General features: G+C 39.1%; 9 protein-coding genes across 14 annotated transcripts; 6 read left to right on the plus strand and 3 right to left on the minus strand.

The window, feature by feature from the left end:
• Positions 1-14,035: 14,035 nt before the first annotated feature.
• Positions 14,036-14,363, minus strand: RB195_000074 (uncharacterized protein; the record flags this gene model as incomplete). Its single annotated transcript, XM_064196211.1, has 2 exons — positions 14,036-14,257; positions 14,337-14,363. The coding sequence occupies 2 exons, from the start codon at positions 14,361-14,363 to the stop codon at positions 14,036-14,038; spliced, it is 249 nt and encodes an 82-aa protein (XP_064052092.1).
• Positions 14,364-16,790: 2,427 nt separating this feature from the next.
• On the minus strand, positions 16,791-28,261 carry RB195_000075 (uncharacterized protein; the record flags this gene model as incomplete). The annotated part of the gene is made up of 9 exons (XM_064196212.1): positions 16,791-16,894; positions 18,444-18,543; positions 19,647-19,719; positions 22,438-22,526; positions 23,536-23,628; positions 24,627-24,688; positions 24,751-24,844; positions 28,063-28,115; positions 28,180-28,261. 9 exons carry the CDS (start codon positions 28,259-28,261, stop codon positions 16,791-16,793), a joined length of 750 nt encoding a protein of 249 aa, XP_064052093.1.
• Positions 28,262-46,624: 18,363 nt separating this feature from the next.
• On the plus strand, positions 46,625-53,307 carry RB195_000076 (uncharacterized protein; the record flags this gene model as incomplete). Its single annotated transcript, XM_064196213.1, has 14 exons — positions 46,625-46,818; positions 47,388-47,547; positions 48,093-48,253; positions 48,309-48,402; positions 49,119-49,267; positions 49,470-49,625; positions 50,958-51,102; positions 51,195-51,254; positions 51,555-51,677; positions 51,748-51,818; positions 52,626-52,737; positions 52,830-52,919; positions 52,991-53,158; positions 53,227-53,307. 14 exons carry the CDS (start codon positions 46,625-46,627, stop codon positions 53,305-53,307), a joined length of 1,764 nt encoding a protein of 587 aa, XP_064052094.1.
• Positions 53,308-54,028: 721 nt separating this feature from the next.
• Positions 54,029-65,285, minus strand: RB195_000077 (uncharacterized protein; the record flags this gene model as incomplete). Its single annotated transcript, XM_064196214.1, has 5 exons — positions 54,029-54,191; positions 60,395-60,567; positions 61,774-61,942; positions 61,999-62,076; positions 65,173-65,285. The coding sequence occupies 5 exons, from the start codon at positions 65,283-65,285 to the stop codon at positions 54,029-54,031; spliced, it is 696 nt and encodes a 231-aa protein (XP_064052095.1).
• Positions 65,286-65,545: 260 nt separating this feature from the next.
• On the plus strand, positions 65,546-82,710 carry RB195_000078 (uncharacterized protein; the record flags this gene model as incomplete). Of its 3 annotated transcripts, XM_064196216.1 has the most annotated exons (41): positions 65,546-65,600; positions 68,280-68,464; positions 68,533-68,642; positions 68,703-68,897; positions 69,161-69,292; positions 69,357-69,560; positions 69,618-69,747; positions 69,805-69,909; positions 69,988-70,114; positions 70,399-70,549; positions 70,886-71,127; positions 71,391-71,398; positions 71,499-71,642; positions 71,711-71,905; positions 71,968-72,117; positions 72,207-72,320; positions 72,490-72,630; positions 72,688-72,842; positions 72,901-73,017; positions 73,094-73,188; positions 73,248-73,306; positions 73,376-73,514; positions 73,580-73,686; positions 74,156-74,290; positions 74,348-74,457; positions 75,613-75,624; positions 76,860-77,023; positions 78,170-78,316; positions 78,491-78,559; positions 78,880-78,941; positions 79,197-79,251; positions 79,751-79,815; positions 80,033-80,128; positions 80,232-80,297; positions 80,360-80,467; positions 80,525-80,578; positions 80,657-80,770; positions 81,509-81,631; positions 81,701-81,844; positions 82,381-82,512; positions 82,681-82,710. In XM_064196216.1, the coding sequence occupies 41 exons, from the start codon at positions 65,546-65,548 to the stop codon at positions 82,708-82,710; spliced, it is 4,746 nt and encodes a 1,581-aa protein (XP_064052096.1). The 3 variants fall into 3 exon arrangements, with proteins under 3 accessions (XP_064052096.1, XP_013299195.2, XP_064052097.1); XM_013443741.2 differs by lacking the exons at positions 71,391-71,398; positions 75,613-75,624; positions 76,860-77,023; ... (12 more) ...; positions 82,381-82,512; positions 82,681-82,710 and having other exon boundaries at positions 70,886-71,150; positions 74,348-74,461; XM_064196215.1 differs by lacking the exons at positions 65,546-65,600; positions 68,280-68,464; positions 68,533-68,642; ... (21 more) ...; positions 74,348-74,457; positions 75,613-75,624 and having other exon boundaries at positions 76,870-77,023.
• Positions 82,711-83,174: 464 nt separating this feature from the next.
• On the plus strand, positions 83,175-86,452 carry RB195_000079 (uncharacterized protein; the record flags this gene model as incomplete). 2 transcript variants are annotated; one of them, XM_064196218.1, is made up of 10 exons in its annotated part: positions 83,175-83,232; positions 83,385-83,426; positions 83,527-83,550; positions 84,001-84,089; positions 84,144-84,264; positions 84,389-84,465; positions 84,548-84,664; positions 85,532-85,682; positions 85,735-85,847; positions 86,345-86,452. In XM_064196218.1, the coding sequence occupies 10 exons, from the start codon at positions 83,175-83,177 to the stop codon at positions 86,450-86,452; spliced, it is 900 nt and encodes a 299-aa protein (XP_064052098.1). The 2 variants fall into 2 exon arrangements, with proteins under 2 accessions (XP_064052098.1, XP_064052099.1); XM_064196217.1 differs by lacking the exons at positions 83,175-83,232; positions 83,385-83,426; positions 83,527-83,550 and having other exon boundaries at positions 84,033-84,089.
• Positions 86,453-88,452: 2,000 nt separating this feature from the next.
• RB195_000080 (uncharacterized protein) lies at positions 88,453-90,407 on the plus strand (the record flags this gene model as incomplete). Its single annotated transcript, XM_064196219.1, has 2 exons — positions 88,453-88,507; positions 89,920-90,407. 2 exons carry the CDS (start codon positions 88,453-88,455, stop codon positions 90,405-90,407), a joined length of 543 nt encoding a protein of 180 aa, XP_064052100.1.
• RB195_000081 (uncharacterized protein) lies at positions 89,922-90,407 on the plus strand (the record flags this gene model as incomplete). Its single annotated transcript, XM_013443744.2, has 1 exon — positions 89,922-90,407. One exon carries the CDS (start codon positions 89,922-89,924, stop codon positions 90,405-90,407), a length of 486 nt encoding a protein of 161 aa, XP_013299198.1.
• A 487-nt stretch (positions 90,408-90,894) lies between these two features.
• On the plus strand, positions 90,895-103,219 carry RB195_000082 (uncharacterized protein; the record flags this gene model as incomplete). 3 transcript variants are annotated; one of them, XM_064196222.1, is made up of 16 exons in its annotated part: positions 90,895-91,029; positions 91,534-91,601; positions 92,261-92,346; positions 92,444-92,538; positions 92,651-92,742; positions 92,824-92,922; positions 93,006-93,167; positions 93,481-93,588; positions 93,654-93,737; positions 93,841-93,967; positions 94,863-94,957; positions 99,281-99,375; positions 99,534-99,659; positions 100,484-100,590; positions 101,081-101,158; positions 103,091-103,219. In XM_064196222.1, 16 exons carry the CDS (start codon positions 90,895-90,897, stop codon positions 103,217-103,219), a joined length of 1,686 nt encoding a protein of 561 aa, XP_064052101.1. The 3 variants fall into 3 exon arrangements, with proteins under 3 accessions (XP_064052101.1, XP_064052102.1, XP_064052103.1); XM_064196220.1 differs by lacking the exons at positions 99,281-99,375; positions 99,534-99,659; positions 100,484-100,590; positions 101,081-101,158; positions 103,091-103,219 and having other exon boundaries at positions 94,863-94,961; XM_064196221.1 differs by lacking the exons at positions 90,895-91,029; positions 91,534-91,601; positions 92,261-92,346; ... (6 more) ...; positions 93,841-93,967; positions 94,863-94,957 and having other exon boundaries at positions 99,288-99,375.
• Between the last annotated feature and the right edge of the window lie 217 nt (positions 103,220-103,436).

The following is a 103,436-nucleotide window of genomic DNA, read 5'->3' on the forward strand; positions in this document are numbered from 1 at the left end:
TGTCTGAAATCTATGGATCAGTGACTTGCCGATATGACCCAAAATACGAAGACTCCAAGCGGTTTAACGACAATGCCGAAAACGTTCGGAGGCCGAGGTGGTGCCGATCGCCACTGCGACCGCGATTCCTTTTGGGTCAGCGAGAGAAAAAGAGGGCTGGCTGAGTTGTGTTCAGGGATTTTTGCGGGTTTCCGCCATACTGTCCGCCACACTAGCTAGTCAAATCGGGAACCAAAGTAAAGTGATGTTGAGAAATGTCCTTGAGAGCAGGTAAATAATGCAGACATTGCCGGAAAGTGCAAAGAGAACTTTCAATTCGTGTCATAATTACAAGGATGATTGCTTCACATTTGATAAAGAATGAAAAGGAGAAAGTATAAGAAATAAAAGAGTTTCGCTTCTCAAAAAAAAAAAACGCGAAGAATGCTGTTCAATGTGGGGATCGTATCCATTGCGTTGAGACCAATCGATAGCGGAGTAAATGAGGTGTTTATGCCGGAGGGGGAAAGGCGGACCCTACTGGGAGCACCAGAGGAGACGCGAGGTCGAGATATTCCATAAACGTTTGGCGTACATGAGATGCTCATGAGAATGGCGGTAGGATTAGATTCTTGAAAATGTTTGCTTTGTTCCAGAAAAAAAAAAAGTGGAAAGAGCAGAACTAGACCACAGGGTGAAAGGTGAAAGAATTTCAAAAGTTCCTGACGCTCGTAAACTATCCACTTCATGAAGAATGAAGTTACCGAGAACTCGTTTCTGTTTCGAATTTAGCTAACTTCGAGTGGAGAGACATCAATAGAACCCTAAATGGGCGTATGCCACTAGCAACCTCTGAGTGGAGATTTTCAAGGATCCGATCAGCTCAGAGAAGCAGTACCCACGTGAAAATCAGGAATAAGATCAGTTTTTTTCTGCAGAAAGAAGTGGGTATTCGAAGTAGAACATTTAAAACAGCACACATACTAATCCTATACAGATAAAACAAATTGTAGTGACTTTGTTTCAGGATAGGAACATTTTCTGGACGAAATTGCTAATTCATGCCTAATTATTTGAATGCTACTTGTTTAACCACTTACACTATTTCATTGCTTGCAAATTCTTGTTGGTTTTATTGAGCAGAAAAAAAAGAAGAGAAAAAAGAGAGAGAAAGAGCGTAAAGCGAGAAGTGCTACTCAAATAGAACCTGTCATAGTTTTCGTTTTTCCTCCTAAAAAGAAGCTATGCACTTAGAGAAATGGAAGACACAAGAGGATAATGTGTTGTTGACTGAAATACACGAAGAACCAAAAAAAAACATGAAAAAAGTAATTAAGATACGAAAGAAGTATTGATGAGAAGATCCATCTAAACTAGATATATCCAGACATCTAGATAAGATTTCTGCGGAGGAAAGGAGAGCTGCCAAGGAGGAGGTAATCATTCGACTTCTCTAGGATTCTTTTACCAAAGTGCAGTTAAAAATTTACTTTACTTCAGAAAATCCAGAAAAGTTAAGCTCAATGTATCGCAGTACATACATGTCGGAGTAGGCATGAAACAGTGCGTGTGAATCATTGCAGCACGTGTTTGATAGCAGTATTGAAAGTTTCTTATCTATTTCTTATTTATTTATCTGAAGGAGCAATTTTACAGAAATTTATTTTAAAAAACCGAGTATAAAACAGAAACAATGGAGAATTTTAAAGGAATATAAGAAGCGGGAGTGTGAATAGGCTAAGAGATTGTCAGGAATTTATTCCATACTTACATACAAAATTGTTGGATAAAAATAACGTATAACCAAAAACCATGATCCATTTCACTGCACACAACAAATTTTCTCTTTTGTAGTAAGGAAATTAATTAATGGTGCTATCCGAAAAAAAACTTTAATATATTTCTTTTCCTCTTCCCTTTTTCTCTCTCTAATATATCTATTATAATTTTTATAGGTATACAACTTTGAATGAGCCTGATCTCCTCGGAAAATAATAGCCTTACAATTCGATTGTAGCATAGATATGTGATGTAATATTTCTATGCCATCACATTAATTATCCAAGATTAAATTCTACCTGGAAATAAATTCTAACCGTTTTTCGAAGATTTTCTGAAGTTTAAGGTGTAAAACAACATGTATCGAGTAGTTTAAGTGAACATTTCTAGTCATTTACACAGAGATTTGTAGCCGGAATCTTCTGGACACTCATACACTTCTAAACACATCCTGAGGCAATTAAAGTTAGGTGAATCTAGTTATGTGAATATTTGACGTGGTATGAAATTCGAAAACTCGACAATGTTTATTTTTCGTTGGTAATTCGTATGAGCAGCACCCGTTGGGACCACTCCGATGGGTCGCATATCATTCATTCGCCTCGGAAGGGAACGCTTCTCATCCACACTGGTCAACGATCGCACGTCTCACAGCTGAACTCTTGGCAGGCACAAATATCGAGCAAGAATTCGGAAGCTAGCGCTAATTATCCATCCGGGATCCTGATGCAGTGCCCGATTCAACACTTTGCTCAACAATTAAAATCTCATCCACGCTTTCAGAAAGATGCTATTAGATAACGAATTAAGTCTAAAGTTTTTTAGTGCACCTTTCTTCTGACTAGAATGATTTCTAAAATAAGTGAAGTGCAAAAAAGTGCAAGGAAACTTCTTTAACTTCTGACAGTTCACAGTTGACATCCGATTTAAAAGGTGTATACATCTAGTTTCCTTAGTTTTTTTGTTTATGGAATAGTTTAGACTAAATTAAAAATTTCGTTGTCTTCCACAGGATTGTATTCCGTAGTGTTAACGCTCCCTTCTAATGGAACCCACCACATAGCATAGAAGAAGATTAATTACGAAAGGAGTGTAGCTGATTTTCATGCAAATCTGCGACTTCATCAGATAATACATCGGAAGAGATTTGACAGCAAATCCTACTTTTGTTATCATTATCTCCTTATCCTTTAACCCTCGGCAAATCCACTCTTCATTTTTTTCCTCACTCCATTTAATGCAAAAAGAAAAAAAAAATGTCGCTATGCCAAGATTAAAACAAAAGTCCAGCTACCGCACTATACTCTTTTCAAGTAGTACAGTGAAACTTGTTTTTGAAAAAATTGAAATCTTAATTTTACAAAAAAAAAACAGTTTAATAAAACATTTTTGCTATGGAGTTACCCGGAAACACAAAGTTAGAAACTTACATGCTGCAGGAATTTTTTTTTTAACAAAATAAATTGTTCTCCGCTAAGGCACAAAGCTATAAATTTCCTATTCAAGCACTTTTTCCAGCAAATATTTCCACTCGTTCTTTCCAAATGCCCAGTAATGTGGCACCGCCTAATAATGTTGGCACTGAGCTCAGAATGTGTGGATTCGGAACGCAAAAGCTGCTTGGAAGCATGAAAACTAAAGCAAAGAAGGGGACAAAACTGCATTTGTGCACAGTCCCATGTTTTTTTTGAGATTTTATAAGCGTTAACCGGTGACTGATCTGGAAGAGAAAAACCAACAAGTGCGAAATGATCAGGATAGCAAGTTATGAAAGCGCACACTCAGCTCTAGATGAAAGGAAGAACTCAATCCAGGGACAAAGTTAATTCAAAACAAATAAACTTTGGGAGCTTCATATCTCGTAAATATTGTATCTTTTTACTGGACAAGTGTATGAGAAAAAATAGAAAAAAGTCGAAAAAGTGAAAACATGTACGCGAAGAGATTTCATTCGGATTTCATGTTGATTTTCATTGATTCCATGTTTGATAAGAAGGAATTGATCCGAGAAATCCAAGAAATGATTTCAAAAAAACATGGAAAGAAAGTGAACAGCGACACAATGGGACTTCCTCGTCAGGGCACCGAAAGGGCTGTTGTCCAAGAAGAAGTGAGAAGAGGCAAAAAAAAAACTGATGACCGACATAAAGTCGAAAATGACTTCTGTTTATCCGGGGAAGATCCAGAGAACGCGCATCGATACCGCAACGTAAACTCTTTCTCTACTTGATGCACACTTCTCTTTCCTCAATCCTACCACAGTTGTGTCCAGTCTATTGGACGTAACCTGCAGCGAATTATCCGGAAACTAGGCAGGTTATCCGGAAGAATTACTAAGCTTTCCAAAAAGGGTCGAGGATGGGCAAGGAGATTGAAATTCCCCAGAGCATCTGACGATTTCATGCAGACAGTGAAGGTACAGAAGATTTATGAGCAATAGGAATTCAGAGAATCGATAAAAATTGATAGAAAATCAGCTATGGAAAGGTAAGGATACAAAAAACTCAACATCCGGTAATAAACGAACTCCAGAACTCCAGAAACTCAGGTAAAGACGAAACGTTTGCAGTGAACAGATGTTCTTATATATAATCAATCAACACGTCAGCTTCTGGAAACCTCAGTGTTTTTTTTTTGTTCGAGGATGAACACATGCCGATGACTAAGGTGCAGAGCCGGTTCCATACACTACAACCAAGAGTTATTAGTGGTTTTATGATGATAAACTAGTTTAATACCTATTTCGTAAATAGGTACAGTGGGTAAAATGTTAGTTTACTCCATCAGAAAATTCTCCGATGCAGTACTCTATTAACAGTTCCCTTAAGAAAGATAGATTTTCTTTCTCTCATCGTGATACTAATAGTAAAGAATTTTTTTCCAATTTTTTATTGATTCTTGAATCTAATTAGGGAAATTCTAGCACTTGCACTTTTGAAACTTTACCTTCCTCAGGAAAGTAGGAAATAAAAAAGGCTATAAAGGTCATAAATGCAATCACATAGTTGGAATCAATTCACATATAAACTGATCGTTTGCAATATCTGTGCCCAACCAGTCTGTTTATATAAGGTTTATGGAGCACATGTCATACGTATGTATTTACTCTTTTCGCATAGGAGAAATTGCAAACCTTTCAAATTACCTACGTTAATTTTTTTTTAGGAGTAAGGGAAACTCATTTCCGAAATCCTCACTTAAGATTATATTTTATATTTCAAATTCATTCCACAGAAATTGTCCACGCACATGTTAGCGCACTCAACAAATTTCGATCTAAACAAAAGGGTTGACTCATAATTTCACTCGCTTAAGGCACATCCATAATGCTCCCAAAGAAATTTAAAATAATACAGTCAGCAAGTGAAATCCAAAACAGTCAGGACCGTCAAGTCCTCGACCGCTCCTCGCTTTCTCTTCATCTTCGTCGACCGAGAGTAAATGTCTGATTTCAAGCAAACAAATCCATACCACTAAAGTTAACTCAACTAAACACTGGGTCTTCTCGGATAAGAGCACAAACTAACATCCAGAATTGATGCAAGTTGACGGCACCTTTCCTTTATTGCCCTTCCGCTTTTAATGAGGGAGGAGGAGGTTGCTGGAGGGAGAAGATACAGTAATATTTTCAGAGGAGTCATGACGACCTGACTCTTGGTGCAGTTGCGGAGGCAATAGTGCACGATTTGTCGTGGTGGGACCCTCGGGCACCTCTGCAGTTGAAATGAAACTCACCGCGATTGACTTCAGTTCACTGATTGTGTCGCTGCAGCGAGTGTCGATCTCGCAAAGGTGTAAAGAACGGAGCACATTTGTGGACTGTTCAAATTGAACACAAATTAAACGAAAAGAAGAGAACAGTGGGCGCATCCGAGGCAATCAATACCCCATTATGTTTGTGCATCCGGCTGTCTAACCAACATAGAGTAGAACTTGGAAAACCACATCGGAATAAAATCGACTATAACCGCTTTCGGGCTCCTCAGGGAAGTCATTGAGGTGGCAGTCTAAAGCTATCTCTGCAATTTGATCCTTATTGCCCACTAGAGACGGGGTCCGTGGCCATCGTGAACATATTATATACGTTCAAATCCAGAGGGGAGCCCTCTTTCAAACATAAACCTTTTTTTGCAGTAACGATGTGGGCCATACTTGTTTTCTCTTCGTCAGAAAAAAAAAAACATCTTCGAACAAAAACATCAATCAATCTCAATCAAGTATTTTAATGTATTCGAAGTTCGTGCTGCCTCGAATGACTCGGATTTGCAGACCAAAATTTCTTCAAAATCATAGCTTACGGAAGCTAATATCTTCTTCGATGATGGTTTGATAATAATGGAAGAAAATGAAACACCTTCATGATCCTAGAATGAGCTGTATAAACGTCGAAATATGCAAGTGAAGCTTAAGGTGCTCGGAGTTGATCATCTTCTTCAGGATACACCAGCGTGGGTAGCCGATGTATCTTTTCCCTGTTTTTACATCCAGCAAACACATCTGACACTAATTTGTTGACCTAAGAAAATGAAACACCTTCATGATCCTAGAATGTGTTGTTGACCCCGGAATGATAGAACTTATAGGGTGTCTTCGGTTCGTACCGAACCATCGATCGGGCAACAAAGTGGTGACTTCCTGACGCTGCATCAGAGCCACCCTTAAAGTACGCAAATATCTGATTAATTCCGATAAGTAAATTTGATTGCATTGGGATGTGAAGATGATTGTTCTCCTTTAATGCGACCATTTGCAAAAGTAGGAACGTTGAAAGATTTATTGAAGATTAAGTAATATCCCGACTAAAAAAAAAGAAATTGTCACGTTTTTCTCTCAACCTTACTAGTATGGACCTAGTAAAAAGTTGGAGAACTAAAACGATCCCTTATCAACAGCTGTGCTTGGAAATGTATTCATATAGATTCCGTTCACATTTCCACATAATTAGAGAAGTGAAGGCGTTCGGTATAGATCATTATTTATCATCTTCTTACAATAAGAAACACAACGACGAAGTTCGATCGAAAAAGTGCAGCAACCTTGACTCGCGAATGTTCCTGGTGAGAGAAAGAGGACAGGACATGTCTATGACTTCTCAATATAACGTGGTTCGGATACGACAAAAAAAAATAACCGAGCAGGAAATGAAGTAGGACTCGCGCTCGTGAAACAGTGTTAATACCAGATTGTGGATGTTACTTACGTTACCATGGTTTCCAAAATTGTTTATCACGCAACGAAACTGAAACAACCTTTTGCCGCCTAATCATGGTAGAAAGAGAGATCCTTCCAGAGCATCACAAGCACAACGTTTCCCACATAGAGTTAGTACTTAGTAAAACAGATTAAATTAAAAATAACTGAGGGATGTGCTACAAATTACACGAGAACGACAACACAGTGGAGTCAGCTGTGCTGTTCGCACGCAGCTGGCCGCGGTGGCCAGGTGGATACACCTGCGCAAAGTTCAATAATAACAAAAACATCAGTCGACAGAACATTCAATTGTAATGGAGACAGGCTGAGCGTCGACTAAAAACATCGCATCCCTCTGAAAATACATGTAACCAGGGCGAAAATTCTACACAATCAGCGGTATGTTGCGGACTTTTTCGATCCGATAAAGGGTAGATTGGAAGCAGAAACATTCATTCCTCTGGGGGGTTTCTTGCATTTCACGGGTCAGCACCGATAATTCAATGTCAGTGCATGCAAGCGCACAGAGGCCAGGAAATCCCTCTAAAATATGTTTCTGAAGCAAGGAGAAAGTGGAAAGCAGTGAGCGAAAAGTAAAACGAACGACGCGTGAAGTTCCTCTGAGTTATTACAGCAATCACATGAGCGCGTGAAAACCGGACAATGGTGCCCTTTTTTTTCAAATGAAATGCTCCCTCTTGATTTATTCCGCGCAATAAACGACTTCCATACGCTATTCAACTATTTAATCAAACTTAAGCGGTCCTTAAAGCTCTCGTGCATTTCAACTCTTTCTTGAAGTGTTAAAGCGCGATCTCGGGATGAGCATAGCGGAGAAAAATCCGAAAAGAAATCTCTCGCAGTGGTCTTTAATGCGGTTTTTTTTCTGGAATATTTCCTCTAGATCATGAGGAATTAGTTCTTCAAAGAATTATTGACTGCTTTGACATTTACTGATTCCCTAAGTGAAGTTAGGACCTGAAGATATGGGAAATTATTCCGAAAGACGATAAGCATCGCAGCCCCTCATCACTTCAGCACAAAAAAAAAATCAGCACACATTCTCAAGCAGTGCTCACATATGTTTCATAGCATAATAAAATCCAGAAAATTCTCAGCCCAACACAGGAACGAGGATAGAGAACTTGCTGTACACCGACTACGAACTCCTATCAAAATAGCATCTGGTTATTTATGTTTTTATTTATGTTTTATCTTCTGTAATAGATAGAGCAGGGCAGCTTTCATAGCTTGAATCAAAATACAAGTAAATAAATAGAAATAAATAAAATACATAAATAAGTAAAAATAAATAAATAAAAATAAATAAATAAAAATAAATAAAATACAACGGTTACAAAAACATATCAATATATCAATGGACATAAAAAGAACTTTTTTTCTTATCAAAAATGTCAATAAACTCATATAAGGAGTCCGATTTAGAGAAAGACAAGAAGGAATTTCTCAAAATTTTAATATCTTATTTCTATATAAGCAAAAGATTATTTCCAGGCGCTGTAAATTCTTTTTTTTAGTCTTACGGTGTGGTCGTTCTGACTAATCCTGAAAAGAACTACGGAACGAATAAAACCGTCCACGTCCTTCTGTATAGATGATTACTGATGTGGTGAATTATCGGTCTTCAACAAGTTTTTGTCCGCCTTCAAAAGGCGTACATTTGGGTTGATCTTTATTTAACTTTTTTTTTAGGAATCTTAAAAAATTAAAGAATATATCCAAAGCAACGTCGAAATCCCCGAAATTTAGTGCGACGTAGCGCTTTCTATCGATAGCTGAGTAGCACATGAGGTCGCTAGTGGATTTTATTGGTCAACATCCGGAAAAAACACCCTCTTGAGACATTGGAATTTGTGATAATAGCACGTGTATACAGCTATGAATCACTATTGTTGTCAATTCAATGACAGTGCCTCGACCGGAACGATTTGCTCATTTTCAACGAATATACAAAATTTCTACATTTTGCCTGTTGGAGAATGGTAAACGACCTAACAAAATGTTTCAGAAAAAAAAATCGGTTTTTTTTTTCATTCGAGCATTAATTCATCCCAGTAATTTATAGTCAGTTTCATTTTTGGTCCTAGAATACGCCTATACAAAGCTTTTCCGTTGGTGTTCCATATTTCTGAGCTCGGTAGAGTCGTTGAATCTTTTTGTCTGTCAAAATTTTTTTTCCATGATTTTTTTCCTTCATTTAATGACCAATGAAATAACTAAGAAATAGATGAAACACTAAAAATAACAGTTTAAGAATATCGCTCATATCTTGGAAAAATAGGAAGAACCAGTAAAAAAAACTCGTATAATTAATTGAAAAGAAGCTGCTTATACTCTCAATTTCGCAAACATTGCGCTCGTAAACGTTGGCAGACGTTGTAGACGTACTGGAAGCTGATAGAACGGAGGTATCGTTCCTCGATTCCTTATTGCAAGTAGCGATGTTCCCCTCAGTGGCGCTCCTGCTCCTTTTTTGTGCGAGGGATTTGCAAGACGGATCCCGAAATTAGGTTCTTCGAAACAATCCTAGTGGTTTGCTTCGCCTCGCCATGTGTTGTAGGATATTGGAGTCGCTAGCGGATTTCCCCAGCGGGAAACGATGCGAATGTTTGCACGTTTCCTGCAGTTCGAATATGCACGGCAGCGAAACGATAGCCGCTATTTTTTTCCTGCCTGCCAACATTTTAAGCCGTTTTCATATAATTTCGAAGCATAGAGAGTTGTTCTGTCCGCGTTGCTCCCTCCTTCACCTGCGTCAGGTGACGCGGCGCGGCAAAAACCACAAAACCGCTTCGCTTCAAGTTGATTCGTACCACGTTTTGGAGAAAAATCGCTAAAAAAATTGTTAAAACGATCAAAGAGCGAATTAACATCCTGAACGTCAAAAATCACTAAGATATGCATCGCTCATATCTCGGAAGAATTCTCCAGAAAATTTTTATGTGAGAAGCACTCTCGCAGAATGTTCCAGTACTGTTCTTTGCCATGGGGAAAAATCTAATCAAACAAGACCTAAAAGATTTTGTGTAGATAAATAGCACATCATTTTTTAGTATTATTTAAATTGCAGCGCTCACAGGACAGTATTGTATATTGCCCTATCAGAGTAGAAATCGTTAAAAACTTGCAATCATCATGTTGTTCCCACTTCCACATACAACAAGGATCCAAAATTGTGTCCAACAATCCGGTTTTGATGGAATAATACTTTAGAATAGTTAGGGATGGGCAAAATAAATTTTGGAGACACCAATTAGAATTATATATAGCGTTAATTTGAAATTTTCGTCCAGAAGTTGGTTTTGTCGAGTGTTTGGAATGATATTCTGCCATTGGGATATCTCGAAGATAGGTGTACGTGGAACGAAGATGCGTTCATAGGATTCGCGTCGATTTCCCTAAATTGGACAAAATGCTTAACATATTCACAAATGTTGTAGGAAATTAAAATCTGGGTCCTGACTCTAATTGAAATAATCAGGAAGTCTTCTGGATATTTTGCTATCTCACATTTTCGACTGACTTCGAAAATTGGAAAAAAGCACCTCAATGACAGTCAGTAAAAAGGTACATTAAAAAAGATAAAAATAAAAAGGAAACATCCTCAGATGCAGAAAACAAACTCAAAAAATATTTGTTTTTGACAGCAATACAAATTCTAAGTTTATGTTTTTAAAAATGCTTGATTTTCTTTAATAGAAAGATTAGAACTTTGCCCTGTCTCGTTAGTCATCTAATCTTTAAACAGCTATCAACAGCTAACACATCAATGTATGTATCCGATGAATCTATCTATTATGACATGCTAAATGCCGTTCATACTGCATCATATACTAGGAATTTTACGAGGTTAAAAATTAAAAACAAAATAAAATATTCAGTGATGGGTTATATATTCGTCGGGTCTCTGAAACTCAGGCTAGTCATAAACTTCGCGGGTTCGAATGTCAATGACATAACTCTTTTTACAAGAGTCAAAAATCCAGGCAACGCTAGTTACAGTAATGAATTTAGAAGTCACCATGAAACACTTGTCACGAGAAATTCTCGAGCAAATATGTAGCTTTGACCCAACGAGTCGCAGACAACTATGAACTGATTCCCGAATTTTTCCAGAAAAAGAGTGAGGGGCCGCAGAATTCAAATGAAGAAAAGCAGCGTTGTCCGTAACTGTCGAGGTCGGAAAATCCTTTTCTTAGTTAAAAGAGGAAGACTACCGTGCCTTGGAACCTAAATGCAACAATTATTGTGGAGCTGAGTGTAGAGAAGGTCAGCCCAAAGTTTCTAGTTTAGTCTCTCCAAGCACTTCCTCTTGCCTCCTCATCATTTATGGGAAACTGGACATGCCGTTCCAGTACTCCCTTCTTCCGAGGTTCAACATATCATTGTATCAGTGGGAAATTCCTCAAAAGGGGCAGATTCCGACATCTGAAGAACCTTTTCCTGGCCCTTATCATCATCTTGGAAGGATTCTTTACACTCTAGCTACTTTTACTACTTATTACTTTCTAAAAAAAATTAGAAATTGAGATTCCTAGCTACTGGATGTTCAACAAAGCCATTTCTGAGAGAACCCACACTTTTGACAGCAATCATCCCCTATCATGCCTTCTGCTTGTCATGCACAAGCTATTAACAAGAATAATCCTAAGCAGAATCGGATGAATGCTAGATAAGAGAGAAAGCACACGGAATTTTAAAAGAAACTAAGCACCATTGACATCGTTTCTCGAAATTTCCGGAAAAATACATGCCATAGACACTTTCATTGACTTGAAGAAAGTTTTAGATTCAAAGTTATGAGAGAGGAACTATAGAGGTTTAGATAATTAATTAATTAATTAATTAATTAATTAATTAATTAATTAATTAATTAATTAATTAATTAATGTTCTGTATACATTTATAGCCACTTAAAAACCAAAATTCTCCAAAATTTCGCTTGGGATAACATCGTTATCGACGTGAATAGAGACGTTGACAGGGTATTATTCGCCAGCACTATCGAGCTATCCAGTAAAACATAATGAAGTGACTATCCAGTAAAATATAATGAAATGCGAGTGGAAGTGGACAATGGAGATGAATTTAGGATTTGATGACATAAAAGCGTAAGTTAACAGCCGGAAGTTATGCTGTTTTTCTAACAAATTTGTCCGTTTAACTCCAAAATGAATACTGCTGTAAAATTTCGCCGAAAAAACATTGAAGGATCAATCCAAAGATGAAAGGACGATTAAAAAAAACCAGTACAGTTCCTGGTGCATTATTTACATTCAGTGGAAGAAATACACAGACCCGAGTGCTCTAGCATTGTTGAGTATTTATCGAGCGAAGTCGTTGTGACCAACGATCTGATTCCAGATCTGAGTAGGAGAATGGAGCTGCTTTGGGAGGGTGCAGTAAAGAAAGTCAGCACCCACTTCTTCACCTAACATATGCATTAGAAATTCGGGTTTTCAAAGTGCAGAAGAAGCATGAGATTACCGTCAACGAACGCTTCATCGAAAGGATTACGTTAAGGGTAACGCATTGCAAGTAAATGAATGAAAGGATTCATATTTCTATCCTAATGATTGCAGAAAAGACTTCCTATCCAAAAAAACGTATAACAACCTGGGATGGAATGAGTGTTGTGCTCAAATGACTCAAATGATTCAGTCAATGCGAGTAACACTACAGCCGGTCTGGTCAGCCGTCTCTTCACGAACTCCTTCAAAGAAACTGCTCTACCTGTTCTAAACAACAAAAAAAAACAAGCAAAAGCCAGCGCTCATTTTTCACAGGCGAGAAAAATGAATAGGAACGTTAGTGGCTACAGTCTGAACAAATTGGAGATCAAATTAAGGACGGATGACGCAGATGAAACGACACAGCACGTCTGTTGCTAAATATTTACTTCGCCATGTTCCTCATGGATGGTATAACCCTTTTAAAACATTGTAACTACTCAAAAGAGCCAATGGGAGTAGAAATTTGTCCAACTATTTGTCTTTGTATTTGTTTTTGATCTCCTGAGACACTTCGATTAGTAGAATTTGCCCTTCTCTTGCCCATTTAAAATTAGTGGCAGTTCCATTTTATCCACAGGTAGATAAATAACTTCGAGCGGATGCCCGATGAACCCCATACCGTCGTTGTTCGAACACTCGAAAAATTCGAAAATCTGATGAAATCTGATCTTTACAAATGTGCTGATTCATGAGGAATAGAAGTGCGGTTACTCGTTTGTGTTTTTGCGATAGTATCACATGCATAAGTACGTATCGCAAACAAAACAACTATTTTCAGACAAACTTGGTCCATCAGATAGAGAAGAGCGAAGAACGAAACTGTGATGTGAGCGAAAAACAAGGCTGTGATGGTTGTGCAGCTCATCCGAACCTGGATTACAAAATCTATTTGGGATGCTGGATGCGTGGTTGAATATGCAATTAATTAATTACGTCGATATGCTTATTCTTTTGCAATCGGTGCGACGAATTTCCCAGGGGAAAGTTTTCAAAAACGGCAAAGTTTTGACATTTGGACCTGTTTCCAGTTAGCAGGCACAACAAGGTTGTAAGGCAATTTCACTCAGATACAATGGTTTTACAACACTTTTATGTTAAACGATAAATTGGGATGCATTTGCGTTACGTTACATATGCGCATGCATACATACAAAGAGGATTCAGTTGTACTGAACTCACTATATCTGAAAAAATTGTTTTATTGATCGATGTAACAGAAAATTTAAGTGGATATGTAATGAGAGGTGAGCTTCTTAGCAAATGCTCATTAGAAATACTTCCAATGCTATTTCTTTTGAGGTCTTCACATGCAACTCCTTTCCCTTAATCGGCGAGTGGAATATTCATTAGCATTAGAAGAAACAAAGGATAGGATTCTTGCTCGCTGTAGGAGTTGTAGCAAAAAGAAATGTCGAGAGAATAGAGAATATAGAACTGCAAATGCTCTTGGCTTGAACAGAGCATGATGAATGGAGTTGAACGTAACAATGGACCGCATGACGGATTGCCTATTTCGAATTCAAAGCGACATCAGTGTATACCCTCAAAATTCAGGGGAACTGGGGATCAATGAGAATGTGGTCAACAACGAAATGCTGAGCGGTTAAGCTGGGCCGGAAAAAAAAACGGAATGCAAGCAAAGAGGAGGGTGTAGTGCGCAGCAGCAGCGGCCGATGCGGTGTGCAGTGGTCAATACCTCCTCCACCAACAACACGACTCAGCCGCCCACTTTTCGAGGAGTTCATCCGATGTGTGCGAACACAGTGCGAGCACTTAACAATGTGATATTTTAGTCATAATTCTGTCGTAATCATGTAGTAATTTCGAGAAAAACCATAAGTACAAACAAACCACCATGTAGTCGCCCTCCTCGCACATCTACTTCTTAGTTCCTCCAGTGAAAAGTGGTCAACTAGACCGTTTTAGTGATTATTTGCGAAGATCCTGTTATTTTCGCAGACTAGAAGTACCGAATGAGTATATACAATGCTTTAACCCTTCTCCTTTTTGTTCAAAAATCACAGTCTTAACCTAGTAAATAGCAATATGCGATTGGAAATACAAAAAATGACTATAGTCAGGTCAAAACGACATCAACACAGTGCAGTTGCGTAACGGGCTGCGCACGAAGCGACGCGATGGAAAGGTTTGGAATCGAGGTGAGACCATCGCGAACTGCAGCAATGAACGGTGGTAGCAAGGGTCCTCACTCGATCGTAACCGCTACGCTGCACCGCACCGCTTCAAGCGCAAGAGCGCGCTTACGCAGCTGTACTGTGCTTTATTATTTGCGAAGAGCCTGTTATTTTTGTAGACTAGAAGTACAGAATGAGCAAATACAGTGCTTTAACCTTTTCTCCTTCTTCTACTATATTTATGTTGTTTTGATTGTGATTAATTTGTATTTTATAGAGATGTTTGCAGCACTTAATTGAAATTACATGGCAGCATTCTTCGATGTTCACATTTTATTATCTCGCTCTATTTCGTTTTATTTTATTATCTCCTGCACTGCTCTATGGTCCACATGGCGGTTGTTATTGTTAGGGTTTCATGCCGCCCAACTGTGAACAGTATGACGAATATTGGCACTGCAACCAAAAGAAAAAAAAAGAAATCCAGTTCCATTATATCCTCACCAAGAATGTTCAAGCGGACTAGAACAATCTCTTAACTGAAAAATTTCCTCCTTTACGCCTATCACATCCGTAATTGGAGTATGCGAAAGCGACTGGAAGTAGCGTTTCGTTTACCCCTGGGAAAGTTGGACGAAAGTCAATAAATCTGTGGAAATAATAGCCTCCTGACAAAAAATTCGCCTTTATAATTGCCGTGTGCTAGAACTTATGCTAGCACTCACACTCATTGCGCTCAAAGTAGAGAAGATTTAAATTTTTCTTTCTTCAAAATCGGTCCTTATTAAAGGATAAAGGACAAAGTGTCTGGTCTCAATCCGCTTGGGATGCGCCACCACGTTCACTCCAGTTCAGAATCGTTCGAGGTTTACGAACGTGTAACCGGCCTATACAATGACCTGCCGGGCTATGGCCGATGTGTCAAATCAGTGTTTTAATCCTCCCAGACAAGTTTGGTACCAATTTATCGACCCCAAAGGAATGAAAGGCTTGGTGAGCACTAGGGGGGATTCGAACCTCCGATCGATCATGCAGGCACCGAACCTCTAACCGACTACGCTATACCCGCACCTTTATCCTTTTCATCCTTGATATAGCATTTTATAGAAACATCACTCGAATATTAATAGATGGCCAAACAAAAGTAGCACCCTTTTCTTATTTAGCATAGCATGCAGTTTTGAACAATCGACTGACATGAATAACTCAAATATGAATAAGGAAATCTCTTGTTCTTCGAGTAGCTGAGGATGTATAGCTCGATTTTTGATGCATCTGTATCATCCTTATTGCTTAAGAAGGCTACTGAGGGAAGATAATTGATTTTCGTCCGCTCGCTCGCAGCAGCGGCGCGCGTACACGAACGATGATTTATAACGCGACTAGTAGGAAAATTGAACACGCAGATCGCTTCCAACGCCGTTTTTAAGGGTGATTAATTAGATTTGGCGTGAGCAAGCTCATGCTGGTGATCCACACCACTAATCCAATCTCTTCGTGGAATGAACCCAACATCGCTAGCTTCCTAATATGCTGCCTTTGAGCAGCTGTGTGCACGAGTTTGCGGCTCATTCAATAGGGAACGTTCTGGAAATAGGGATGGGAAAAGTAGGGGAGTGGGGATGTCGAGGGTGCAGCATTGCACATGGTACTACAGCAACGTTTTTGTCCAATTGTTTCGGTTCTATTGTGTGGTATCTCTGTACAACTAATTAAACAGTTTCCGTTTTCCCGGCGCATTATTTTTGAATCTTGTGTGTCCTCCGCAGCTCTCATTTCACCTCCCTGTTGTGTCAACTCACCAGAGCACACCAATCTGACCATCCCAGCCTTTAAGGAAGAATTTCAATGATTTTCGACATACATGCACACGGGCACACAGACGCACACTCACACAAGCAGACATAACATAATGTCGTATTGGTGTGGCGGAAATATATGACATGCTTGAAAATCTAGATGGAAGATATCTTCTGCCGATTTCTGCGATGCATTCTGCAATTAGAACTGGATATACCCCAGTAAAAATGCATACACATACAATTAAAATCTGATGAGCAAAATTACTGTACGTTCCCACTCAAGTACTTAAATTACATTTTACTGTTAATAAGGACTCAACGACAAGACTTGGAATAAGATTATAGTAATGTTAATAAGTTGCGATTTCTCAATTTTTCTTCTCATTTAAGTGATTTTTTGATCTTCTTTTTTTAGGAGCAATCAATGTCTCGTATGATCCATATTCATCAATGCTTGTGATCGGTGGAATTGCTGAAAAACTCGTTGAAAGAATGACACTGCGTTGCAGAAAAATAGTACAGCGGACCACACGTAATTTTTCTCATTTCATCCTACTATCACTACTTGTTGTAGATGTTTTTCCATTTCCTCATAGTATGTTTCTATCTGCGGCTGCGTAAACAAGTCTGATTGTTACCTGCTCGTGGTGGCCCCGTTTTTACCAGATGCAATCAGGCATCTCAGTATACGCCTTGGGGCGTACGAGCTGAATAACTTGCACTATTATATGGCACAAGTTTCCAAACGTTGCAAAAAGGTACCGTCGTCCAGCAGACTGCCAGAACCCACACTCTCATAGGTCAAATGGGTAGAGAAAACATAGAATCTTCGGCTACAAGCATCCGTTTTGTAACACTGAACTGCCGATCGCTGTCCAGTGAACTCCAACAAGCCGCTATGTCCAAACTGCTGCGATATTTGCATGCACCATTTGCTGCATTACAGAAAACACGCAACAAAAATTTCCCTGTCATCGGTATCGACAATTACACCATTTGTAGGACTGCGGGATCGTAGAGGACGCAAACTCTGGATCATATGTGTTCACGTCTCTACGGAGACCACTGAAGACAATCACAATGGCTCTTTTTATTACGAACTCAACACCTTGATGTTCAAGATACCCAGCCAGCAGGCTGTTATTGTCGAAATTGATGCGAACGCAAAGATAGGTCTCGAACAACAGTTGAATGTGCTTGAAAAATGGTATTATCCCGCTAGGCAGTCGTCGGACTACGGTAGTCCCCTTGATTACGTTCTAACAAAGAACATCTTATTGCCGGATATCCGAAAATCTGGATCTTTGTGGGACGTCGCATTCAATTCCGACCTATTCCACTTTTTCTCAGTTTGAAGTTAGGGCTCCAAAAAAGAAGCCGAGATTTTCAAGCTCAACCGAAGATCGACATGACAGGTCTAAAGGAAGATGAATGTAGAAAGAAATTCCACTTAGGAGCGTCGATAAATATTGAAGTACAAACCATGAAGAAGCTTTAGGCCGCTAACTCTCTCACAGGTTTAATTCAGGATAGTGCAAAGAAGACGCTCAATCAATCGTGCTTAATCCTCTTTGGAAACCTTTTTGCTCGTACGATTCTCCTTCATCTAATGTCCTCTCAATTCTGTTAAATACTGCCTTATTTGAGAGTTTCTAGATAAAAGAAAATGAAAAATGAGGTGGTAATTGCCGATGTATGACACTCTCTTATAGAACAGACGTGAGACCTTCCACTAGTCTTGTGTCCCTCCTTAATGAAGGTGGTACACCATGTGAGCTGCTAAATTTACATGAAAAGAGTGGTCAGAACTCGTACTTCCGGAAGAAAAGTCTAGAGTGGCAGTTCAAACTTTCGAGAAGAACCTCCCCGTAACGTAACCATTTCCATCTAACGACGAGGTGATTTGACAGTCTCAAAAAAAGGTGCAGCCTATAAGCAGACTAAAAAAGTGTACACGTACCAAATACTTCTTTAGTTAGTATATGAACAAGTTTATGAAAGTAACGTCAAAATGAACTTACGAGGAGGCGGAGGTGGATTAGAGCCGGGAGCAATGTTATAAAACTTCTGTTGCACGCGAACACCAGTTTGGTTTAAGGGAGTGCAACCTGTCCCACCAATCTGGAGATATTTATTACAGCATTAGTAGCCAGCGAAAGTAGATTCCTTTTCTTCCCAGTCAAAGTATTGTATAAGATAATTATTATCCACAAAATACTTTCTCATCAGTGTTATCAACACGCTAAAACATCTCTACATAACTTGGCACTGGGACAAGAGCAATTCACGAACTAATGATAAAAATTGACATTTTAGTCGAAAAGCACATGTAATTGGCACTTGCGAGAACCTCTATGGGCAACCTCCTACTCGGACTCGAAGTGCAGAAAAATAAGAAGGAAAAAATGCACAAAAACTGGTCAACAAGTGTCTTGCAAATGCAAAGTGGTTATTGTCTTTGTAGTCTCTGTGTACAGAAATCCCGGAAGATAAAATTCTGCTTCGTTAGAGAGAGAAATGGGTTAACACCCATTGAGCAATCGTGTGATTAGAAGACGACTGGACCTTTACACGCGAGCAGTGACCTTTTTTTCTTTTTGCGATGTAATTTTAGCCTGGCGAGTGTGGCGCAGTCGGTTAGTCCGTCGATCCGCTATGCGGCTATGTGGTCGATCGTTCGGAATCGCCCTAGCGCCAACCAAGCCTTTCACCCCTTCGGCGTCGATGAATTGGTGCCAGGCTTGTCTGGGAGGTTAAAACACTAATTTGACACATCGGATAGCCCCTGCGAGTCACTGTAAAGCTTCAATAGTGTTCATAAACCTCAAACTGTTCTGAGTTAAAATCGAAAGCGTAGGCGCACCCCATCATCCCCATAGGGATTGATCAACGCAATTTACGCTTTATGCCTTATGTAGCCCATATAATGAATTCCGAAAATCAGCCGTTAATTAGGCCGATGTTTAACCCTCCCAGACTAATCCGGCACTAATTATCAACATCGGGAAGATGGTAAGGCATCGTCTGCGTGAGGGGGTTTCGAACAATCGGACGTTTGACCGCTGGGGAATCTCTCGCCGTTTAGCTACACTTGCCCTTACGACACTCTTTAAATAAAAGCTCCTACGACACTCTTAAAGAAAATGTCTGCATATATACGTACGAAAGTGCCGACTTTCAGTCTCGCAACCTTTCGCCAATTTCATTATTACTGCTGGTCTTACCTCGTGCAGCTTCCTTAAGGCACCATAGCGCCTCCATGGATCTGCTTTTGAACGATTACAACGCTTGAATGATCTGTAAAATTTAGATTGACTTATATTTAGAGAAGAGAATATTCTCTTAATAAACGTAAGGTCATTGAAGAAGTGAACAAAGCGTGGCAGAGCGATACGAAAAAAGATTTGGTAGGAGAACTTGAAGCGAAGAAATGAAAGGATAAAATATAAATTATTAATTATGAAAGATAAAACTTATACGCTTAATATGTATAGTCGCATAACAAAGCAACCAGCAATCATTCCAGTAAACCTCATCTTAAGATGGATAAAACTTCATAGAAAACTGTATAAACCTTGGAATAATTGGAGTGTTATATCCTATATCGTAATAGCTCATACTATTAAACAAACAATCTTCTGACAGTGCCAAACTCTCTATAACGGGTTCAAGAATAAGACGAATAAGCATTTTTTTCCGAACTCAAAAATGCACATGGAAATATCAAGAGAAAAGCAAAAAAAAAAAGAATTGGCAAAGTGCAACAAATCATTCAACGGAAATATTCCCATTCTACACGATACATTCAATCTAATTTTCTAATCTCATTAATTCTTCTATTCTCAAACCACAACTTCAAACACTTTTGGATCAAACTGGAATGGAAATAATCAAATAAACAAAAAGAAATTTCCGATATCATTCGTTTCTCGCACTTAATCCATCCAGACAATGAAAAGCTGAAGCTGAAGTTTGGATTGGTGCTGTGTATGAAGAAGAAGCAGTCCCTGTAGGTACCAAACAACGTTGGCCTTCGCGTTCCAAGAAAGGGGACCTTGACCTCGAAGAAGTGTTACTCATGAGACGAGCAGTTGTCGTTGGAGTTTTTTTTTTCCAATTTTTCAAAACAAAATGTCCACCCTCATCAATAATGTACTGTCCATTGTTGTTCCTCCCATCTTTCAACGAATTTTTCGATCTCTCTCTCTCTGTTTTTTCTCAGCTTTTCCTGTTTGTTTTTTGCTTCAAAAGTTTTTGTACCATATTTGGGACCCACGCCGCACACAGCACAAATCTCAGAAGCAGTTTTAGCGGCCTTATTGAATCGAATAAGCGCAAAGAAGAGATGGTGTCGAAAATGCTTTCTTTCGTCCACCTGACAGTCCATTTCAAACATCCAGAAAAACAGGAATCATGTGCATTAAGGGAATGAAACATTAATGCCTTCTAGAGAAAGAAATTCCAGGGAGATTCATCAAATTCATTTCTCGAATTAACTGCTGGCATCTTGCCAGCACCTTCTGTTTTTATGTGCATTTTTGTGTCTGAAAAAACTCAAAACTCACTCCTTAACCCAGTACTTTATAATACCAAATGGTTCACAATGGCTTGAAGGAAGTGGAGAAGGAAAGAGGGCATGCCAAAACTGTGACACCAAACGATATGTCATTGTTTCACTTCGCTGACAATCCACGATCTTCCCAGTTTCGTCGTTAACTAATTTGTAAAGAGGGCGAGAAGAGTTTCTGTTACTGTTAAGTTACTGAGGTACTCAACCATACGGTCAGCAATTACTCTTCAGCATCGATGCACCGCAGGATGCAAATTTTTTCAAACTGAAAATTTTCTTCAATTTTCAATTTTCTTCAAGAAAATTTTGCTGCCGAACTCTAACAACGTTACGACGTGAGACATGTGAGACATTTAGCAGTTCTGGTTCCGAAGAAGTGTCCAGAAATAAACGTGAGGTTTCCATTTTGTATGTTTACAGGAGTAAGAGGGGGAAGGGATTGTTTTCGGGAGGGTCGGGCACCAACTACAAACTAATAACTTGACCTTGCTTATTACTGTGTATAGGGTTTAATTAGAAAAGAATAATTGGAATTAATTAGAACTTGGACAAGTTGTTAGCCTTTAATCCCATGAGGTTTGTATAACCCTATACAGTTTCCTCCTGGAGTGGACGGACGGAGCTTATGTATTTGAGGTGACTCCAAACTGCCTCCGCCGCACCTTCCAGTCACATCAGTCGCTCAATTGAGGGTTTTTGATCAGGCCGACGGGTAGGGTAAAGGGAAATAATGAGCCACTACTGACAGAGCAGAGAGAGGGAGTCGTCTCCGAATTCACCTACATCTTAGAGCAGGCTGAAAGTCGCTTTTGGTCGGGCGGCTGTGATCTTTCCTGAACAGTTTTTTTTGAGATGTTCGTTATAACTGGTCATAACTGAGTCAGGTGGCATTTTTTTTCAAGCTTGCAACAGTTTTTCGAGATTGCTACATAACATTCTATGCTGTTTTTAACCCTTGACGACAATGTTTGACGATGCCGTCGGGCACTTTTTTGCCGTGTGGGACAATGTCCGACGATGTTGAGGGACAGCATCAAAAAAAAAAACTTTTATGAGGAGTTATTAGATGGTATTATTGGTATTTGTTATTTGTTTTTGGGACATTGTCCAGCAATGCGGTCGGACATTCGGAGCAAAGAAAAAATACGCGAAGGAATATGCGCGAGATACGAAAAAAAAACCGCTCAGTTGTCGATTTGTTAAGAGTCACTGGACTTGTGAATTGAAAAAAAATTAAAATGGCAAGTTCAAATAAGTTAAAATAATAAATAATAAATAAGTTCGTTCAAATAAGAAAGGACAGTAGGATTAATGGTGTGCTTCATCCGAAACAGTCGTAAAGAAAAAAATCTGTCTTTGTCTACAATTACATAGATTTGTTGCGAGAAAATCAGATAAACTACGTCAAAAAAAAACAGAAAATAAACTAGAACAGAAAACCGTGCCTTTGACTGAGAGCGCCTTTTCCAATGTCATATGTTGTCTGCATCGGATCCCAACTTAGAGGAGCATTCGGTATATTTTGTACGTCTGCCTAAAAGAGACAACTTCAATCAAGTCTGGATGCTTGACTGAGGAGAAAATCCCGAGTTTATTGAGGTGTTCTCTTTAGTTACTCCTATAGAAATGTAAAATTTATGGCAGAAAAGCAAGGAATTCCTGCAATTTTTTTTTCTGGGAAAAGGATTAATGGTCACTATTAAGAAAGTTTAACACTTTTTTTTCTAAAAAAAAACTCAGAAATCTTCAACTGAAATGTGTTATTACTATTTTAAAATGGATTTATGACTGTTCAATTACTTCCTTTAGAAAAAAGACGTGAAAGTATTATGTTTTTGGCAAAGACGTGGACAAAACCATTATCTTTTTCCTCTGATCCACGCTTACTTTAAAATAAATCATCACCACAATAACAAACATATCAGAGCATCTGATCGTAAAATTCCAAGCTGTTTTAAACAAAAAAAAAGAAGGAATGGTGTGGTCAACGGGAGAAGTTTAGTACATCGTTGGCGCTGTAAAGTTTGTCATATGGAATCAATAACTTTTTTGTCTTTCCAAACAAAAGACATAAGAAAAAAAAACGAAGGTATGTGCAGCTTCCATGAAACTCGATAGCTTAAAAATGCACATGTAGATCCTAAAAACCCTAATAACTAAGAGATCCTAAAAACATCACCTGACGAATCTGAGTGGTGGGGGTTTCAGACGGGTTATGCCTACACGGGTTCTTAAATTATGGGGAGGAGGGTGATTCCCTCCATTTCTTCCTAATTGTCGTAAAAAACGACTCGGAAGATGCGGTTTCGAGCCTTACGGAGCGCTATTTTCTACAACGAGTTCGATTGGAGCACGCGCCGCATCTTCTGGGCCGTTTTTTGCGGCAATCAGGAAGAAATGGATGGAATCACCCTCCTCCTCGTAATCTACGACGCTGTATAGGAATAACTCACCTAAAACCCGCCATCACTTCAGATTCGTGGGGTGATGCCATTAAAACTGAATAACTGAAGGTGAAGCGTAAAGTAATAGCTGAACTCAACCTTTTCTAATTGAATTCTTTCCGGGGTTAATCGCAGAATATGTGACTCGTGAGGGTTTTTGAATAAACGCCGTATTTCCTCTTCATATTTGATCTGAAATCTAACACATTAGCTGTGGAAAAGATTTTAAAGAAAAAGTTTCTGCACTTCAGTTTTTTCAGCGATAGCAAAACGACTAAATGACAATGCAAATTGGTTGAAGCACTGCAAGGCTGCGTGGAAGACGACACGTATGAGAATGAAAGAATGATGCTATCCTTCTGAAGAGTATAGTAGAAAACTTTAAATGTGTGGATATGTTATTTTTTGCCTCCATTCTGAATCAACCTACAACCACAATAGTCTAGTTGCTTGTGGAAAAATCCAAAAATTATTCTCAAAGAATGGAATTTGGGAATTTCATCACACGACGTAAAGACCTGCAGCCAACCACAGACCTGACGCTTATCAAGGAAAAGTGGAAAAAAATCGCATTTGCTTCTCAATTTTCTGATACATTTGCAACTAAGATGTGAATTAATCAACGAATTAGTGCTTCGACTTCGTCCTCTTCGGATTCCGCTGCTGATGGTTTTGAATTAGTGAGGTAGAAAAACGTTCGTTCTCTCACTATAATCAAATAGCAACCTCTGAGGTAGATTATATACAAACTAGCAAACGAGAGGAGGTAGAGGGTACAAACTACGAAAAACACACAAACGTCAACGAAAACCCTGCTACAGACCTGCTGACGGCATGTGAACGTTTCATGTCAGCTATCATCTACTTTATGAGAAGGTAAATAAAATAAGCTTAATAACTTCAATATGGAGCTGTTTAAAGACAACAAATATTTGTAGAACTCTTTCGAAATTCCCGAGAGGAAAAAAAAAAACAAAAAAAGAGAATGAAAGAAAAAGGAAATCCAAATAAATTCTCGTCAAGTGCTTCAAAATGTTACAAGTTTATGAAAATTTGGTTACAGTCAATGTGTCTGAAAGAGCGCGCTCGGCGCAGTCCAGGATTTGGTGACAGTTTTCCTTTGGTTTTTCCTAGTTTTTTTTATTATACCGAAGTCTTCGATGTTTTTAATTTCTTTGTAACTTCAATACCTTGCGTTCATTTGGTGGCAAGTGCTTGACTTTCTCTCGGAACGGGTACAGCATCGTTTCAACTGTAATTACTAGATTATTAATTCAAGTTGGATAAGTTCTCAGTTGTTGCGAACTTGTGAACCTGCTGATAAAGTTGTCGTAGTTGTAGTTGTCGTTTCAGGTGTGGTTGTACTTGAAGCAGATGTGGAAGGAATTTCAGATATTTTAGAGTTACACTGAAAAACGCTATCCTCTAGAATGCTTACAAACTCGAAAGAAACAAGATTCGCTATGTTTTTTCACCAAAACTTTCAGCACCTGTCTTTCATCCCCTGAAATGAAAGAAGGCCTTCTTAAAGGTTGAAAGCCATTTCAATCAGATTTGTATTTGAGGTTGGTGGAAATTATGCTCTGTTACTTCGTGGATGGCACGTTCACTGCCATAATTGTTTTTTTTTTATGGTTCGCTATTTCTCCACTACGTAATCCATCCGCATTTTGCAATCTGCTACCGAATGGACGAATTTATAGTTCAGCTCCGCTGATATGACATGCAAGGTCACCAGCATAGACATTTAAGTGACGTTTCCATATGTCACCTCAACTGATGAGGTAGGAAGGTCAACCGAAAGTCAGACCATCCACTTTCTCCTCCACTGCCAAGAATATCAGGTCAACCGATTGTTTTTAAATTGGATGGTAGATTAAAAACAGCTGACCGGTCACTACTGTTCTATGGTGAAAGTAATTACTGTGCACCACTTCGGAATGAAGCCTCCTAATCCTTCGTTCTCACGGCAAGTAAAAAAAGGGAATTATAGCACATGTGCGAGTGTGGCGTAGTCGGTTAGAGGTCCGTGATCGATGGTTCGAAACCGCCCTAATTCAAATGAAGCCATTCATCCCTTTGGGGTCGATAAATTGGTACCAGAGTTGTCTGAGATTATAAAAACACTGAATTAATTATTGGCTGGGCCTCGCAAGTCATGGTATAGGCCAACACGCCTTCCCAAACCTCACCGATTACGAATTCCAGTAAAACGCGTTGGCGCATCCCAAGTGGGCTGATACGGCAGTGACTTTATCCTTTTTAATAGCACATGGTGACTGCTTCCACTACAGTATTCATGGGATGCTGAACACAGGAGAATTATATAACGTGAGTATACTTCTCCTTTTCTCTAGCAGTAAAATAAACTGACAACCCAACACAGGAGAAGAAATTTGTAAAAACAACAATAGGAGAGAAAATCAGGAAAAGAGCCTGTTATACAGGATTGGAAAAGAACAGATAAAAAATCTGATTCCTTTTCTTGTTAAAGAAAACTGTGATGATGTACAGATGTTAAGTATTTTCTTTGAAGTAACACCAGGACTAACTTCAGCTACTATTCCTTCTTTCTTCCATCATTTTTTTTCTGTGCATGTCACTATGCCACCGACCTTATTTCTTTGACAGTACTTCCTTTCACTAACGATAACTACTATGTTGAAATGAATTTTCAAATTTTCATAGTGACGAATGATGTTCACCAAACTAGTTTCGCTCCAAAGCGAATTAGACGAGATTGATTTTAAAATTTACTGTAAGGGTGCATACGATTTATTCACATCACATCTATTCCCATAATGTTCTCAAAATTGCGTTTCAAATTTGACTAATTCACCACAGTAGGGTCATTTTGTTGAAACCAATTTATGATTGCACGTCAATAATTACGAAGTGCCGTGGATTATGGACAAATGTGAGGCTGGTTTTTTTTGGATCAGCCTTGAACAGTGAAACCACACATCCATTCACCACGTGTTGAATGTTGATCGGCAGAACTAGTCTCCATTTTATCCATAATCCAGTGCACTGAGTTGTCATTCTCACCGAATCGTAGATTGGTTCCGAAACATTTCTCTTCATGAGTTGGACTGGAGACGAACTTGTTATAGGCTTCTATTCTCGTCTGACATTTTGGTAAAAGAAATTTCTCCTCTCAAATGCATTATCTGGCAAATGAAGAGAATCCTGGGCCTACTTTTGGTCCCCATTGCCTCCACTGGAAGAATGGGTCGTACCTTAGGATAGGAGAACATCCAAACTAAATCCAGTCCTGCTAATCGTGATGAAGTGAGCGCTCTATCGAACAACGGGCTTGAATAAGTGGCGAGTTCCCGCGTAATGGGTAGGCATTCTCATTATGGTTCAACGTAGGGCTCTTCTTATAATTCTAAATCGGTTCCAGAAGTTTCTGCTTCGCTAGGTTCACGCGAAAAAAATCAGTATCATGATTGTAACAAAAAAAAGCCGCCTTAGTCTCCTTAATCATCTCAGCTCTCCCGCCGCACCCTATGACAACCTAAATCCGTGGACTCACCTGATTTCCTTTTCCCATCCAGGTGTTCTTTCACGTAGCGTCTTTCACGTAATACATAGCGGTGTTGTTTTTTTCCATTATGTATTCGTCAGAGGATTCGTTATAGAAAATCAAATTAATAATACATAGACTCATACAACACAATAACCTTCTTTGTTTTTCGGACATACTTTGCATGGACTTCGATGATTAGTGCAAATACGGTCATATAGGTGACTGTTTATAAGCCTTTACCTATAGCAGAGTCAAAACGACATGAGTGACGGTGCAGTTGCGTGAGCAGTTGCGCTCGATGCTTCGCGGTGGAGATAGCGGTTGGAATCGAGGTGGGACTGCATCGAGAACCGCGGTAAGGAACGGTAGTAGCAGGAGCCCTGTGTCGATCCTGATCGCTGCGCTTCACCGCAACGCTTCGAGCACCGCAACCGCTTACGCAACTGCACCGTCACTCATGCCATTTTGACTGTAGTATACTTTGCATGTAGTGGAACTTCGATATAGTGGAAATACGGTCATATAGGTGACTGTTTATAAGCCTTTAGCGAAATCGTATCACATTCGTTCTGGAGCGAAACCACTTTGATGAACATCATCAGGATTTGTCAATTCAATACTACATAACATTCAACTTTAATAATGGAATCCCATCACGTGCACGGTAGCATAGTAACGTTGTACGGAACATCAATGACACATTATACATTTCTTTAAACGCACTAACATAAGCGGCATGCATTGAATGAACAATGAAAATGCTGGCTGCTTCATTTCAAGCATTCGTGCAGCTTCGCATAGTTTTTCCTTTCGTCCATTTGAAAGAGCTCCAAAAAAAAACTCTACCCTCTTGCTATTATCGAGAGGTTAATGAAGAAAATTTGTGCCCGTTTTCTGGGATTAGATATTTGGCAGTACTTATTGTATGTATATCACTTCATTCGTTTTGATCCTATAGAGAAGGATGGTGCCATTCATTTTTTAGGAATATCTTTCTGTACTGGGTATTTTCCAACATTCTGCCTCATTTCCACCATGGAAAAGAGACTCCAGAGATTTCTCAACCTAAAAAAAAGAACACTGTGGACACATACCTCTAATTCTCTAGCAGTTGTAACTGTCGAACTGGAAGCTGATGCATTGAGATCTAAACATAGACGGCCACTAATGTTTTTTTCAAGATCCGCTTTGCAATCTAAGTAGAAACATACTTGAAACTAGCAGGGTTTCATCTGTCGGCTTTATTTCTTCACGTGACTTGTGCAATTTCTCGAGCGATTGCTCCGCTCCCATAGATCCTCACCGATCTGGTTTGTGTAGAAGAAGAATTGAGACACCACCTCCATAAACACAATGAACACTGATTACGTATACGTTTGGCGCTCAATCATACATATTGACAGGAACTTCTTCACTAGAAATTCGGATGTGAAGGTTTAGCGGTCGTCATGTGTTGCACTTAGTCAGTTCGAGGGTTTCGTGTTCCATAATTAGAAAGCAAGCGAGTGCAGGACAGTAAGGGGTAAGGGGTCCACTGTGGCCGCACCGTCGATGGTTTGAAGCTAGAGGCGGGTGTAGTGTAGCGATAAGAGGTTCCGCTTCCTGCACGATCGATCGGAGGCTCGAATCCGACATGATACCACCCTCCGGCGTCGATAAATTGGTTTCATCCCTCCGACGTTTCAAATGGTTGGTAAAAAATTAATTAAATAATAAAATAAATAATAAATTGGTTTCATTCATCCGACGTCGATGAATTGGTAGCAGACTTGTCTGGGAGGATAGAAACACTGACATGATCATCGACGGGCCCCGCAAGCAATTCTAGAGGCCAACACGAATAAGATGCATATGTGATACCCTTTACCACCTTCTTCTTGTTCACTAACTTTAGGTTGACCAGAAAATGACGTGGTCACTACTCCCTAAAAAATCGATTCTGCATTTCGAACAATTGTTAGTGTATGTAGTTAACGTATACGTTTGGCGGAATATTTTTTTTTCAAATTTTCTTCACGCACTTCCATTCTATTCCAAAAATCACTTACTGTTATGTGGTGGTGCTGTAAAATAGTGAGTTACAACTACTCGTTCACTGCAATCCGTTTTCTCAGCAGAAGCACAGAGAGAATTGGGAAAATATCGAAGCCGGACACTTGGGAGGTCAATGCTCCACTGGAACATGATTGTACTTCCAGGTGGTTAGCTACAGCTACTTATTTCAGAACTCTGAAAATTCTTAGAAAAGTAACGTATGGGCTACCTCGGGTCTCATTTGATAAAATAATATCATTAGCTCTAATAGCGATTTTGCAAGTTGCATTAACGTGACTCAAAATCCTGGACAAATCCCAGTGTCCAAATTAGAAAAAGCAAAGACTTGCAAACGCAGTCGAAATGGGCCCTACTATCTTTTGTGGTAAAAAATAGATATTTCTATTTGTGTGCTTTAAGTGGCAGTTAATTGAAATTTCAAAGAAAATTTTTCTAGGAAAATTCGAAACTGGACACTGAACCTAAGGTGCTGCTCTACTGGAAATAATCTTAACCTTTAATTTCAGTAAAAATTGCCCAAAACGAGGTCGGCAGATTTCTAGAACAAATATCTATCTTTTTTTTTAATAAGATTTAATTGTGCTCACGAAGTTGTGACGCCTGGGAATCGTTTCATTCAGTGCAGACAATCCCTAACCAGTACCTAATAAAAAAAAAAAACGACATCTGGCAGTGTAACTTTCTGGTAGTGATTAGTCTATTCTAGCCGAGGAGATTCTCCCCCAAATTCGTATATCTCTTTTTTTTCCTCTATTTTCTAAAGTTCGGATGTACTGGCAGGAGACGTGACATTCGACATTGTTGTTGTTGTTGTGTTTCTGTTTTGTTGTTTGGTCACACCGTTCTTACGCATTGTGCTTTGTCACCGTGTTATTGCGGTAAACAGCAACAACTTTGACCATCCTGCCCACTATAAATGTCTCCTCATCATCAGGCGAACAATCGTTCAACGAACTTTCCATTCAGCACTCACAATTCACTAATAGAACCTTACTTTTCCTGTTTTCCTCTACCTTACTTTTCCTGTTTTCCTTTACCTCACTTTTCCTGTTTTCTTTTAATTTTTCGATAACATTGTCCCCGTTTTCGCTGTAACTTTAGCTCTTTGAAATTTGAATTTCGCCTGATTCTGGAAATAGTTCCTGCGTGTTTGATGTCATTCATATATTTTTAATCTACTCTTTTTGAAGATTACCCTTACTATTTTGAACATAGGCATATTTGGTATTGGTATCACGCCCATAATGATCAGTTGACTGGGCGGATTATTTCCTGCTACGTTTTTGTTCCACGCATTTATTACATCCATAAGATTTCCGTTGACGATTTCTACCCAAAATCCAGCAAATTATGCAAGGAAATGCCAATTTCTTTAATATTTCGTCAAGTTAGTGCGTAATTTTTCTGGAAAACTCTGCAACAGTCGGATACAATAGAGATAAGTGCAGTAGAGGCATCCTTTCGTAAAAACCATAATTTCGGATTTTGAGAAAAAAACGGATGTGCGTGGTAATTGATTATCGTCAAGTTTCGCCACTTTTACAAACCTCTCGGAAAAAATGTCCTAGCTTTTCAAAAAAAAAAAAAAAAACTTAATTTCCCGGATCAAGCCGGGGTCAGTGGTGATTTCCAGCAATTTCTTTAATATTGGGTACCCCTCTCAAAGTAAGTAGTCCTCTACCAGACTTCATCTTCTGGGAAAAAAAAATTTCGCTGAAACTATATTAAAGTCTGATGCTCATAATTTTTCTAGTAATAGCAACTAAAAAATTGGAAAATGTGTGCCCACAAATTGACTTTTGAAAACTTTATGTTTTTTTTACTTTTGTAAAAGTAATGGAGGAGCCCGTACAATGTGCTGGAAACTTTTTTTGCAAAAAAAAAACTGCTGAGATTGTTAGGATAAGAATGCCATTTTACAGCAATATGATGTCTAGAGACAATGCAATCGGCTGCGGTTTAAATTGACATAATCGAATCAGTTTATATATTACAACCAGTGGCATCTCCACTCTCCAGTTGAAATAATCGCATTTTACCGTGATATTGAGGGTCATAAGTTAAACTCTCGAACCTTTTCTGCATCTCAAATCCAATGTCACGTACCTCTATGTACGCTAGGGTTATCTTACGTTCCCTTACGCATGATATGCTCAAAAGTAAATGAAGTGAAGGGAGTAAATTTGCTGAAGTTACAAGGATGTACAGTTATACGATCAGTAGTATTGCCAAGTGGTCGGCTTCGACCGACGTGTTTAGACTTCAAACGCCGACAATTTGTATAAATTTAAATTCAGTTGCTGAGCAAACACATATTCCAGGCCTCTTGGGAAGTTTTGAGATCTTTTTCCAATCTGGTATCTTCGCGTACTGCGGTTGTAGTAGTGAGTTTATAAAGTAGGACATATACCTGTTCCCAATCGCATTCAACCGTGGCGACGCGACGAGTCCACTTCGAAACCGTGCATTGATGTCCTGATGAGTTCTCAAGTTCTATTATTTGTATTGAATAGTATTTTCAATTCGCACCATCGACAAGGATCTCACTAGCTGCTTAAGGATTTCCTAGAGGTTGACTACTTGCTGTAAAGCCGATATAGGACCTTAAAGAAAGTGGAACTTTATGAATTTCAAAAAGAAACGATAAAAAGTAAAATTTTCTAAACATTATTACGATGATTGTGATGACATAAGTGATCTACAGGTTAGCTTTCCCGATTTCTGATCACTTTTTTCTGAGTTAACAAAAAACTTATCTTGGTAACTTTATGGCTAGCTAAAAAGATGAGGAAATTGGGCCTTCGAAGACTCGATTCATCCGTTTCCTCCTGCCCCTCAACCTCCCTATCCTCCAAATTGGTGATTTGTGGCTATTGTTGCTGCTGTTCCATTCGTCAGCAGGTGGTTTCCTGCGCTGTTGTTGTCCTGCTAACTGTTTGAAGCACATTCTTGTTTTACTGTTCCACGTCCTTGCCGTTCTTCCACACCTGCACATATTTGTACATTAAGCAGCGATAATTTTAGAGAAGAGAGCCTTGTTACGTTTGCAATCGACTTTTTTTTTTTTGCTTCTACACGGCATTGAGGAAAAAGTATAAGAAATCTTACTTTTCCTTTCCATCGACAGTGCTTTTGCACATTTCCATCTTTGAGTACGTGTGGCTTCTAACACTAATTTTTTTCGTATTGTTCTCTTAGAAAAACCGCTCGAGAAAAGAACTTAAAATACCCGTAGGCTCCCTGAGAAATGTTAATCTTTCTACGCAAAAGAACTTTATATCCTAGAAAGCAACATGCTCACATTTAGGCAATGTGCGAAGTTGAAAAGGTATTTGTTTTGGGATAATATTTCGGCGATATCGGATATATGTAGCACATGAAACCAGACTCCATTTCTCCTTTCCGGTTTTTGAGTTTTCTATTTCTGAGCACGGACGAAAAAAAAAGCTCAACAAAATTTCCAGTCATTCCAACAAAGCCGGAAATTGTCTCAAAATTGTTGGAGGATTTTTCCTGAGAAAAACATTTAATCGCTTGCGTTCTAGAGACAACCCTCAACATTTTACTACATATTATCTTTCTGAAGCTCTTTAGATTATTTCTGAAATGTTATATACATATAAATTTGCTTTAATGTGCAATAATTTTCCTATTTGGAATTTGTCATGTGATCAATTCAGTGTTTCCTTTTCCTTTTTAATCCTCTCTCTCTTTCACCTTTCCCTCCCTTTCCCTTTCCTCTTAGAAATCAGCAATCAATCTTTGTCTGCACAAACTATTACATCTCGCAGTTAACAGAAACATCAATTCCGATTTTAAAAAGGGTCACGCGAAAGGCTCAAGGTCAAAATTACCGTAGAATCAAGCGAATTAGTGAGAACGAGTCCAAAGACCATTCAATCTCACGCGACACGATGGAACGCACACCATGAACACATTACCATTTTGTCAAAGTCGACTACGCCTTTTTACGACCCTAGGCCCAAGGATCTCACGTCCCTAGTTCCTAGAAGTTAGAACGTTGAGTTTCCTTCAATTCCAATGTACGTTCCGCAAGTGAATCCTAAAAACCACTACAGAGTAAATACTTTATGTTTTCATGGACTATAGAATGGACTTTGTCGTCTCCACGTGAACCATCTCAAGTAGCTTGTTTGTTCGTTCACTCATGGGACCTTTTCTCAAGGAGAATAGGAACGTTTCAAGGAATTCTGTGTAAACTGTTCTTATTCATGTTGATTTTGTGAAGTGTTGTTCGTACTATCACTAAACTACGGAATTTAGAGCTCGACAAGTATTCCTGACTGTTGACATACAACAGCAGAATGATTCCTTCAAGTGCATTGTTCAGGAAAGTGGCGAATGCACATATCACTCACTACATGATGGTGTTTATGAATGTAGAGGTTATTCCTAAGTGCTAGTACTTTGCGAGGAATTGTGGGAAAGAAATTTTGTGGTTAATTCATTCCGGAAGTGAAGTCAAGGAAAAATGTTCTGCGATTCTACGAGCTCAGCGATACAGACTTGAAAGCTTGAGAGTTATATCTATAAGGAAGGGCTATAAGGAAAGGCTGAGCACCAAATTTTCTTGAAAGACAGAGTTCACTCTCTGAGTTACCCCTAAACGCTGAATGAGTCCTGACTAGTCGATCGGGTTCCTCAGGATGTTTACCACGCTTCCAATAACCAAGAAGAACTGACTGCCTCGTGCACGTGAATGTGCTTGGCTGGCAATTGAAAATTCAAATTGACATATTACCAATTCTCAGCAGCAGCTTCTGTTTTTTTTTTATTTTTTCCGAGATAGTGGAGTGATAGCGATCTTCTGGTCTAAGAAAGAAATTCTGAAACATTTGCTCGAATGCTTCGCCTTGTGTATCCTGAACAGTCCCACTCCAATTTCAGCCCATTCTCTTTCCGAGAAATGGTGGAAAACCTATTTCATCTGGGACCTGAAGAATCCGGACATTAAAATATACAGGCTTAGATGCAGTCGGCACTGAACGCATTCATCCAGATGAACTCGTTGCACTTTCAGTGGGCCATCCAGAAGAAGAACGTATGTTGCAGCGTAGTGATCGCCCGAATGAGCGCATTCGACGCCGACTATATCTCGATAAATAAATAGACTTACAGAAGTAGTACTGTATCTGTGTAGAATGTAGAAAGGGAGATTAAATCCTTGCTCAACTCCTCAGTCCACGATTCCTAGTTATGTCATTTTGACTTCACCGCAACTCGACGTTTCTTCTTCTAAGAATCCTTCAATCTGCTGTCGCTACTCGTCCATGCATCTACTCCGTTGAATCTATTAAAAACCATTGTAGATTTATTTCGAACTTTACTTTATCCAATTTTAGTATTTTTATTCCTGGAAACCTGGAATTGTTAACGCACAGGCGCAGCTGTTTGGGCTTATCTAAACAGTTTGAAACAGAGTTCATAACTCACAAAATTGGACATCCTTTGCAGAGTATCCGGAACAGTTTTTCTCAGTGTTGTTCCAAATATCAGTGCGGCATTGTTTCAAAGCAAAAAAATCTGACTACCATGTTTTCACCGCAAAAATCATAGAAGAACCACATTTATATCTCTGGAAAAGATCTGAGAATTGAAAAATTCTTCCGTAATAATGGGTTACTACCTGAAAGACAATAGATAGAATTGTCCTTGATGCAATTCCAAAGAATTTGGCCATTATTCGAAAGTTTGTGGCTACTTTCAGGACTCGCATTGAATTCTTCACGGTAACTATTGTAGAAATACAGGTTCCTGTCGTTTCGCATCACTGTCCACAGACCGTGCGGCACGATACGGACACGTGTTGTGCTATTTCGCAGGATTCGCAACTAGACGACATGTACTTTTCGTATTAGTATTTATGTACAACTTTTTGAGTTGTACACGATTCCATTCGAGCTGCTAATAGTAGCAGTAAAAGCTAAGCTCCTGCGCTAGTTAGCAAGTAGTTGCGTGAGACTAAAATCCTGAGACTAAAACTTTTTCAGTTGTTCCATTACTTTATTTCGTTTTTATCTTACTTTCGTAAAAACCAGAGTTGGTTAAACTGTATTATTCCCCGTAGTAGAGCAGAACGACGAGGGTAGGACCGTGTTAATGGCATCATCCCACGAATCCGAGGTGGTAAGGATTTCAGGTGGAGTACTCGTATACGGGATAGTAGATTATGGAAAGGAGGGCGATTCCGTCCATTTCTTTCTAATTCCCGTGGAAAACGGCCCGGAAGATACGGCTTCGGGCGTTCCGGCGCGCTATTTTCTACAAGGAGTTCGATTGGAGCGCGCCAGCCTCCTGCACGCGCCGCATCTTCCGGGCAGTTTTTTTACGGCAATTAGGAAGAAATGGACGCAACCACCCTCTTCTCCATAATCTACTATCCCTTATAAGAATACTCCACCTGAAATCTGCGCCTCCTCAGAGGAGGATGGGGGGGGGGGGGGGGGTTGATGTCTTTAAGCCTTAAATTATTCTGTAGTAAAGTCGAATGAACGAATCATCGTTGAGGGTTCTCTTAGCTCCAAAATCTTATTCCATTTTATGTTATTTTGTTTATTTCATTATTTTTTTTACTAGGAACAAATAAGAGATATCCGAGAAGACACGAAGCGGGAAAAAATATATACTAAAGTTTACGCCAAATTTTGCTCTCAACGCAACAAATACTAAAAAAAGAGCAGAGAGATAATTTCTCAAAATAATAACATAAATATTCTTTTTTTTTTGCGGTCACAGAAACAAATACAGTCATCTATAGGCTTTTTTTAACCGTTTGAGTCATCATCAATTTCTGATGTGAGAGTCAACCTAATAATTATTTTCCCCCTCTTGCTGAAAAACATAATTGCGCTGCTCTCTTATGTCGAATAAATCGACACCACTATTACAGCTTTTACCATTCCATGAAAATGATCTCTGCGGACAATAACCAGTAAACAGTGGATATTCATGCACTGCCAAACGAGATCGAATCCAAGGTCTAAGCAAATTGGGAGTGCCTGTCCAGAATACCAGTTCTCGACAGTCCCCCCGTTTCCCCGACATCTCATCGACAAGAATCTCAAGCAGTTTGACGAGCTGTATCTGTATTGTCCGCATCGCTCTGCTTCAATACACACTGTTTATCGCAATTAAATTATTCCATAAAAACATTTCTACATGAAACAAAAAAAAATTCCCTCAATAATTCCTGCATTCGCTTATCTAAATTAGTGTTTTCGTAGTTTTCAGAAGCAGATGAGTTTCGACAGTTTTTTTTCGGGTTTTAACTGCTACAACTGTGGAACTGATAAGTGCTTGGTTCTCGTGATTTTCCCACCGATAACTCCGATAACTCTATGTGCCCTGTGACGTTTTGCCTCTACCCTGCGCTAACCTTCCACCACATTTATTTTACTACAAAATATTTGATTTTAGTTATATTATTACTTCTGTCACATCGTAATCAAAACATTCTTTGCTAAATTCCTTTTGACGTTTCTTTCTAAACCTTTGTTTGGAAACCTGGCATTGAATGACGTGCTAAAATAACCTTCACATGGAGATGGATGCCAAAGTTTGGACATTTTAGGTTAAAGGATAAGGACCTGAGTGTACTAGAAATAGGATGATTTTTAGTCGTTCATCACTATTTAATTTGGAAAGTTCCAGCAAAACTCGGAAACTGAAGGCAATTTGATTTGAATTTTAATCGTTATAATTACTAATCAACAACAAAATAACAATGTATGTATGACCCAAGGAAACTTTCCACAGATCTCATTACTTCTAATTCGTTAAAATTATTCATTTCCAAATATAAGAAATGGGTTGAATTTTTCTCACAAATTTCTAATTTCTTCCTCACTTTTTTCCTACAGATAATGAGTAAAACGGCAAGAAAATTTTGCATGTATTAATGGCCGTCGAAATCTATTAATTGACATTAATTGATTAATTGCAATTAGTAATTAGTTAAAATAGACTCAGTTAATTTGCGGATTCTCGTTTAATCAATTCAAATTGATTCAGTTCAAATTCAGCAAACTCCTCCTTAAGATCTAATACAAAAAGTGTCTAAAAATACATGCAGTATTTATTGATTATTCCTCTCTCTTCTACGAACTACTTATCCTTTAACATATTAGAACTCCACCTAACTTGATTCATTAATTTAGAGAAAAATTCGTGAAATGTTTCAAATCACTTGCTATGTGGTGCTCCTCGTAAGATAAACAATTCTTTATTCTTGGATCTACCTCGAATAATTTTGTTGTCTTCCAAGAGTCAAATCGTCACTTACATAGTTTGCTTCGTCAGATCAACTTGACTGACTCCAACACATCCACTGATTTCTCCTCGATCCGTGAGATATCCCAGTATCACATGTGCAACAGCTGTGACGTCACCTACGCATTTTTCCATCTGTTTTGAATGTCGCCCCGAGAAAAAGCTCAAATCGCGCCTGTCATGACGTATGACGCACCTTTATTGTTTTGTAAGAACGGCCTAGTCATGGATTCTCACGCAATTAGTTCCGGTATTTCTTCGCCATTCTTTCCACCAAGTTTGCACTACCTAAACCAGATTCACATTCCGCTGCTGGATTTGGAAAGAGGAGATTTTGATAAAACGATCTCTGGATTCTTTATTTTTCAAATAGGAACATTTTTCAGTAGTTCCTAGAAGTTTTCCTTGAAAGTTACCAAATCATTCTCATCTACTTCGTTAGTAGGACACTTTCATAATTAGCCACCTTTTTAAATTTAATTTTTTCGGGGGCTTGGACATGTGGTGCAGTTTCTTTGTTCTTTGAACTCTTTGAATGAATCAATTATCTTTGAAATAATTTTGTACACTTATAACTCCGTATTTCTTTACGTTTCAAACAAAAATTCTGGTATCGAGAGGGAATGTAGCTTTCCTTTGGCTTCCTGAATGAACCTACTATTCTTATTTTTGAGCTATTGATTTTAGACCTTATTATTATTGAATTGGTTTTTTTAAAATCTAATTTTATTTCCCCGATTAACTATTTATCTCATAAATCAATTCAACATTCCCTTCTGCCCACGGAACTAGTCTCAGCCATGTTGCCAAGCTCAGTCGCATATTTTGCCGATTGTACTGAGCATGTTTATGAAAAACAAAAGCGGGTCAAATATTTGTCGCGACAGGTTCCTCTGTAACAGTGTACAGCGCTGATAACGAAGAAAATCGTCGATCAGCGAGCGAGTAAAGCATCATCGTTTCCCAGCGAAGAATCTGGGTGGATAAATGGAAATGTTAATGAATTCCATTGCAATGTTCCCTATAATCGATATAGCTGTTATAACTCCCTCAGTTTACCATTAAAAGTCCAACATCTGTCAAAAAAAAACTATCCTGGTATTCTAGGAACCCCTTGTATTAATCTCAAAGGCAGGACATTGCAGAGAAAGTTTTATAATGAGATGATTTTTTTGAGATTCCCTTGCATTAATAACATTTCTAACGTGAACACAGAGGACCTCACATATAGATTGCTTTTTATTTCCCACAAATCTTTTTTTATTTTTTACGCATTTTTACGCATTCCAATGCCTCATCTACGTAGAATTTTGCTTTAAAATTATTTTCAGTTGACATTAATACTTCTATTGTTGCTCATTGAAAGCGATTAGTGATCTCCGCTCAACTCCTCCCAAACGGGTATGGTTGAGAGTAAAGATAAGAAGAAAAGATTTTAAGTGGTTTTTTAACCAGTTTTACCGTAAGCTGATCACAGCTTGGAATTACTGGACATCAGGAAAACTTTAATTTCTGCTGAAATTCTTGTCTAAACCACTTCCGGAGTTCTACGTTAGCTGCCTAATCCATGCGAGCCTTTGCTTCCTTGTAGGAGTTATGAAGGCAGCTGGTAGAAAATTCGGTTTAAAGGAATTATTCTTTTTTTGACTTCCAGCATATAATAGAATAATAGGACACTTACGGTCACTTTATATGTAACAAGTCTCTTAATCGCAATGAATAAAGTTGTAAAATGAAATGGTGACCGAAATGACTAAATTATTTGTTTTGCTGAGACAAGTGAGCTAAAATCACTTGATAAATAAATAAGTGAATTAAATAATAAATAGTAAATAAGTAAACTGTAAAATGTCTACAAATTGTATGGACACTTACGGAAGATCTAGTGCGAATTGCATTAAATCTTAAAATTAATTGAAATTAAGTTAATTAAATCTAAAATTGAATTTGTTAATTGAATTTAATTCGTTAGAAAATCCTAAACTCAACTAATTTCTTCAGTAACACTTCACCAATTTATTTACTAACACGATGTACATATTATGTTATATGAAAGTTTATATACTAGTGAAATATATAAATAAATAATAATAAATAAATAAATATTTTTAGCCCACAATCTCAGTCACTTTTCTCTAAAAATAAAGACCAAATAAAACCTTATTATCCATATAGGAGCAAAATATTTGCTGATCCACATGGAAAATTACTACATTAAAGCAATAATTCCAACTATTATGGATAAAAATTCCAAAAAATAAGTGTCGTCATAAAGAGCTATCTCAGTAATTATCTGGGATCAAAGGTGAGTGGAGGCAAAGATTCGATTACTCGAATATTTTTATTCACTCAGCCGGAACTAAGCTCATATTATCCATATGCATCCCAGATGCGAACGGAACGGAACTTCTGTGACACCTTTATGCGTACGTTGTTGTATGGGTGTGCATAAGAACTCTTTCCACACAGATTTTCCAGGGATTTACAGGAAAATATTGGAGTTCTCCGACGTTCATACATTCAGCTTATCCCTACGGACATTGTGGGAAAGATAATCCCTTCGATTACTCGCCCCTTCTCATGATGAACCATGGGGAAATGCATACATAGTCGTGCACTTCTCATGCCAATATTTTTTTCGTGAAGGCTGAAGAAAAAATTTCCCCCAGTTTTTTTTTTTTTTTTTGTAACTACTCACTGTGTTTGGCGAAACAGGAAAGAAGTGGAAGTTTCTTTAATGGCTACACATTTTTCACTACACATAAACATTCAATCAGTCTCATCATTTTGTAACTAGTAATACGAGTTCCTAGAAATTCGAATGTTTTAGTGGTATATTTCATTTCGGTGGTAAACATAATCATTAACTTAAACGCACGTGTACAACCTGTTCTGTAGATGAAGTAGGAGTAACAATGAATGTCACTTCCTGAAAAATTTCTCTCATCTCCTTCGTTGTCCATCTAAATTTGGCGAAAAAAATAAGAAAGTTACCGTCTTGCACTTTTACAAAAAAAAACCTGTCATTAAATACTGAAGGATTTTCTTGGCAAGCTTTTTCATTCAGAATCACTCTATCTCAGCATCATTCCTAAAATTCTTGAGATTTAATCTTGCTTGGATAAATTGGGCGTAGGCCTGTACTGCAGAGACCATAAAAACATCGAAGCCATTATGATTAATATCTGATTTATGCTTCTTTAGAAATTGTCAGATTTTGATTTTTTATTGATTTTTCTGATAGAGGATCATATGACTGAAGGATTTGAATTAGTATTTGCTTTATGCACATGATTTTGTAATGAATGAAATAATAGTAATAGACGTGCAATAAACAGGGAAGAGAAGATTTGGGAAAAGATAGAAAGAAAAGAAAAGAAAAGAGAAAGAAAAACTTTCCTTTAACTCCTTAACAATGTACTTTTTTTCGGATATTTTTCTGCTTTTAAAAACGCACTCTGAATTGTACGATCTTTGCATGAACTTTTCAACAATCAAGCTACGTGCGACCTCAATCAAGAAAAAGTATCGCTTTAACATTGCGCGACTCATGACTCACTGTAGTTTGTTTCTCTCAATTCGACAGGAAAAAAAGCCTACTGTGACGATGTTTTTTGTCGACAAATTCCCGTCTTAAATGCGAGGGCGAGCAAAATGGTTTTTCCTCACATACAACTCCGAATGATTCATTCAAACTATTCTTCCACTTCCATGACAGGTAATGGGTTTTACCTTGTGCTGAAGTGAGCTTGACGTTCTTTTGTTTGTTTTTATGTACATCACATCATTTCTGAAAAGTGTTTGACATCATCTTCTATTGTCAGTGACTCGTTCGCTTGATTCTCTTAACCACGCATCAACTATCAGTTCAAAATCCCCCTCAACTTATAAGCAATGAGCAAACCAGTTTTTTGCCAGGAACGTCAGTTTTCACGTGACCTTTGAATGTAAACAAACAAGCAATCACTACACGTCCATACGGTGCATACGGTTGCTCTTAACTTGGCTAGTTTCCTCCCTTACCGAATGCAGTGACAGGAAAACAACAAGAAGGGGGCTTTAGCGGTTGGAGTCAGTGAGATCATTCTCTGCGTGTGTACTTGTTCTGTTACGGATAGGGGCTGATGGTGGTGGGCGTCTTGCGTGGAAGACCGGTTCGGTACATGTCAAGAGCCACGACAGTAAAGTTTGCAATTGCTCCGGAGTAAACATAGACATTTGAAGGAGAGGGAAACGAAGAAGAACAACGAAAGAAGCCACAAACATAATAGACCTCTGCTGTCTGTTCTATAGCTAGAGAATCGCCGAATTCAACCACTTGAATGTGTCGAAATTGAATTAAAACGAGCCTCATGCGCCTTACTTAAGGGGAACTTCGAGTACGACGCACATGCGTTTCTCGGTGAGGTCTTCTCCGACATGCTTATCTGTGTACTTGCGCTTGATTTCCAGACGGATTTTTCTCGCTACTTCTCTATAGGTAAGAGCTTCGAACCCTCTCTCCTCCACCCTCCTTCAAATCGCAAATTTACACAGGGAGAGATGCACGCCAATATCACGTAACTTGAAGCGTTTTGTACGTCGACGATCGACCTCAAACCGGATTCAGGCGGCTTTATACGAACATTTTACAGTACGGACACTTTCTTTGTCAATTTCTCATTGAGTTATTTTCTAGAGAGCGTGAAGAAAAACGCCGTGCGTGATTTGTGCTAGGAATACAGCTTAGTTCGCAGTTATATAAAAGTGAACAGTTTGTTCCAGAAACTTTTTCTGAACTTTACTTCATTCTCCTGAATGGGACTAAATACTACGCAATATTTGGTGTCATGGTTGTCTTTCTCATTTTTTTTCTGCAAACATTTGCTTGGTCTGATTCATGATTCACACGATATTATCATTCAAGGAATTCAAAGAACTTCAAAATTGGTAATATTTCGTCAGGGATTCCAGGAAATTCACTTCGACGAAATCAAATACTTTCATTCATGTACACATTTCTGTAAAGTCCCACTAGTTCTAGAACACAGTAATGTGCAAGATGCAGGATGTACATTACAATTTACTTTCAATAAAATTTATTACGAATTTGCTGCGTAGATTTGCCCTCGGTACTATTCTTCACAAAAAAAAACTAAACATCATTATTAAACCAGTAGAATTCGTATTTGCCTTCACTTTCCCGACTCGTACGATTTTTTCCACAACTCTACCAAAATTTCTGTCAAATACCAACTCAATTTAGTACTACTACCACTACTTTCTGGTTAAAACTGTTATTATTTTGTTTCTTATTCCATTACCGTGCTTACCCCATTGAAAACATTGACATTTTTTAAATCTTAAAAAGTAGAAATCCCAAGAAGTTTAGGTCCTCGTCCAACGGCGACATCTGCTACTTTTAAATATTTATCAAGGAAAATACTTAGCATTCTGGGTGTTCTAAAGAGATTTCGGAAATAAAAATCATTCTCTCGCCCTGGAATGTTGGAAAGGGGATAATTCTCCTAAAAATAATCATTATGACTTTAGAAGATGATAGTAATTTGCTAAGAAAAAGCTTCAACTCCAACTAAATCCGAACATGGGCCCAGATTATCCCGATGGGTAACGATCGATAGCCAAGCGATCCGAACACGCTCAAAAAACTGCAATATTCTCGTGCTCCGACGTAGTTCTTCGGTATGTGTCAAATGGGCGGAGCAGCGCATCCCGTCGACTTGCTTCCGTAGCCACGCCCTCTTCTAGGTCAGTATCTCGGCTGCTGCGGTGCGTCAAACACCAATGGGACCCCAATAATTCTAGCATAGTTTCAAATAGTTTTAATTTTTGGCTACTAGTATCTCCGGATTATTCTCTTTTATCAGTCTTTCATCTCGCGAACCTACCACGAACAAATAGTAAATTTACAACTGCTTATACAGAAATAAAGAAAAATAAAATTCCCAAAATTTTAGAGGCAAACATTATTCAGATGGTTTGGTTGCGGTGGAGCTGACAAAGTTCCAGACAAATTTTGTCATTTGCATTTCAAAAAACTCTGAAATCTCCATTTCATTACTATTATTATATTCTTTTAGGAGCATACTCTCCCTCTCGAACATTAGGCTCGTTGATTCGCTTAATCACTAGTTTAAATTCGTTGATTTTTTCCTCTCTCTGTCCCTACTCTCATAAAACGCCTCTCTACACATTTCTAAGAGGATTGTTCTTTTTTTTTCTCCCGTCCGTCGGATTGTAGCCCTTTGATTATTCTTTAGCGTTTAATCAATTGTACACGAGACACAGTGGGAATTTCATTTCCCACTGTTTTGTTATTTTGAAGAAAATACTTTAGTTTTAATTGGAAACGGAGACATATGGCGGACAGTCTCATTAGAAATTCCACCAATGTAAACTGAATTGTCGTCTCCGACAACACATTTAGCCTGAGAAAATGTGACATAAATTCACGCTATTATTTTCGCTATTCGAAGCTTCAGCGTTCCCGTAGAATCTTCTCGTTGAATGTGAAATAAATAGTGGGAAATGGTGGAATATTACGATATTATAAACAGTACAACCTTACAGTATTTTAATTTCTATAGCATTTATATGAATATTGAGATCGTTTCACTCATAAGCACTCTTTTTCTGAGATTTTCGGATTAACAAAATTTCTCTCATAATCTCTTTACATTCCGCTGGAAAATTTGGTCCCAGTATAACTTTATTTCGGTTATTAGAGGACTGGAAAAAAACGAAGAGAAACATTTCACGTCTAATCTCTTGTTTAATCTTTTTTTTCCTACTTTTAAAAATATAATAGAAGTAGACGTGCACCACCGTCTGAAAATATTGTTGATTTTGTATGGCGTCATTTGAAGGAACTGGTTCGTTTATTGATAACATTCTAGATATTTTCGAAGAAAAATACAGCGAAAATTCTTTAAAATAGGAAATAAGAGAACAATTCACAATAGTTCCATTATCTTTTGGAAATTTATAATTTTTTTCATTTTCTCTTGTCATATTCCTCATCTCATTATCCATATATTTCTCTATATACCTTTACCACTGTCATTTATAGGAAATTTTTTGTTGTGTCAAACCTTTAATCTGAGGTTGTGTGTACAGTTTCCTTCCAATAGTTTACTACTATAACTAATATAGTTTTTTACTAGTATTAATACATTAAAACAAAGCATCTTCAACGTGTTCGAAGCGATTTTCTCGGAACGATGTCACCTCATTATTAGTGTGATTGCACGTTATTGTTCGACTACCCACCCATTCACCCACCGCTCGCATAAAGATCGAGTTTTCACGAACTTTTGAGCAGTTCGTGTTGCGCACGTACAAAACATGTCGCGTTCTTTGTTCGCCCGTCGTCGTCGCCGGTCGAGAATGCATGTATTTTGATGTAATGAGGAGCAGTGCAAGCGAGAAACTGCCGGCGCTCACCTACCACACCTAATAAAACTGTGTTAGATCATCATTTGCTTGTTTTTCTCTCTCATTCTTTTCAACGATTATAATCTATGGTCTCTTGTTTAATATGGTGTCGTTGGAACTCGTTTTTTCCATTTAAACTTTTAGAGGGAATGAAAAGACGACGCTAAGCAACATTTTGATCATGTTAGGTCCTTGTTTAGTATCTACAGCAAGCACAGAGGTATAAAATGTGATTCTTCATCACCATAGCTAGCTAACATTCCCCTTGGGCCTTCATTCAGTTTGTTTTCTCCACTTGTGGAGTGCTGGAGAACGAAGAGGATTTCTGCAAAAAAGTCGTTTTTGAAAAGCGGAAAATGTTTGTTAGAAAAAAAAGAATTGCTTGAACAAGTAGGTGAAAATCTGAACACTACACTGGGATTTTTGCGAATAACTTCGAGAAATATCTTTACTTATTTTAAAGCGTTCCGAAGAGATATATTGAAGCTATTGAAGAGACCGGGAACCAAACTAAAACGATTTTTTGTATATCTCCAAAAATCCTGAAAATTTGTAACAACTATCTATTAATTTGTCATCTTATGGCGAGACAAAATCTCATAAACTTTCGTAATGAGATTTTCCTTGTTTTTGTCCACACTCTCAATGAAATTCACTAAATTCACATCAGTTAGAGCCAGTAGAATATCGTGTTCGACCTTTCTCAATGGCAGATATTTGAACAATTCTAAAAATTCAATAGCCATTGGAATCCATGTGAAGTCGCATTTGTCGCGTACATCAATTCGGTCGCATTAGCATCCTCTCGACGAAAACGGCGGAATGATGAGAACGCATCATTTTTCCTCCATGCTACCGTCTCGTCTGTATGATTTCTTTCGAATACGCGTTCAATCCTTCACGTTCAAGGGCACCAATGTAGTGAACTAAAAAACTGAGGATAAGATAAACTGAGAGGTCTCAGAAATATGCAGATGGCATGGCCCTTATCAGAGGTAGCTCACCGCAGCGAACTCCAAAAAACTCGTGCAACACTTTAGTGTCCGGAAATTCCACAACACAACGCTTTTGACATTGATCTAGCGGTGGCTGTCTGTGTTCGATCAGGCTGTGAATTCTGTGAAGTTTTCCCCTAAACGCGCCCATAAAGCCTTCATTTTTCGTGCTTATCGTGACCTCTTGGTAGAATATCCTTAGTTTCCATTTTTGTTATCGTTCGTACATAGCTTCTCTTACTTTCTGCGAAATATACAGAATGTATTTGATTGTTGCTTCCAAAGAACTCAATGGAAATAAAAATGTCTGTAAAAAAAATGAGACCTATAAAGATAACAAAATCAAAACAACAAAAAACAATAAGGAAATTTTTTGAAAATACAATAAAGTTTTTTTTTTTCAATGTACTTTACATTCGTACGTTTTTTATCAATGCTTCTTATCATCAACTTCAATCCTATTTGCTGCAATACTGTATTTGTTTTTTATTGCTGTTCAATAATGTTTCTAAGTTTCAATCCTGCAAAATTCTTGAGATAGTCTTATTTCCTGTTAGCCAAGGTAAGGACTCTACAGTTCCCAATGCTGCGGAGCATTTATCGGATAACGTTTCTGGTGTTGTGTATCTAACACGTGAGCTTTTCTCGAATTTTTAATAACTTTTTATTTGCACTAGTTTTGTCTCTAATTCTAATCAAATCGACGGTTCTTTCCAATTATTCGCCATACTACACATTGTTTTATATTTGAACCTTCTTTATCCTGGTAATCGTCCATGGTTTTTCACCTCCACTGCAATAGAACGCTCATTTTTTTCCATGTTCGCAGAATAACTACCGTTTCCATGTACATTGTCATTCTATAGCCTATCTTTTTTCAGATATGCTACTGGCGCTTTTTGCGCTTGTACATACAGCGTCTGCTGCGGTGTCTTCATTCAATTATGTCCCTTTGGGAAGTAATCCAACACTGTACACACCCGGGTTCGAACCGATTATGCACCTCGACCAACACACCTTTTCCGACACTGTGTACGGACAAGATCGTGCTTTTCTCGTCGAATTTTATGCAGATTGGTGAGTGGTCCTTTTTTCTGCACTCCAGCAAAAATTATTTGACAGTATTCTTGTAAAAGGGGTTATATGAAAACTTATGCATGAGAAGTGGGAGCGTTAATTAGGATAATCTGATAAATCTCCTTCTATTCATCTCCTTAAGAAATATTTTGGACACCACGCAATCGTTCGTGGATTCGTCGGATCGAACACTCGCTGTTATCGATTTCTACCGAAGTTTTCACAGCTTTTTTTGGAGTGGATATTTCTTTACATTTGTGAAAAGTGCTAAGGTGGATATTAACAAACTTTCATAGGTTCCTAAGTAATCAATACGTACCCAAAGCTTGCCCAAACCTTGCACGAGCGATAATTTCGGCTACATTCCAGAACCGGAGCATTTATAAGTACAACTCTAAGTTGATAAGTTATTCAGAATGGGAATTAATTGAGATGATTGGGACCCCATACCGTTAGTGACTAAGTTAAATAAAATAATTTCGCTTGCTTCTAGCTGCGTGTTTTAAGTCAGGAATTCGTGTAAGAGCAATCATCATTACAATTTTATTTTTTATTTGTTTATTTTTTAGGTGCGGTCATTGTCGTGCATTTGCTCCACACTTCCGGCAGTTCGCAAATCTTGTTAAAGAATGGAATCCGATAGTAACGGTGGCGGTGATCAACTGCGCAGATGCTTTTAATGCTCAGACGTGTCGTGACAATGGCATTGCCTTCTATCCCATGCTTAAGGTGAGTATCATAGCGAACTCTGCGGTAACCTACTCCTTAGACAGAAAATTTAAAAAAAAGCAAAAAAAAAATAGTTCATAACCTTAGCGGTAATATCCTAATCAAAAGTAGTTGGATGTAACCCACGATTTCTCCACGATTGATAGCAGTCAGAGATCAAGCTGTTATTTACAGATTGATCTGAAAACTTAATATCTCAGTCTGATTGGCCTTTCTATTCTAATTTTCAAGAAAGAACTACACTGGTAGACTCGTTGTAATCTATTTAATGTGCGAACGTAGAGCAAAGAGACGAGATAGCCGAGAGAATTCCCGGATTTAGTCGCTTCGCGGCTTGACAGATGGGAAAATCTTGCAATGTTTGCATACGGACGGCAAACCGAGCAGTAACTCGCCGGTCAACCGCAACCGATACCACTTACCCATGCGAAGAAGCCGAAAGAACACGACGAAGACAAATAGAGACGATCAAAGTGCAAATAGAGATATAAATAACTCTGTCCCGCACCTGGTTATTCACATAATGAACATGGATTTCTTTCCAGTATTTCCCTCGTACTGCTCGAGCACCAAATCAAGCTCGTAACATGGACACACCGCATTCGGCTGAGGCGATGAGAGAGGCATTGATGAGGATGGTTGCCAATGAGTATTCGGTGGCCAGATATCCGGATTGGCCAAATTTTGCACATATATATGTCGATGGGTTAGTGTTGAATTCCAATTAATGGTACCTTTAAATACGGGAGAATATTTTATAGCCGTACCACTTATGGACAACTATGGGACGGAGTACCTGAATCGGCAGATTATTTGGCCATCATCTTTGAGGAATATGACGGTGTGGGAGTTCAGGTGTGTTAATCAAAGAATTTCCTCATGAGAATCTTCTAGAAAAAAAAATAACATCACTGCCCCGCGATGCCCCGGTCGCTGATATCTCAAGCATTTTTAGAACAAGCAAAAAGTCGCAAAACGAACAAACGTGCCTAACAATCCCAAGTTTTACTTCTCTTTTTTTACCTGACTGACCACTTTCTGATAGTTCTTTTAGGATCCGACACCTTTCTCGAACACTTCTTTCCTAGTAGTTAGTAGGCATTGGTACTATAGTTCTTGTTTTTTTTTTAATTTGAAGTTTTTCGCTCATTCTACCTCTCTGTACAAAAGTCTTAAGATGTAGTAACTACCCATCCGAGGATTTTAACGACACTACAACCAGTTCTGTACAGTAGTGCAAAGAACTTAGCGTCTTGATGGGGCATTGCTTTTGACCGTCGATATAATCTCATCCGCGTCGCGATCCAGTCCGATTTCTTCACCCGGTCGCGAAGTCTGCAAGAGTCCAAGCACACAAAAAGCTTTGCCGAGCGAAAATTGTAGCATGAACGATCGACGCATCGCCAACGTTTTTCACGAGATAAACCCGTCGCATCAAAGGGTAATCGCTGCGAAATTATGTTTCGGATGTGAATGCGCGCAATGGTGAAATGGTCGCACAAAATTGGTCAAACGAACAAACGTAGTTAATATAATAAGTCATAGCAACTACAAAATTTGTATATTTTTAGTTTATTCTGGATTTATCTTCTCGAAGACGGATGGTGGGAGCGAGGCGGGCGTTGTCAAATTCACCGTTGGTGCAAATGTTGAGAATCGTCGAGTTTCCCACAGTAGCCTTGTTTAGAAGAGATCATCAACAGGCCCTTTACATGCAAAGGTTCGTGCGTTACCCAGTGATTTGGGGATTTGCTTCAATCCTAATGCAGTTGCCTTGTAATTAGCAGTTCATCCTTCCAATATCCCCCAAAACTTTCGTATTTTTTTTTCGAATTTTTAGAAGATACGTGATCTAAAGATCTATCAGCCTAAGCAACGTTACGAGAAATTCCTGAAGTACTCGCATGGGATTCTTTTTTCAGATTCTCAAATCTCACATACACTGATATTGACAACGTTGTTCTTAATGATGCCCGGAACTCCCACGCCTTCACTTTGCCACCTATTGCCCTCACCACCACCTTACGCCCGACCACCACCCAAATTCCACTTGTGGACTGCAGCAGATTCCCGGACAGGTATTTTACTGACATTTCAAATTATCTACGTAGTTCTATCCGACCATCGGAACACGAAATGTTAAGGAAATTTCACCTTAGGAAAACCTTTCATGATTTGCTGAGTGACATTTGTTTGGAACATTTCTTCTCTGACAAATTCAACTTGTCTGGAATACTTATGCATTTTTTATACTTGTGTGCAACTTCTCGTCACAAACAGGCGTATTTTGTGTAAATAGCGGCATACACAACATACCTCATTGCAAAAAGAAAATTTATGATTTGAAAGAAACAAAAAAAACTTATTCCGCAGCCAGAGGCAATGCACAGTCGAGTCAAAACCAATTGAAGATTGGTGCGGTTGCGTAAACGGTTGCGCTTGAAGCGGCGTGGTGAAGAAATGCGTCTGATTGAGGTGGGACCCTGGCTAGCTTCACTTGGTCTCCAGCGATGAGTGGTCTTTCCTCGTTCTGAACCGTAAGAGCTCCACAGCTCGCCGATTTAAGTCCAGCCGCTTCCGCAACTGCACCGAATTTCACATCGTCTTCACCACACAGTAAAAATTGTGACAATGGAAGGGGTTCCTAATTGCCGGGAAAAAGTGCAGTGACCGAACCTCAAATTCAATTATGTCAGAACGTTTCCCGCTTCCGGAACCTTCCCGCTCGGTTCAGAGCTGGACAAAAGATGAATTCTCTCCGCAAAAAAAAACCCTAAAATCTCAGCTACGAGAATTTTCACCTCTGTTGCTCTCAGCGAAGAGAATGTTCCGGAAATGGTTCCTGAAATAGAAATTGAATCCGTGATATTCGTCGTCTCTGAAGTGTTGGTTTCTATCTGTACCGGATCAGCTTAAAGGATGGAATTGTGTTGCCACAACAATTTGAATCACACTACACATTTCACTTTGTTGTGCTTTCTCAAAACACCCTGAATAAAGGAGGTTCGTGGAGTTTCAATGTTCAGCGATTCCACATCGTCTTCGGAGATTCCGGATGAATGTTTGAAGCTCAAAAAGAAGTTGTCCGTGGAGCTCTGAGCAATTGTTATGTTTATTCAATAAATAAACATTGAATTTCACTCTGTTCCCCACTTACCAGTATGCAACGCTATAAATTTGCAAAAATTCATCCCAACCATTATACACAGATGCCTTGACTTTTTCGAACCTGACGCTCTGATTTTAAAACTAGAAATACTTTAGTTTTTTGAGTCATCGGCTAAAATTCTTTCAAAACGACCTTTGAATAAAGCGTTGAAAAATATGAGAACATGAGCTACTATATAAAAATAACAATAAAAAATAAATTCACTTCATATTTTCACCCATTTATTTCTCCTGTACTACAGATGCCGTGAAATGTACTACGTATCCGAGACGGACATGCTGAAAGCGATGCGTATGGCGTTATACGACGAGGTGGTTCGAACTCCAGGATACATCCAAGGAGACAATTTCACAGGCCTTACCGACTTCGTCACGCTTCTATCCAATGTTTGTGGCACTTTTTCTCGTGGAACTTTCTTTTAGGGATTTCATATAGCGGAACTTTCTCTTGAAAACTTTCTAATTATTTTACACTTTAGCATTTCCCTGTGCTTTCTTTCACGAACGACATTCGCCGGTCGAAACGAACGACGTCCACGGTGAGAGTTTTTCACTCATTCATAAATCTTTTTTTCTAGAACATGTAGAGGTTTGCATTCATTCAGTTTATAAATATTTCAATGGTAAACATACCGACAAAAAAAGAACATTAACATAAAAATACATACACGAAGAAAAACAACAAAACAACTAAAGAACAATACAGATACAATATAAATCAATATATGTCAAAATGTCAAAATGGTTACTGTCAAAATGAACGAAACTGAACGTTTTACTAATGCAGAACATCTCCATTCATTGAAAAATTCAACCTACGTTTATTGATTTTCGTTTAGATTCTCAAAAACAGCGAGCGTGCCCGACTTGTCTTCATACACATGAGGGAATATCTCGAGTCGCGCCGCAATCGCAGGATGGTATCTGTGGACGACTATAAACGGCAGTTTGAGAATGTAGAGGTAGCTCTGCGACTTTCAGCTAACATCACATCAGAACACCCCGTTCTCGTTGAATTCTTATTTTTTTCAGCGAGTTTATGCAAGTCCATTCCCGGTGAACTCTACATGGCAACACTGTAAAGGAACGACGCCTATGTTCAGGTTAGTGAGAGAACTTCAGGAATTTCTAAACTGTCACTTTAACACAGCTGAATTCCTCTTTGCCTATTTTTATTGTCGTTTGTCATCCTCCGTTTCATTATCGCTAGAAAAAATTCCTGTACTTTCCCAATAGTTCGTTAGATCTAGCACAATAAGGAAGCAGAAGCAAACGTTACAACAAAGTACACCAATGATGGAAAGAAATCGATTCAATAATTGGATGTTTTCCATCTTTTTTACTGTCTACTGCCACAATGATCATTCAAAGACAAACAAGATGGGACCAAAATGGGACCTCGATCAAACTACAGTCCCATTCAACCGTTAATTAATCATTACTACACATGTGCAGTCGGGTCATTGATCTGACACCTAGTTTAATTGTGTGCGCAGTTGCAAAGCAGTGAGTTAGAAGCTCACTTAGTTCTGTAGTCTGATTGGGGTTTCCTAACACGAATGCGGCAGCTTACGAAATGGCCAGAACGAGAAGTTTGAAGTCGCCAGAATCAGAAGTCGGGCTGTTTTGCCGCAATTACAGAAAAAGAAATGAAATCCCACTGAACTTGTTCTGAAAAATTAGCGCTCTAAGAACGTAATGCATTTGAACCCAAATGAATGTGGTCTCTTTTTTCAGATTGTTTGAAATTCTAGTATTATTTACTACTTTTTATTTAAATTGTTGCTCAAGGCACTTTTTTGTCTGACCCATAAAAAGTAATGCTATCAAAATGCTTACACAGACATGAGAATCCAAGAAATTTCAAGTCAAGATGTGTATATTTTTTTAGTTTTTCTTCTTGTTTTCAGAGGCTACACTTGTGGATTATGGACTACCTTCCATGCGCTTACAGTACACACATACATTGATACGATTAAAGACTCTAATGTGAACGCTTTGAAGCCATTAAAAAGTATCCAGGTTGGTAACTGAATGGATATGATATTTTTTCCTGTTCATTTCAGTTGCATCATTCTTTATTGTTCCACATTCAAGAAATTCTAAACTTTAAGGGATGGGTGAAAGGATTCTTCGGATGCCAACACTGCAAAAAACATTTCATGAATATGACTACAAACATATTTCCGATGACTGAACGAAGGGTAAGTTTTCATGGAAGATGTAAAATTTATGCTAGATTTCCTACAAACTCTGAACTTGAACTCTACGGCAGATAAGACATCCTCACGATATGATGACGTATCTGTGGAGAGCGCACAACATCGTAAACAATCGCCTTCACGGTGATCCTACCGAGGATCCACAATTCACAAAAATGCAGTTCCCACCACCATTCCTCTGCCCTACTTGTCATTCAGGAGGACAGTTCAGTAGACGACAGGTATCTAGAGTCATAATGAGTTATTTCATCGAAAAAAGCAGGATATATATGTATGTATGTTCTTACAGGTGCGCAACTTCCTACTGCGGTACTACGGCAGCATCAAACCTCATAATCGACTAGCCGATCGCCGTCTCGCTTTCTTTTAAGCGAAACTAATACTGAAGCAATCATTCGCAGCCCGGAAACTAATCGTCCACGAATTATGTGTTACTAGTCCCGATACTTAATGTATCCTCCTACTATAATGTACATAGACCGCGCTTACTCATTTGAAGTTAGCCTGTAGAATACTGGTACTTCCAAATCATTGCGTTATGTGTCACTGCTCCATGTTGCTTATTTCATTTTTTCCTTTCCTTCGTTCAGCGGAACGTGCTAAATCACCGAAGATGATATAAGCAATCCGAAATCGCTATTTCTCAGGTGCTCTGTAGGAGCTTTAGAAGTATAATTTTATTAAGAGTAGAGCCAACTCCTATGAATCTGGCACGTGCCTCGTAGCGCTTTTCGTCGAGTGTTTTGAGGTATCTTTTTTTTTGACGGGTTTCTTGCTGTACATTTCTACAAGATCACTTCTTCCGATATATATTTGTGTGGTGTGTATACTGCTGTTTTTGTGAAGCAATTCTACTACTTTACCTGGGTATTTTGCATAGTTGTTCTTTTTTTTTTGCAATGTTACAAACGGCGACTTTGATTGAAAGAAATGTTTATTTGTTCATTTTCAAAATAATAAAAAAAATTATAAAGTTTTCACATTCAGAAACCGCACTGAACAACATCATCGAATGACTTATACTATTGAAGAAACAACTCGTACTATTGAAGAAACTACTCATACTATTGAAAAAAAAACTATGTGTGGGTCTAAATCTTTGCAACAAGGCCACAGTCCGGTGCAGGCTCAAGGATTAATTTCTGCACTTCCTTAAATTTAGGATGAGAAGCATCTTGAAGAAGTCCTAACAACACACATTCTGATGTTGTCAGCACGGCACCGGCTCGATCCATTTGTTTAAACGCGTACTTTCTGAAATAATTAAATTAGAAACGGATTCCAAATGCTTTTTGCAAGAAGAAACAAAAAGAAACAAGAAGAAACATACAACTTAGATGTCAAATTAAGATGTATGCCATTTTGAACTAAGTGTGCGCTAATTTAAATCCGAAATAATTCTATTGGAACCAAGCTGATTAATGAAACACCTGGTGATCCAATACAGCTGAAAACACTGCAAACAAAACTCACAACTTTCTTCAAAAAAGGATTGCCATGAGAAATCCGAAACCGTTGAAAAAAAACGCCATTAGAGGAAATTAGAGTTCTACTCATCATTGCAAACTTGTTCGCCATGTGTTTGCTTTACTCTGCATCCAACGCGAACAATTTGTAAAGTTTGCTTTGCGGCTCCACAACATCATATGTCACACGATGATTTTCAGTTCCTCAGTTATAAGGGTGAATTAGAAATTTAAGGGACCATAGTCATCTAATTTCAGATCATCTGCTACTTTAGCTTGTTTGTACCTACAGTGATAACATTATTAGCCCTTGCAAGAGCACTTTCGTCCGCGGTCTAAGGAGTTATTCTCAGCTAGCACATCTGCTACGTCAGACTAAATCTTCCCTTCAAGTTCAGAAAATAGTCGGTACAAAAAAAACGCCTTAAAATAAACCGCTGTTACGGACACTAGCCTTCACAAAACTAAACAGGAGTTTTCTCGGTATCCTTTGGGTATGAAAACGACTAAGGATGGAAGCTTGACAAATTCAACTTGGAACTGAAAGTCTTCCCAAAACCAGAGAGATGTTTATAAGAAACGCTTTCATTGGTCATTTCATATTATAGAAATTAACTGGCAAAAGCCAACTGAAAAAAATCTCCAACAGTGGACATTAAAAGTACATTGACCATATCTGCATGAATAAATAGGGGTCACGAAGTACTTCATGAGTATGAGCATGATCACGTTCAATTTCACCTAATAATCCAGAAAAAAGGGGTGGAACTGTTTCGTGTGATCCCGTCGCCCGAGCGATGTAACCTACTACGCGATAAAATGCGATCAACTTCGTCCTCGTCCGACGTCCGCAATCCAACTAGAAGAAACCAAATGAGCAGCTGAAACGCAAAATCGTAGACGCGCTGCGAATTGTGGACGACCTTGCCTCCATCTCCTCGTGGTAAGATCCCACCATTGCCAAATTATTACGTTACGTTGTATTTAAAGGTACAGTTCTAACCTGGACGATTCTTCGCAACAATGCAACATAATGAGGACTACAAGTTTTACGTTACTTCATTTTCTAAGCAAGTGAAATCAAGTTATGAAACGCAGAGCAATCCTTTCATCTTTGATGTCCTCTCCGAATACGCGGGAAGCTATGAGAAAATTGATGCGACAATTTCTCGAGCAAACCACCAGTTTTATCTCTCCACTCAACTCTGCTAGCAAATAAATGACGAGTGGTGCCGAAAGATCATCAAGTTGTCTACCAGGCGGAGATCGGTGTTCAGCTGAGAGCAATATCGAGAGCAAAACGTCGCAAACATTAGCTATGCCGATTGACAAACATTGAAGAAGACATTAACTTCCTCAAGATCTATTGTTCTGTTGCTTCTAACGATTCTAATCAACTCCATTACAAAACTTCCCCAAGATGTATTTTTGCATAGGCGTAAGACAATAAATATTGCATAGGAGACGCCAAGAACTTGACAGCATTGGTGTATAAAGCCTCGAACGGGTAAAAGAGACCAATCTACATGGTCTAGAACAGAATACGGATATCACCTACTTTTTTGTTCTTTAAGCTAATGCTAAAAAAACTTTTTCTAAAGAAATGTTACGCAAATGTAAACATTTGAATCCACCTTTAAAAATGAGGTGGAGGTTAATGCAGACGCAAAATTATGTGTAATTTTGACACAAAAAAGAAGCTATTACTGTGAAGTCGCTATAAAAATCTCCCAACACATCAGCTATCAATTTGGGATCCTCTCTGACATTGTGTAAGTGACAGTGAACGATTTGAAAATAACAATTTCAATTCCAAACAAGTTTTCGAATACCTTTTCGTGATACCCACATTGAAACAAACAAAAAATGTTCTAGTTACACTATTACAAATGAAGGAACGCTAACTGGATATCTTTTTCCAATCATAAAAATTTCCAGACGTAGCGTGACTTGTAGCGTACTGTCTTTTCACTCTACTTACAAATGTCTATGAAACCAGAACTTAGGCTGCATTCAAAATAGTTGACCTTGGGAGTGCAAATAAAATAGAAATGGCCCCTTCTTATATTCGATTCTTTTTCCGACCGTGTTCCCCAATATTGTTTATTGATTTCTTGGAACGAACTCAGTGCAATAACATTCCGCTGTTAGAAAGCCGTTCAACAGATAAACAGACTTAAGGGTTCATATTCGTATCAAAAGAGGAAAATGCGCTATTTGGATTTATACGAAACATTTTAGTATTATTGAATCTATGAGAACTCTGAGAGATACAGGTTAACGGAGAAAGAGAGGCGGTTGAAGGCGCCCGGCCTTAGTTGGTAGCATCCACTGATACTTTTTGAACGTCAGTAAAAAAAAAAGTGCAGATCTCGATTCAGGAGTCCTATGAAAAGACTGATCGCTCAAGTTAAACTCGAGCTATAGCAGTGAAGGGCTAGACCATAGATTTCATTTCTAGTATTGACTATTCAAGGATGTTATTGCGGAATTCCAAAAAGTATGTAGTACAGAAAAACCACACTCTATACAACGAAAACATTTCAGCGTGAACAGATCTAGAGCAAAAACACTCTCATATAACACCTTTAGAACCTTTTTTATATCTTAACTTATGAAAAAAAAATTTCTTAATATCCTTATGACCAAATTCTTTTTTTTTCCTATTTAACCCATGAGGTCTGTTACCTGCTCGCTCAGTGAGAGCTATTAAACCGCAACAACTATGCTTGGTTACTCCTGCAAAACGTTATGTCCAAAAAAAGGCTTTACAAACACTGCCTCCTAGATGTTTCTTGTTACTCAAGTGCGTCTGATGTCACTCACATACGCAAACATCACAGAGCGCGCACCGAAGGTAAACAGCTAATTAACACTCGACGCTAAGTATTCGTCAAAACTTTGGCTAAGTAACATCGCCGTGAGCTGGCGCCCCTCTGGCGCCATTTAGACGGCCATGTGTGCAAACAGAGACGCTCGCAAGGCTCCACGTAAAAGCAAGAAAAGAGGATGAAATCGAGAAAAAGCAGTTGAAAGTAACAAAAACAAAGCGGGAAGTCAGATTCTCCAATAAAAGGGAGATAAAAGTTTCGTTTCACGATTTATATCTAAACTAGTCAGTTACCCACTCGACATATTTGGGTCTTCTTTGCCAAAAAAAAATCTCTAACACATAAACAAATAAATAAACAACAACTATATGAAAAATGTGTATCGTGTCAATCTTCCCTTTAGATTGTCTATTCAGGCTTTTCACAAGCACTGTCACTTGTAAAACTGCGTACATATCATAAATAAACAGGAAAGAGTGTGGTTGTGTGATTTTAGCGATCAACACTGACCGTGATTAGGAATGGCTGCTGGACCGATCGGATTTTGTTAGGTTGAAACAAACACTTTATACATTAGTGCCAAGAAAAAAACTAAGAAAGACAAGCAAAAGCGCTTTTATAATTTCTCAGAGACACCTCAAGTTTTTTTTTTTTTTTTGAAAGTTAGTTGAGAAGCCAAGTATTTAAGGAAACCCCTTACCCCTGATTTTTGGGACAGCGAAGAATAACTTGAAAAAAAGTAAAACAGTTCTAATAGAAAAATCATCGTCTAGAACCGCCTTCAAGTAGCTTCACTTCCCTTCTCGACAACGAGTAAAAAATCGACTATCTACGTACTTATTCGATGACTCAACGGGATGGTTTTGCCATGTTGAAAAGCATGAAGCTCCTAGAAACCTCATGTTCAAATCAGAAATGCACGCACACGATTATCGTTGATGATGATTGATTACCGCCACATTTATTATAAGGAAACCCAGTCGCGTGTTATACGGTGAATTTTTACCATCCTAACATCGCTGCACAAGCCATCTCACATTTTCCCAGTGTGTTTGAAATTCGCAAAACATCCTCCGGTTGAAGAGATAGATGTAGAATTTCCCAAGCCCAAAAACTAAACTGAAGAGTACGGTTAGAAGTTCGCCTTAACAATAAGATAAAGCTCCTTATACTCGGGTCGTGCTTGGGACACCAAAAAGCTGAAGGATGAACTGAGAACCTTGAGACAATTCGACGAAAGGTTCGTACATATGTACACCTAAGCTCAAATGCTTTACCTTGGGTGATAAGCTCTTCCAATTGTTTGTGAAAATCCTGAACTCTGCATATGGGTCTTACCAGAGAAATTGTTGATTGACGGCATCGCAGATAACTCATTTTCAATTACTAGAATTTGTTTGATTTTATTCTTTTGTTTAATCTTTTGTTATGTGAAACAGAACTTGTAGAATGCAAATTGATGATACACTATCTCTGAGAGCTCTAGGAACGCAAACCTTTATGAGGACAAAATCAATCGATTTGAATAATTTCGACAGGATCGGAGTCGCAATTTGGAGATCCCCAATATAAAATGTGACGGGAAATTTGAGAAACAAGGTGAATAGATTTTACTCTCTCTCATGTTAAAGGTGTTTTCTGCCAGATTCCAACTAGGTAATCAGTAAAAAAAAAATAATTCAGAGTTGCACCAAATGCTTCGCACTTACTTCACGCCACACTAATGCAATAAAGCTTCGGTCGAGTCACCAAGAGACAAATACTGCTTTCACAAAACCACAACTAATTTGGACTTAATCTAAACGCATCGTATTAATGTTACAATCGAACCGCTAAGGGACTAATACTATCCTCTGAGAACAAATGCTTAAACACTTTGTGCGGAGTCCCTCACTTGTTGGCTTTATTATATATTTTTTATTTTTTTATTATACATTATTTTCTTTGTTTCATTTAATCTGTATAACAACGAGTGTTAAAACAAGGTGTCACCCTATTCGAATATTTGCTTTCTTGGTGACGTTCAAAAGATGCATGGGTTTTTTAAATAGCAAATGGCAGTACTTTTCTAACGAAAAAGTGATCCTAAACCTCCTAAAATTCTCGATGATAGACCAAATCTTCGATGAGTACCATGCAACATACACTGAGTTCGGGCTAGTTGCTGGCGTTTTGCTCGGCCATTTCTCTGATTTTTGTAGCAGAAAAATAACTTATAACTGCTAGTTAATAAAGCTCCAAAACTCGGAGACGAGGATTTCTATGGCAGCCTGCGTAGGACGTGCCATGTATTACAGAGGTAGACTAGCTCTTTAAAGGCGGTATGCTACGAATAAGACGTGGTGCTGGAATCGGAAAAAGGTAGAGGTGGGTTTGTAGATTGCAGGATCCAGGGTGGTTCCGCTCGTCTCTCTCCTATCGTCGTTTAGAAAAAAAAAACAGTGTAGAAGATGCTGTTTTTTACGACGATTTCAGTTGCAACGCATGCCACCATTGCGCATGCCTCCATCGAGGGAGCGGTCGAATATTAATGAGGTCTCCTCAGCAGCCTATTCAAGTAAAACCAATGAATAGGCTGCTGAGAGGACCGGAACGCGCACATAAAGGAGCGCTCTAAAGTATCTCATGAGAAGAATTAGGGAGAGGTAAGTAGGACCACCTAGGACCACCTAGGATCTCGCTAACTACAGCTCCATCTCTACCTTTTCCGCAGATTTCCTAATCACGTCAGATTCGAGGTATGCTGTCTTTAAATCGGAATGTAAATTACAAAACAGTACGCTCTACTACCTCAAACTACTCTATGATTAAAGTCATAGGGTTAGTATTTGCAGAGCGTATACGAAGGAGAGGTTCCGTCAAAGAAAGGACTTCATTGCATTGAAGCGGAATTCCCGTCTGCCAAGCTAATTTTGGAGGGAAACCCTTCGTAATAACAGGTCTAATGTTTTCAACGTGTCCTATAGAATAAGGTTCTAAACGAAGTAGTGTTCAAAATCGATGGAGGGATTAGTCTCAGCAATGTTTCTCAAAAACCGTCAACAACCAGAATTTAAAAGGAGTCACTCACAATAGCAAATAGGAAAATTTTGGATTTGGTGCAGCTTTGAATTCTCACCTGTTAAGTATAAGAAGGTAATTGTTGAAAAAATGAACTAACCTATCGGGAAGAGATCGAGAACTAACGGCATCAACAACAACATGGACATTTTTGCCTTTCTCTAAGAGATCCAATGTGGTTTGCAGGACACAGGCATGAGCTTCAATCCCCACTAGTATGATGTTCTTTGAATCCCCCAATGCTGGTAAAAGGTCGGGAACGCACATCGAGAACTGAAATACAAGTAAATTATAGGGATTTATGAGGAGAACATCTTTTTTTGTAGTGGAAGCATGTAGGTCGGCTAGCTACTTTCTTGCTTATGAGATGCACCACCTATTCGCTTCATGAACTGTTTCATATAAATAGACCAGATACCATAACGATCAGCGAATTCGTGTGCGCGACTTACAACGACAGCGGTAGAATTCAAAAGTGAATGCTGTTACGCTATCACACGATAAACGATCAAGATGAGGCTTTATTGAAACATTCTCTGTTCTTCGTTTGTCAAGTCTAAGCATCTCCACTGGTAAGCAATCAATAAGAATTCCTCCTCGCGAAGGAATCGTTATTGATTGAGGAATAACGACTCGCGATCAAAACGATAAAAAATCATAAGGATAAAAACCTAGGACAGCTTCAGGGCATTATCACTTATCGTCTAACGTTCTTCGGTCTTCACCTTTTCTGTATAATTGTACTGATGTACTTGATGACCAATGAACAAGTCAGATGGAAATGATTACGCACAATTCTTTCCGTTCTAATTTATAAGGGAAAAAGTGTGAATAAACAGAAGAAGGAGTTCATAAAGAACGCCTACTGCGTGGAAGAATGAATGCAACTCGAAGAATCTCAGATAGAGGAGACTTTCTCAAACGATCATGTCGACCATATGATAATCCGCAATTTCCACCTAAGAACAAAGTTCAGTCTTCGCGATACACTTATATAAATACATATTTGTATCAGGAACCAAGCAGAGATGCGCTTGTCGCGAAGAACTTATAATAGATGGACTAGGGCAGCGTATCACAAAATTGACGATGTTGGGATATGTCCACGAATAAATTGGGAAGAAGTGTACTTCATGAGTCTCAGCATAATGGATTCCCCCGGTAACGCAGCGAAATGCTAGTGAAACAGCCTCGGTTGCACACATGTCCCCAATGCTGCAGCCTATTTTTACTGGGTAGTAGAGCGCTGGAAAAGTACTTACGAGTATTGTGAGTAGGACAGTTTCCACTACTTATCTGAGTTACAATAGCTTTAAGGTGGACGCTGGACGAGAAAAGGCTGACGTATTCGCTCGCGGTGGTCCTGCTTATGCAATCAGGCATTTGAATATACGCTCTGGGCACGTACGAGGTACATACATATGTGCACAGTCATATGACGGAGGTTACCCAGGTATTGAATGTCGGATTAAAACTCACCCGCGTCTTCTCGTACTTCTTAATGTCGCTTAGGCCAAGGTCAGAGACAGTATGCCCCAGTCCCTTTGGATACTGTTCAGTAACAAATATAGGCATCTCAAGAATCTTGGCGGCATCTACCATACGTTTTGATGTCTTGACGATCTCAGGGAAATACTGAATAGTTTTGCTGAAAACTCGAATTAAATCAACGGGCAAGATATGGAAACTCCAAGAGAAAAGCACCTGAATCTCTCTTGTAAATCGCAGACGAATAGAACCGTATTTTTCGGGCTTAGTCGACTAATTGCTCGTGACGCCATGCTTAATAGAGACACCTTCGGCCGTCACGAAAACGCATCACGTTCACAACAATTAATTACACTCCTCAACGAATATATACGAAACACAAATTAAAAAAAACTGCGCGGCAACAGGCACATCTAGAGCAAAGATGAAACAACAAAGGCTGCTTCCACAGCTCTTTTCAATCGTGACGGATCTCACGTACAATCTTCCTCTGTCGCGCTAACTAGTGGTGCACAGCAATTGCTGCTGCAAGGTCGTGAATTGACGCATGGAGCTCGCGCGCGGCAAAAAAAAAGTGTGGTGTCCAGGCTCCTTCGGCTCCTTCCACGAGAGGCTTCTCTATTCCTTAATATACGGTAGTCATGGCAGACTATTGAATGGGCTTTATTTTATATATGCGTCTAACATTTTCATACAACTGGTGACAGTCGTAATCGACCCCTTCACAATCTTGCTCTATAACCGATGTTCGTAAAGGATCGTGATTTTACAGAAGTCGACCTTGCGGTTCCTCATTGTCTTATGCTCATGTCGTCTTGTTAGTGCTGCACGCCCGTACAGATTTACAGTATTAATAAATAATCCACTGAACAAACCGGATCGATCAGTTCAAAAAGAGTGCAAGAACACTTAGTCTGTGTACAGATATGTGTGAGGACTCTACACGCTGTACATTCAGATGTAACCATACTTCCGGACGTTAATTTTTGTATGACTATCGTAAGTATCACTTTTTAGGTTTCTTCCATATTTAACTGCCCTTGTAACATGCCGCGTATGATTTGTGAAGCAATTGATAAGGAAAGCACAGGTGGTCACACATAATCTAATTATCACTTGCGCTGTTCACGACTTACCAAACTGGTAAAAATAAAATGTGTCACATCAAAGGAGAGAGCAACTTGGATCCTCATACAACTCCCAAAGTCCCAATATGTCAGGCGAACCGTGAAAACGTTAAAAAAAAAGTAAGCACTGATTACTGCTGACGTCAACAATTAAAGTCGAAATCAGCACAACTACTGTTGCAAAGAAATGAGCATCGTGGGAGTAAACACTTCGGAACTTCGTGGACACCTATTACGTCGCTACCGTGCTTCGCCAGTCGTCGTATTGGTGCGGTGGGACCTCGCTCCGCTCTTCAGCTCGATTGGAACTAGCAAAGGTTCCACCGCGAGCACGTGAATGCACTACAAGCCAGATTGTTTTGATGCGCCCGTCTGCGGGAAGAGACGTTCATTTGAGTCGGGCACCTTGTTTCAGTACAAACACACCTGCAAATGGCGTATACAGTCTGCCTTTTTGTTAATGTTTGCCGATTTCTTGCTTCAATGGATTGAAAAAGAACGATTTCCCCGCAGGAATATTGGAAATGAGGGCCGCTTTGCTATAGCGCGCGATGTTTCATCTGGCTTTCCTGGTGTAAAACTTACACATTGATTGAATCTATGTTTATATGGCTAGAATTGCATTTTCACAGTTTATATGTTCTGTAAAATTATGGCTGTAGCAATCTCTTTTAGGCTTCATTCCTCCTGATTAAACATTCTGTCAACGAAGGTATGCACTTATGTTTGCTAATTATAGTGAGGTATATCATTCTAGCTAGATAAATCTAGCACTCCATTCTTTTTATTGAATACCGGCATATCTGACCCGTCAACGTAAAGGTCATCATGATGTGTGTCCTGTCGGTGTAATCACCTCCTCCCTTCCCCTCTAAAAACAGTAAGCTATTCCACCTCCATCAAGCGCATTGGGCCCGACACTTATCTCTACGTGCGCTACGGGATACGCGTTGTTGTCACCCCGGCAACGATAAACGCCTGTGACTTTATGGTGAGACCTGGAGCCATAGTGTGTCGTCCGGAAAACCGACTGGAAAATCTATTCTCTTGTAATCAAATCCTACAGCACATCCACCCAACGTTACGCCACATTTTGGATAAATCCTAGTTTCGATTGTTAGTACACGTGAGAAGAGCTTTTCAAGCAAGCTGTGAGGTCTAAGACAATCCATTACTATTATTTCTGTTCTGCAGCAGTGTTGTGCGGTGGTGGGTGAGAGTTGCTACACAATGCATTTTTATTTGTGGTTGTTTTCTCCTATAAAAGTAAACAGATACACCTCAGAAAAGCGACGTACGAACTTTTCGAACCTCCGAAGCGGCGGACATTATGGCACTTTGGGCCTCCGCAATACGAGATTCTAAACAACGGCTCAAATCGAAAATTTTCGAGGGATTATTTGGCGCGCATACTAATCATACTGTAAACACAACTGGAAGTTTATATTGATCGCAACGCAACACTTAATAGTTCTCACAAAATTGTTGGGCAACGCGATAACCTCCCTTGGGAGAATGTTCACTGTTGAGTTACAACGTGATCGTAACGTTTCCTAGAGGTGTAATGGGCGTTTTTATATTATATTGGTAATGTGACCAATTCAGACAAAAGTCCCATTATGTTTGGAAATATTTCAGTTCTAACGTTGTTGTTCTGCTGAATGCATCCACGACCTCTGTGTATAGGGCCCTCAGCAATAAGCTATAAAAAACGCGGAATTAACACCGCTCATCCTTGCTCGCGAACCATTCATGAAAGACTCAAGGAGAGCTCATCCTGAAGATATCGAAATCGATGTCCGGCTAGCTCGACCCATCACATTTTCTTCAATGCGAAATCACTGAAACTTTGATTGGTCCTTGAAATTACGCATCCGTATGGTCACAGCATGGGGCAATGGTCCAACTGAGACCATTCATGGTCCTTTTTGAAAAGTCGATGCCGACTTCAACGGTCCTGTATGATGAACAGATGCAGCTGATCAGATTAGGGTTATGAATGTTGATGTCCTCCTCTAATGATGGGTAGGCTAAACTAGGACTCCAAGACGCGCCAATCCGACTCCCTAAGAATCGCTAACAGGAGCATCAGAGTCGTGGGAAAATGAACGGAAACAGAAGACTCCACATCCATATCTTCTTACAGTAAGAAAAAGTCCTCGTAAATAAGTCAAGTTCTCCCACAGAAACGTCACCCGCGACCATCCCCTGATATCAAATGACACTTGAAAAGGAGCACTCAACGATAAAGATGTCTCCTTACCGAATACTATGTACACGCGACCACATCACGCAGAAATGCCACCGAGCGGCCGGAGCAGCGGACCCGACTTCCTTAGGGCGCGTGCGTGTCGCGTCCGCAGTACCCTTCGCCATTATCGACCCGTTGGCTAGCACTGACGCTCACTATTGCCTTTTAGTTGTGTTGGTGGTTGTTTGTTTGCGGTGTTTTCTCTGCTCTCGTCTATATCTTTTATTTGATTGGACGTTCCTAGCACGGTCTCAATGTTTCTCATGATTTCCTCTCGTGGGAACTGTGTGTTGAGGCTTTGGAGTTCGCAATACAGTGCTTTAATGCTTCCTTGCTTGCTTTGCCACTGACTTTATGTTTGTTTCAGTTCAAAAGCTCGAACACAATGTCTCAATTCGGCGCAGGGAAACCAGGAGGTTGGACTCGTCCGGGTACCGGAGGTAAGACTTTGTTGTTTTATAATAGCGATAAGAGAAGAAGCTTCTTCATTCTTAGAGGTCATTCTTAAGTGTTACCACTTCTTCCAAGGCTGTTTTTAGTATTAATGTACATAACGGAAGAAATCACTTATACGACTTTTGGACCAAATGTTTGGGTGACATTTTCGCAGAAAGTCTCAAAAGCCTCTTGTTTTCTGTCAAATTCATCATCGAAGTCTTGCAAAGTACTTCATGAACTATATTTTTTTCACATGCGCTGTAATACTGGTCTTAGCTCTTCATTTGCAAAACTTCGTCCTAGTCATACAATCTAGTTTGTTGGATTTGTGGTTTTCATTTAATTTTCATTTCATTTTGTTTGTTAGATGGTCTTCTATAAGGATGTCGTCGGCAAGTACTGTGATTTTCATGAGGTCTTATGTATGTCGGTATCGATGCTATCGGAATCGGCCTCATTTGAAATTCTTTTTCTTAAAGTGAGATTGTCCTTGTGGAAAAATCAAGCACGATAGATGGGGTCGATCGGCGATATGGGAACTCTGATTGGACCTGAATTCAACGTTGACATGACATTCCTTTTACTGTTTTCTTAGGAAAACTTCACCCTTGAATTGCACCATGTTTCGTTTGAGAGCAGTCGCTGCTTCGAACAGCAGGGAATCCTAGTTTGATTTTTATTCTTGTAATATAGGGCGGGTGTAGTGTAGCGGATAGAGGTCCTGCTGCCTTCACGATCGATCAGAGGTTCGAATCCGCCCTAGCGCTTACCAAGACTTTCATCCTCGTGGGGTCGATAAATTGGTACCAGACTTGTCTGAGAGGATAAAAACATTGACGTGACACTCGGCTAACCCCCGCAAGTCATGGGCCAATTACACGTTCGTAAACCTCAAACGATTCTGAATTAAAGTGAACTTGGTGGCGCATCCCAAGTGGATTGATCAGTGCCAGACACTTTATCCTTTAATAGTGATAAGATATTGTTTTTTGAAGTCAGCATAACACGGAGTTGACGACGTTGGGATCTCTAAGCGAGTAGATAAGGATACCTCTGTTGTTTAGGAATAGGATTTGATTAAGGTCAGTTCCACCTAGTAGTATAAAGGATTTGTGAAACAACTGTGGTTGTACCAGTACCCTAACGACGGAACTTATTAGCAGAACGATGACAATCCGCAACGGGTCTGGGATTATGCAAATGGAGCAGTCTCTACTGCTCACTTTACTTACGTTAGTTAGAACGTTACGACGTTGAACTATAACCGAATTGCCGGCGCTCCGTCGCATACCAAGCAACATCGTAAGGGCACAGATACAACCAATGTTGTTTCAACACCTAGATTAACAGGTGGAATTGAGCATGATCAGCTCATGGATAAAGTGTAGTTGGGGGATGGACACTTGACCGCGCTCTCATTTTCGGAAATAAATAACTAATCAATCGGAATTAGTCTTAACGAATCTATGACATGTAAGCTAAGGTTGATAAGAGAAAATTAATATAGAGCTTTCAAAAATAAGAGCGAGGTTGAATGCCGCATAGGCTGCTCAGTGACTTGACAAATTAGTGGGATTACGAGTGATACTGCATCGGTTTCGGAAATATTCCACTGCATGGTTTGGGAAGGAAAACTGCTAGCTGGACTGGTAGCCAGACGTATTGAGTCTTTTACTTCAAGTAATGGCAGACTATCGTAGGGTGTTCTATCCTGACTGAAGTTAGAGACTTGTCAGGATCAAATATTCGGTTAGCAACGTAAAGGAGACGAGAAGCTGAAGACATTGTTTAAGACGGAGTTCCTGAAATTTCCAATATTAGCTTCTCTTCAGTGATGGTTAGGATTTTTAGCCATGTTTGTAAACGCAGGATTGGGATGGATTAGTAAGATCCAGAACTAGAGCTCCATTTCGAAGCGGTTTAGAGTAGTGCTATTTAAGACATAGTGGGTTAAAGGACCGCAATCCGAGCACTCTGCGTACAATTACAATTACAATCAATTACAACGAGAAGCCAGTTGTGCTGTTACCTTTTGCTGGGGGACAATTTCCAGACTTTGGGTAGCTCGCCAGGCTTGTACAAAATCTTGACATCGAAAAACACTCAAACTGGAGTGTCCGAGATCCTCAACGATTGCTTTTTTTTGCGGGATAGACGGTGGTGATGGTTTGTTGAACGTTTCCGTCCCTTTAAATGAACAGTGAGGTACATTACTACTGGACTAACCTTCCATTCCGTATGTTACATCAATCACGCTGCAAATATTACAACAGATGGGCGTACATTCAGCTTTAGATCCTTTTATCTTTGATGCTAGCATTTCCAGGTAGTTGCAAATAGCGGTACTCTAGTACTACTTTGTAAATTTATAACTCTATCCATTGACAAACTCAAAAAAAAGAATGCTATCTCGAGTTCGGACTGCGTTCTGTTTTTTCCAACTTCTAATTACGTCTTCTAAGGTGTTGACGAGATGCAATCTTGCAACTTTTAGTTCTAAAGCTGAAGTTAAGTTGTAAAGGTCTCTTTATTTATCTCCTAATATTGTTTGTTTTGACCACACATTGGTGTTGTAATATTATCATAGTTGGAGGTCGTAGCCTATCGTCCCGTCCACAGTGTAAAAGTGAAGTATCCACTGCTTGTATGTTCTTTTTACAGAGTACTTTGAATATTTTCAGTTGCTGGAAATCAAATGGCAGGATTTGGAATGGGCGTTGGAGCTTTTCCCATGATGGGTGTGCAAGGCATGGGTGTCCCTATGGGGATGGTCAATCAAGCCGCATTCGCTCAGCAAAATGTTATGGGTATGGGAGTGATGGGTGCAGTTCCATCATCGGCATCAGTACGAGCTCCAGCTGCACAGGTAAAACTTATTTCTGCCGTGTAATTTGCCAACTTGCCTTCTTAGCGGTTAAACACGTTCATCCTCAGGCGCCGAATCCAGCAGTAACTGGCAAGAATCAACGCACATTTGTTGGCGTAGTCACGAAAATGCATGACAATTACGGTTTTGTCGATGACGATGTTTTCTTCCAGCATTCGTGAGTCACATCCCTTTTTTTTCTCACTGCGGTTCATCCTGTGATGTGACTGCTTTTCAGCGTGATTCGTGGCACGTTGCCACGTGTTGGTGAAAAAGTGATGGTAGAAGCCAGCTACAATCCGCAAATGCCGTTCAAGTGGAATGCTTATCGCATCCAGCTACTTAATTCAGGAGACAGTGGTCCACCAGCAGCACAAAACCACAACCATCCTCCAGCACGATCCGCCGGAACTGGTGCATCTGGAGGGGGGAGGTAGTTTATAATTCACAAGTATAAAAAAGCATTGAATCGGTTTAACATTGATTTGACCTTCACTGGACTCTTCCCTTAATTGTAAGCGTAGTGTTGAGAGTCATTCTAAAAAAAAGTAGAGTCAGTATAATAGAATATTTAATGGAAGAGTTCATCTTCTACTAGACTTTAGTACTTCTCCTATTTATCTCTAAACTGTAGTGTAAACTATACTAAGTATATGCATCGAGCTTTCTCTGTTGTACTTGCTGTGATTGTTTTAGGTGGGGTCCACCCACATCTTCGGATCGTAACGGTCCCTCTCACCGAGGATCTCCGCCACGCCGTCGTTCGCCACCTCGCCGCAGTCCTCCTCGTAGGTCTAGTCCGCCGCGTAAAGAGATCCCTCGTAGAAAGTTTGTGTTATCCAAATTTGTGGGTTTTAATACAGCTTGGTTAACATAAACAGATACTCTGTAGGTCGCCACCCCCTCGACGTTCACCTCCCCGTCGCTCTTCTCCTCCTCGATCTGAACGGAACGATCGCGATCGTAAGCGTGAACGAAGCGCCAACCCACCTAGCTCCGCTCAGTCAACTAGACGTGATAGCGCTAGTCCGCCTCGTCGTCGAGCAAGGATTATTCCTCGATATGAGTGTCATCCAGCTCGACCAGTTCTTCTGAAGTATGTATTTTCACGTCAGCACAATAACACTTATTTATTTCTGCTGTTTTTTTTAAGTGAGCAGGTCTCAGTGGTGGGACTACGTAGCCGATATCTGAAACTCTATATTCCCTCTGATTTCGCGGACATGACCGCGGAATGGGTGAGGCGAGTGCCGCTTGATACCACTATTGACTTAACGAATCCGGTAAGAGATAGGGCGATCCTAAAAGTTTGCACTTTGCGATAATCCTAGTCGTTTAAGGTAGCATTCCATGTATTTAACAAGGAAGTTGATTATCCGCTACAGGATGGTGAAACTGTACCTGTTCTCGAACCTGAAGATGCAGACCATCGCCACCAAGTTAAGGTTAGTAGCTGATCACTGTTAGGTTTAATGCTGTGGTATCATTGCGTGACTTTTGTGAGACTATCCTTTGTTATCAAGGTTCTTCTGCTTGCTCATCCTGGAAAGCAGGAAGTACACAAAAAGGCATTTGGTCTACTTCCGGATGGTTCTACGGACGATTCACACGAACCAACATCGTTCTTTAAACAACTAAGTTTCCTTGTTGGTAAGTGAGTGCAGCTGAGCTAGGATTCTCAAAGCAGGGGATAGTGGGTTGTTAGTAGGAAGTGCAAAAAAAAGACGTTAAGAAAAAAAAGAACACTCGAAGAATTTTTCCACAAGACATTGAAGCTCCTTCGACGTCGCAAGGTGTACGAGTCTTGCATCCACAAAAAATTCAAGTACTTAGTTCTAAAATTTGCAGCGTTGTGCAGAAGAGCGGAAAGAGTTGGCTGCAAAATGTACCACGCATTGGATTGTATTTGGTTTTCATAAAATTCTCTATTTTAGGAACTCGCGGCAAAGAACCGCTAGCCATAGGTGGCAGCTGGTCACCCTCTTGCGATGGTGTTGATCCTGCTAACCCGGCAACCATTATCCGCACAGCAATACGCACCACCAAATCACTTACTGGAGTTGATCTCTCGGGCTGTCCTCAATGGTGGGTGATTATAAGTTTTTGGGTGGCGCATAAGACTACTTTCCTGGGATCCTCCGCTCTTTAACGTTCCGTTCTGTTTGTTTGCTGCGCCATGTACGCGTTTGAAGACGACCATTATCACCACTTTTGCCTATTCATGATGAGGTACGCGAACCTCAGTTTTTCTGTGTTTCGGCGTCAGTACACTTGGCAGAGGCGGGAACGCAGGGCTTCTCCTCATTCACCCATTCCGCGTTTCGCGCTCCCAGTAAGCTTCGGCTTTGTGAGCGTGCGGCAGCGGCTAGGTATGTCTCTGTGGGCTGACATTCAGGCTGACTCGTTCTATTTCCTACACAGGTACGAGCTGGTGCACGTGCGCTATTACCGCGCGGATCGTGAACGCACGGATAGCGTGCGTCTTCTCTTCCCGGACACGCAACTACTTCTGGCTGCCGACGACGTGTCGGCTGAGGAACGGTGGACTCATGTGCAGACGGCGCTACGCGCGCAACTCGACTGCAAGCTGGCCGCCGTTGATGCGCCATCAGAAGCCACGGATCAACCACAGGCGGACGACAACTCCGCTAAGGACAAGGAAAGTAGCGAGCGTACTACGCGCCAGGCACTCTTTCACTATAGATAACTGTTGTGTGTATGTGTACGTGTTTGCATCTGCGTGTTTGTTCGTGTTTAATTCCCCTATCCAACAGCTTTCTTTTTGCCAAAATTGCGGAACTTGATATTCCGATGCTGAAAACAGCTCACATCTACATTTAACAAGCATGCTTCTCTAACAGGACCAACTTTTTTTATCCATTTGTCTGCCCCGTTAAGTGTTTTGTATATTTCATTTTGAATATAGTGCGACAGGTGAGCACTTGTTCTTTCCATCATAAAGGATACTGATACTTTATCTGGATACGATATAAGTGGCTGTTCTCGCTAATGTTTGTAATCTCTTTCGGTTCAGGAGGATACAACAACTGCGACACCAACAAAAGAAGCGGCATCTACCACTGGAGAAACTCCTGTAAAAGAAGGCGAGGAAAGTGAAGAAGTAGAAGCCAAAGAGGTTCCAACACATTGGAGCAAATTAGACCCAAAGATGCTGAAGGTGTGTATAGATTACTAAAAGTATCGCAGAGCGTAGGTGAATTGGACTAATTAAGATGATTTTCATAGGTACCGGAGCTGCGAGCTGAATTGGAAGCTAGAGGACTGGAAACTAAAGGAGTTAAATCACTGTTATGCAAAAGGCTGCAAGAAGCCCTCGAGCAAGAGAAGGAAAAGGAGGAGGGCGAAGGTGCTGCTCCTACTGGTGATATAGAAATGACCGACGTGGCTGGCGATGAGGAGGAGACTGAGAAGAAAGAAGAGGTGGTTGTGACTGTCCTTCGCACACTAAACTTGCTTATCATATCGGATCTTTTTGTTGTCAGGAAGTGTCAGCAGAGAATAAGGAGAAAGCCGAAGCGGAGCAGAAGAAACTTGCAGAGGAGCAAAAAAAGAAGGCTGAAAAGTTGGAGAAAGAGAAACAAGAAAGGAAGGCTGCTCTAGAAAAATATTATGCAATGCCGAAGGAGCGCAAGGTTGTCCTCCGAGAACTACGATTAAGAGCCTTTTTCAGAGCTCCAAAAGCTTGCACTTTTCTCCCGCAATTTTTATTCCTCATTTGTAGGTCCTGGTTTACCCGTCAAAGACAGCAAAAGGAGGAAAATTCGATTGTAGGGTTATGGGCATGCAGTCCCTTCTCGATTACAGGCAAGACGATAACAAGGAATCGCACTTCGAGGTACGTAAGGAACTGCAGTGGATTTGTGCAGTTAGAGCGAAAGTTGGGACTCAAGTTCCGTGAACGAAACCAAATCAGCTTCTCTACAGTTTATAAATTGCCACTTTTTCCCATGTTTGTTGATATGAAGATTTTTTGTTGATGTCAGTCTAAAATGTGTTGTTCCCAGGTGTCCCTGTTCGTGGAAGCATTCAAGGAGCTAATGGAGCGTCACGCGGCTTTCACTATTTACAGCGCTATCGCAAGAGCTGCAGATAAAGAAAGCGAGCGGAAAAGGCGAGATGAAGCTAAAGAAAAGAAAGATGACGAGGTAAGATTTGACTTCACATACTTCGTTTCGTTCTGTTTGTATGAAGTCGTGATTTAGTCGGAAGAGGAAAAGAAAGAAGGTGAGGAAAAGGACGATAAAAAGGAGGAGAGAGAAAAAAAAGAAGAGAAGAAAGAGAAGCTGGACTTGAAATCCATGGTTTCAAATCGCCCCCTTTTTGAGGCGTTTGCCATATTTGATGTGAATTTGTGCGGGTAAGTTCTTTGTATATGTAAATAACATTTCCCTTTTATGTGGAAGTTGCAATTTCAGATATTTGAGTGAGCGCGATCTTGAAGACATAATCTTCAACAGCGAATTAGGTGTCACCAGAGCCCAGATGCAAAAACTGACGCACAAACTAGTATCGAGAGAAAGGATTAATTATAGGTTGCTCTTCGCTTTCTTGCATTTGGTTGGAACTGTGCATTTCGAATTTTTTATTTGAAAGCCAGACCTCGTTTAGACATTTGACGGATGTGCTTGTGGATTCTGACGGTAACGTTAGGTTTACACCCGGCGAATGTGAGAACCCGCCTGACATTTCATCACTTCTCAGAGGTTGTTATATCACTGCTCGCGTTGGTTGTTTTTCTTTACCTTCTTTACTTATTTTTTAGGCTTCGGTCTCCAAGCATACAGAAATTCACTGCAGCCACAAACGAACGGCGATGTAGATGTAAGTTTCGCTCAGACATTTTTTCTCTTAAATTTTTTTTTGTATAATCTGTCAAGTCTTTTTTTATAGATGGCGTCTTCCTCTGATGGTACTGTGATAATCAATGGAAATGTCATTAACGTTGCACAGAAGCTAACTCTGTTGAAAAAGAGTGAGGTAGAGCGTGACCATGCCAAGGCTATGGTTGCTGAGCAGACTGCACTGATAGGTAAGCCGTTATGAATCTTTATAGTAGGTTCCCTCGCGGGCTTCAATAGTTAATTGTCATTTCAGACCAGCTTCGAGGTAATAAACATGATCTCGAAAAGAAAAATAGAGACTTGGAAAAGGAGGTGGACAAGTGCAAGAAACGGTTGGATGAGAGTAGTTCTGCACTCAAGGTGAGTTTTAGCGATCGAAATGTGTTCCAACAAGATTTTACAAATACGTTTTGGAAATGTCTGAGCTTGTTACCCTTCACTACTTTTTATTAGCTACAGCTATTTCTATGTTGCTGTTTCTGCGTTTCACTTTGAAATAACTGAGTAGCGTTCGGTTGCTTGCAGTGCTTGCACGAGTTGCTTGCAGCTTAATCGGTGATTATGAACTTCGAGCGTTGAAAACACCCTTTCTTTACTTTGGGAAATTGTTCGCATGAGAAGTTTGTGGGAAAAATCTTATTTGAACCTTCACTCTTTCCATGATAATGAGGTTACATACACTAATCCTACTTTCAGCACTATTTCTTTTTGATTAATTGTTCACCTGAACGTTAGCAATTATAAAGTTGTTTGGATTGAGAACTGAGGAGCGAACACCAGCTTGGTGTTTCCGTCGTGGTTCTTGAGGCAATCATTAATATTCTTTCAGTCATCGTTGGATTCGAACATATCCCTTAAGTCTGCTCTTTCGGATTGCAAGCGATATGCCGATCGCATTACCTCCGCAGTAGAACGAGCATGTCCACCACCTCCTCCAGTAAAACGTGCTGAGGAGCAAGTCAAGGTTTTTTCAATTGTTTTCTTTTTGATGCTCTTATTATCATTCCTTTTTCCTCATTAGGTTGAAGAGCATGCTACTGATGGAGTAGATGAATCAGATGAGCCGATTCCAGCTGAAATTGTTTTAACCGAGGAAGTTGGAGCCGAAGAAGAAACAGAGGAAAAGACAGCGTAGTTATGCTGATGTGTTCATTTTTGTTGATTAATGGTCTCGTCTCTTTGATTTCCTATTTAGCCCTTAAAGTTGTGGGATTTTACTGTTAATTCGTTTCCTTCGTAATCTATTTGTGCTCCTCTTCAAATCATATTGGTTGTAATATAAAGTTATGGAGCTGTTGAGAGTTACTCACTATATGGAGGTGTTAGTGCTGGAAAGTAATTAAGCAGTTTTTCGTCATTTTCACTGTTGTTTTTTGTCACTGTTTGTTAAGCGTAAGGCAAAATGCTATGATTGGCCGGAGTTGTTGTTCTATTAAATGTTCATTTTCATGAGTACTGACATCTCATAATAGAATGAAATGAAATTACCAAGATCTACTTCAGTGAATAGAAGGGTGGGTAACGCCAGCGGTTCTTCATTCCGATTCTATCCTATAGAGCGTCGTACCCCCTATGTTTTTCGTTATGTCACACTCTGCATGAAGTGAGATACTGAGTCTAATACTGTGTGATATGTAGGTCAGTGTAAGGCAAAACTTAAACGCTCACTAGAAGGGTCTAGTTTGGCATGCCTTGAATCGACATTTAACGGATGTCAGTACTAATTGACTGGTTATGCTGTGGCGAGCTTTCCTCTCAAGGAGGTGCTACTTTCGACTATAGCGTGAAACACAGTCCTTGCTAATCGTGGACCTGATATGTTTACTAGTTGTGCTAATGTGTTGAATGTATCCTTATCCGCAAAGGATCGTTGTGCAATTTTTAAAACTTGACTCTAAATAACTTCTGCAGCACGGTTAGAGTGAGTGAGGCTCCACTCCGCCGCAGCTGCCTAGGCTTCAGGGCACGTACCTATCTATGTGTCCTTGGGGACAAGTACGGTGGAAGTGAACCTTCGAAGATTTCTTTTTCCCAGCCCTCCTATTCGATGTTATTTGGTCGGTTTGCTGGCGCAAACTCAGTGCTATGATATTACGTTATCTGCCGTTTTTACATACACATTTCCAGTGCTAGGAAGAGTAGATATGTATTACAGGTGCCCTACGCATTTATCCATGGGCAAATTTTTATGAAATAGCAGTATGTCCAACAAAGACCCATTTATCAGCTGGAGCACGTTTATACAGTTAGATAAGCAGTTGTGGATACGGGTTTAGATTCTTTGAGAGAAAATTGCAGGTAAATATGTTACGTGATTTGAAAGATCCATGTAGCGATATGAATATCTAGCAGCATAGTAAAGAATGTTGTTGTAATTATCATACAAACCTACTCAATGCTCCAATGAAGTTTTGAGAGAATTATATTCAGACAGGTTTTCACATTGAGGGTCAGTGTTCTTCCTTAAATCAATGTGCATTCTGTGGTATGAAGCGTTTCAGAGTACGGTCATGTACCTTTTCACAGACTCAATCAATGATAGCAATTACCATATAGGGCAGTTTCCGTATATCAATGGAGAAAAGCAAACAAGGAATGGCAGGTGCAACGAATCCCAAAAATAATGAAAACAACAGGGACATGCGTTCGATTGTGTAGTTTTGTCGGGTGGTGAGCGATCATAGTGAAGAAAAGTAGCATGGAATGAAGGAAAAAAAAAACTGAGGACAAGAATCGTCTGCTTATCAGCAGCGTTCCTATCACAATGACACTTTGGGCGGTCACTAATTGTACGGTTTTCTGTCTGTTGTGTTTGTGTAATTGTGCAAAATAAAAAAAAAATTCCGGTTGATTACGTCGGTTATGCCGGATGCGGCATAGTTGTGAGCGCAAATGCAGTGCCAGTTTTTGGACATTTCCCGAGTTTTAGCTTAACTTTTCGCGTTAATAGTACAACCCTCAATCCAAACCATCAGAGCTTAGGGCTTGTCAAAGCGGTAAGAAGCTTGATAACTAACACTATCTAATCTTTCATTGTAAGTTCTCATATTTCTTATTACACCGAGATTATTCATAGCAGACATGAAATGCGTTGCACAGGAGGTCAAAAGACCACAACACGAGCTCTCTTTTGATAGTCACACTGTCAATCTTCCTACTGTTCCAAGCACGTCGTGCTTAACTGGTTGAACACATTCGGCACCGGCACCTAGTACAAAGCGAGCTAAATTTATTGCAAAGCCGCATGCACGCACAATTTTATCGTCCTTTCGGAGCTGCTCCTCTTTTTTTTTTTTGTTATTGTTTTCAAGTTGTTGTTGGGTTTTCCTTATTTATCACATTTAACCATCAATATGTACTATTGTTAGTATGGTCAAGCGCTCGTGTAACTGCTCTCCAATCATTGAAAATCACAGAAAACGACCACACCTCACACATTATACCAACGAATTTCGGCTAATATTAAATTTTCTTTCCGTTTTGACATCTAATAATAATGATATCAGCATTTTACATCGAATGGTGATTAACAGGAATTGGATCATGGATGAGGTCAGCAGAGTTTTATTTGCTTTGCTGGGAAACGCTGCTGCTAACGAGAAAGTGAACAATTCTACCGTTGGAAAATTAGAAGCTGCTACAAGTGCCAATGACAAAGAAACCGTCCCAACCGGAGAGTCGTCAGCTGCTTCCTCGGGTGAGACAATGTTATAAGCACTACTTCTTTCTCCTTTCTTCCAAATGTAGAACTTTTTTGTACTGCATGCACTAGAGGTGAGGAAAACAGGCAAGGCAACATTACGTATTATAAGAACTAAGAGGTATAGTAACATTTCTATAGCCTTCGTTGTCTTTACCCTTCGATGCCTCAAATTAAAGAATATTTAAGTGTGACGACCAGCATTTTACAACACATTTCAGAGGAACAAAGTGTTCACAGGAAAGTGTGATAATCAAGCCATAGAACTATGAACCTCTATTCATTCTTTGTGCAACTGTTCAATTACTAGAGTCAAGCGATAAGCGTGACTTTCATTTCTTGCCTTTTCAATCTCTGCTTCAAGAAACCCAAGGTCTTTCAAATTAAAAACATGCGCAAAATTTGTGACGATTTTTTTTTGAAATGTTGCTCCCAAAATTTGCTGTTTTGTGGTTGCTACATTTAGATATCCATCTTAAATGAAGAATTGGATTACTGTGTTTCTGACAGTCACTTAGTAAGTCTGATAGTGAACCCTTGTACTGTGAGTATGTCAGATTTTTGTTTGTTCGCCATATTCGTTTATAGAGCGCTGTTGATTATTCGTAATTAAGGGTTGACATGCTATAGCCTGCAGTAACTTATTGATTACTGTTGTATTCACCCTTACCCGTAAAATATACCATTTCATCCCATCCATTATGTATTTTGTAGAGAATCGTCTACTGCTTGTTTGATTCGAGGTTTCCATTGAACATAACACTTCAAACCTTAGCTTATCTCCAACAGTCATCCTATAATATAATAACTAGGTCACATCTCTCGTTCAAGAAAAAAAGTAGTTATTAAAACTGCATGTTCCTTGGTTACATTTTTAAAATGAATCTACGAGGCTGCTCTTTGACTGCGATTCATCATCGTGACCCAGATATTAGACATATTATATTGAATATTATTATATTGAAGATATTAGACATCTCCCCTCCCTAGAATACTTACACATTTTCGAAATTTAAGAAAAAAAAAGATAAAAAGTCAGAGTTTTTGATGTACTTCAATCATAGACGTAGTAAAACGGTGATTTTGCTTCAGCCAAAATAACGAAGTAATTGTCCACTAAATAGGTGTAGGAGTTGTTTTCAGGAGTCGCGGGTATGTTGCGCTGTGGTGAATGCATTGGTTGCTTTCAAACTGATGACTGTGGAAAATGTGTTGGATGCCTTGCTGGACAACTTTGCTTCAGGCGCAAATGTGTTCAAGAACCAATATTGATCCAAAAACATAATCGAGGTAAGTTTTATGTACAACTAGTGATGAAAAGGTATCACTACGTACAACCATTGCTTCCAATATGCAGTCATATGGATGGTGCAGTGATCTGTTCATAACTACATCCGTAACATAGATATGCAAATTTATTATAATGGAGATAGATATTTCATCAATTATGAATGACTTTTCTAGCTCTTGCCCAAAAGACTGCGCTCCGAAAAGAAACCAACGAGGTTCAAAGAAAGGATATGAAGCAGGAAGGTTAGTCTACAAAAACGTGCCACATTTAACAGACCCCAACTGAGAGTGGGCAAATTTCGAGGCCTACATAGCAGAGTCGATGCGCCAAAATGTTTCATACAACTACAATACTCTTTTCAAAGAGTTATACACAAGTTTATTTGACTTTACTCACTGTTTCGTGCAAACAGACTTCTTCGAATCCACAAGTCGTCAAAAACTGGAACGCAATTCGGTCCGCAACTTAACCGTATTTGGTCTGGTCGCTTAGCTACTGAACAAAAAGTCGAATGTGGTATGGAAAGAAATTGTTGCAACACAACTTCAGCTACCGTTTTTAGCAGCCAGTTCGGTAGCAAAACGAGGACCTGGTCGACCGCGGAAAGATGGGCATCAATCAAATGTAAAGATTTTTTACTCTGACATTAATATGTGTTTTAGAGAACATGAGAATGAGAGCGTGTTGAGGCTTAAGTCATCATAATAGTTATTGGAAAGACCACCTCGATGAACGGTTGATGAAACCTTAGAAAGAAGCATCTTGGTAGCGCGACGATTGAAGCTCGTCTCTACTGATTTGTTTGATTCTAGAGATACACATTCGCAAGAGGCAAATCAAGAGTCGCTGGTGAATTTTGGATGAAATTTGTTAATTTAGGTACGCAGTGGCGGAAATTCGCATGGTAACGAAGGAGAAAATATGGATGAACGACGTAAGGAAATTGGGAAATTAAACTCACATTATACCAATTTGCAACTGCTTCTACGTCTTCCATTAGTTCTATTCGTTTCCAGGAGAAAAAAAAAACTTCAAACTTTTGGCTTTCAGCACATTTGCCAATGATATTACATTTCCACTAACCGAGGTTGAAAAATACAGTTCGTTCAGCGCGGCCTGAAGCCTCCTGCATTGCGTGAGCAGCTGCGCTCGAAGTCGTGCGTTGGGATCTTTACTCATGCCCTCATCTGTTAGATGGCGCTCTTTGCTCTTATTTCTGAACGCTCTTTCTTACTTTCTTCTCTTAATAACTTTAGCTTACATGTCATAGATCCTGTAAGACTAATGCTCAGGTCATATGACCCCGACTGATTTAGTTATCTGTTTTCTTAAGGTTGTTCTGTTTAGAAAAAATAATACGACATGATATTCCCAGCTTCAGGAGGGCCAGACTTTTTCTTGTGATATATAACATCACGACTTTTTTTTTCCAGAGCCAACACGTCGTACTACAACGCGAGCTCAGCCAACTAGAAGGAAACACGAAACACTTAAAAAGGTCAAGGTTGATTTGAAACATAGATTACTTCTTCCAATGTTTGTTTCTGGGACTTCAATGGATTTGAAAGTTTTGGCGCTAATAGAGCGAATTTGAGCTAGCTAGCATAGCTGTCCGCTACTTAATTTTTGGAGCACGCGTATATCACCAAGCGATTATTTCGCTCATCTTGCCATTTTTTAGGTATTAATTTGGTATATAGTTCTCTGTATTGAAGGTAGAATCACGCCAATGCATCGAACCCGATTGTGTGAAACCGGCTCGGGATAACAGCAAGTACTGCAGCGATGAATGTGGCATAAAGTTGGCTAAGGTAGACTTTCTTCTTTCTCCAATGTTTCTTTTATTTTATCTCTTTCACTTTTTTCCCTCTGAAGTCCGGAGTGTTGATTTCGATGTTGATTATCATGATTTAGCTGCGTCTATTAGCATTACTACCGGAGAAAGTGGAACAGTATTATAGGGAACAACCGCAATCGGAGGTATCGATGTTTTCATTTTTGCGGGATCCATTTCATTTCTTCTAATTATTGCTATATTTTAGCTGCAAACTCTTGAAGAATTACGAGCCATCGATCAAAAGATCGGACAAATTCAAGTGCAAACTGAAACGATGTTAGGATATGTCAGAATCATTCAGAGATATGTGATGGTGAATTTCTATTGTTTTGTCAGCATGTATAAAGTGTGGCTCAGTACATAACTGTAGGCAATGAAATCGACCACATCGGTAAACTATGACGAACCCGGAGATGTTGATTTTGTGAGTTTACTTCTAGCCATCTATCCTTTTTCTCAAGATGTTTTAACAAATATAACGTAATCTGAGTATTATTTGTAGATGGTGAACTGTACTGTATGTGGTATGGAAACGAATGGTCGTCAACTTCCGAAGCATGTTGAACGGTGTTTTGTGCGCTCGGAAAAGCAGACTTCGTTTGGAACGCCTACACCCGTACGTCTTCAATTTTATGATTGTGCATTCCTCCCATAATGAGGAGAGAAAGCTCCATTTGTGTTCGTAAAGGCGGCATCACACGAAATTGAGGGTGTGGGGATCTATACACGAGTAGATAGAGTTAGGGATGTAATTCACGGATATGAGCGGAGATCTGCTCTATGTGTTTTACGCGCCGTGTCTACAAGTGAGCAGACAGTCAATGGGCTTCTGGTACAATTCCTTCCGATCGCTGGCGCAAACGCCTGCCTTCGCAGCTCGGGTTCGCTATTAAATGCCCTTCAGAGAGATCCGGTGCGACAGAAAAGGCCTCTTCGATTGTATTTTCCGACGAGGTACCTAACATCGTGTAACGCATGTAAGCGCAGGCATAAGCGAGCCGTTTCTGTGAAAGCGGACAATGAATGTCTCTCACGCTCCCTGACTGGCGCTAGGCGTACTCCTGCGCACACATACGTGACATGTTGCCAAGTTCCTCGTTCGAAAATGTGATCCATCCGCTTCGAAAATGGCTGCAACGCGGCTTCTCTAGATAGTTAAGAGGAATTGAGCGTGATCACTCTCATACTCGTAGACTACAATTGTAACCATATCTATTCATTGGGAGACTCGAACACTCTCAATTTCTTGGTATGCCGTCTTCAGCTGAGAATGTTCCACTCCCCTACGAAAAAAAATTAAATTAAATACTACACTTCCTGCGAATATTCTCTTTTTATTTCCTTCAGTTTTCAGGCGGCATTCAATCCAGACAATCTGTTTTGTGAAGCTTATAATAAAGCCAATAATACATACTGTAAGCGAGTAAGGGTGATATGTGCCGAGCACTATAAAGGAGAGCTAGAAAACGAACTGCAGGTTAATTTCTGTTTACTTTCTTCTCAGTACCCTTAGTGTCCCTTCACGAAAGTTCTTTTTACTATGCAGATATGTGCATATCCAAAAGCATGGGCAGAAGGAAAATCTATGACTTTCGCGGAAATGTTCGAGCATGGACCTGATTTGCTGAAAGACCAAGGTTTTTGTTGTGCTCCGCGGAAGGAGTGCGCGCAGCATCATCGATGGGTGCAGGTTCGCTTTTTTTCGAATATCTGCTTATTTTAGTGAATTTTCATGTATTTACGTCGATTTCAGACATTTTTGTAGTCGCACAGTCTTGAGTCATTGTTAGTGTACGAAGAGGTAGTCAACAAACAGCAATATGGTCGTTATGAATTCTTTGTAGAAAGGAAAGCGTTTTTGCTCTTGAGATGACTGCCTCTTCATATGCCTAGCATAACTTTAGCAGATGTTTTATTATGCGCTAAACCTGCACTCGATGGTTCAAATTTTGGATAGAACATGCGAAATAAGTGGGGTTATAGACAGGTTACCAACCAGTATGAAGCTGGAATCGCCCAAATTGTTAGAAATGAGAGTACTAACGCAGTACTATTTGATGAGTTGCATCCCCAAGAAAAAAGTCATACTTTGTTTGACAAGATGGCGTTATGTGCAAATTACAACGGTTTGACAAATTCGAAACGTGAGATTTTTGAAATCTGGATTGTAATACTATGCAAAAGTTGTTTATATGCACCTAATATTGCATTGTTTTCAATATTTAGGCTCTTGTCGGAACTATCGAATGCGAAAGAATGAATCTTCTAACACGTCTGGACGAACTTTTGGAGCGAAGAAAGATAGTATCTTTGGGGTGTGCAACTCGTGGTGATGTGATCTCCCTTCTGAATTTCAAAGTGAGCTACCTTAGTTTTTTTTTCTTCTCGAGGGTATTTGGTAACCTCATGCCAGTAAACAGGGAATTGCCGTCATCTGCTCACACTGTTTTTATAAAGAATAATCATAGTCTGAAATATTCATATTACGCAGAGACAACAAGTTAAGAATTTCCTTCCTTATTTTAGCCGCCTGCCATTGTTGTGAAAAATAAGTGAATGGTCCACTCTTCGTCAGAAGCCTCTGCTTGCGTGTGCTATCTCGATCTCGACAGTTGAATACCGGTGACGTGGCTTTGGCACATGCAATGATGACTCCCGTTTCATGATCCGAGTCCCCTTACTTATTCTGTTTGTGGATCACTTCCTAGCTCATTCTTCCATGTGTCTCACTACATTGCAATTTGGGTCATTCTAACATAGTAGATACAGTGACTAGGGGTATTTTGTACTATGTTTATCTTTTCGCGGAATATGCAGAAGAATGTAATAAATTTGAAGCTTATTTTTGTGTCTATTGGGGAATTGTTGCTTCTGTACTTATTTATACGTATGGAAGTTTTTTTTTTTTTAATATAATGTTTGAACTAAATGTGAAAGCATAGGAAAAACCGAAAAAAAAAACCGACTTGATCTATTTCTTTTAGGTAGAGGAGTGCTGCACATCAAAATCCTACACGTTAATGTCTGAAGTTTTATCGAAGCTTCTTCATATTACGAAGAGTTTTGCCTGTAAAATTGGCAAGTGTTTTGATGAAAAGTTGCACTCTCACTTGTTCAAACGGTATTCAGAAAAGTGTTAAATTTTCCTAGTCATCTTAACACTATTTTGAATTGAACAGTCCTGAAATTAGTGGAAGTTCTCCAGATTGTGTTGTTGGCAAAACTTTTAGGTCCATTTGACCAGCAGATTAGTGATCAACTGTGTATCAAGCGTCACTCTCTAATTGGCAACGTGAAATAATTCCATACATTTTCAAGAGTATGTACGCATTTCTCGGTTCTCTCACAATCAAGTATACTAATTTTTTTAAGAATCTTCGGGAGTTCGAGTAATAGGTACGTAATCCTTGCATGATCATGTTTTAAATACGTCATTACTCACCCGCATCAGTATGATCCGTTCGGTGGGTGAACGCGTAGACTAGGTAGAGATAGAGAAGAAAAGGGTGTAAGCCGTAGCAGTTATAACTACTAAGTGGTTGTAATTAAAAAAGGAGATACTATGCCAGATCGCAGAATTTATGAACAGGAAAATAAGATTTTTCTGGCAGATACCCCATACTGTAATTGCACTGCAGAACCAGACCTCCGCTTAGGCGCGAAATTTTCCCGCCTCAGTGACCTCTGGCCAACGATACAGCGAAACAATCTGGTATTAAAATCCTTGTGATGCTTTTAATTACCGTTCATGTGGATTACACTGCAAAATGTGTCTGGAGTTATGTTGTGCCTGATTTTTTCATATTTTTCTATTGTTATCAGGTAGACATTCTGTTCTTTCCATAGGTAGTTCGCATAGTTGGACTAGGTTAACAGATATGGGCAGAGCAATACTTTTATTTGACGTCGATGGCACGCTGACTCCTGCTCGACAGGTACTTTCATTTGCAGTTAAATCTCGAGTCTTATACATGTTCACAACTGTTCAGAAAATACACAACGATATTCGGGAATTCCTGTCAAAGGCCCGTGCACGAGTACCTCTGGCTGTGGTGGGCGGTTCGGATCTCGCAAAAATTATTGAGCAGCTAGCCGATAATAAAGATGACTGTGAGTTTCACTTTACTTCTTCCTCGTCAAGGTCTTCCTTTTTTGTTCTTAGTTCGAGTTGAAATGAAATTTTCTCCGTGTTCTGTTTTCATAGACGAACAAAACCAAACCATCTGTTTTCTAGTGCTATCTCAGTTTGATTACGTATTCTCGGAAAATGGACTCGTGGGGTTCAAGGGCAGTGAACAATTCCCTTCCAAGGTAAGCAAATCTAATTCACTTAGATTTTTCTATTTTATTGCCAGGATAGTTTTTATTTCAGTTGTAATATATGACAATTTAGACAATCCAGGACCACATCGGCGAAGAAAAATTGCAGGAACTAATCAATTTTACATTGAAATATTTTTCTGAAATCAAACTTCCTGTAAAGCGAGGAAATTTCATTGAATTCAGAAAGGTAACTAATTTCGGAATTCTGTTTAGAATTTGACGTATTTTGTTTCCCGTTAAAGGCGTATCTGGGACTCTGTTGAATGGAGTCTGTCTCATTTATCGTTTCTGATTTCTTCGTAGGAAAATTCGTACTTGAAGACGATGTTCTATGCCGCTTTTCTTGACAGTTAGGGCATGATCATCCATGATAAATGACAATTCTGGCATGAAGGCATGATTGAAATGAGATATAGGTAGAAATGTGCCTTGGTGTGTGACGCTGAGGAGATTTTTAAGCTTACTCCGACTAAGACTTTTTTACGGGAAGTTGCAACAGTTAGACAAAAGTGCAGCCGCGCAGCAAAACTTTTCGCTATTTCTGTCGAGCAGTTCATCGACCTACTAGACAAAGCCGGCGAAGATTCTAGAAGAAAAAGTAGTTACCAAAATAGTTTACTCTAGTCACATCCCAATCAGATTTTTCTCGTACTACTGAAAATGTAACCTTTCGAAATTCCTCCAAAATTGTTATGTTTTTCGAATTCTGATCAATCGGCGTTTTGTATGGAAGACTGTATATATATATATATATATATATATATATATATATATATATATATATATATATATATATATATATATATATATATATATATATATATATATATATATATATATATATATATATATATATATATATATATATATATATTAAAACCTTTCACATTTCACCTCCAGATTATCGGCATTTAAATGCTACATGGCTCTTTTTTCACTTTCTTAAACGTTTCAGAACAATCTTGGTTTTGTGGTCAAAAGTAGTGTTTGAATGTTGTATTACAAGTTTTTTGTACCCCTCCATAGAGTAAACTTGTACTTCATGTTCGTTAAGGGTATGCTCAATCTGTCTCCAATCGGTCGCAGTTGTTCGCAGTCCGAACGTGATCAGTTTGTTTTGTACGACAAAGAGCACCAAATACGTGAAAAATTTGTCAGAGCTCTACAAGAGAATTTTTCGCGTTACGGACTATGCTTTGTTATAGGTATGTTTCCTTTCTTAGTGTTTTACATCGTAAATTAATTCACGGACTTAAGGTGGTCAAATTAGTGTGGATGCATATCCTGTCGGTTGGGATAAGACATACTGTCTGCAGTATATCGAGAAGGACTACGATAAGATTTACTTCTTTGGTGACAAGACGATGCCGGTAGGTCTGCTGTATTTTTATGCAACAGAACCAGGAGTGAAAAAGTGTATAATTTTAATTAATTTCAACTTTTTTGTTCTTTCGTTTTTCTACTTTTTTTCGAAAGCTGCTCTGAGATACGAATATGAATTGAAATTGTTAGGTGAAACTCTTTCTAAGAAAAGTAAAATGTAAAAGTAGTAAAATGGACGGATGTATTTTCCTGCGAAATTCCAAATAGATAAGCCTGTTGGTTCACAGTACACCTGTGAGCGCAGGACTTTAACAGGGGATCGCGGTAGAAACGACGCTGTAAGCCATGGCTAGCTGCACTTGAACAGAGATGAGTGAAGCTAGCGAGGGTACTCCGTGTCAGCCCCACCGTTCCACTTAGAGCGAAGTCACCTTCTCAAATGTCATTGATGACAGTTTCTTTTTGAATTCGTCCAAAAATATTTCTCGATAGCTTTATGAAACTAATTAACTCGTTACCATTATCACAGCTACTATCTGTTCAGGGAGGTAATGACCATGCAATATTCGAGGATCCACGAACAATCGGACACACTGTAGTTGACCCAGCTGACATGAAGAAACAAGTCGAACAACTTCTCAAAGAGCTATAAAAGGAGTCAGTTAAAATGAAATTTAATTGAATGAGCTGCATAGCTAGCTATAAAAGGGCTTTTAAATACTAAGGATCGCCAATTCACCTAATATTGTGGATTCACTTGTGCACTTTGGATGAACTGAGTATTTCCTTTTGACTCTTTTTATTCAAGATTTGTTGCTACGATAACTGTGATAATATAAAACCTTAGAAGCCTATGGTGGCAAAAAATAAGTATAGAAATTGTTGTTCAATGTTGTTCTTTTCTGCAGCTCTGCTTTATCAACTTAACTGGGGTTGTTTTGTCTGCCAACTATCTATTGTATATTCTGTTAAATGCGATGTTATTATCTTTGTACACGATTTGTTATAAAATATATGACGCAGCAGTTTCCAGCCAAAAAAAAAAAACAACTATTCAGTGTTCATGAAGGGAGGCCAACGTCAACAGAGAACACAATTGCAGAGTACATGATAGTCACTTGAATTTGTTTTTATATTTAAGACAAGATTAATCTCCCAATCGCAAGTATTTTTCTCGGATTGATGTTCTAATGTACAATAGAGTAAAAGAATATTTACATAGCACTTTCAAAGATCGAAGCATTGAAAACTGATGTGCGGTTTCACATCAGTTTTCAAGGCCTCGAACAGAAATTAAAATAACTACTTTCTTAATTTTCTATTCCGTTCCTCAATACGCGGTTGGTTGTTTTTGTATGTGAGTTCTTACGCCGACCTATCTTTTATCAGGATGATGCTATCGGTGAAAACGTCTTAACCAGACTTGTCGTGGTGTGCTTAACTTTCATCACAATAAGTCTCAACGTTATGTATCGGAGATCTCTTCTGCAATTTTTTACCCAGGAGGACGGAAGATAATGGTAGTGGCCATTATCTCCCGTCCTCCTTTCGCCTAGACATTGGGTGTTCCACGAAGTCTAGAAAGTCGGAGTCCATCCTTGCTTGGAAGGCTGTCAGAGGATGAACCTCTTAGTCAATTCCACGTTCCGCAAAGCGTTACTAAAGCCCAAATACACTAAACAGAACTTTTTTCTAGGACTCATCGGAGCGAATTGGTTTATAAAGCACAGCATCGGTTGTTTAAATGCTACAATCCTTCAAGAATGCGGCTTAAATACCAATTGATATCTATAAGTGGCATGTAACTTCCCTAAGGAAAACCAAAGAGAGGCAATTTCAGATTTTGTCACCGTCGATGTGTAAGTGGTTGAAATCATATCTGGCTACTTCAGCACGTGTGTGCTTTTAGTGTTGCAGTACTGAAAAGAAGTAACAATTACTCCGGAGATTTGATCAAGGTCATTTCATTGGTATTAAAGAAGCAGATAGTAAGAGATTTACATCAAACTACCACTTTTTATTATTAATGTACAGATAATAGTGATGTATCTCTAAGCTACCATCAAATTCCGCATTATAAAATTGTTTCGGGTTGTGACCACGAGAACATCAATTCTGCGTCGCAATCCAATTTTTGTCAGAGTCCACGTGAGGTTGCAGCGAATTTCGTTTGTGCTTAATCTCTTAATTACGGCTAGAGTTTGGCTCAACGTGCCATGCTTGAACCAATTACCTATAGACAAGGTACAGTTATATTCGACTAAGAAATCACATAAATGACTTTAAATAACACTAAAATAAGTTCTTCCTACAGAAAGCACTTTTGTTGTTGGATCAAACCAAGTGATTTTGAGAGATAGCATACAAAAACCATTTTGCATTCGTGATATCAAAAACCTCCAATGAAATCCATGTTTTTTTCTTATTTTAAATTAAATCCTTTACTTTAAATTATTTAAAAGAGGACAACCACGGTGATTAAGGGTTTAAGAAACAGGTTTTGATCTTCCAAGAAAGAATATTAATGATTTCGAATGGGAGACGGAAATGATGAGGTTATAACATGAAATAGAAAGGATTTATGATAAGCTACATATCATGCGGAGGTACGATCAGTTATCCCTTCCTGCTTCATGAGGACTCGGTGAAATTATGCTTCATATGATTCAACGCCTACGATCCACATTCAATTCTGCTGAATATGACGGTGAGTTCTCGATCTATGTTGAATATTTGAGAGAACATAACTAGAAAACAAGCTGTTGTAATAAATTAGCGACTTGTTCAAGGTTGTGACAAGAACCTAATCAGGAATAGTGTATATATAACATCTTCAACTAATCCTACACATGCACATCACAATACTCCGCATCCATGTCTCCTGCCCAGTTGTTGACAACCGCAGGGATTTTCGTGCAATCTTACGTGAATGCTTCCCAAACGTACGCAATTATGCACGGCGGCCAACATTGGTCCCGCGGTGAAAGGTGACTGCCGGCTTTTAGCCAGAGACCGAGAATCGATCTTGGAACTTTAGCTAGCCTCTGCAATTGATCGTTTCTAACCTCCTTTAGATTGCTGCTGGTACCTGTTTTCTGTGGCGTTGCTGACAAAAAAGAACCTAGTTGTTATCAGGATCTAGGCTCTATGGATGCTTCTGCTTTGTTGTTGTTTTTCAGTAAATATTGACTTGGAAAGGTTTGTAGTAGCTGCCGCATTTCCATTCACTGCTCCTTCTATTTCATGTAATGAAGTATCGTGATTCTAGTTAAGATCCGTGGAACTGTTTCTACCTAGAAGATTGCAGTGTTCTGACTCTATTAATTATATTCAACAGCCTATCCTAGGTATTTTATTTCTGTAGCATAACAATAGTGAAATCTATTAGATTAATAGTTTCTTGTTTTGATCACATCTTCCTCCATTTGCTGCAACGCGACTGCTCCTGCAGCTGTGCTTCGTCTCGTTGGCTGTACCGAGTAGCTTTTCTTAAAATGATTTCGAATTTCATTTTGGTGTGCCTTAATTGTAGACAGGAAAACGATTATGGGAAATTACGGGAACTAATTATCGAGGGGCTAAAAGCAGTCATACCTGGTTATCGCAGTGCAACAACCCAGAGAACTAGAACACTGGCATGGACCATAAACGCCAGGTCCACTCTAGCGTGAGCAACATACAACAACGTGGTCGCGCAAGAATCTCGCGATACTACGCGAAATAGCGCGCTGTAGCAAACTTTTGTAACAAATTTTTCCTTTTTGGTGTGATTCTGGATGTTGCGCAGGGCAGGTTAATGTTAGCGAAAGTATTTCCAGATAGTATTACACATTTTTCAGCCATTTCATAGAGTTTTTAGCAACTTCCAAGACGGATATTTTGTGTGCAATTCCAACTTCATCAACTTTCAATGTCAAGTCGTTCCTTCTTCTGATTTCGTATTCTTTTCTTTGTTAGTTTATGTATTTATTCTCATTTTATGAAATTAGTCCCGAACAGTAGTTTCCTGTTGTTAATATTCGAGACATTTCGATATGTTTCTTTCAAATGATTTGTGTTTGAACCGAAATGACTTTTTGTGTTATTGTAGTTCATAAGTGTGTAAATTTGCTTTAACAGATATGTCCTACGATCTTGCATCTGCCGAGCAGCCCGCCTACGCTCCATTCTTCGGCTACATGGGTGCGGCATCTGCACAGATCTTCACCGTACTCGGAGCCGCATACGGTACCGCGAAGTCAGCAGTCGGTATTTGCTCGATGGGTGTGATGCGACCAGAATTGATCATGAAGTCCGTGATTCCCGTTATTATGGCTGGTATCATCGGTATCTATGGACTGGTCGTAGCGATGGTGTTGAAAGGAAAAGTGAGCGCCTCTAGTGAAGGTTACAATTTAAATAAGGGATTTGCTCATTTGGCTGCTGGCCTGACATGTGGACTGTGTGGACTCGGAGCCGGATATGCTATCGGAATTGTCGGAGATGCTGGAGTTCGTGGAACTGCCCAACAGCCGCGTCTTTTCGTCGGAATGATCCTCATTCTCATTTTCTCTGAAGTTCTTGGCCTTTATGGCATGATCGTAGCTTTGATCCTTGGAACATCATAAGTGACTCACAGGAATGGAGAAATACCAAAGTTAAATCAACATCAAAGTGAAATGGAAATCAAGTGCAGTTGAGAGAGGTCTCATTTATTTGAATTGTATCTATTAGTTGATAGATCGATTTTTTTAATGTAACAGAGTGGCGGATACCATGTTGTACCTCTCTTTTTTGCGCTGGATTTCTCATAGAAGCCATCATTATCTATCATTTTAAGATTTGCTTTTTATCTGTGATCGTTATTCTGCAGAGAATAACAATACATTCTTCTTACCTACGAAATAGACAGTTGGTTACTAGTTGTCGTTCATTCCATGTATAGCGAATAGGTTTCACTGTTATTTTTTGTGATTGTACCCATCTGCTGTGTTTCTCTATCGTCTCCGCATATATGTGTGTGCATGTGTTTGTATCGCATCCTCATAGAGAGGAGGTCGTTGAGTACATTGTATTAGTATGAATGAAAGATAATAAACAAAAAAAAACTTAGGCATGTCCGTCTCGTCCGGCGAATATTGGCTGATTTCGGCACCCGGCGAGAAGGGCGCTAACGACGCTTGGGATAAACTGAACCGAGCCACTTCAAATCTCTCGAACAATTCGAAATTCAACATTCCAGATCTTAAGGTGTGTTGATTGTGATGTTTTTTTCTTTTTTTTTTTGCGAAAACCATCTACTGGAAGTTTTAACAAGGGTAGCAAGTGTCGACCCAGGCCCACTCAAAATTATAGACTACATAACATAGAGTGTTATTTTGCAATCTTTAAAAACTTCATTGTGACCATGGTGTTACGGTTACGCAATTGCACCTAGCTTCAGGTTGTTTTAACCCGACTATATATGATCAAGCTGCATAAACGTTTATAAACTACGACTTTTACTTGATGTCGACGCGTCGGCCCATATGGAAGGAATTGATAAGCGCTTAGAAGCGCCTAGTCCTTTGACTTTCACTCTACATTAGTGCTATTTCAATTCATTAGTCCTTGTCTTCTACCTTTTCAAAGATATGTTCAAAAAATCCTTTCTTAAAGGAACCAAGTCAGTTGTTAATAGTGTTTTTGTAAAAAAAAGAGATGGTATTGTAGTCTTTTTTCGAGTACCATAAAACAAGGAAGACTTATTTCTAGGTCGGAACACTTGATCAACTTGTAGGCCTCTCGGATGATCTAAGTAAACTTGATTCAACAGCGGAGGGGTAAGTGTTTGATAGCTTTTAAAGAATTATCAGTGGATTTTGTGCGGTTTAGGCATACTTTACGCTAGTTTTCTTTTTCGAATCTTTTGTAGGATTGAAAAGAGTTTCAGTGGGTGTGTTATTATTGTCAGCAATGTGTTACAGTGACTGCTCTAGTAGGTATATGAGCTATTGCGAATATTTACGCATACCTGGGCATGGTAACACCCATATTCGAAATGCTGGCTACTAAATTATACCTTGAGAGTTCTGCGCAAGCTTTAGTCGTGGTAGATTTGTGCTGCTGTTCAAGTAACTCGCGGAAGCCAAACGAATAAGAAGTAGTGTTTATGTTCCACTTTAGAGGGCATCTACTAGGTTCTCCAAGGTGGGTAGGAAAAATTATTTGGCTCTCTGAGAAACATTCTTTTGTTTAGCGGAATAGAATTTAAATAAGAGTTACGAAATGATAGCAGACAATAGGTAGTTTCCGACCAGGTGCTGCTTACGAAACCTCAATTCTCATTAATACAAAATATCCAACAAAATACTAAAAGAGAACTTGCCTCATATAGATGGAAGACTATCTAAGGTTTCAGTCCCTTAGTGCAAAATATCTGTAGTATTAAAGACAACAGAGCAATGTGACAGCGATACCCAGCTCACTTTTCAAATTTCAGAGTAACGCGGAAGCTTGTTCAGTATTTTGGGGATGTTCTTGAAGATGATCGAAGTAAACTGGCTGAGAATCTGCTCATCAACAACAGTGAGTTAGTGTATTTTCTGGTTCATGCTTCCTTTGTGTCTTATATTTTAAAACATATCTTATTGTACTTTTTATCGCCCTTAATTTTATTGTTTAGAGGACATCAAGACATATGTGACAAAGTTTCAGTGGGAAGGGGCAAAGTATCCTCTTAAGCAGTCTCTTAAAGTTCTCAGTGAAATTATTGGGAAGGTAGTTTTTATACTCTACTTTAGTTCTTAAAAATGTTTGTGGTACCATGTGCTACTCTTGGCGCATGATGCTCATTTAACTAGTATTTTTCATTTCTATACGTCAATTTTAGCAAGTGACGCAAATTGACAACGATTTAAAGCAGAAGTCAGTAGCTTATAACAACCTCAAAAACAGTTTGGCCTCGATTGACAGGAAAACGACGTATGTTCTATTAATATTTTTTTTTCGCGGATGTGTTACTTATCTGTATGCTTAATTCTTTTTTTAATTTTATATTTTCAGAGGATCTTTGATTACGAAGGATCTCGCTGATATCGTAAAGGCAGACGATTTTGTACTGAATTCGGAGTATTTGCAGACGTTGATGGTTGTCGTCCCAAAGTTTGTTTTCCTGTCCATCATTTATCTTACTCTTGAATGAACATTTCTAGCTCGTAAAAATTATGTATTTCTCACAATTTCAGACTTAATGCCAAGGAATGGGAGCAACGATACTCGACATTCACCTCAATGGTTGTTCCAGGTTCGAGTCGTCTAATCACTGAAGAAGGTGAACATGTGTTGTATTCTGTAACTCTTTTCAAGAAAGTTATGGACGAGTTCAAGATGGTCGCCAGGGAAAACAAGTGGGTTCATAGATTTATGTTTTACTATTTGATTCATATCATTCTAATCGATTGCTTTCAAGTTATTTCACAAACTTCATTTACCGAATTACGTTGATACTTGTTTTTCAAAGCAAACATTTCCGAAGATTTTCGCTGTTTGCGTTTTGATTTAAGATTCTCATTAATTCCGCAAATGCGAATTTAAAATTATAGAAAACGAAAAAAAAAAACGAATTTGAGGTTTTGTGTCTTCTTCAGCATCCGCTCTCTCTCAAACTACTTTCGAAAATATCCCGCTCCTCTCCCCCGTAGTTATTTTTGTTTATTTAAGATTCATTGTACGTGATTTTGTGTACGATGAGGAGTCGCTGAAAGCCGGAAAGAGTGAACGTGACAAGTTGGTAGCGGAGAAACAGCGGCAATATGCTCCACTCATTAGGTATATTGCTGTCGGTTCTCATATTAAAATAGTTACCATGAATAAGCATTCAAAACACGTTTCAGATGGTTGAAGATCAATTTTGGAGAGATCTTCGCCGCGTACATCCACGTAAAGGCCCTCCGTGTTTTCGTCGAATCCGTTTTACGGCAAGTTCCTTTTTTGTGAAGGTTTTTCAAGTGCCAATCTTTATGATAGGTCGATGTTTTAAGATTACGTACGCGATTTCTGAAGTCAGTTGATCTACTTTAGGTATGGATTGCCTGTTAACTTCCAAGCTGCTGTTGTGGAGCCCGCTAAAGGATCACAAAAGAAGCTGCGTGCAGAGCTGCATAAACTCTATATCCATCTTGATGGATCAGCAGCAGGTCCCATCGATGTGAGTACAGAAGAGGGGATCATCTTTTTTCTCAATTAATGATGATTTTCAAGCCATTCGCTTGATTAATGTAGGTACAACACTAAAAAGGGTTGTTGGCCCTAGCAAGTTACTTAGATACGACAGAATTGATCTGTACATCAACGTTGAAAGCAAAAGACGTTCATCTCCAACAAACAACGTGAAACGAGCACGCAACCATTTTACCATCATACAGAGGGAATCATTATGTTTTAAAGGCATCACTCCACGAATCTGAGGTGGTACAGATTTCAAGTGGAGTATTCGTATACGGCACAGTAGATTATGGAGAGGGAGGTGATTCCGTCCATTTCTTCCTAATTACCGTAAAAAACGGCCCGGAAGATACTGCTTCGGGCGTTCTGGCGCACTATTTTCTACAAAGAGTTCGACTGGAGCGCGCCAGCCTTGTGCCGCGCCGCATCTTCTGGGCCATTTTTTGCGGCAATTAGGAAGAAATGGACGGAATCACTCCCCTCTCCATAGTCTCCCATCCCGTATACGAATACTCCACCTGAAATCTGCACTACCTCAGATTCGTGGGCTGATGCCTTTAAAACCACGATTTCTTATCAGCCTGCAAAATATAAGGGAGACCGCTTTAGCGTACGGTAGTGTTCACACATTTCAGCAGCTTCTGGAGTATTGTAGTAGGTGGATTTGATGAGATTTTAAGAGATATAGTACCTACCGTGGTATAAATAGAGCAAGAATGACACAACGATGGGAAAATAATGTGAAATCGGTGACTATCTCAAATAACCAAGCGCATAATATTCACGAAAGAACTGGGATATCTGGGCATCCCATAACATTCCGAGTTAGGCGTTCTTTAAAACATGGAAGTTAAAAGTATCAATGTCTCTTTTTTCAGACTCTAGAAGATTCTCCAGCGTTGATGTCCTTGGGTGTGAATGAGTACTATCCATACGTATTCTTCAAGTTAAATCTGGATTTCATAGATAAGAAGTAAATTAGACGGAAAATGAGTTGTTTGTAGATGCAAACGCCTGTGATGTGATACGTAGCTTATTTACTGTTACTTACAACTAGGCCTCACAACAGTTTTTTTTTTTGATGTAATGTTGTTATATAGAGTTTTGGAAAGGTTGTGTTGCAAACGACCTACTGCAGACTACGCTTCACAGCCTTTGGCGCGTGGGCAGAACACGTAGAACTTACAAAACTTGTGTTCAGAAGCGACTATTAATCCTATTTGCAACATATGTATTTAACATTCTAATAGTAAGTTCACATTCCAGTAGACGTGATGTAAATTGCGAGTTTGAAAATGAGCGTATTCTGTGACTTTTGGGATAGAATCGTTTTACACTATTCTCCTTCCGGTATTGTATATGCGAGCATTGTTTTCAAATGAAGATTGTAATCGTTTAAGCAATAGAGATATATAAATTCTTTTCTAAACGATGACATTATATTGAACAGAAGCAGTTTGTTTTTAAATGATTTTCTTGAGCTGTAGCTAAGATTGGTATTGATCGTCTTTATTGATTTGTTAAGAAAATTGTTGTGAACGGCCATACAGGTATTTGGTAGGAAAGAAGAACAAAGCATGTAGAGTTTGGCGGTATTTATTCCGCTGAAGAAGCGCTAACGTGTTCGAGTCAATTCAAAAAGATTTGAGGTTTGTGGATCTCTGTTTGGCCTAAAGAATAACGTGCGGGACTAATTAATGTATAGAATCAGAGTTTTTATCCTCCCAGATAAGACTGGTACCAATTTATCGATTCCGGAGGTACAGGCTAGGGCTTAACCTCTTACATTTTATAGAAAAAAATGGAAAGGATCTATATAACAACTAAAAATATTTCTCAAAAGTACATGAAATGCCGTTCTTTTATCAAGTTTTAAAAATTATATCTGACAGATGGCGGGAATATGTCGATACATTTCCGAAGACGTTTCTGAAGTTCATCACTTTTCGTGTTAGCTCAGTTGAAATGGCGCCGACTCTCCGTTGGATACTGTGATTCGCATCTTTAGGGACCTAAAAATTATGTCTGAAAACATTTTCCTTAGCGTATTCCGAAAGGAAAAAGTCATATGGAAGCAAAATTTGGCGAAAGTGCTGTCTCCCCTTAGGGAAATTAAACGCCCAGGGAGCACTTTTCCTAACACTCATAGCTAACGTCGTGCTGTGTAAAATATGATACCCTTTTGTTGTAAGCAGACATGAATTCAAATCGGCGTCATTCCACTCGAGCGAACTCAAAAAGTGATGAAGAACTTGCGGAAATGTTTCCAAATGTATTGTCAACGACAGCCGCCATCTGTTGGATATAATTTTTGAAACTCAATAAATAAAATGATATTTCATGGCCTTCCAGAAATATATTTATATATATTTTCCATGTAGATTCCTTTCATTTTTAGCGCTTTAAAATTTGGGAGATCATTATACGCAATCGTGTATGAAGGGTTAGTTGACCTATGGCGGTTTCGAGACATCAATCGAGCAGTCACAGCAAAATCTCTCGTTCAACCACTCTGAACCCGCTCTTATGCTTAGTAGCTTTTATTTTATAATAATCATATACATAATACATGTTATGTGTTTATATGTGCCTAAACTCTTATTAATTCAACTTCTTTCAATTTCCTTCTCGAAATCCACATGTGTACTACTAATGAACCGATGTCGTAACCATGACAACTGGCACTGCACGAATGCAGCCAGACAGCTCTTCAGACCTCATAAGTCTCATTTACTCGTAAAATTCTGTTTGTTTAATCTTATTTATTTTCTTTGACCGTCCATTTCCGTTTTACCTTGGAATTAGATCATATTCAAGTTTTTTTTTTTCAAAACAGTTCTATATACTTGACATTGGAGGTTTTAGTTAGGATTTTTAATTATGACCTGAGGCAACAATAGTAGGGAAAAGTTTTTGTGGAGGGAAAAGTGCAGTAACCAACGGTGGCGTTCAATATATTGACACTAGAAAGATTTCTTAAGGGAATAATAGTAACTACGCTGAAAAGTACAGAATTTTTTTCAACCGTATTTTTGTTAATTGGACTCATTTTATTAGTTATTAGAGTCAGTGATAACCATTTTAGGAAAATGAGAAGATTATTGAGAAAGTACTAGCCAACTGGCTGAGATTTTCAACGACCCAACGATTTTTAAATATTTTGTTTTGTTTTGTTAAGAGTAATTTTGGGATTATTTTTCGACTTTGAAAGATTCAAAGCTTCTTATATAACTTGAAAACGCCAACCGTGAAGAATAATATATTCAATGTATAATTTTTTGTTTGTTTTTCCTCCTCTTTGAAAAACAATGTGTGATGAGTTATGATTTTGGTCTGGACGTAAGGGTATAAATGGACTGTTATCCTTGCATAGGCTTCCTTCATCCAGGACTTGATCCTGAGTTGATTTCCTTTATACTAGCGACAGAGAATAGTTCAATACGGTAGAGTATCGCCCCAGGAAATAAGGAAATACAAAAGCTTTGGTACATCACACTATTCCGGATCATCAGCGTTGCAAATCATTCTTGTGGTTAGTGCTGAGATGAGCGCTTCCAGTCTTCCAGCATCAGGAATCTTTTACGATTATAGTAATGAAGCATTAAGAATTAATTCGCATTCTTTCTACAGAAATCTTTCCTGTATTTCCAACGCGGCGTAATCGTCACTGTAGATTATGACTAAATTCGCCAACATCGCCTGTGAATTCAGCGATAGAGTGCATGTACCTCGAGGGGACACAACAATGATCTTCAGAAGCTGTTTCTGTTCATATCGTGATGGACATAGCAAGCACAACACCTAGTTATACTCGATAAAAAAAAACTTCTTCTATCACCATTTCCCTGTGAATGCTACGATACCCGGTGGACTGGATTATGCTGAGAATAAGTTCGGCACGTTTTGCATAGTTTCACCTCACACGTGCAGAACACTCAATTATTCGCTACCGTTGCTTGAATATCATCATTCATGGGAAACATCTGCAATGTCCTCGTCGACTGAAGCAGAAATAAGTTACGAGTTATAGCCGATGAGGCGGTGATCTTCATCAAGGAAGTTTTTTTTTTTCAAAATCAGAAGATACGATATAATCAGGATATGGTCTCTACATTCGGGAATTCATTAACATTTCTATGCTCACCGTCGAAGCACAAGTCAATTCCAGTCGATGCAAGCGAGAAAGCAATTTTGATCCGCGCTTCATCTTCACTCCTCTATCTGAGGAGTGTTCTCTTATTTAGCCAATTTGGAACGCCCTAATAAAGGAGAGGTTCTAGTCCGTAGAATATTCAAACTGTTTCGATATATATAATTGATTCGATACAATTAAGCATTAATAACATCCACACAGTAATAATGTTTGAATTCTAGAGGATCGATAAACTGATCTGGACGTGGGAGGCGGAATCCTGTCCCTTTTTCGCGGCAGATAAAGGCCGAACACATGTAGAATAGAGCACCTTTGCCTGTTCCAAGCGCCCAGTTGTAGGTGGCAGGTGTAGAGCAGACGGTAGGAAGGTCGGCTGTGACTCCACGTTTGATCGGTGGTTCGGAACAGAACCAGTGAAAAGCAATCCCTTCACCCCTCGACTAACTGGTACCAGACGTATCTGGGATGATAAAAACAGTGACTTGACACATCTACTCACCTTCTCAAGTCATTGCAAGGTTGCACACGGTTTCCTGAACTTCAAACTAATTAATTTAATTTTAATCTTTCAAATTCTATCAATATTACTTTTTATTTTTTTTAAATGTTAATTTGATTTGTATTTAAATTAAAGCCGACGCGTAGGCGCATTCCTTTAAGAATTTATTAACGTCGTGCACCTTAACCTTTCATCCTTTATTCATCCGTAATAAAAATGGTAAGAAAAAAAGAATCAGTCAAGTACAGTACACAGCACTGAAGGATTATTCATGATTGTCTTACTCGATAGTTGAAAATACTCAGACCAACCTTTTTCCTCTTTAATCAATCTTATCTTGCTAGCTATTGAGAGCGTGAAATATTTTTTCTTTTCTCATATCTAATTTGATCTTTTATATATCTACAGAAAAGACACTCACCGAGACGTAAATCTGGAAAATCTTCGTCAGTGGTGAACTAAAAAACTAAAAAAAAAACTAAACTGAAGAGTGGAAACTAAAAATTAAAATTAATGAAATTAATGAAATTTTTGTTCTTTCTCTTCCGAAAACGAAGACTTTACTCGGAATTATTATCTGAGCATCCTCATAGAACGAAAAAAAAAACGCAAAGCTGCTCTGACACGTATTTTTGTATTTTTAGCGGTGATATGGCTGAGGTGTATGTCAGCGGTCAGATTGAGTCAGCTGATGGGTTCGCGGACAACAGGGTATGCTGTCGCTGGTCGCTGCAAACAGGTAAACAACTCAAAGAAAAAAATGTTATTTCTTCTCCACTTACATTTTCTTTGTTTTCTGTCGTTTGATTCAAAAGAAAAAAAACGTAATGGTTGCTTTTAATGTCGGATAATGAGTGGAAGGGTGTGGTCGTAATGGTCGGAGTCAAGTTTTTGCAGGCGGAGGTTGGCGAGTCGTTGAAGGTGCTGTCGAAGGTCAAACACAAACTGATCTACCTTCCGTCTTCGAAGAAGCCTATTTTGCACATCCAATTGAGCTGCATCTGGCCACGAAGACAATACAAGGCAAGTTTTAGCGCTACCGAGAAGAATTAGGTGCAATATCAAAATCATGAGGGCCGCTTTTTCCATTAAAACGAGATCCAAACTAATATGACCCTTTCAAAACCGTTTTCAGAAGAACCAAGAAAAAACTCATTCTTGTCGCCTCACTCTCATTCCTGCCCTACCACTTTATCAAGCAAAGGTAGTAGAATCCTGTAATTAAATAAATGTGTAGAGACGCTTTCAAAATTAACTGACTTTTTTTATTACACCGGAGATTCCCATACAGGTCAGTAGGTCTGCAAACCACATCTCAGATTAGCAGAGGGACCATGGCCGTGGTGAAAAGGGAATTTTAAAGCAACCTAGAGAAACAGATTTCCAAAGCAACGTCCTTTAATCGATCGTCGGCAGATGACCAACTAAAAGACGTTAATGGATATCAAACTGACCACTCCTCATTCCGGTAGACTTGTCTGCTTGGAAGTGAAACTTCATGGAAAAAATTCGTTGAAAACATTGATGGAAAACAAATTGAAGAATTGGAAAATGGCTAATTGAAAACATTTTTGATCTAAACTTCTTATTGAGAACAGGCCCAATTAGGATGTGATCAATGTGCGGCGCACCATCCATTCTCTCATTCCGCGTTTGAAGGTCTCCGTCAATATCAAATTTGGATCTTTGAAAAGTTCATGTAATCTTCTTTTTTTTCTGATTTAACAGAAAATCGCTTGGTCATGTGAGTTAATAAGTTTTCTCTTTGCCTCTCTTTTCTCTCTTTTTTTTTGGCTGCGCTTTGCCCTCATAACTTCCATGAGCACGACGATTGTCGCTTTTTTTAGGTTGGCCTCGGATACAACTTCAAGTGTGGCATCATGATGCGTATGGAAGACAAGAATTGGTTGGTTACGGATCATTATTTCTGCCAAGTACACCCGGGGAACATGAGGTGGATTTCTTCATAATTACTTAGTTTTTTCTTCGTTTAATGCGCTGCGTAATGTTTCATTTTGATAAATCTTTTGAACGAATCTTCAAAGCGTATCTCAGTTTTTCTTCTAGATTCCAAACGAGGCGTAAATAATTCCTGTCTTGTTCCAAATTGCCATTTTTTTTCAGAGGAAAATATTATTAGTCCGATTTTTTTTTTGATTCCGAACGAGAATTCTCGAATAAAAAATGTGAAGATTACTAAGACTGTTCATGCACACATACGTCCAACAGAAACACTCAGTTGAACACTATAGAATATTTTTGTATTTTTGTTTATACGGAAATCATTCATCTTTATTCTTTCAAATTTGTTTCCTACGATTGATGAGAAGCTTTTCCATGAAACACGAGAGTTCTCTACGCACGTTCGATTTGAAGAATTTTTCTTTGCGAATTCGTCAGCTTATTGCCCTACTGAATTTTCAATGTCACTGTCATTTTTAAAGTTGGTATGCAATATGTGGCGACCGAAAGGCACGACTCGAGAAGAGATGATGCAACGATTTATCGGTGGTGGCATACAGGTACGGCAACTATTTTGCTAGATGTAAATTTGAATTTCTCTTCCACATGAATCTTGGATACTTTGAATAGCAATGACGTGGGACCTCAGACACCGTCAGGGTTCCATAGTCAGGTCCAAGCGACATGATGTTGACATGACAGTGCAGTTGCGTAAGCGACTGCGCTCAAAGCGCTACGGTGGACCGTTGGGGTTAAGATCGAGGGGGACAATTGCTAGCACCACTAATCGCTGCAGTTTGCAGTTCGTATTCTCAAAGTATTCTCATTCACAAGTATTCTCTATATTCTTTATTCACAAGTATTCTCATAACATCGTTGCAGTATTCTCATAACATCGTTCTTTTATTCTTTATTCACAAGTATTCTCATAACATCGTTGCAAAAATACATGTAAAATCCTCAGAAAGCGTCCATGTGAACAAATGTTCTTGATTGTACGGAAGCGGACTGGAGGAGGTAATTCCAGAATGAATGAGAAATTTGAAGGATTTAGAGTAATCAAAACTAGACCAATGTCCTAAGGAATGATGATTTTTATCGGAAAGTTTCTGATCAAAACTTTTAGTAAAAGATTTTTCCCAGTTCCTTTTTTGTGCGAACGGACTCTGTACAGAAAAATCGAATTAACTTCGTGCAATATTCATGCAATGCCTTGCTGGAGTTATGTACTGCGCACTCTTTCCTTAAACTGCAACTTTATGGACCCCGACACGCTTTCAGCAGGAAATCTGATTATCCGAGGGAAATCTGTAGTAGTCTGAAAGAAAATTGGCCAATTTTGTTTTATTTCCACTCCAAAACTCTTGCGAGAATAAACGACACCACTTAGAAGCTTGTTATCCACTTTACCTTCGAATCTATGAACTGCACCTACTTTCAGTATGAAAATTTTGAGCTGTGACTGTACCCGAATTCAATTTCGAACATTCCCCTTCCTTTCCGGATGCATCAGAGTTGGGCTCCTAAACAGCACCTGAGTGGAATCGGTAGTTTTCTGACAGTATGTCTGCGAGGTTTTTTAGATGGAACCCTTTATTTGCCTTACGTTTTGGCTTTTTCACTGTCTTCGGAGGCCTAAATAGAGGATGATTGGAGCAAAGCTACGTTTATCCCGTCAAATGCCACACTACCCTGGGTCAATGTTTCGACAATCATTCAGGATAGTGAAAACAAAACCACAAACATTCGGAATCGTTAGCTTTTCGCTAAATCAAATGATTTAAATGGGTGTAGAGCAGCCGTCTTGTATAGGCCAGCACCAGTTCTAAAAGCTCAACGTTTCCGAATCCCAGTAAATCCACTGAAACGCGTTGGCGTATCTCTAGCGGACTGACACCTCAAAAACTTTTCTGGGGAAGCTTGATGAGTTGCGTGATTCCATAACTATAGCCAGATATCTAAAGTATAAGTATCTTTATAGTTCATGTAGTCTGTGGAAAGTCAAGGAGTACATCCGACGAAGAGTCTTCATTAGTTGTAAAATTAATAAAATATTTGAAGATAGACGAAACATTTTACAGAATTCTAATCTTATCAGCGTAGTAAATACGCTATCCATGTTCTCATGGAAATTTTGTAAAAACAATGACATTTTCAGAGATGTAGTATGAGTTTTATAGAAAGTTTATATAGTTATTTTAAATATTGTAAAGGAGGTTTAGGAGAATAATGTGAAATTGGTAATTGTGGAGAGAAATCTCTTTGTTGTTCACAGTTTTTTTTTTACTTCTTTTGATTTGATTTTGTCAAAACTTTGGATCCTTCATCAAAAGTTCACCGTTAAATTCTGTGTTGATGCAGTCCGTCCCCGCTGAAGATTGGCTCACCTAAATTTCGTTCATTTCAACCGGTATCACAGCGTATTGTACCGCACTGTAACCTTGTACTTGTGCATTCAGATACACAATCAATCATCGTAATAGTTTTTACAGGTGAATTCATTGTCAATATTAGAAGATACAACGGAACGGATGCAGATCAGTACAGTGGCGATGGGACGCGTTCGATTACGACTCTACGTGATCACACGACATTTCGAACAGTTCGGAATTTTATCGTAGAAACTGGAATATCGTTTGAAGCAGATATGTACGGATATGCGTCACAATTGTAAATAAATAAATAAGTAAATAAATAAAATTTCAGGAAAACCGCTTTCCTGCGTATACAGTTTCGACTGAGTAGCATCCCACAGTAAATAAACAACATCCTACGGCAACTTATTCAATCAAATCACACATCTAAAAAGTTCCTCATTCCAGAGAATGCGTTAAAAGG

The sequence above is a fragment of the Necator americanus genome, chromosome IV (genome assembly GCF_031761385.1).
Source record: "Necator americanus strain Aroian chromosome IV, whole genome shotgun sequence".
Lineage (NCBI taxonomy): Eukaryota > Metazoa > Nematoda > Chromadorea > Rhabditida > Ancylostomatidae > Necator > Necator americanus.